General features: G+C 69.0%; 3 protein-coding genes across 7 annotated transcripts; 2 read left to right on the plus strand and 1 right to left on the minus strand.

Moving 5' to 3' along the window:
- The first annotated feature begins 4,089 nt into the window (after positions 1 to 4,089).
- On the plus strand, positions 4,090 to 106,822 carry COL5A1 (collagen type V alpha 1 chain). Of its 2 annotated transcripts, none has more exons than XM_070066680.2 (66): positions 4,090 to 4,582; positions 28,337 to 28,504; positions 30,412 to 30,625; positions 31,241 to 31,403; positions 42,154 to 42,285; positions 43,175 to 43,312; positions 43,471 to 43,713; positions 44,378 to 44,551; positions 45,035 to 45,091; positions 48,165 to 48,206; positions 48,393 to 48,455; positions 51,773 to 51,847; positions 52,611 to 52,703; positions 52,957 to 53,013; positions 53,262 to 53,315; positions 53,853 to 53,906; positions 54,873 to 54,926; positions 55,909 to 55,962; positions 56,417 to 56,470; positions 57,928 to 57,972; positions 58,517 to 58,570; positions 59,708 to 59,752; positions 60,176 to 60,229; positions 60,358 to 60,402; positions 61,839 to 61,892; positions 64,089 to 64,133; positions 65,351 to 65,404; positions 67,785 to 67,829; positions 68,297 to 68,350; positions 69,695 to 69,802; positions 70,305 to 70,358; positions 71,750 to 71,803; positions 73,813 to 73,857; positions 73,955 to 74,008; positions 74,613 to 74,657; positions 74,997 to 75,050; positions 75,495 to 75,548; positions 78,058 to 78,111; positions 78,961 to 79,068; positions 80,558 to 80,647; positions 80,796 to 80,849; positions 81,217 to 81,324; positions 82,838 to 82,945; positions 83,523 to 83,576; positions 85,068 to 85,121; positions 85,564 to 85,671; positions 86,526 to 86,579; positions 86,675 to 86,782; positions 87,456 to 87,509; positions 88,226 to 88,333; positions 88,748 to 88,801; positions 89,040 to 89,093; positions 89,493 to 89,546; positions 89,992 to 90,045; positions 90,524 to 90,631; positions 90,713 to 90,766; positions 90,853 to 90,906; positions 91,588 to 91,695; positions 92,498 to 92,551; positions 93,195 to 93,230; positions 93,368 to 93,421; positions 94,039 to 94,294; positions 94,729 to 94,841; positions 98,366 to 98,434; positions 101,303 to 101,536; positions 105,087 to 106,822. In XM_070066680.2, exons 1-66 carry the CDS (start codon positions 4,462 to 4,464, stop codon positions 105,231 to 105,233), a joined length of 5,538 nt encoding a protein of 1,845 aa, XP_069922781.1. In that variant the 5' UTR covers positions 4,090 to 4,461; the 3' UTR covers positions 105,234 to 106,822. The 2 variants fall into 2 exon arrangements, with proteins under 2 accessions (XP_069922781.1, XP_069922780.1); XM_070066679.2 differs by lacking the exon at positions 98,366 to 98,434 and adding an exon at positions 98,496 to 98,564.
- Positions 106,823 to 112,605: 5,783 nt separating this feature from the next.
- On the plus strand, positions 112,606 to 116,592 carry LOC138846226 (ficolin-2-like). Its single transcript, XM_070061469.2, has 6 exons — positions 112,606 to 112,613; positions 112,698 to 112,779; positions 115,110 to 115,239; positions 115,839 to 115,956; positions 116,248 to 116,261; positions 116,345 to 116,592. Exons 1-6 carry the CDS (start codon positions 112,606 to 112,608, stop codon positions 116,590 to 116,592), a joined length of 600 nt encoding a protein of 199 aa, XP_069917570.2.
- An 8,861-nt stretch (positions 116,593 to 125,453) lies between these two features.
- On the minus strand, positions 125,454 to 131,192 carry LOC138847548 (ficolin-2-like). 4 transcript variants are annotated; one of them, XM_070066684.2, is made up of 9 exons: positions 131,034 to 131,192; positions 130,640 to 130,753; positions 130,063 to 130,116; positions 129,752 to 129,787; positions 129,181 to 129,213; positions 128,715 to 128,842; positions 128,372 to 128,501; positions 127,828 to 127,962; positions 125,454 to 125,873 (listed from the first exon to the last, which is right to left on the minus strand). In XM_070066684.2, the coding sequence occupies exons 1-9, from the start codon at positions 131,116 to 131,118 to the stop codon at positions 125,626 to 125,628; spliced, it is 963 nt and encodes a 320-aa protein (XP_069922785.2). In that variant the 5' UTR covers positions 131,119 to 131,192; the 3' UTR covers positions 125,454 to 125,625. The 4 variants fall into 4 exon arrangements, with proteins under 4 accessions (XP_069922785.2, XP_069922786.2, XP_089178557.1 ...); XM_070066685.2 differs by lacking the exon at positions 129,181 to 129,213; XM_089322431.1 differs by lacking the exon at positions 128,372 to 128,501.
- Between the last annotated feature and the right edge of the window lie 2,522 nt (positions 131,193 to 133,714).

Raw genomic sequence — 133,714 nt, forward strand, 5'->3', positions numbered from 1 at the left:
AGCTGCATGGCCCTGAGGCTCACGGGTAACTTGGCACCTTTGAGAGACGACGAAGTCAAAGGGGGCCATCAGTGGCCCTGGCCTGGCCTCAGCAGAGATTAGGACGTGGACAGTCACAGAGGGTCACCGCGTGGGGCACAGGGCCAGCCCTGCCCTCCGCTCCATCCCAGACCTCAGCTTCCGGAACTGTGCCTGTGGCCCTTCGCCGCGGCACCCGCCCCCCCCCCCCCGCCCCCGGAATGCTCCGGAACCCGGGCGATGATGGCTGCGCGTTGTCCAAGGCCCCTCAAGGGCTGGGTTTTCCCAGGTAACTTCTCAGAGAGAGAGCGGGGGATCAGCAGGGGCCGGTCCCCAGGCGGGGGCTGCGGCTGGGGCTCCAGGAGCCAGCTCGTCCTGCTCTCGGTCCTCTCTCTGCCCCTGCGGTGGCCGAGGGCCGGTGGGAGGTCTGGGTTGGAGTCTGGCTCAGCCACACCTTCTTGCAGCTCCCCGCCTCTCTGAGCCTCTCCCCACCTCCGAGCTGGGCTCTCCGGGGGAGGGACCCACACGGGTGAAGCCGGCGGGGCAGGGCAGAGGCTGGGCGGCGTCGGCAGCTGCGGGAAGCCGGAGGGGCAGGGCACTGCGCCCTCACAGCCTCTGGCACGTGCCAGGCCCCTCTGCCCCCTTCTCCTGTGAGTTTCGGGGGGACGTGAAGAGCTGCTGCTCACCCCCAGTTCCGACCGGCCAAGCTGGGGGACAGGGTCGCGCAGCCAGCGGCTCGGGCCTGGTCCCCACACGGCAGCAGGTGCCGTGTGGACTTGGGCAGCCGAGGAACTCCCCTGCCCCAGGGTGTCCCCTGCTGGTGGGGGGTAGTACCAGCCTCCCTGCCGGACCTCAGCCCCGCGCCCCCCGGCCTCCTGGGCCCTGCAGCCTCAGGGTCCCGGGGACCAGGACCTCTTGAGGGACAGCAGAACCTTGGCTCCGGGGCTGGGCTGCCCGCGTTCCTGCGCCCCCTCTGCAAGGGCTGGGGAAGAGAAGGGGTGACCGGATCTGGCTACCGCCCCGGGGGTCCCCAGATAGGCAGAGCCTCTGGGAACAGGGACGACCCCTTAAGGGCAGGAGGAGGCGTCAGCCCCCTGGGGAGCAGCCCTGGGTGCTGGTCACGGGTGCTCTGAGGGCGGAAACGGACAGCGGGACCCCGGGCCATCTTGGAAGAGGAGGAGGAGGCCCGGAAGAGCCACTCTGCTGCAGCTCAGGCAGCGGCGGGAGGCACCGGGCGTCCTGCTCCCCGGCGGCCCCCAGCCGGCTCGGTGCTGGCCGGGGGCCCACTGCTCCACGGGCTGTCCAGCAGCAGGAGGGCACAGAGGATGCCGGGCCTGGGAGACTGCTGACCGCTGCTCGGTGAGTCTGGGTGCAACCGGCCGTGCCTCCCTCTGGCTCCAGAAGGCGTCAAGGGTCAGCGGCAGGTGCACGGGGGCCCCCTGTGGAGGTCTGGGGTCGGGTCCCGGCTCCTCACGATGAGCTCATGTTTTGGGTGGGTCCTTGGCCTCATCTCTGCACCGGAAGCATGGCGGCGCTCTCTCCCGCGGCTCCCTGGGAGGTGCGCGGCTCCAGGAGCAGCCGGCATTGTGCCATCACCAGAAACAATCTTCCCATGAAAACTTATTTGTGTTTATTTGAAAGGCAGAGAGAGGGAGAGGGAGAGGGAGAGGGAGAGGGAGAGGGAGAGGGAGAGGGAGAGGGAGAGGGAGAGGGAGAGGGAGAGGGAGAGGAAATAGAGGGAGAGGGAGGGAGAGGGAGAGGGAGGGGGAAGGAGAGGGAAAGGGAGGGAGAGTGAGGGGGAGGGGGAGGGGGAGGGGGAGGGAGAGGGAGAGGGAGAGGGAGAGGGGGGAGAGGGAGAGGGAGGGGGAGGGGGAGGGGGAGAGGGAGGGAGAGGGAGGTCTTTCATCCACTGGTTCACGCCCCCAATGGCTGCAATGACTGGGCTGCACCGGCCGAAGCCAGGAGCCGGGAGCTCCGTCTGCACCTCCCCTGCGGGTGCCGGGGCCGAGCTCGTGCGCCGTCCTCCACTGCTCTCCGAGTCGCATTAGCAGGGAGCTTGGTCGGAAGCGGAGCAGCCGGGACTTGAACCAGCGTCCGTGTGGGGTACGTGGGCAGCGGTGTAGCCCCCCATGCCACACGCTGGCCCCACCAACAGCATTCTGGTTGTCATTCCCCCACTGCCCTGGACCGACTGGTCAGGCTGCCCAGCATGGGCGCTGTTCTCTGCGTTTCCTGGGGGGACGGAAGCTTGCCCCCCCAGGCTGGCAAGAGTGAGGAGCCCTGCACTGGTCACCGTGCTGTCCAGGAGCCCACACGGCCAGGCCCTGCCAGCTTCTGACGGTGCCTGGCGCCCTTGGGGGCCCTGGGGTGGGCACCTGCAGTTGTGCTAGTCCAGGCCAGAGTTCAGATGCCAGCTCCCAGTGACCGGTGTCTGCAGCCCTGACCGTCAGAAAGGAGGCCCCGGGGTCCTTTGGGAAAAGGACAGCGTCCCTGAGGGGGAACCAGGGAGTGGGCACCGCCTTTCTCATGCTCAGAGCTCTGACACGCACACACACACGTGCACACGCCACACATATGCACACACATGCACACGCCACACACTCGGCACACACACTCAGCACACACCACACACTCGACACACACATGCATGCACGCACACCTGGCACACATATATGCATGCACATTGACACATGCCCACATGCATGTAACTTGCATGTGCACACACATGCACATGGCACACACTCGGCACACACACTCAGCACACACCACACACTCGGCACACACACACATGCACTCGACACACACACATGCATCCACGCACACCCAGCACACATATATGCATGCACACTGACACATGCCCACACGCATGTAACTCACATGTGCACACACACGCACACATTTCTGACAAACATGCACACAACACACAATTGCACAAACGTACACACAATCCTCACACATGCACGCGTGCACACAACGCACACGTATGCACTTTCCCTGGTCACATACGACTTGTGCAAGTTGTAGGAAGTAACACGGAGCGCCGGGACTGACGCTGCCCCGCTGCCCGTGGCCTGCGTGCAGACCTCTGCGTGTGGCACGTTGCCCACCCACAGAGGCTCTGCCCCAGAGCCAGCCCTGCGGCCAGCCCGTGGCCACCCGCCCGCCGCCCCTCCCCGCACATTCGCAGGACGCTGTTTGGTCAGGGGAGCGGGATGGCCCAGGCTCTGAAAAGCCTCTTAATTCACTGATTCCGGCTTCTTCAACTCACGCCTGCCGCCCTTGGAGAAGGGGTGAGGCAGGGCGCCCTCGGGGCCTGGGGCGCCCGCGGGAGAGGCTCCCACCATCACCAGGGCCTGGTAGGCCTCCAGCTGTCAGCTCCGAGAGCAGTCGTCCCTGGGCCTGCTCTAGGGCACCAGGGAGCAGGCAGGAGCCAGGGCCGGCTGTGGCCTGGTGAGCTGCCCCGGGGCTCCACGTCCAGGCGGCTGGGCCGGCGCGGGCACCCGCACCAAGAGGTCCCCCATCGGGTGGATGCGTTCGGCCCGTCTTAGGCGCCCGACCCAGCCGCACTGGAGCTGCAGGCTCCACCCATCAGAGCAGCTGCAGAGCCTTCCACGTCCCAGGACAGGCCGGGCGGGGTGCGCTGCGATCTTTTTGTTTTGTTTTGTTTTAACCCAAAGTTATCAAACTTCGGGGGCCTCCTGCACGCACTGTTTCTCTGGGTGGGGGCGCACGGGGTGGGGACCGTGGTGGGGGGACTCCCAGGCCGTCCCCCCCTCCCAGGCCCACCCGCCCTGCTAGCTCGCCAAGAGAACTGGGGCGCCGCCCCCACCCCCGCCCCGCGCCCGCGCCCGCGCCCGCGCCCGCCCCCGGCCAGCCCCTTCCTCGCCGAGACTCGCCCCGTTGTCCCCACCCCCTCGCCCGCGGCGCCCAGTGGGAGGCGGGGGCCGGCCTCGCCGAGTCCAGCGCGGGGCTCTGATTTGCTGCGGGCGCCGGGGATCGACAGCCTCCGCGGGCGCCTGCCAGGAGGGAGGGAGGGCGCAAAAGGGGGAAAGCGCCCGGCGCCGCGGCGAGCCTCGCACTCCGGGTCCTCGTACTCCGGCGGAGCGCCCACGGGCAGCGGGTCGCGGGGCGGCGGCGGCGGCGGCTCGGAGGAGGCCAGAGGGAGTCGGGAGAGGGGCAGCAGGAGGAGGCGGAGAAGAGGCGGCCAGGGCGAGCGAGCCGAGCCGGTCGCGGCCGCGCCTCGGGCCACCGTCGAGCCCTCCCGCCCGTGGGCGAGCGCGCCGGCCGCCCCCTGCCCGACGGAGCAGCGCCACAAAGGCGAGCGGGCCGGCGCCGGGCTCCCTATGCCCTCCTGAAGCCGGGCGCCCCCCGCCGAGTCCGCTGTCCGGGCCGCGCCCCGCGCCCCGCGCGTCCCCGTGCGCCCCGGCCCCGCGCCCCGCCGGCATGGACGCCCACACTCGCTGGAAAGCGCGCAGCCGGCTCCGCCTGGGCGCCCCGCTGCTGCCCGCCCCGCTGCTGCCGCTGCTGCTGCTGCTGCCCTGGGCGCCGCCTCCGAGCCGCGCAGGTAAGGGCGCTCGGGGGCGCGGGGCGCCGGCGCCGCTGTCACCCCCGCGGGCGCCTGCACGGCTTCCCGGCCTGGCCTGTGGTATGCAGGGCGCCGACACCGGGAGCGCCGTTCGTCGGGGGCCCACGGAGAGCGCGAGGCCCGCGCAGTCCCCGCCGCCGCCCCCTCCCCAAACGGGCGGGGTTGTGGCCGGGGCCCAGGGACAGGCGCGGGGTTGGGTCAGCCGCAGGGGCTGTCCGGGACGCTGCCAAACTTTTGTCCTAAGCCGCGCGCTCCGTCCCACAGCGCACCCTGCGGCGCAACTTCCTCCGAAAGCCGGGGAGGGTCGCCCCCTAGAGTTGACGCGGGCGGGGACTCCTTGGTGGGGGGAATCCCAGGAGCCGGATTCTCCCCCCACCCCCGCCCCATCTCCCCCTCCCTCCCCAGCGCTGCGCACGCCCCCCCCCCATGCCCCCTCAGGCTTCCGTCAGTCCTGGGATCCTTCGGGCACTTGGGGGGGGCAGCTTTTAAACCAAAGCCACGCCTCCCGGCTGACCACCCTGGGGGGGGCAGCTTTCCTGGGTCCCCTGCGCAGAGAGGGTGCCTGGAGAGGAGGTCTGGGCTGTGGGCGGGTCCGCTGCTGGTGTCCACGTGTGAGATTCCTCCTGCCAGACGCCAGCCCTTACAAGGAAGGAGCCCGCCTGGGCGGGGAGGGCCCGGGAGGCCGGGACTTGTCCTTGCCTGGCTTCCTGCAGCCCCAGCTCTGACCCGCGGGGGCCTGCGGGAGGGCGTCCCCGAGGTGCCCTGCACAGACCTTGGGGTCAGAGCCCGGAGCCCTGAAGTCCCGAGGAGAAGGGGCAGGGACAGTGGCAGCAGAGGGGTGGCCGGCGGGCTCCCGGGACAGCTGCACCGCCCGCTGCGCTGGGGCCAGAGGCTGCTTCCCCGGGCCTTGGCTTTGAGGACAAGTGGGAAGAGGCAGTTCCCACGTCCGCTTGCACAGGCCCTTGGCCCTTTTCCTGGCACCCTGAGAGCACTGGTGGCAGTCAGGGTGTGGGGGCTGTGGGCGCCGGGGAGGAGAGAGGAGCTTCGCCCGGCTCCTAAGACCCGGGGTCCTGTGTCTGGGCTGCCTGCCCCAGGCTAAGTGGCCGAAGTGTGTTTCTCGAGGTGACGTTGGACACGGGGACAGTAGACACCCCCAGAAAAGCAGTGTTTGGGGGTGGGGGTGGTCAGGGGCCCAGCATTGTCTTGGGCTTCCCCCAGTTACTTGGGAGGGCGCCCCTGGGGACCGAGCCCTCGAGGCTGGGCTGGGCTCCTGCTGGTGCCCTGCGCTCCGGCCCCACCCCTGCCCCAGGCTCTGATTCCCAGCTGGGGGCTGGTGGGGGGCAGCCGCCTGGGTCCTGGGCTTCGCCAGCTGCTCCCCACCCCTTGGGCGGGACCCGCCGCTGTGTGGTGCGTGGCCGGGCGCTGTCCACTGGACACGCGGAGGGAGGCGGGTGGGAGAGGCGCGGGCTGCGGGCGCCGCTCCCCGCTCCCGCTCCCGCTCCATCTCGGGAGTCGCCAGATGTTTTCCGAGCTCTCTCTCCGAGAACAGCTCTTTTTTCCTGCCTTCCTCGTGGCCAAGTGTGTGAAGGAGGGAAAAGTTAGGCTCACTGCGGGCTGTTCAGAGGATGGGAAATGAAACATGACCCCAATATTTGGAAATTGAGGTCATCTCCTGGGCAGGCCATTGGCGGCCTCCAGCCACGTGGTGGCTCCTGGCCGCGGTTCGTGGGGAGAGCGGGCCAAGTCCTGTGCGACTCGACAGGTACCAAATGGTTAACTCTGACGCCGTCCAGTTGGCCGCCGAGCAGCGTTTCTGTCCCCTGCCCCCCGAAGAAAGTCAGCGCAGCCTCCGCAGCCAAGTTCGCTCCCGCCCTCCCCCCATCTGGCCCATGTGGCCGTGGCCGCGGGGGCGGGGCTTGTGGCCGTTGCCCCCGGGGGGCTGTGGCTGACCAGCCGTGCCTTTCTGGTGCTCACAGCCGCTGCTGTCGCCCCGGGGCGCTGGCCGGAGCCTGCCCGGTCACCCCACCCCTCAGACACTTCAGAGCTTGCTCCATGGCCGCACCCTTCGCCTGGTCCCGCCCCGCCTCCTCCCTGCGCTGCCCCCACCGTCCCCTCTCCCCAGGGTGCAGGCTTAGTCCCCCCCCCCCCCCCCAGTGCAACGACAGAGACAGGGCTGCTGCGGGCACCGTGAGGGCCAGACACGAGCCACCTGCACCCACCCAGGAGTCACCTGGGCCCAGGCTGCCCCCTCCCCCCAGGTCGTCCGGCTCCGGGTGTGGCTTGGAGACAGTTACACTTGGCAGTGAGTTTGCTGGACCCTCACCCAGGCCAGCTAGGGGACAGAGGCCAGGGGTCAGGCAGCAGGGGTCCCTGGCTGGCTGGTCTGACTCCTGTCCCTGGGGGAGCGCTCTGACTCCCCCCTCACCCTGGATCATCAGCTGCCCTCTGGGGTCGGCCCACAGAGCTCTGGTCCAGCCCCAGGGCGCAGCCCAGTTGGCCCTGGAAGGGACCAGGTGTTCATGGGCCAGCCCAGTGTTAGCGTCCAGCCGTTCTCCCTCCTGCCCTTGTTTTATTACTGGGCCACAGGCTCACCAGTACCAGCTGGGCCACTGTGCCACGGGCACAGCCTGCCCGGCCCCGAAGGCTTTGCACCCCAGCCTGGGGTGGCAGGAGGCAGAGGCGAATGGAGATGGGGCCTCTGCACTGGCTCCAGGCACTCACAGTCTGTGGCTGAAGCCTGGTTTTCCTCTGGGGCCCATACGGCTGTGCTGGACATGAGGCAGAACAGCGTAGGGGGCGGCCGGCCCTGGGCACACTGGGGGGCTTCCTGGAGGAGGTGGCGTTTGCTGGCCGCCCTTCCTCCTCGTTCCCTGGCTGCCGCAGAATCCACTGGAGTCTCCTTGGCAGGGCCCTCTTCCTGCTCTGGTTTTAATCTCGCCCTGGCCCCTCCTTCCTGGCAGGACATCCCTGGCCGTGTCCCGGGCTCCCTGGGCTGCCGCCCCTGGCTGGGGAGGCCCTCAGAACGCAGCTGCGCCCAGGAGCTGAGGAGGAGCAAGAGGGGGAGGGTGGGGGTCAGGGAGCAGCCGTTCCCTTTCCGGGGCCGGGAGGCGGGGCTGGCGTAGGGACAGCCCGCTGCACCGAGCTGGGGACCAGGGCTCCGGCAGCCAGGGCTTTGGAGGGGATGTCCCCGGGCAGCAAGGCACCGGACCGCTGTGCCCTCTCTCGAGAGACGGGCAGGCAGGCGGCCGGCAGGGGCCTGTGTGGGCCTCGAGCGTCGAGCGTGGCTGGAGGGTGGGGCGGCCACGTGCCTGCCTTGCTGAAGCGACCGCGTGTTCGTGTGCAGTCAAGGACGTGCACGCGTGTCTGCGGGGTTCCAGCCTCTGTGAGCGTGCACACACATGCGTGTGTCCCTGTGCGGCTCCGGGTTCTGCCGCAGGGCAGGCAGGGTGCAGGGTTCCCCGGCCGAGCGGGGGTCTTCTTTGCTCAGAGGCTGTGATGTCCTCTGCCCCCACTCTGGGTGTCCTGCTCGGCCGGCTCGGCGGCCGTCGGGGCGTTGCCAGAGGGTCCTGGTGAGGTTTGGAGCCTGGCTCCTGGAGCCCTTGGGCCCTCCGGCCACGTGCTGAGCCAGCAGGAGGCCAGGCCGCCTGGGCCCCGCCCCACCAGCTGTGCCCTGCCCAGCCCCGGCCCGGGTTTTCCTGGGTAGGAAGGGGCAAAGACTTCGGGTGTCAGGATCACGACCTGTGTGTCGTGCGGAGGGGACCCCGTTATTCCCGTCATGACCCGCGGGGACCCCGAGGCAGCCCCCGTGCGGGCCACACCTGCGCCTCCCTCCTGCGTCCCGGGGACAAGGGGACACGGGCGTGCCAGCGGCCAGCTGTGGGGGTCTGTGGTGGCCCAGGCCACTCTCCTGTCCTCCTCAGAGTACCCCCTCTTTGCAAGGACGACTTGGGGTCCGGAGGTGGACCCCGCCTGGCCCCGCTCTGACACTGTGGCATGGTGTGAGGACATGTTCCAGGGCTGGGCCAAGGGCTGGCTTTGCCGTCTCCAACGGCCCCCGGAGAGAAGTTTCTAGAATGAGCTGGCAGTTGGCCGCATGGGTGGACGCCCGGTGTGGGCGACTGGGGTCACTTGGCGTCACCCCCGTCGGATGGGCTGAGCCATCGCATTGTCGGCGTCCCCTCCGCGCAGCCGTCTTTCTGGGAGGTTCCCAGGCTCGCTAATGAGTCCCGTCAGCAGGACGGCCGCGGTGCCGTGTGACTCAGACCTGAGACGGAACCGCAGTCTGACCCAGTTTTCTCAATGCAATTACGCAGCCCTGCGGGGGCCACGGCCGCCATGCATGCACCGTCCCCGGGCCGGGCCCGGCCTCGCTCTCTGCCGCCTGTGGGAGGGGCCTGCCTTCTCCCGGGGACGCCCACTCTCCCGTCCCCCGCTTCCTGCCTGTGCCCCAGTCCTGGGGGTCCCAGGGGCCTCTCTGTCATTTTAAACAAACGCTGCCACAGTGCACGCCCCTCCCAGGGAGCATTGCGAGGAGACACTCTGACGCGCGCTGCAGAAGTAGCGGTCCCTCAGCGGGGGGGGGTGGCAGGTGTGACGTGGCCCCGCCTCCTGCCCCTGCCCGCGGAGGCTGCACAGACGGCGGTGCCTTGGCTTGAGGGTGCTCACAGGCCTCCGATGCGGGAGACCTGGGCAGGTGCACAGGTGGGCAGCGGGCAGTGGGGGCTCTGACGCCTCCACCGACGCCACGGGTGCCGTGCCGTGAGAGCAGGAAGCCCGTGGCCGGGCCAGTCAGATGGTGGCACCTGGCAGCCCTGGTGGGGCCCTGGCCAGTCAGATGGAGTAGGGTGGGGTGGGGGTGTTGGCGTGCTGGGGGGGCTGGCGCTTTCCCACGTGCTCTTCCCTGGCTCTGGGGGTGGTACCCGTGCCTCCCCCTGCACCAGGTGTGTTAGTCCGTCCTGTAGATGTGCAGGTAGACGCTGGCCATCGTCTGCTGGTCACTGCTGTTGAATGCACTGGCCCCAGGGGCCTCCGACCGGGTGGGGAGAGGGTGGCCTGGCTCAGCGGGTCCGTGTCCCTCGAGAGTCCTCAGTGGCACAGTGGGTAAAGCCGCTGCCTGCAGTGCCGGCATCCGTATGGGCGCTGGTTCAAGTCCCGGCTGCTCCACTTCCCATCCAGCTCTCTGCTGTGGCCTAGAAAAGCAGTGGAAGATGCCCCAAGTGCTTGGGCCCCTGCACCCGCGTGGGAGACCCGGAAGAAGCTCCAGGCTCCTGGCTTCTGTCCCGAGCCTTGGCCACTGAGACTGTATGGGGGGTGACCAGAGCTTGGAAGATTTCAGCTCTCTCTCTGCTTTTCAAATAAGTCAATGAATCCCAAAGGCCACAGCTGGCAGCGCGTGGTTTTGGGGGGGGCTGCACTCTCTGCTTGTTTCCAGCTATAGCAGAACCCAAGCCGGGGGGGTGTCTGGGCGTCGCTGTCCCCCTGCCGCGTAGCGAGGCCCCCGCTGGGGGGTGGCAGACAGTGGTGGGTGTGGGGGGCTGGCCCGCTGGAGGGGTTCACTTCGTGGCCTCGAGCTGGGGGCCTCGTTGGTGTGGGAAGCTGGAGCCATGTTGCAGGGACCCTCGTGGGTGGGGGCAGGGGGCGGGGGCTGTGCCCTGCCTTGCTGCTGGCCTTTATCACGTCCTTCCTCTCTGGGGACCATCCATGGGCTCACGACCCACATGGCCGCAACGGCCAGGCCTGGGCCAGGCCAAAGGCAGGAGCCGGAAGCTCCACCCGGGTCTCCCACGTGGGTGGCAGGGGCCCGAGCACCTGGGCCGTCGTCTGCTGCCTCCCAGGCTGCGCACGAGCAGGGAGCTGGGACCTGAGTCAGGCGCTGGCGGGGGTCGGGGTGGGGTGAGGGGGTCCCAGGCAGCGGCTGCCCTGCCCCCTCTGAAACTCAGCACAGCTCCGCCCCCACCCCCTGAAGCTCCGCAGGGATGGGCTCCACCCCCGCCCCGCCCTGCCCCAAGGTTTTGAAGCTGAGCCCTGAGCCCACCGCCTTGGGAAGGGAGGGCTCGCAGCCGGACTCACCCCTCCCTCTGCTGGTGCCTCTCCCGGCACCCAGAGCTCCCTGGGGACGGGGTCGGGGAGCCACCGCCTCTGGGCTGAGACTGCCCCCACCTGTCAGTCTGACAGGACGCAGGCACGGGGCCCACGCTGGCCGGGCGCTGTCTGGGCAGCCTGGCTCCACAGCTCCGGCCGCTGGGCTGTCTCGTGAGTGAGTTCCCTGGGCTCTGTGTAGCAGTGCCGCCCTGCGCCTCAGTTTCCCCATCTGTAACGTGCGTGTGGAAGTGATGAACCGGAGGCGTTCATGCGTGGTTACTGTCACGTGTGTCGAGTGCGTGATGTCAGCAGGTAACACAGGTGCTCTTGCTGCGGGGCTGGGGGCTGGGGGCTGGGCCCTTTGAGAGGTTGCGGGGGGAGGCCTGGGGGCCCCTCTTTGGCCTCTGTTTAGGCCCCAGGAAGGTGCAGGCTGGGCTGAGGGTGTGAGCGCTGGACTCTGGCGCTGCTCAGCCGGGCCGCCCCCCCCGCAGGTGCTCCTGAGGGGTGGGACACGGGACACCTGCCCGTCACTGTGGTTCCCTGGAGGGAGGGGCCCCGGCTCCCCAGCTCCGGGGACTCCGGCTCTGCGGGGCAGGGCCGAGGGCCGGGAGAGGGACGCGTGGTCTCAGTGTGCGGGGCCCTACGGGGCTGTGCGGCCTCTTCAGGACAGCCCCGCCGGGCTCAGCCACCCAGGAGCGCTGTGAGCATCGCAGAGGGGGCCCCGAGTCGGCACCGCATGCTGGGGTCCCGCAGTCGGCTGGAGCGCTTTGGGCATGTGGCTGCCTGGGGCTCCCCAGGGAGCAGGTCCAGCCTCCAGCGGGGAGGGGCTGGGGGCTCGGTGAGGGTGGTGGAGGGGGAGCTGGCAGAGGGAGTGGGGACCCCTCAGCCCGGCTCCAGGGCCCCTGCCTTGCAGCCGCGTGTTCTCGGGTCGGGGTGGAGGCTGGGGGCAGAGGCCCGTGGGGGGGGCTCTGTGGGAAACCCCAGTGCTGCAGAGCAGGGTGACCAAACCTGCCTCCGTCCTTGGGTGGCGCCTGACCCCCCTCCCCCCGCCGGCTCTTTAAGGAGAGGAAACCCCGGGGATGGGACACAGGAGTCCGGCGTGGGGCTGGAGCAGGTGAGCTGAGCCCGGGGATCAGGTGCGGCACACAGGCAGAAGCAGCGCCCACCGGAGGAGAGAGGCCCCGCACGGGGAGCCCGTGGCGTGTCCAGCAGGGGCGGGGCAGCGCCGCCTGTGTGTCGCTCCTGGCCCTGCCCGCCGCGGTCCGCTGCCGCTGGTGGTCGTTGGGAAACCTGAAAGACGGGGGTCTCCGCCCTGCTGCCGTGGGGCTCAATGGTTAGCGCAGAGGGCACCGAGCTGGTGGCTGGGGCGTGGGGCGTGGGTGACACGTCCCCCGGGGGGCTGTGGGCCCCTCCTCGGCACGCTGAGCCCGCGGGGGCCGCTGCAGGCTTCCTCTGCCAGCAGCGAGCCCGGGCGCAGGGAGGAGGCCCCGGCCTTGGGCCATTTGCAGAGGAGAGGACGATGGGGGGGGCTGTGGGGCTCCTGCAGGCCCAGGCCGTTCAGCTGAGGGCCCGGCCCTGGCGAGGCCGCCCTGGGGAGCGCTTGGGCACCAGGGCTGGCGGCCCGTCCCTGGGGAGAGGTCCCTGGCGATGTTTGCGGTGGGAAGGGGTTTGGACGTGAGGAGAACCCTGAGGGGTCTGGGCCTGCCAGTGCAGAGTCTCCCCGTCTCGGGTGGACCCCGACAGCCAGCGTCTGCCCACACCAGGTGGTCCCCACGCTGGAAGGGGCTGGAAGGGGCAGTCCCTCGCCCCAAACTCGGGCCTGAGCACCGGGAGAAACTTCCTTGCTCCCGGCCAGTGAGGAGGGCCCGCCCTGCCTGTCAGTGCGTGGGGGAGGGGCGGCAGCATGGCGCGGCTCCCCCGGCTCCCCCGCTGGGGACCGCCCCCTGGCTCCCGGGCCCCCTAGGACGGGAGGCTGCAGGGGCGTCCTGGCGGCCCCGAGACCCCTGGGCTGGGAAGGGAGCTGCACTTCCGGCCCCGGTGGAGATGGGGTCACTTCTGGCTGTCTGTTTTCCGTGGAGCCGTCATCCTGGCAGGAGGGGAGGGGGAGAGGGGGTGGCGGAGAGGCCTGGTGACCTCTGTCCCCTCCTCCGGCCTGGGTGCTGCCCTTGGTTCCTGTCTCCAGCAGCGAGGCCCCGGCTGTCTGAGCGGCTCTGGTTGGAATCACCTGTCCAGTTTCTTGTGGGCGGGGCAGGGGCGGGGCAGGGGCGGGGCCAGAGCCGGGCAGGTGCCGTCTGCTTCCTGTCAGCTGTCCGCAGGGAGCCGGGTCTGGGTGGGGGTCTGGCTGGGGTGGCTTAGCCAGAACCTCACGCGGGTCAGGACGTGGGAGCGGGACATGGCCCCCAGCTTTAACCCATCAGTGTCCAGGCGAGAGACGCAGAGCCCGAGGCCGGACTCGGGAGCCGTCGACGCTCAGAGGGCTTCCGCTCTGGGTTTCCTCTGGAGGTGGACGGTCAGGGAAACGGCCGTGGGTCCTGGGGAACGGTCGGTCCCGCAACACCCGCCCCTCCCGCATCCCCAGACCCACTCACGCCCCAGAAACTGAGGGGACCACAGTCTATTTGACACCGAGCGAGCTGGACATCCCAGCACGTGGTTCTGGGTGGTTCTAGTTGAGGGTCAGCTCAGTCCTCCGTGAATGTTGGCGGAGCGAGGCCCTAGGCATGGTCAGGGCGTGGAGGCCTTGCACAAACCGAGTCCTGCAGGAGACCGAGACGAGACTGGCGCCCCTAGCGGACAAGGGAGGTATTGCGCTCCAGCTCCACTTGACATCTAAGACCCAGGCTTGGCCTGCAGCTCTGGGTGTGATCTCAGAAACATGGTGGTTCTTCTGTGCCTCGGTTTCTTTATCTGTAGAATGGGCTCGGTGATGTCTCCCTGCCTCCTAGAGAGTGTCGAGGGGCACAGCTTAGACCTCCTGGGTCCCCCACACCTCACGGCAGGTGCAGCAGTGGGGGGCACTCAGCAACCATGGCTGGGGGGCTGGAGGTGCTCCGTGGCTCTGGGGGGAGGGTCTCAGAGTGTAGGGCGGGCAGATGTCAGGACGTCTGGGGACCCCCACGCACGGCCGCCAGGCTGCTCTGGGGGAGGTCGGCAGGTGCTGGGTGGTGGCCTGCGACAGTCTGGAGGGGGCCTGCCCCCCAGGGTGTGGTCAGGTGAGCAGGGGAGGGAGAGTGGGCAGCTGCCCGCCTGGCAGTCTTGGGCTGGGGTCTGGGGGCTCAGGATTCCGCTGCGTCACCTGGGTCTGATACTGACCCGGCCCTGGCGGGGAGCGGTGTGAGCTGTCTCAGCTCTCTGAGGGATGCCCCGCCATGGCAGGTCTCTGTGTGGCACTGTTTCCCCGCCCGTGTGGGTCTCTCTGTGTGGCACTGTCTCCCCCCACCGTGGCTGGTCTCTGTGTGGCACTGTCTCTCCATGCCGTGGCTGGTCTCTGTGTGGCACTGTCCCCCCCCCCCCGTGTGGGTCTCTCTGTGTGGCACTGTCCCCCCTGTGGCGGGTCTCTGTGTGGCACTGTCTCCCCCCCCGTGGCGTCTCTGTGGCATTGTCTCCCCCCCGCCGTGGCGTCTCCGTGCGTGGCACTGTCTCTCCACCCTGTCTCTCTGCAGCCTCTGGTTACCCCTCAGCTGTTTGACTGACAGGTGTCAGGAGTGCGTCCTGGGTGCTTCCTGCCTGTGCTTCTGCCCCTGCCCAGCACAGCTGAGGTCCTGGCTCCGGTGCCCCGCGGGGCCGCCCAGCTCCTGCCCTGCCCCCTCCGCTGCACCTGTCCGGAGGAGCCCCTGGGGGTCCTCCCAGCCCCAGTCCCTTTCGTTCTGGGATCCGCCGTCTTACCCCATCCTTAGATGTGCCCCTGTCCTTGGCGTCTCCAGGACACTGCCTGGACGCGGGTGCTGGCGTCCTGACGGCTCCGCCCCGCGCTCAGAGCTGCCTCCCGCCGGGGCGGAGGCGGGGCTGTGTGTGCCGAGGAGGCGGGCGGGGCTCTGCTGCCCTCCCGGGCTGGGATTGCAGCCGAGTGAAAGTGCCGGGCTCCAGGCCTGTCTTTTCCATGAACTCTGACGCCTGCTCCCTTGCTGGTCCAAATGGAAAAAGGAGAACCAGGCCCCTGGAGGGCGCGCCTGGTCTCTCTTCCCAGCCTCTTGGGAGATGTTTGCTGATCTGCCTGCTGCAGCGGCCGAGCCTAGCTGGGGGCCGTGGGCAGCCCCGGCGCCCCGCGGTCCCTGCGTCCCGGGCAGCCCCTCCCTGGGCACGTTTGTCTCGGCCGGGCTCAGCTGGTTTCCTGCCCAGGCCCACGGCCTCCTTCCTCCGCACGCTGCCTTTGCTTGTGGCCCCGGGCAGCCCCGAAGCCTCTCCCAGTGCCCTGGCTGCCGGTGCCCTCTGCCCAGCGAGTTTGGACCTGTCCCACGGGGACGTGGTGCCCTCCGTGGGGGCCGGGATCTGAGGGTGGGAGCTCTCGGTGGGCTCTCACGCTCCTGTGCCCGCGGCTCTGCACCTGCTGTGTCTCTGCCCTGATCTTGCCGCCCACATCCACTTGCACAGCTCTGCTCTGGGGGCCGGGTGGGCAGCGGCCACGCCAGGCAGGGTGGGTGGACATGGGGGGCACGGCCCGCTCGGAGTCCTTGCTCCTCACTTCCCACCGGGCCGTGGGGTCTGCGCCATGACACTCGCCTCTGGAGCTGCCCGGATGCCTGGGCCCCGTGAGCGCGTTCGGCCTGCCCCGTCAGTGCCTCTTGATTGGAAATCGACTGCAGCCGGGGCTGGGCTCAGCCGAGGGTTGCTAAAATGTAGCTTTGTGTTTCCTGACCACCTACCGTGTGGCTTGGAGCCCAGTGACGCCGACTTAGCCCTGCCTTGGGCAGCTTCCGATTGGGCCCCAGAGAGAACAGTCAGTGCTTGGTGGCCCCGCATGAGCTGCTCCTTAACCCCCAGGTCTCTGGGCTGCCCAGCAGGGGGCCTCTGGGGCTGCGAGGTCAGGCTGACCATTGGCGTGGGCAGCGCCAGGACCAGGCTGCCCCCCATCTGTTGTGCTCCCCCCTCCACGTTGCCTCCTGTGTCTGCGTGGCCCAGAGGGCCGGGCTGGCAGCTGCCTGGGCAGGGGTGGGGAGGAGGCGGTGGCCGGGGCTGAGGACTGCGCAGGTGTAGGGGAGGGGTGGGGCGGACAGGCCTCTCCTGTGAGGTTCTTCCCCTTCCTGCTCTCGTGATGTCTTTATTTTTAGTGAGAAAAGATGTATCTTAGGAATACAGGAGGATCCCCCACCATCTTTAGACAGAGGGAACCTGAGGGTACTGGCTGCCCGGTGCCCGGTGCCCGGCCCCACCCAGCTCCCATTCGGCAGGGCGCAGCCTTGGGGTCTGAACGCGTGACCTCACACTTCCCGGTCCATGGCCAAGGCGGGCGTTACCACAGCTGCCCCCACCAGGGGGCGCCGGAGTCCTTCGGGGCTGCCCTTGGGGAGGGGCTGGGGGTGCACAGGTCCCCTCCTCCACATGCCGGTCATCAGGCATGCCCTTGCCTTTAACTCTAGGGCGCTGGCAGCCACTGGCCCTGGGGAGTCGGGGGAGTCGCTGACCGGGCGGGCAGGCGGGGGTCCTGGAGAACCCCTGGAGACACGAGGCGGATCCATTCTCATTCTGGTACCAGAATGTAGCCCAGATGGACCGATGTGAATTTTATTTTATTTTATTTTATTTTATTTTATTTTATTTATTTGAGAGGCAGAGCTACTGACAGGCAGAGAGAGAGAGAGAGAGAGAGAGGTCTTCCATCCGCTGGTTCACTCCCCAGATGGCCACAGCGGCCGGAGCTGCACTGATCCAAAACCATGAGCCAGGGTCTCCCACGCAGGAGCAGGGGCCCAAGGACTTGGGCCATCTTCCACTGCTTCCCCAGGCCACCGCAGGGAGCTGGGTGGGAAGTGGAGCAGCCGGGACTCGAACCAGCGCCCATGTGGGATGCCGGCACTGCAGACGGTGGCTTGTTAGCCTGCTGTGCCACAGCACCGGCCCAGATGTGAACCTTTCGCAATGACGCTGCACAGCCCCGCACAGGAAAGCAGAGGGGAGCGCGTTGCATCATCTCGGGGCGGCCTAAACCCCGAGGTGACGCAGAACCGTGTCGGCTCTGCGAGACTCCCGGCTTCCCGTGTGACTGCCAGGAAGCCAGGCCCCGTCAGCAGAGGAACGGGGCCGGAGGGCTGTCCTATGCAAAGAGCAGCTGCAGGTCACTAAGAAATGCTCCGGACGGAAAACCCAGGCGACTTTTACACGCGTGGGAAGATGAGCCACAGCAGAGCATGCAGGAGCGGCCCCAGCGCGGCCCCGCGGGCCCCCGACACGCATGCGCCCTCCAGTCTGCCGGGGCACTCCTGAGGGTGCCGTGGACGGCCAAGCCTGGCCCACCCCAGTGCCCAGGGGAGGCGGCGGCAGCGTGCCCCTCCGGGTTCGGGGCGCCCCCTCTGGTGAAGGGAGACTCTGGCAGCTGGGCCGTGTGGCCGTGGACTGTGGGGCAGCTGGGGCTTTCTCTGCAGTGGGCAGCTGTGTGCAGGGGGCGTGGTCCCCGCCCGCGGCTCCCTGGGAAGGGGCGAGTATGTGGTCACGGGGAGGCGGGGAGAGCCTGGGGGCTGTGCTGTGGCCGCTCTGGGATGCTGGCCAGCTCGCCCGCTTTCGTCTGAAAAGACTTCGCTCAGTCAAACAAGATTCTGCTCTTAAAGAATGAGAATTCAGAGGGAGCCAGGCGGACCCGGTGGGGGCCGGTTGCTGGCGGCTGGCGTTCTTCAGGGAGCCCTGGGAACAGGTCCTGCTCCTGGAGGTTTTCAGAGCCGACTCTGTCCTCTGTGGCCGCCTTGTGCCCATTTTACAGGTGAGGAGGTAGAGGCTGCTATATACCTCACCCAGGGGGCTCATCCTCGGCACACACGGGTTGGGCTGGTCCCTCTGCCCTCTGTCTTGCTCCCGGATAGCCCGCGGGTGGACCCAGGGAGCCAGAAGCAGACGGCTGCCCACCTCCTGGAACCTGAGCCCAGGCGTGGGTCTCAGGTCCATCACCTGGACATGCCCAGGCACAGGCAGCGAGGGCTGGGGCATGCCCCCTGCCTGGCCGGGGACCCTGGTGTCTTGTTTCCACCCGGCCCTGCAGATCATGAATTTCTGCCCCCAGCCCCCGCCACCGTTCCCGCCGGTGGCACAGCTGAGCGCGTTTGCCTCTGGGACTCAGAGCCGGGAGGCGGTGGGGAGGGGCTGGGCTCCGTTCCTTCGCTCCTGGCCCGCGGCGCGCCCCCAGCAGGTGAATCGTGGCGCCAGATGCCGGAAGGGAAGGGATGCGCTGGTGCCTGCCTTGGGCTGGACGGCGGGCCGGTTACGTGTGGGTCTGTCGGCTGACCCGAGTGCAGCTGCGTTCTCTAGGTCTCACTGGTCAGCCGCTCGCCACGCCAAGCTGACGCCCCGAGAGTGACGACTAAGGGAGACCGCCAAGTGAGGCCGCAGAGGCCGCGCTGGCCAGGCTGAGATCCTGCAGCTGGGTGGGGGTTCCTCAGGGCTGGGGCTGGGGCGGGCGGAGGGTTCGGGGCGCAGGGGCAGAAGGAGTCGCGGCCTCGACGTCCGGGACCTTGGTCTTTGAGGGACGGGTTTAGCTCGGCCGGGGCCCAGCGTGAGCTGGGGCAGCAGGAGGGGAGAGGAGCAGAGCGAGGCGCTGGGCGTCTGTGACTCCATTTAAATTAGGAAGGTGTGCCGCTGTGCTTACCCTCCCATGCACCCGCCCGCTCATCCATCCTCCTGTCTGTCTGTGCGGAACCCACCTACATCTCAACCTGTTCGCCCATCACTCGCTCATGCATCCGACTGTCAACCCACCCACCCACCTGTTCACCTCGTTAATCCTCCCGTCCAGTGTCCTGGCCTCCATCTATTCCTAACTGCTCTACCCATGCGTCCACTGCGTACCCACCTGCCCGCTCAACCGCCCTCCCATCCAACGATCCATCAATCAACCCACCCACCCGTCCACCCAGCTGTCCGTCTGTCCACCCACCCATCACCCACTCGTCCATCCCCTCTCTGGCCCGCTGAGCTGCCCCCTACCATACCGCTTGGTGTTTGGGGGGTTTATGATCAATGCAGACTCCCGCGCTCTGCGCCAGAGCTCCTCCGAGACCAGGAGTGGCTACACGGCTCCGGCCTCGGCAGTGCTAACCTCGGCGGGCTCCCCCTGCGACTGTCGACTGTGGCTGCGTGACCTCAGCGCCGTCACAGCGAGATGCGCCCGGAGGGGCCGTGGGGCTGGAGCGGCCGGCTCGCGGGAGGGAGCTCAGCTGCGTGCTCGGCCGAGGGAGGTGCACGGGTGGGGAGAGCGGGCCGGTGCCCGTGGCCTTGAAGCGTGAGGCAGCTCTGGCGCGGCCGCGGGAGGCCGAGGGCCCAGGGGTTCCAGGGCGCTGGCCGCGGGCTCGGATTTTCTGCTGCTGCTCCAGAAGCAGCTGTTGCCGGCTGGGCCTGTCCGGCGCGGGGTCTCCGGGCGCTGTCCTTGTTCCCCGCCCTCCAGCCGCTTCCCCTTCAAGGCCCTGCCTGAGCAAGTGCGGCCACGGGGCAGAGCCTCCCTGATGGTTTCTGTGTGGCCCCACACGCTGTGCTCCCCTTCTTCTTTTCCCTATAAAGATTTTATTTATTTGAGAGGCAGAGCTACAGACAGACAGGGAGAGAGGGGTCTTCCATCCCCGGTTCACTCCCCAGATGGTCACAACAGCCAAGGCTGGGCCAGGCCAAAGCCAGGAGCCGGGAGCTTCTTCCAGGTCTCCCACGCGGGTGCAGGGGCCCAGGTACTTGGCCATTTTCCTCTGCTTTCCCAGGTGCATTAGCAGAGAGCGGGACTGGAAGTGGAGCAGCCGGGACTCGAACTGGTGCCTGTGTCGGATGCTGGCACTGCAGGTGGCACGTAACCTGCTGCTGTGTGACAGTGCCGGCGCCTGCTGTGCAGTCCCGGGGCCGTGCAGAGACCGTGCCTGTGTCATTACACGAAGCCATTGCACGGTGGACATTGGGTGACACAGATTTTGTTAATTTTCTGTAAAAGCCGTCTCTGTCGGGGCTGGCGCCTTGGCTCACTTGGTTAATCCTCCACCTGTGGTGCCAGCTTCCCATGTGGGTGCTGGGTTCTAGTCCCGGTTGCTCCTCTTCCAGTCCAGCTCCCTGCTGTGGCCCGGGAGGGCAGTGGAGGATGGCCCAGGTACTTGGGCCCTGCACCCACATGGGAGACCAGGAGGAAGTGCCTGGCTCCTGGCTTCGGATCAGTGCAGTTCTGGCCCGTTTGGAGAGTGAACCAGCAGATGGACGATCTCTCTCTCTCTCTCTCTCTCTCTGTAACTCTGTTTCTCAAATTTAAAAAAAAAAAAAAAAAAAAAAAAAAAGAAAAAAGCCGTCTCTGTCCGCCAGCGACCAGAGAGCGCGGGGAAGACACTGAAAAGGAATTGCAGCCGCTGAGTGTGGGTTTCGACGGCAGGATCAGTTCCTGACGTGAACATCCTGGCCTGGCCTGCGCCGTCCTTATGGGGGGGGGGGTGCTGTGGCCTAGCGGGTAAAGCTGCCACCTGCAGTGCCGGCATCCCATACAGGCGCCGATTCGAGTCCCGGCTGCTCCACTTCCGCCCCAGCTCCCTGCTGTGGCCTGGGAAAGCAGTGGAGGATGACCCAATCCTTGGGCCCTGCACCCACGTGGGAGACCTGGAGGAAGCTCCTGGCTTCGGATCGGCGCAGCTCCAGCCATTGCAGCCATTTGGGGAGTGAACCAGCGGATGGAAGACCTCTCTCTCTCTCTCTCTGTCTCTCTCCCTCTCTCCCTCTCCCCCGCTTCTGTCTCTCTCTCTCTCTCTGCCTCTCCCTCTCAGATTAATAAATCTTTGAAATTGAAGGTGGACCGTGGATCCGAGTGTAATATGTAGAGTTATAAAATAGTGGATACGGGCATCTTTCTTGACCCGAATCAGGCGGAGATTTCTCAGGACACGGACGGCCGAGCTGTGCAGGGTGCAAAGGCGAGCCAGACCTCCTGCCTGGAACTTGGCGCGCTCTTCAGAGGGCGCCGTGGAGAGACCGGAGAGGTAGTGAGGTTGGGATACAATGTTTACAAAACACTCCCCTAGTAAGGGCCTTAGTTAGGAGACACAGTCAGCCTAACTGTAGTTAGGCTACAGTTTCCAAACAGCAGGCAGCTGACGGATTTAAGCCTGGGCAGAAGACGCCCACGTTGGTTCACGGGATCGACGACGGCCGCCGTGCCTGTGAAGAGATGCTTAGCAGCTTAGGTCATCCGAGAAGTAAAAATTAAAACCATACAGTGACGGCATTGCACGCCTGCGCGCTGGCGGGCGAGGCGGGGGGACACGGGCGGGCGCACGGCGCTGGTGGGGGCAGCCTCTTGGGAAAGCAGCGTTTTGTAAAGTTAACCCCCGCCTCGCCCCGGGACACAGCAGTTCTACTTCTAGGCGCTCGCTCACGAGAAGTGGAAGCTGATGGACATGGGGGTGGGGGGACCCCAGCGCCGCTGCATTGTGGGCACAGAGATCACAGCCTGGAGCCCCAACAGCCCGGGCTGCGCCCACTGCAGTGCCTCTGGGCGGGAGTGCAGCTCAGCTGGGAAGGAGAGGGGCCGCAGGTGCAGGGGTCAAAGTGTCCCCTCGGGGCTGACTCGGGATCTGATGCACAGACAGCGGTTCCTGGCTGGCTGGGCAGCGGGGGCCTCCACGCCTGTGTTTGGTGCTGGCGGCAGTGCACTGTCCCCCCTGTCTGCCGCCCTGCCTTTCAGCGGCGGGTCTGTGTCGCGCGTGTGTCCGCGCTCATCGCCTGCTCCTGGCTCGGGCAGTGCCCGGCGCCTGAAGACGTAGCCGCCTCTTCCTCTGCTCGTTGGGGGTGGGCTCCGTCTGCTCCCGTGGGGTCCGTGGGGCCGGGGGCTCCTTTCCTGCTGGTTTACCCACACGGTTGGCACTTGGTCCTGGCTGCTGGCTGCAGTCCTGGCTTTCTCTCTGCGTGGGTTCCCCATGACTGTGGGGCTGGGCTCCGAGACACAGCCGCATCGCCGCCACCAGCTCGGTGTCCCCTCCGGCACGTCCTGTCGGCCGCGAAGTCACAGAGCCCACCTGGGCCAAAGGGGAGGGCAGACTTCGCACCTGGTGGGCCACTGAAATGTCTGCACGTCAAATGGTCTCTGTGTTTTCATAGAATGGGGCAGGTGTTACTTGGGTTTATACTTGGGCAGATTTTTTTTTTTTAATAATGTATTTGGAAGTCAGACTTGCACAGAGAGAGAGAGCGAGAGAGAGAGAGCGAGAGCGCGAGAGCTTCCATCTGCTGGTTCCCTCCCCAGATGGCTGCAGTGGCCAGGACAAAGCCAGGAGCCAGGAGCTCCACCCGGGTCTCCCACGTGGCTGCAGGGGCCCAGGGACCTGGCCATCTTCTGCTGCCTCCCAGGCCACAGCAGGGAGCTGGGCCAGAAGTGGAGCAGCCGGGACTTGAGCCAGTGCCCGTATGGGATGCTGGCGTCGCAGGCGGGGGTTTTGCCGGCTACACCCCAGCGCCGGCCCCTGTGTGGCAGCTTTTCCCGAGTGGACGCCGGGGAGCAGGCAGAGGGCTGCCACGCCCTCCGTGGACGCACCGTTTGTCGCTTTGGTTGGCTTCCTGTCTGTGTTCCCACGAGGATACGTTCGTGCTTCGTGCGCTCTGCCGTGGCCGTCTCTCCCGGCCTGGCCGTCTGCCTCAGCCGCTCCCTGGCCAGCTCCTGCACCCATCTCGGGGCGCAGCTTCGCGGATTTAACCCAAGGGTGTGAACTTTCTCTCCACCCAGCGTGCTTTGGCCATCTCAGCGTCGCCCGCAGGCCATGCAGAACCGTCAGCCTAGGAGGCGGCCTGCTGTAGATGGAGTTCCAGTCCGCCCGTGGTGGCCCTCAGGGCCAGGCCGAGGGGCTCCGCCAGCGGTTGGGACGGGTTTGCGGGATCCGGGTCGTTCTGCGGGATGCAGCCCGCCGGGGAAGGTCTGGGTCTCCTGCACAGCCCAGCTGAGCTGTCTCAGGGCCGCAGAGCCCGCGCCTGCCCCACTGTGCGTCCTTGGCCGGCTGGGGCACGGGGTGGCCGGCCCGGGTCCCCGCTTGCGTGGGAGCGGCCCGCGCGCTCCTGCTTTCCTTTCTTCGAGCGCTGTTCTGAGCGACCGCTCCGGGCCCTCGTCTGCCGCCGTGTGCCAGTGCTGAGTCTGGTCCCTTCCCTGGAGGAGGTGGCCGGCCCGGGAGCGCCCCTGGGCCTGATGCGTGAGGCAGAGGAAGCGGGGACAGCGGAGGGGGGAGCCCTTCCGCGGAGGGGGAGCCCCTCGCCGTGCCCTGGGCCTCTGGCTCTCCTCGGGCTCCGTCACTGACGGCCTCTTGGGTGCTGCTTTGCTCCGGACGAGTCTGAAGGGGGGGAGGGAGGGGCCCAGGTCCGGCCTGGTTGCTGCTACTAACGCCAGGTGCCATTCGGGGCTTCCCCGGGAGTGCCCTGGCCTTCAGCCTGTGTCCCAGCGCCTGCTGCCCTGAGCGAGGTGCTCTTCCGTTGCCTTCTGAGTCCCGAAACTCGACAGGGGGCACACGAGAGGCCCACGGGCCTGGCTCGGCTCAGCAGGGCCGGGCTGTGCTCCTGACGCTGGGGTGCCGGGAGCGCCAGCTCAGGAACGGCGTGGAGCTTTGGGGTGTGCCCGACACCCGGGGGGGCTCAGTAGGCACTGCTGGGTGGGTGCTGCCCCCACAGCAGCCAGGCGGCCCCGGTGACCGGAGCTGCTTGCTGGGGTCCCTCGGGCCCGCGGGGCGGTCTGCTCCGGAGCTGGGTGACCCCTGTCGTGGTCAGGCGCTACCGTCCTCAGCACAGCCTCCTGCTGCCGAGCCTGGGTGCGGCCCCAGGGGCCGCGCTGTGTCCTCAGGGCCTCCCGCTGGCCTGGCGCAGCGGCTCAGCCTCGGCCTTCCCAGAAGAGCGCATCTCACACCTGTCAGTGAGCAGGCCCGGCGCGGTGGGGTCTGGCGCCGGCACAGCGCCCCGGTCCTCCAGCGTGCCGAGGTCGCTCGCCTTTGGGGAACCCCAGAGGCATCGTCTCGTCCCCGGTCAGGCTGTGGGCGCAGATCCCGCCGGCGGTGGCTGGGTGTGCCGGCTTCTGCCGGCTTCGTGTCTTGGCGAGGTTCTGCTCTGAGGAATGCGAGGGAGAGAGAAGCGTGCCAATCAGTAAGGCGCTGGAGGGCGGCGACCACAGCACAGCGGGAGGCCTGGCAGATGCCGTGGAGCCGGCGCGCTGTGCCGCCCGAGGTGGCTCCTGGGCTGCTGCTCCCCCGAGTCCTCTGCTCTGGGGCCGGCCCCCTCTGGTGGCCTGGGCTTGGGCGAGGTGCTGAGTTTTGTCCAGAACGTTCCATGGGTGGCCCTCGACTGTGTTCCCATCTTGTCTTGCTCTCTGTCCTTAGAGACGTGGCCTAGGTCCCCTCTGCAGAAACCCCCCCCCGTCCCTCCGTGGAACCTCGCTGCTGGCGTGGCTCGTGTCACCACTGGGCTGGTGTCTGTTGGTTTCTCACCTGCCGGCCTGAGGCTGCGTGCCCGGGGTGGGGGTGGGGGCTGGTGTGGCGGCTCAGCCCCAGGTGAGACCCCCAGGGCCACCGCCCCTGCTGGGTCACACCCTCTGGGAGCTCTAGCCCTTGTTGGCTCCAGGAAGGACGGCCAGGGAGCGAGGAGCAGCCGCCTGCTCGGCCCGTCGTGGGGGACACAGCGTCTGTTAGCGTCGCTGGCCAGTGTCGGCCAGCGCCCCACCGTGCTGGCCCTGCCTGCTCGAGCCACAGCGCGGTGAAGGGGCCAGACCCGCTCTGGGAGGTGCACCGAGCGGCCTAGTGACAGGGGAGGGGCATAGCGGGCCGGCTTCCCCCACCATGGCTGCCAGCACAGGACGCTGGCTTGGGGGTGCTTGGGAAGCGGCACTGGTGCAGGGAGGCCCTCCTGGTCCGTCAGTGGAGACAGGACGGTGACACCTGCGCGTCGCCAGCCGGGCTAAGATCCGCTGGCAGCTCCGCCCCCTGCGCTCACCATCCACCTCTTCATTTGCTCATTAACTGATTCATCCCCCGCCTGCTCCCCACCCACCCAGCCAGCCAGCCCCCGCCTGTGCACCCACCCAGCCAGCCAGCCCCCACCTGTGCACCCAGCCAGCCAGCCAGCCAGCCCCCACCCAGCCAGCCAGCCCCTGCCTGTGCACCCACCCAGCCGTCCATCCCCCCATCTATGCACCCATCTACCCTCCCCTCCCTCCCTGCACCCATCTGTCTTCCATCCTCCCATCCTCCCACCCAGCCACTCATCCACCCATCAGCCTACGTATCCGTCAGTCCACCTGTCCATCCATCCGTCCACCCGTCAACTCACCCCCCATTTACCCACCCAACCGTCCCTCCATCCATCCTCCCATTCTCCCACATACCCATCCGCCGGTGCCCACCCACACATCTGCCTGCCAACTTCTCAGTCCACCTGTCCTTCCGCCTGTTCAGCCATCTGTCCAGCCAGCCAGCCACCCATCCATCCTCCACTCACCTCTTAACCCTCCCCTTGGGGTGAGCCCCCCCCATGTGCAGAGTCTCATGTTCTATTTCTCTCCATGCTGCCTCTGTGGTACACAGCCCCAGAACCCAGCCACGGCCCCAGAACCCAGCCACGGCTCCCAGAACCCAGCCACGGCCCCAGAACCCAGCCACGGCCCCAGAACCCAGCCACGGCCCCAGAACCCAGCCACGGCCCCAGAACCCAACCAAGTCCCCAGAACCCAGCCACGGCCCCAGAACCCAGCCACGGCCCCAGAACCCAGCCACGGCCCCAGAACCCAGCCACGGCCCCAGAACCCAGCCACGGCCCCAGAACCCAACCAAGTCCCCAGAACCCAGCCACGGCCCCAGAACCCAGCCACGGCCCCAGAACCCAGCCACGGCCCAAGAACCCAGCCACGGCCCCAGAACCCAGCCACGGCTCCCAGAACCCAGCCACGGCTCCCAGAACCCAGCCACGGCTCCCAGAACCCAGCCACGGCCCCAGAACCCAGCCACGGCCCCAGAACCCAGCCAAGCCCCCAGAACCCAGCCACGGCTCCAGAACCCAGCCACGGCCCCAGAACCCAGCCACAGCTCCCAGAACCCAGCCACGGCCCCAGAACCCAGCCAAGCCCCCAGAACCCAGCCACGGCCCAAGAACCCAGCCACAGCCCCAGAACCCAGCCACGGCCCCCAGAACCCAGCCAGGCCCCCAGAACCCAGCCACAGCCCCAGAACCCAGCCAGGCCCCCAGAACCCAGCCACGGCCCCAGAACCCAGCCACAGCCCCAGAACCCAGCCACGGCAGCTCCGAGGTGGGCGGGCGCCTGCTGGTTCCTGTTGCTTCTCCCGCTGCCCTTAGCCCGCTGAGACAGCTCCTGCCTCCTGGGGGTGACGCTGGCCTCAGACCCGCGTCCACGTGTCCCCAGCGCCCGCGCTTAGATGGAAGCGGGGACGCAGCAGCCGGAGGGAGGGTGCCAGGCTGGGCAGGGAGGGACGCCCGGACTCTGTCCAGCCCCGCCCCACACCTTGTACAAGCTGTGGCTTTTCTTAGCTCTGGCGCAGGAGGGCCCTGGCCGGCGACAGGGGTGGCACCGGGCCTGGGAACGGTGCTGTGGCCTTAGCGCGTTGCCACAGAGGCCCGGGAACACACACCGGGGAAACAGCTGGCGCGCAGCCCTCTGCCTTGCGATGGAGAAACCAGGCGGCAGGCGGGCTGCGTCCAGGAGGCCCCAGGTGGTGGCCTCGCTCCCTGCCCGCAGCCGCGCCCGGCTCTGGAAGCCGCTTCTGAGGGCCCGGGGCTCGGCGCTGTGTCATCTCGGCAGGTGCACCGGCGCCTGGCTCCGTCGCCTCTTCCCACGGCCGCGTCCAGGCCAGGCCTGGCAGCTGTACTCGGGGACGGTGGCCCGGCCAGGGCTCTGTCCGCGGCACTGAGCCACCGGAGGGGCCGCCCTGGGTGCTGTATGTGGGTGGGATCTGGGGGCTGGGGTTCTCTAAGGACCAAGGGTCCTCGTGTGCCCCCCCACTTTGCACTGGTTTCCGTGCAGAAGAGGGAAACCCCCGCCCCCGTGTTTCCGACTCAGCTGCAGGCAGGGGCCTGGGCGCTGCAGGCCCCGGGGGACGCGGCTCCTCGCCTCGGGGGCGCCGGGACGGGACAGCAGCCTTGACTTGCTCTCCTGGTCCCCACTGGCAGCTGGCCTGGTGCCGTCCTCTCCTCCCGCCCCCTCCTCACCCGCACCTGCTGCTGTGCCCGCTGCCCACCCGGTCTGTCCTCTGGTTAGGGGCTCGCCTGGACAAACAGCGAGGCCGTGTGGCCGCCCTGGGCCCCCGCCCCCGCCCACAGCACCGAGGCTGCCGGGGCAGCAGCCGGCTGGGAGGAGCCAGCACCCACGGCTCTCCTTCACGCACAGACCTCCCGCCTTTCCAAAGCGTAGGAATTCCCTTCGGAGCGAGCCCCAGCTCGCAGTGAGCTGGTGACCCGCGTGGTACAGGAGGCCCGAGAGGCCAGGGGCGATCCTGCCTCAGCCCAGGAACGGGTGCTGGGGAGAAGTGGACACTGGCTGGGTGCACGGAATGTGTCCTCAGGCTTGATCCAGGTGCCCGGGCGACATGGCCAGGGTCCGTCTCCCTGGACGCTCTCTCTCCGGTCGCCAGGACACGGCCAGCTTTGTGCAGCTCCGGGTTCCCCATCTGTGCTTGGTGCCAGGTGGAGCTTCATTGGCCTGGCCCCGTCTTGGGGACAGGGTGGGCCTGTGCCCTGAGCGGCCGGCGCCTCTCCACACACACCCATACACCAAAATGCCCAGGGTGGCCCCAGGACACTTGCTCTCACCGTGCTGCCATGTTTGAGTCTCCCAGGGAGACTCTGGTGACCTGGGCTGGGCTGTGTTGTCCAGGTCCAGGCCCCTCGGTGGGTACCGGCTGGGCGGCTGGGGTCTTTGAGATGTAAGTGGAGGAGGCACAAGGCAGAGGGCGGCTGCCTTGTGCTGGGGGCAGCTGTCCAGGGACCACCACGGCTTCTCCCCAGCCCTCAGGCCCCCTGCGCTTGCCCTGGACGGAGGGCAGGAACCTTCCGGAAGGGACGAAGGGACACCTGTTCCTCCCTTGCCCTTCGACTCCCCCAGGGTGTGGCTGTCACTGGTGGGTGTTCGGGGCAGTGAGGGGCTGGAGGCCAGCGGCTCGCGGGAGGGGTGCACGGTCACCGCGGCGTGGCGCACTCTGCACGGGTGGTTCTCAGTGGCCGGGTCCCCACGGCCGTCAGCTGTGTCCAGGGTTGCCAGAGCCGCCTGGGAGCCTGGGGTTGCATCGCGGCTGCCCCCTGAGGGTTGGGGTGCACGAGAGCCACGCAGGGGTGGATAAGAAGGTGACCGCGTGGAGGGGGCGTGCGCAAGGCCTGCGCCGGGGGCGGCTGCTGCAGGGGTGGGAGGGGCCGCCTGCGCTCCGTTTGGTGTTCCTCAGTGTGCTGGTGGCAGCAGTGGCCAGGCGGGGGCCGTGCTGGCTTCCAGGCCCCGCCCCCGGGTGCTAACCCCGCCCTCTGTCCTTGCAGCTGAGCCCGCGGATCTGCTGAAGGTTCTAGATTTTCACAACCTGCCTGACGGTGTCACCAAGACCACGGGCTTCTGTGCCACGCGCCGCTCCGCCGCGGGCCCGGACGTGGCCTACCGAGTCACCAAGGATGCGCAGCTCAGCGCGCCCACCAAGCAGCTGTACCCCGGTAAGAGGCGCCGGCTGCCACGCCGGCGGGTGGCCTGGGCTAGGGGCGGGGCCGAGCTGGGAGGGGCCTGGTTCTCAGGGACGCCCTTCCCAGGAGAGCTGTCACTGTCCCCTCCACGCGTGACCCTCCCGCAGTGGACAGGCCAGCCCCAAGTGCAGACGGCAGGTGGGCAAAGCCGCCAGGGGGCGCAAGGCTAAGAGAAACCTCAGGGTCGTGGGACTCGGGGTGCGGGGCGTCGGCCGCCAGCAGCCAGCAGCCAGCAGCCAGCAGCCTGGCCCCTGCGAGACCATGAGAACCGATTGACAGCGCTAGCCCCCGCTCCTGACGATGACCCCGGAGCTGCGGGATGCAGTGTCCAGGCGCCCTGTGGGGTGGCCGCGGGACAGTAGGGCCCCGGCCCCACCCCCACGCCCTGGCTCACCCGGCCCCGCGCAGTGAAGCCGGCGATTGCCCAGCTGTTCACCCTGCGTGGGCGTGGGCCGTGGGCCGTGGGGCGTGGGCCGTGGGCCGTGGGCGGCTCCCTCCGATCTCTGAGATGGGGACCGGGAGCCCAGCTCTGTGAGCCGTGGTCCGGGAGGAGCCCCGCGGTGCCTGGGATCCCGTGTGCCCCCGCCACCAGGGGCCTCTCCCCGGCCCGCCCAGCCGCTCCCTCAGCCTCCTGGGAGCCCGCGTGGTTGGGGGGGTGTCTCCCCAGCCTGGCCCCCCACGGCCCAGCCTCCTGCCGAGCCCCCCTTGGGCGCCGGGGTCACCCTGGCTCCCCGATTCTGGCTCTGGCTCGTGGATGCCAGCTCACCAGTGAGGAGGCGCCGACCCTCAGCCCCTCGGCCTCCCAGCCCCCGTCTGCTTTGGGCTGCGAGTCCCCTCTGCCCCTGCCGACTTGAGGGTCTCCCGTGGGGGCAGGGTCTGCCGGGGCGGTTTGCTCTCTGGCTGGGAAGTGCTGAGCGAGCTGCCACTTCTCTATGGCCCGCAGGGCCCCGCGCCGCCACCTTGGGGGGTGGTCCTCTGACCGCGAGTGCCTGCCGTCCCCCAGGGTGCACAGTGTCCACGGGCACCTGGAGGTCCCTGCCGGCCACGTGGTGGCAGAGGAAGGGCGGTGTGGGCCCCAGACCCGGTGGAGCATGGTCCAAGGGACGCCCTTGCCCGGAGACCGGGAGAAGCCCCCCAAGCCGGTGCCGGGACCTGGGTCCTGGTGGGCGCCCAGCGTGGGGCTGGGTGGGCCTTTGTGAGCTTTGCCTGGCTTGGTCCCCTGCTCACAGCCCTGACTGGCCGGGCAGTAACCTGTACCTCCCCCCACGTGGACCCCAAGTCCTGTGTCCCGTGCAGGGGACAAAGCCGCCTGTGGTGTGGGCGCCAGGTTGTGCCATGAGCGGGACAGACATAAACCCTGCATCCCGCGCACGGGGGCGGCCGAGGCCCACAGGTCAGCCCCGCCCAGTGAAGGCCGGACCTTGGGGGTCCCCGCCCTTGGGAGCAGGGCGGAGGCCAGACCCCCCAGGCGGGAGTCATCTGGCCTGGCTCAGCCTGGCCTCTGCTGTGCGCCTGGCGGCCAGGGAGCTTGACTCCAAGCCCCGCCTTTCCCGACCCACAGTTCCCAGGGCCCCAGATCTGGGGTGGGGGTGGGTTCAGAGAGGCCCCCAGGGCTATCGTGCTCCCCTGCGGTGGGCACAGCCTGCAAGGTAGCACCAGCCAGGGGCCCCGAGGGGCAGGCCTGGCCGTGTGCAGGGAGCTCAGGCACGGCTTGATCAGAGCGCAGAGGGAGGTGGATGGCTGGCAGAGGGCGGTGGACGGCTGTGCAGTGCCTGGGCTGCAGAGGCGGCCGGGGCGTCGTGCTGTTTGGTCCGCAGAGGGTGGTGGCTGGGCGTGCGCAGGGGCTTCCCGGGGCGTCTCATCTCCGTGCCCTCCCGCAGCGTCTGCGTTCCCCGAGGACTTCTCCATCCTGACCACTGTGAAAGCCAAGAAGGGCAGCCAGGCCTTCCTGGTGTCCATCTACAATGAGCAGGGCGTCCAGCAGGTCGGCCTGGAGCTCGGCCGCTCCCCCGTCTTCCTCTACGAGGACCACACGGGGAAGCCGGGGCCCGAGGCCTACCCCCTCTTCAGGGGCATCAACCTGTCGGACGGCAAGTGAGTGGGGGCGGGAGCCCGGGGAGCCCGGGGAGCCCCGGGGTCGGTCTTGGTTTATGCTCTGTGGCTCTGGGGCATCTCCCGTGCCTGCTGGCCCTCCGGTCTCTGGTTGGGAAATGCACACAGTGCGCCCGGTGCTAGCCTCCGCGTGCCAGGCCGGGTGGAGGGGTGGTGTGGCCTCCCCGGCACGTTCCGGAAAGACCTGAAGGTGCTGGGTCCCCACGCTGGTGGCCCGGAAGCCCCCTCTTCCGCGGCCGCCGATGCGTCTCCAGGACGGGACTCCCGGATTCCCGTTCGGATTTTGGTCCGTGCGCACGAGACTGGCGCTGGCCCCGGCGGCCCCTCCTGTGCCTCGTGACACAAGGGACAGCCGTGGACCGGTCCGCTCCGGGCGTCTCACTGCAACGTCCCGTGGTGCCGGGGTTCCGACGCCTGCCCGAGGCTTCTGGGCCCTGCACGGCGGAGCTGGGGTTCACGCCCTGGCCCCGCTGACCCCACGGCTCTGTTCTGCCTGTGCCGGGAGGGGCTTCCTCCCTGTCGCAGCACGAGGCCGCTGGGCTGGCGCTCCGTGGTGCAGGCCCCCGCTCCACCCCCGGGCTGTCCCTTCCTCTGCAGGTGGCACCGGATCGCTCTCAGCGTCCACAAGAAAAACGTCACCTTGATCCTGGACTGCAAGAAGAAGGTCACCAAGTTCCTGGACCGCAGTGACCACGCCATCATCGACGTCAACGGCATCATCGTGTTCGGGACCCGCATCCTGGATGAGGAAGTGTTTGAGGTGAGCGGGGACGTGTCCTGGCCGGGGACTAGCAGGTGCTCTCGTGGCCCGTGGTACTGCCACTGTGGCCCGCTGGATGGAGAGGCCAGACCGGGCCACACTGGAAATGACGCAGGCCGGCGCCTGACCACCGACACTTCTGGAAACTCCCAGCAGGCTTCTGGCTCCTGCTCCCGAGGGGCCATGCTGGGAAGGCACAGCCGCCCTCCTGTGGCCATGGGGACAGAGCGGGGCTGGGTCCCGGGGTATTCTGGTCGGTGGTGCTCTGGCCGTGTGTCACGGGGGACCCGGCTGTCCCGTGGGGCGTCTGGGGAGTGGGAGCCTGAGTGGAGCGGACGCGGGGCCCCAGCTTCAGCCCGCAGTGGGGGTGCTTGGTCAGGGAGCCGCTGCCAGGTGGCCGTGCGGGCTGAGACGCCTGCAGCGCTTGTCCTCTGGGCCTGGGTTGAGTGGCAGCCAGGAGCCCGGCCGTCTGGCTCTGCATACCTGTTTGGGCTCCGTGAACGAAGCGTGTTTGCAGACGTGGTGTCTGAGCGTGTCCTGCTCTCGCCCGGCCTCCCCCCGCCGCGCCTCCCCAGTGCACAGCCACGGGCCTCTCACCTGGGCGGCCCGGGACCCCCACACCATGCGTGGTGTCGAGGCAGTCCCGGCGCTGCCGACACACCGCGGAGACCGCACCTGCTTCCCGCACACCCGCGTGGGCGCCGGTACCCGGGCGAGGATGAGGGCGAGCCGGGGGCTGTGGCCTTGTGCAGAGGGGAATTCCCAAAGGACCCTCTTCTTGCGCAGTTGTCACAGGGACCCCCGCCGTGGCCGGGCGGGTGTGGAGAGGGGTGAGCTGCGGGGAGGCCGGGGAGCTGTGGGTCTGGCTGCCGGCACACGCAGCCCGGCGGGGGCTCTGCAGGCCGGGCTGGCTCTGGGCCCGGTGGGCACGGCTGCCTTTGTGACCCGTGGAGTCCAGCTCTGGGTGGGCTCCTGCCCTTGAGACCAGGGTGGACCTGCTGGAGGACCGGCTTCCTGGGCCGAGTAGGGAGGGTGTCTGCAGGGGAGGCCCGAGGCCGGGCGGCCGCCTCACCGGGCAGTGGCTTCCCCGCGCCGTGCCACGTCCTTGTTTCTAGGACCCTTTTGTGCCTCGTGTGCACAGATTCGGGAAAAAGCTTGGTCTTGCCTTTAAGAAATTGGGGCCCTAGAGGAGACAGCGCGTCCTCGACTCTCCCTGGGCGGGGAAGGAGGACGAGCCCGCTGTTGCCGGGAGCGCCGGCTCCAGTCCCGGCCCCGCCGCTCGGCTCGGGTGAGCCGTGTACCTGAGTCTGTCTTCCCATCTGGGAAATGGGGGCGGGGACCGTGGCTCCTCCCCTTTTGTGTGTGTGCACGCTTGAGGCGTACAGGAGATGCCTGTGCAGGGCATACAGCAGGCATCGCATACAGCAGGCATCCCATAATTGCTGAGGGGTTCCCAGGAGGCCACTTTCGCCAACTTCTGCAAGGAACGCTCTGTGTTCCGGCAGGTTCTGAGGTGTGGGGCTGCGGAGGGTGCTCTGGGGTGGGGGGGCTGCCAGGGGGCTCCCTCCTGCGAACCGCGCGTCCCCAGCCCCGCGTGTCCCCAGCCCCGCGCGTCCCCAGCCCCGCGCGTCCCCAGCCCCGCGCGTCCCCAGCCTCGCGCGTCCCCAGCCCTGCACGGCCAGCGTCCGGGTCTCTGCTGGCACTCGCTCGCCCAGCTTGGGTTCTGCTGCCTCCAGACAGTGTTTGGGGCACTGGGGTTTCCCGGGCGTGTGCCCCGCAGAGCCCCTCCTTGGTGGGGGAGCCCCTCCCCCCTGGGCGATTCCTTCTGAGCCCCAACTCATCTGAGCTCTGGAGGCGGCTGCAGGGTGGGAGTGGGCGGGGCGTTGGGGCGGAGCCGGGCCTTGGGGAGGACCCTTGTCTGGGGGGAGCCCAGCAGGAGGAAGGGTGGAGGAGGAGGGCGAGCCAGGGCTCAGGGCGCAGGCAGCCAGCAAGGGCTGGGCCGGGAGCCAGAGGCGCACCGAAGCCGTTTGAAGGCGTTTGAGGTTGCAGGGGCCACGCGGCCAGCGGGCGGGAGGGGCGAGGGCGGCAGGTGCCAGCGGCTGGCGGCGCCCTGGTCTGCCTGCCCGGGGCTCAGCCACTGGCGAAGCCAAGCCGGTGACCTCAGCCCGGCCTTTTCCAGGGCTGGCTGGCCCGGTGAGCTGTTCTTTCCAAGAGCTGCCTCCCGGGACTGGAGCAGGGCCCTGGCCCAGCCGCCTCTCTTGCTTCCCAGGCCGTGCCTCGCCAGGCGGCTGTGCTGGGCCGGGGCGGGGTGGGGGGAGCCTCAGCCGGGGAGGAGCGGGCTCAGGGTGCCCTCCGGGGTGGCTCAGGGTGGACCCACGGACAGTGAGGTGACTGCCACGCACCACCGGAGGCCTAACGGGCGCCGGGGAGGTGCGGATCTGTGACATTTCGGAGGGAGAGGGGACAGTGCCAAGCTGCTGCCACCACACGGGAGCTGCCTCTGTTTCTGTCCCTCGCCCCGGCCCGGGGCTCTGCCACCTTTGTCGTCCGTGGAAGGCAGCCAGGGCTGGCATGGCAGGCTGGCCGGGCCCTGGCCAGTGGCATCGGCAGCGGGGCAGGGTCCCTGCTCCTGCCCGAGCCGCTGTCCTGGGTGACTCGAGCGGCAGAGGCCTGGGTGGCTCAGTGCCGACACCCGTGCAAGCCCCCGGATCCCGACTTAGAGCTGGGTGAGGCCGGTGGGCTCTGGGCTGCGGCCTCAGCTTTGCCTGTTTCGCTGGGAGCTTCCTTGGGGAGCCCTGGGGCGACGGGGCCCTGCTGTCTGCCTGGGTTTCTGGGTGCCCACGGCCGGGCCGGGTCCTCCTGTGGGGTTGGGGCCGCAGGTGCACGGCCAGGTGTGGCAGGGCCCCGCCCCCTCTGCAGGCTGCAGGGCAAGCCCCGCCTGCCTCCCTCGGCTTGCGCCCCACCCTCGGCCTCCTTCCTCCCCGGCCTCCCCTCTTCTCCGGGGTCTCTGCCCCCGAGTCTCCTGTGAGGACCCTGGCCTTGGCTTCGGGGCCCGGCCTGAATCTGTTCTCACCTGAGACCCTCAACATGGTGCTGTGTGAGCAAGGCCACACCCCCAGGTTCCGGGTTGGGGGGCGGGCACGGCTTCTGCCCCGGTGGGAGGGGCGCCTCCCATCAGTTCTGCAGGGCCTGCGTGCTTAGGAGGGGTCTCAGGCAGGGGTGCCGCGTGGGTTTGCAGGGGTGCGGGCTGCTGCGTGGCTGGCTGAGGTGGCCTGGGCTGGGCGGCCCAGGCCAGTGGGGCTGAGCGCAGGGCCGGCCTGGGGTGCCAGCCTGCGGTGGCCTCCTCATCTCCAGCTGGGCCGTGGACGGGCACGGGCCCGGCTCCCATGTGATGCGGCTGTGTAGTGGGCGGGGCTCTGGCTTGGGTGGGGTTGCTGGTGGCGCGTTGGGGGACCTGACAGGAGAGGGGCAGAGAGAAAAGCATACAGGTGGGTGGGGCCTGCCTCTTCCCGCCCGCGTGGGGCCCAGAGGGCGTTGGGTTTGTTCCGTGGAAGCTCTGAGCCGCGGGGCTGACATCATGCTGGAAGCCGGGCCTTGCCGGTAACATCACACGGCGCCCGGCGGCTCTGCTCTGTGCGTCCCCCGAGGAGGGGGTGCGGCGGGGGCCCGGGAAGGAGGCCTTGCTGGGCGGTCAGCGGGGGGAGGGCAGGGTGTTGCCCGTGGCCTGAGCCTGCCCTCCGCCAGGGGCTGCCCTGTGTCTGGTGGGCAGGGCGTCCTGCACAGGGCACTGGCGTCCAGGCCTGACCTGGCCAAGCCCCCGCCTCATGTCCCTCACCTTGGCTTGTGCTGAGCACGGAGGGGACAAGCCAGGCGCAGCCTTGTGCCCGGCCTCACCCTGCTGCCTGTCATTTGGAAGGACAGCTGTCCTTGTGCTCTCTGGCCGCGCCGAGGAGGGCAGTGGTTTGTTCCTGCGGCAACCAGGCCGGCACTGGCGTCACCCCTGCCCTACTGCCGGGGCAATTCCCGAGGGGCGCCGGGGTTCAGAGGACTGGTAGGGGGAGGAGCCGGGACTCAACTCTGTCACCTGCCAAGTGCCCTGTGTTGGGCGCAGCTGTGGGCGTGCGACGGGGCCTCCTTTGTGGGGGGCCAGGACAGAGACCAGCAGGGAGCTCTTTCCTGTCCCCTCCCCACCCCCTTCTTCCTGTCCCCCTCTTCCCCATCCCCTCCCCCTCCTCCCTGTCCCCCTCCTCCCTGCCCCCTCCTCCCTTCCCCCTCCCCTTTCTCCCTCCCTCTTCCCCATCTCTCTCCCTGTCCCCTCCCCCATCCCCCTCCCCCCTCCTCCTTGCCCTCTCCCCATCACCCCTCCTCCTTGCCCCCTCCCCATCACCCCTCCTCCCTGTTCCCCTCCCCCACCCCCTCCCTGCCCCCTCCTCCCTGCCCTGTCTCCCGTTCTCCCTGTCCCCTTGCCCAACCCCTCCTCCTTGTCCCCTCCTTCCTGTCCCTCTTCTCCCTTCCCCCTCTGCTATCCCTTTCCCCCTCCCTCTCCCCTTTCCTCTCCCCCTCCCCCTCCTCCCTGCCCCTCCTTCCTGCCCCATCCCCCTTTCTCCCTGTCCCACCCCCCAAACTCCTCCTCCTTGGCTCCTTCTCTCTTCCCCCTCCTCCCTGTCCCCTTCCCCAACCCCCCCTCCTCCCCATTCCTCTACCCCATCCCCTCCCCCACCCCATCCCCTCCTCCCTGACCCCTCCCCTGTCCTCTCCCCCCATCCCCTCCTTCCTGTCCCCCTGCCACCCCTGCCCCCAGGCCCTGGCCCTTCTCACTTTCCCGAGCCGCTGATTCTCAGGGACTTCTCCCTGGTCTGGGGGGGGGATCCTGGACCATGGGGACTGGGGGATCCTGGACCATTGGGACTGGGGGATCCTGGACCATGGGGACTGGGGGGGGGGGATCGTGGACCATGGGGACTGGGGGATCCTGGACCATGGGGACTGGGGGTTGTTCCTGGACCATGGGGACTGGGGGTTCCTGGACCATGGGGACTGGGGGATCCTGGACCATGGGGACTGGGGGTTGTTCCTGGACCATGGGGACGGGGGGATCCTGGACCATGGGGACTGGGGGATCCTGGACCATGGGGACTGGGGGTTCCTGGACCATGGGGACTGGGGATCCTGGACCATGGGGACTGGGGGATCCTGGACCATGGGGACTGGGGGGGGATCCTGGACCATGGGGACTGGGGGGGGTTCCTGGACCATGGGGACTGGGGGTATCCTAGACCATGGGGACTGGGGGGGATCCTGGACCATGGGGACTGGGGGGTCCTGGACCATGGGGACTGGGGGTCCTGGACCATGGGGACTGGGGGATCCTGGACCATGGGGACTGGGGGGTCCTGGACCATGGGGACTGGGGGGGATCCTGGACCATGGGGACTGGGGGTCCTGGACCATGGGGACTGGGGGAACCTGGACCATGGGGACTGGGGGATCCTGGACCATGGGGACTGGGGGGGTTCCTGGACCATGGGGACTGGGGGTTCCTGGACCATGGGGACTGGGGGATCCTGGACCATGGGGACTGGGGGATCCTGGACCATTGGGACTGGCCTTCCAGAGAGTCTGTCCAGCTGCTCACGGGCCACGCCCCTCCGGGCTGTGTGCCCCAGCAGATCCTCCAGGAAGGCCGGGGGCACCAGGCAGCCCGTGTCAGCCCGTGGAGGCGTGGGGCTGTTGAGGGGATGGGGCCCCTCTGCCAGGCTGCCCTGTGTCCCGTGCCGTGTGTGCCTGCCCTGCTGGCCGCCCGCCTCTGCTGGCTGCACCGGGACTGTTTGGCTGCAGCTCCACACTGGACTGTTCTCCCGCGCTCCCCCAGACCCACACGTGCGCCTGCGCTGCAGAGGCCGGGTGTGGGTACAGCCACGACCTTGGCCTGAGCGGCCTCATGGCCTCCTCGTGTGAGGCCACCAGTGTGGCTGGAGGAGGGCCCTTCCCTGGGCACGGGCCCCTGGTGCAAACTCCACCCACTCCGACCAGGACCCCTGTGCTGGGGGCGGAGACGGCACAGGGTGTGTTTCCGGTGCAGAATCAGAGCGCCAGTCACACGCGTGCAGGCTGCAGGAAGGCGGCGAGAGGGCAGAGACTGCGTGTGAGCCCACGAGCGATGCCGCGGGAGGTCACGCGGGAGGTCACGCGTGCCGTCTCGGTGCTGTCGGGGCCCTGTGATCCGGGTCTGGGAACTGTGGACGCACTGGGGGCTGAGCCTGGGCAGAGGAAGCGGGTGCAGTGGTCGCTGGCCCCGGCGAGCCTCCCCAGGGTGCAGCTCCCAGCACCTCCCTGGCCTGCAGCGGGGCTGGGCTCTGCCACCTGTGCTGCCCACCCCAGGTGCACCACAGGCGTCTTCTGGTGCGTCAGTGTCGGGGGGCGGATTCGTTCCCCGGGGCCATGAGGCTTGTTGGAGCGGCACCAGCGACAGTGGGAGTCAGGGTGGTGGTGACGATGGCACTGGTGGAGGTGATGGTGGTGATGGAGGTGATGGTGGTGATGGAGGTGATGGTGATGGAGGTGGTGATGGAGGTGATGGTGGTGTTGGTGGTGATGGAGGTGATGGTGATGGAGGTGATGGTGATGGAGGTGATGGAGGTGGTGTTGATGGAGGTGATGGAGGTGATGGTGATGGAGGTGATAGTGGTGATGGAGGTGATGGTGGTGGTGATGGTGGTGATGGTGATGATGGTGATGGTGATGGAGGTGATGGTGATGGAGGTGATGGTGATGGAGGTGATGGTGGAGGTGGTGGTGGTGATGGAGGTGATGGTGGAGGTGATGGAGTTGATGGAGGTGATGGTGGTGGTGATGGTGGTGGTGGTGATGGTGATGGTGATGGAGGTGATGGTGATGGCCCTGGCGGAGGTGATGGTGATGGTGGAGGTGACGATGGTGATGGTGACGGAGGTAATGGTGGTGGTGGTGATAGAGGTGATGGTGGTGATGGAGGTGATGGTGATGGAGTTGATGGAGGTGATGGTGATGGAGGTGGTGATGGTGGTGATGGTGGAGGTGGTGGTGGTGATGGAGGTGATGGTGGTGATGGTGATGGTGATGGAGGTGATGGAGATGGCCCTGGCGGAGGTGATGGAGATGGCAGTGACGGTGGTCGCATGGTCGTGGTCATGGTGGTGATGGAGGAGGTGGTGATGGTGATGGCCCTGGCGGAGGTGATGGTGATGGTGGAGGTGACGATGGTGATGGTGATGGTGACGGAGGTAATGGTGGTGATGATGATAGAGGTGATGGCAGTGACGGTGGTCGCATGGTCGTGGTCGTGGAGTTTGCTGTCGCTGTGGGCCATGTTCTGGAAGAGTTGCCCCCTCCAGGCCCTGGGACACTCCCAGGGGAGGGCCTTACCACGAGTGGACGTCTGGAGGAGCGAAGCCGCACGTTTCTGTCCTCACAGCCAGTGACGGACAGCCGCGGTGCCCAGGGCCTCGCCCCTGTGCCACTCTCCCGCCGGTGGCGTTGCCCAGGCTGTGCCTGGCCGGCTTCGTGGAGCTCGGCACAGGTGTCTGGTGGGATGGTCCCTGCAGGCTGCCCAGGGGTCCACGTGGGGGGGCGGGGCAGCTGTCAGTGCGAGAAGTGTGGACCCTGGCCTTGAGGTCCAGGCCCCTGGGGGTGGGCAGCCCACACGGCGCCCACCCTTGCTGCTGCCGCCCCGTCCCCTCTCCAGGTTGCCGAGCTGGCTCTTGGGACGTCTGGCCGGCTCCGAGGGCTGCACAAGGCTGTGGCCGGCTCGTCCCCCTTCCGCTCACCTGCCCTGTGGCAGAGACGTGGGTGTGGCGTCCCCTGGTCCCACCCCCAGCACAGGTGCGAGCAGGCTCAACCCCAGACCGCTGTGGCCAGTGGCTGCAGGTGAGAAGTGGCCCGAGGCGGATGCGGCTGGTCAGCGCGCACACCAGCACAGGGCGCCCGGCGGGGACAGCAGGACGTGGTCTGACCGTCTGGAGATCTGACCGCTTGCGTGGATCGCATTCCACTCATCCTCGGGCCCCGGGGGCACCCTGGAAATCGTGGGCCTCGTGGTTCGGCCCCCTGTGGCTTCTGGCACTGTTTGTCCATTTCTCCTGGGTGAAAACAGCCGAGTGAGGTTTGAAAGGTTTCTCTTGAGACCAGGCTGTTCCCGCGTGCCCCGTGCAGAGAAGGGAGGCGTGGCGCGCTCAGCCGGCACGGGGCTCCCCTCGGACGGGAGCCCACCGGGGCCCCGGCTGCCCGGCACCGCCCGCAGCTCCACCTCCCCTGTCCCGTGACGGCGTGCCGGGGCGCGACCGTGCGCTGGGCAGCCCCGGGACCCTCCCGGCCACAGGTGCCTGCGGTGTCTGCATGGGGCTGGCGGTGGGGAGGGGTGGTTTGTGGCCCACGCCTGCGGGCAGCGGGGACCCCGTGCTGCCTCCTGGGTTGGCTCCCGGGACGATGCTTGCTCCGCTGTCTCTGTTGCCCAGTGAGGTGCCCTGGCCGCAGCTGGCTGACAAGTCCACAGAGGAGCGGTGCTCGGCCGGGATCCCCGTGCCGCCTGGTTGGGTTGGGGGTGGAGGGGCGGTGGTTGTGGTGGGCCGGCTTCCCCCCACCCCGGGCAGGACTGAGTGGGAGGGGGAACGCAGAGCGAGGTGGCGGCGGGCGGGTGCTCACGGCCAGGCCGGGTGGCCAGGCCGCCGGGCCCCGGGGGGGCAGAGCTGTCTCCGAGACTTGGCAGTTGCTCCGCTTGCAACGGAGACAAAGCCTGGCTGGAACCCCCCGCCGGCCAGGGCAGGCAGACTCCCCGCAGGAGCCGAGGTGGCAGGCCTCGTGCCGTCCGCCGTGAGGGATTCGGGCCGGCCTGGGTGATGGCGCTGCGGCTGTGGTCTGCGGTACTGACCGGTAGCCATGGTGGCGGAGGCTTCTCGGGGCCTGGCAGGGCCCCACTCACCTGGTGGGGCCGACAGCAGGTGTGCGGGAGGCGAGAACGGGATGACGGGAGACGGCTGCTGCCCGCAGCTCCGGGCGGCCACGGGACAAGAGGTGCGGAGGGGCTGGGGCTGCGGCAGGCCTGGGCCCGGGGAGCAGAGATGCAGCACACCCACTGGCGGCCGGGGTCATGGCAGCCTGAATGGCTGCACAGGGCTGCTGGATCAGCGAGCCAAGGTCGCAAGTCTTAGCACCGTGGCCTTGAACCCCGAGGCCGGCAGCTCTGGGGGGGAGGGCCCCCAGCCTCCCAGCAGGCCCCAGCCCTGGAAAGGCCTCGGGGGTGAGCTCAGGGCTGAGCTTCCGGGCTGGGTTTCACGTCGCCGCAGGCCTGGTGGACGCCCTCAGCGTACAGCGGGGGCTTTGTGTGTGCGGGACGGGGGGCGCCTTGTGGCCGCAGAGTCTCGGCCCGCAGGGGCACCGCGCCTCTGAGAAGGGAGACGCGGGCTCCGGGGGCTGCTCCTGTCTGGGGCCTCCGTGTGCTGCCTCGGCTCCCAGAGAGAAGCTGCGTGTGTGCCTGCACGCGTGCGTGTTCCAGCAGGCGTGTTGCACGCTCAGGGACACAGGAGGGCCTGGCGTGTGTCCACGTGCCGCCTTTGAAGACTGCCAAGGGCAGGCCCAGCCCTGGGTGCTCCCAGACCCCTCCCGTCACCCACTGGTCGTGGTGGAGGGGCGTGTTCTGTTGGTGTCGGCTGCTGAGTGAAGGGAGGGAGCCCCCTCTGTCACAGTCGGGGGCCCTGGGCGAACTCCCCGCCCCTGCCCCCGCCCCGGCCTCCGGTTCCATCTGGTCTCTGCAGGCGGCGAGCCTGTAACTGTTGGCACGGGGGAGTCCCCTGCCCGGGCCCGGCAGCAGGCAGGGCCCCCCAGTGTGGCCCAGCCAGAGGCAGGGCCCCCCCCCGGCTCTGCTGCCTTCCGCTGAGTCCTCTGGGGTCTGCTGGGGGAAGAGGTAGGGGTGCAGACATCAAGGGGCCCTGTCCCGCCCCCAGGAGGCAGCCGGGGAGCAGCCCGTGGCCCCCACGCAGCTGTGGCGCCAGCCCCGGGGAGGCATATGGAGCGGATCCTGCACTGTGTTCCCCCCAGGGTCCTGCAAAGCCCCCTGCTCCTTGGCGGCCTTGCGGGGGGCCCCTCTGCTCTGGCGGGGGCTCCCTCATCACCCCCGTACAGGGAGGAAGTGATAGGTGAGCTGGACGGGGACTCAGGTCTGGGCTGGATTCAGCTTCTGCAGAACTCTGAGCAGCCATGCCTCAGTTTCCCCTTCCTCACGGCAGCGGGAGTGGGGGTGGGAGACCCCTGCCCTCTGTGCCCGCAGGGCCAAGGGCCAGGCTTGCCGGGGTGAGCGCCCCCCAGGGGCCTTGGTCCGCAGCAGGGTGTTCTCGGGCTCGCAGTGGGTGGGGGCTGAGGGGCGGCTGGGTGAGTGGGTGGGTGCTGGATGTGTGGGTGGGCGTGGGAGGTCTGGTATGTGGATAGCTGGGTGGTGGGTGAACTGGTGGATGGGTGGGTGGGTGGGTGGGCTGGTGTTGATGGCTGGGCGGTGGGTGATGGGTGGGTGGGTGGGCTGGTGTTGATGGCTGGGCGGTGGGTGGTGGGTGATGGGTGGGGGTGGGGGCCCCGCCCAGCTCTCAGGGGCAGGAACTCTGGGGGGAAGTCTGGCCTGGAGCCCGGGCGGGGCGGGGCGGGCCCCTCTGCCCTCTGCCCTCTGCCCCCTGCCCCGGGCGCTGTGGGTGCCGAGTGCCTGGCCTGAGCGCCTGTCCTTCTCCAGGGGGACATCCAGCAGCTGCTGCTCGTCTCGGACCACAGGGCCGCCTACGACCACTGTGAGCACTACAGCCCCGACTGCGACACGGCCGTCCCCGACACCCCCCAATCCCAGGACCCCAACCCGGACGAATACGTGAGTCGGGCAGACCCCGGGACGGTGGGGCTGCAGAAGCCACCGAGCTCGCCCGCTCCTGTGAGCCCTGTGTGTGCGCCCGTGACCTTTGCCGCACTTTATCGAGGCCACCCCCGTCACCGGGGTGCCCTCCTGACCTCTGCCTGTGACCTTGGCGGGTGTGCGGGCAGCTGCTGCCGGGGTGGCCTTGGCCTCGTCCCGAGAGAGTCTGGTGGCGGCCGATGCCCTTGTCCCTCTCACCGTGGCCCGTGGCCTGTGGCCCATGGCCTGTGCTGGTCACCGTGGGCCCTCCTCACGCACCTGCCCCCTGCCCCCGCCTCCCCCTCATTGAACTTGACTCTCGTTTCAAAGCCCGTTCTCACCTCCTCGGCCACCCCAGAGGGGAAGGAGGGGCGCCATTCCTGGAGCTGTCTGGTCCCGTGGCCCAGGCCACATGTGCCTCCGGGGACAGAGCTGGGGGCAGCTCCCCGCCGAGTCCCCCAGCCAGGCGCTCCCTGTACCTGAGGCAGACACGGCTCTGTCCCTCCCAGAGGCCCCCAGGCTTGGGGTTTGGGGCTGAAGGGCAGGGCAGGCTGGCGATGGCCACGGGGCCAGGCGGGGGCCACGGCCTGGCTGACCACACGGCCACTGTGTTCTGAAGGGGCCCGTGTCACACTCGGGTCCAGCTTCCTCTGATTGCTGTGCCCCCTGGGCTCCTGGGGCTGACTCGGGTTCCCAGGGCGGGGGCTGGAGGGTGAGGGCTCCCACGCTGGCCCCGGGCAGCTCCATGCCCGGGGCTGGGCCAGGCAGTGATCCCGGAGGGTGTCAGTGGCTTTGCGGTGGTGGTGGTTGGTTGGGGGGGGGTCTCTCGGTGTCTCCCCTCACTCACGAGATCTGCATTTGCTCTCAGTACCCGGATGGAGAGGGTGAGGGTGAGACCTATTACTACGAGTACCCCTACTACGAGGACCCTGATGACCTCGGCAAGGACCCCACCCCCACCAAGAAGCCCGTGGAAGCTGCGAGAGAAACCACAGAGATACCTGAGGTTTGGGCTGGCCGCGGGGACCTGGCGGGCGGGGGTGGCACTCAGGGCCACCGGGAGGAGGAGGGGATGGGGGTGCGGCCACTCTGTCGCCAGCCACGGATTCGTGGGAGGCGCCCCTGCCTCCGCGGCCCACACCCTCACCGCGCCGCTCTCCCCAGGAGCTGACCCTGCCGCCCACCACGGAAGCCCCCTTGGCGCCCGAAGCCAGCGAGGGGGCCGGGAGGGAAGAGGCCCCCGGTGTCGGGGACTACGACTACGTGCCCATAGAGGACGACTACACGCCTGCCCCGTACGATGACCTTGGCTACGGAGAGGGCCTGGAGAGCCCTGAGCAGCTGCCCGACCGGGGAGCCGAGGCCGAAGTCCCCACCAGCACCACCGTCACCTCCAACTCCTCCAATGTACTTCTCCATCCTTACTTCCTGGGGCCGGGGGGGGGGGGGCGGGGCGGGCGTGGGGGCAGGCCCCTGGGGGCCTCCTGTCTCGGTCACTCACCATGGGAGTCCTGGGGAGGCTCCTGCGGTCAGGGGTTCACCCGCAGGTGGGCTGGGACGGCCCTGCCCTTTAGGCCAGGGGTCCCCAGGCGGAAGCAGACCGGCCCAAGGCCTCTGCGTGACCCCGGGACGCCAGCCGGCCTCCCTGGAGCTCGGGTACCTGCTGACGACGGGCAGTGCCTGCTGTCGGTTTCCAGTCGGGGAAGATGGCAGCTCGGGCCCGCGCTCGCAAGTGGCCATTGTGCAGTGCCGGGTTCCTGGCCCCCAGAGAGGACCCCGGGCTCCAGTGGGTGCAGACCCCTGGTCCCGAGACCACAGCCCCAGCCGGTGTGCCACGTGTGGGTGGGCCGTGCCCAGGCCTGGCCCCGCCTCGCTTGGCCTGCCTGGGCTGAGTCTCCCACAGCAGGGGGGGGGCAAGGAGCCCCCGGGGGCTGCAGGCTCCAGGGTGCTGGGAGGCCCCAGCACTGCCGTCCTAGCCGGGGCGCTCTCTGCGGGTTTCCTGGTGCCGGCAGAGCGGAGCACAGGGACAGTGCCAGCCTGGTGACCCTGCTGCCCTCCCCGCCCTGTGCAGCCCGCCCCGTCTGGGGGGGAAGGGAGGGATGACCCGGACGGGGAGTTCACTGAGGAGACCATCAGGAACCTGGACGAGAGCTACTACGACCCCTACTACGACCCCGACTCCACCGTGTCCCCGTCGGAGATCGGGCCCGGCATGCCGGCCAACCAGGACACCATCTACGAGGGGGTGAGTGGGTCGGGGGCGGCGGCCCTCCCCGGAGCTCAGCTCGGTGGAGTGCCCCACGCGTGTCCCTGGCTTTGCTTTATCGTTGCTATCATGGCCTGCATCTTCGTGCAGAAGGCTGAGGTGGGCGTAGCCCAAGAGACGCCACTCTTGGCACTGCGGCGGGCTTGGCTGGCTGCTCACTGTGGCTGCACCTCCAGGCCCCTCCCCACCCTGTGTGACCCCCGCTGTTCTCTCAAACCCACAGCCCCGGGTGCCGCTCGCTTCTCTCTGGGTTGTCTGGAGCGTTGGCTTCTGGGAGTCTCGGGTGCTGTGTTTTCTAAGCCCACGTGGCCTCCGCTGTCCCACACCCGGGATCTGCAGGGGGCTGGTGGGAGCAGAGGCGCACGCCGTGCCGGTGCCCTGGCCTCACCGCGTCTCCTGGCCATGGTGACTTTGTCTTTCTGTTCTCTCTCCGTCCTCGGCACCTGCCCGGCGTCACCGCAGATTGGAGGCCCTCGGGGCGAGAAAGGGCAGAAGGGGGAGCCGGCCATCATCGAACCAGTAAGGAAGCTCGCGTGCTCGCGGGGGCCAGGGCTCTGCGGGGCGTGACCGCCTCTGTGGGCTGGGCCACTGCACCCGCGGACGGGCCCGCCTGTGGGGCACATTGCAGACCCCGGCCCGGGCGGTGGGAGCCACATCGGCCAGAGCTCTGTGTGCTGGTGGAGCAGGGTCGGCGTCCCTCGTGCCCCGGGTCAGAGGAGCCGGATGGGGGCGGGGCGCAGTGGGACAGCCTGGCCTCCTGCACCGCTCTGCAGCCCTCGTGAGGCTGAGGACGGGGCCCACACTGGGGCCGGTCAGGCGGTGGGCTCGGGGTGAGTGGACCGAGAGCTAGCGGTGGTGGCACATTGGTGTGTGCAGCTGGCGTGCACAAACCCTGGGTGCCGCCCCCTGCCCCGGGCTGGGATGTCCTCGTCCCCCCCACCCCCGTGTCTGCCCCGGGGGTCTCAGAGCTGCCAGGTCAGGGCCTGACCCCTGCCATGGGCCAGACGCTCGCCAGCAGTCGGGCTGGACACGTCTCTGCCGCTGCGTGCAGTGGGCACTGTGGTGTGGGCAGGAAGAGGCCGGGCCGCCAGGGCAGGGAGGGGCGGCGGCCGAGGCCCTCGCCCGGCACGTGGCTGAGTGTTGGTGCTGGCGACAGCAGCCACGAGGCCCCGGGCCACGCCATTGCTTCTGCTGCCAGGAGTTGTTTCCCTGGGGGCTGAGCCGGGGACACAGCCTGGGGGGCTCCCTGGGGCCCTGCTGGCCTCTGGCAGACCTGGGAAGACCTCCTGGGCGCCACCAATGGTGCTTGGCCAGTCCTTAGCTCTCAGAGACACCGTGGGCCGCCTGTGGCCAGGGCAGGCAGGACGAGGGGTGGGACTCCTGGACCAGGGGTTCAGCAGGGCTCAGGCAGGAGAGGGCGCCTCTGTGCCTGGCCCCCGGCCTGTGCCCGGCATGGGACCTATCCGTCCTCACTGGGGTGGGACTGGGTTCACACATCCTCATCCCGGCCTGAGCCGTCTGCAGGCCCGGAGTTGGAGGCCAGGGACCAGGATGCACGGGGTCAGCAGGTGCAGAGGTAGGAAGGGCCCGGTGCACACCAGGGTCCCCGGTCTCAAGGCCAAGGCCAGGGTGACCTGCGGGGAAGCAGCTGGCAGACGACGCCCAGGCGGAGGCTGTGGGTGGGCCTTGCGGCGGCCTGGCCATGGGCCCTGTAAAAGGAGCGGTGCCCCACGCGTCTGTCGCCTGGTGGGCACCCAGCTCTGCCTCTCTGGCTTCTCCCCTGCGCGGGCTCACACGTGGTAGGAGGGGGGGTCCGCTGGGGGCTGTTTGCAGCTAAGCTCTTTTTTTTTAACTTGTTTATTTGAGAGAGAGAGAGAGGTCTTCCATCTGCTGGGCCACTCTGCAAGTGGCCGCCATGGCTGGGGCTGGGCCGGGCTGTAGCCAGGAGCCAGGAGCTTCATCTGGGTCTCCCACATGAGTGCAGGGGCCCAGGCACTTGTGCCATTGTCCACTGCTTTCTGTATCTGGAGTGGAGCAGCTGGGGCTCGGACCTGCACCCTGTGGGATGCCCGTGCTGCAGGCAGAGGCTTGACCTACTACGCCGGCCCTGGCTGGTGTATTCTCTTGGTAGTGCCTGGTATTTACCTGCGGCTCAGGTAGCCTTGGCTGACGCCCATCTGTGCCCACGGCCAGCATCTGGTGTCCCCGTCCTGTGTGCCACGACCTAAGACCCACTCGAGTGGCAAATGACCGTGGTACAAACCGTGCGATGCGGCGTTCTGAGCTTTTCCCACGTCCGCACTGTTGCTGGCGCTGGGGTGCAGAACGGGCCTGGCTCCCTTCAGAAAGGGCGGCAGGGCTGGCGGGGGCAGGGGAGCTCGCCCAGGAGAGCCAGGCGCCTCCCCCGGGCTGCTCCCAGCCCGTCCCGGCTGCCCTCCTCGCCTGCCCAGGAGACCCGGTGCCCATGGCTGCAGCCCCCTGAGCCCAGCCGTGTGCGTGCGTGCACGTGTGCATGTGTTGTGTCAGTCCGTGTGTGCGTGCCTGCGTGTGTGTGCGGTGTGTGTCCGAATGTCTGCATGTGCATGTGTTTGCGTGTGTGTGACACATGCGCACGTGTGTGGCCTGGCCCTCAGTGGCCGCTGGCTTCTCCCTTTATCCCGGGGGCTGCTGGCCGGGTGCCGAGCGTTCTCTGGAGCGCATCTGTGTAAACACGGCGGCTCTGAGCCTGGCGGGCAGACGGAGCGTGATCCGGCCAGGTGCTCCGTGCTGGCCCGGTGCCACGTGCCCTGGGCGGGCAGGCCCAGGACTCCGCTCCAGAGGCGCGGCCCCTCTCCCCGAGAATGACATGAAGGGCATCTGTCCCGCCCCTCCCCCCGGCCAAGCCCAGCTGCCGAGGCCCCGCAGGACGGATGTGGACCGGGTCCCCGACGCCGTCCGCCCCTGCCGCCGTCAGTCTGAGGGGCCCCAGGCGTGGCGGGGGACCCAGGGGTGCTGGGGGTGCCTGGAGAAGCCAGCATGGGGAGGGGGCCGGCAGTAGGGCCCAGCGGGGAGCTCCACCCAGCGGGGAGCTGGGGCCCTTCTACCGCTCCTGGGGCTCAGGCGGCACGGCGGGGGCAGGAGGTGTGGTGGGGGCAGGAGGTGCGGCGCTGCGGACGGGGCGGCCCAGGCCCAGTGTGGGGGTGAGGTGAGGGCGGAAGGTTTCCCGCAGGGGGACAGGGCTGGGGGCCGCAGGCCGGGCCTGGCAGCTCTCTCTGTGGGAGGGGGGAGAAGCCCACAGGGCATCAGCCTGCGGGGCTCCTCCCTAGTCCTCCTGGGCCCCTCCCCGCCCCCGGCTCCCGGGCCATCCCTGTCTGTGTCCTCAGTGATTCCTGTCTGTGGTGCAGGGCCCCTGGGGGCCGTGGCCTCGAGAGCCAGAGGGTGGGGGTCACACCCTCCAGCCCACTGCTTGTGCGCCTGCGCGGATGGAGCTGGCCTCTGGACCAGCAGCCTACACTCTAGGGCCTGGGCCTGGGCGTGGCCTGGCGTGGCCTGGCCTGGCTGGGTGTGGCCTGGTGTGGCCAGGCGTGGCCTCAGGTGCCTTCTCTCTCCACAGGGCATGCTCATCGAGGGCCCACCTGGCCCGGAAGGCCCCGCCGTGAGTGTCCGCTTTATTTGCCCATGACTTGGGGGAGGGGCTGGTGTCCCCCTCAGGTCCCTGGCCGAAGCGGGGTCCCCTGGGGCCCGCCCCGCCCTGGCTCTGTGCCCACCCGCACTTGGCAGAGCTGGGATGAGGCCCGAGGCTGGCGTCTGAGCTCCGTCTCGATTTTGTGCTTGGTTCCAGGGCCTTCCAGGACCCCCAGGAACAACGGGTCCCACTGGCCAAGTGGGTGACCCTGGAGAGCGGGTGAGTGCTTGGGAGGCCACGGGGGGGCGTCTGTGAGCCTGGCTGTCCCCGTGTCCCCCTGTGGGCTGTGCCTGTGTCTCCCCATGGGCTGTGCCTGTGTCCCCACTGTGGGCTGTCCCCGTGTCCCTCTGTGGGCTGTCCCCGTGTCCCCCTGTGGGCTGTGCCTGTGTCTCCCTGTGGGCTGTGCCTGTGTCCCCCCATGGGCTATCCCTGTGTCCCCCTGTGGGCTGTGCCCATGTCCCCCGTGGGCTGTGCCCATGTCCCCCGTGGGCTGTCCCCGTGTCTCCCTGTGGGCTGTGCCTGTGTCCCCCCATGGGCTATCCCCGTGTCCCCCTGTGGGCTGTGCCCATGTCCCCTGTGGGCTGTGCCCATGTCCCCTGTGGGCTGTCCCCATGTCCCCCTGTGGGCTGTCCCCGTGTCTCCCTGTGGGCAGTCCCCATGTCCCCCTGTGGGCTGTCCCCATGTCCCCCTGTGGGCTGTCCCCATGTCTCCCTGTGGGCTGTCCCCGTGTCCCCCGTGGGCTGTCCCCGTGTCTCCCGTGGGCTGTGCCCATGTCCCCCTGTGGGCTGTGCCCGTGTCCCCCGTGGGCTGTCCCTGTGTCCCCTGTGGGCTGTGCCCATGTCCCCCTGTGGGCTGTCCCCATGTCTCCCTGTGGGCTGTGCCCGTGTCCCCCGTGGGCTGTGCCCGTGTCCCCCGTGGGCTGTCCCTGTGTCCCCTGTGGGCTGTGCCCGTGTCCCCCGTGGGCTGTCCCTGTGTCCCCTGTGGGCTGTGCCCATGTCCCCTGTGGGCTGTGCCCATGTCCCCCTGTGGGCTGTGCCCATGTCTCCCGTGGGCTGTGCCCATGTCCCCTGTGGGCTGTGCCCATGTCCCCCCGTGGGCTGTCCCCATGTCTCCCTGTGGGCTGTCCCCATGTCTCCCTGTGGGCTGTGCCCGTGTCCCCCGTGGGCTGTCCCTGTGTCCCCCTGTGGGCTGTCCCCGTGTCCCCCTGTGGGCTGTCCCCATGTCCCCCTGTGGGCTGTCCCCATGTCTCCCTGTGGGCTGTCCCCGTGTCCCCCGTGGGCTGTCCCCATGTCTCCCTGTGGGCTGTCCCTGTGTCCCCCTGTGGGCTGTCCCCGTGTCCCCCGTGGGCTGTCCCCAGGCCCTCCCTGCCCACACCTCGCATGTGGGGGGTGACAGTGTTTGTCAGTTTTGTTCTTCAGATTGCCCCTCCCCCAGGCTCCCTCACACCAACTCCCACGCAGATACTTGTGGGGGCCCCAGGTGCCTGCCCAGGCTGGGGCAGGTGACATCTCTCAGAGAGAGGCCCAGCAGGACCCTCGAGGCCAGCAGCGGTCAGCTCCCGGCCACAGGGGGTCAGCTCCCAGCTGCAGGGTGGTCGGCTCCTGGCCACGGGGGTTCAGCTTCTGGCTGTATGGGGGGTTGGCTCCCAGCCGCAGGGGTTGGCCCCTGGCCACAGGCGGGATCGGGTCCCAGCCGCAGGGTGGTCGGCTCCTGGCCACAAGGGGTCGGCTCCCAGCCGCAGGGGTCGGCCCCTGGCCACAGGCGGGATCGGGTCCCAGCCGCAGGGTCGGCTCCCAGACACAGGAAGTCAGCTCCCGGCCGCGACCCCCTGGGCCGTCCTTGGTAGGAGCAGTGTGGTCAGGCAGATGGGGAGAGCTCTGGTGCTTCCGAGCCTGGCGCGTGAGCCGCGTGGGGCAGGGCACGGTGTTCCTGCCTCCCTGTCCTCCGTACTAGACAGGAAGCTCCAGGCTCTGGGGTCAGCCGCCTGCCTGGCAGACATCCAGGCTGGGCAGCAGCGGCTGGCCTGCGGGGGACCACTGACCCCTGGTGGCCGCCTGGTGGTACTGCAGCTCTTCCTGTTCTGGCCTGAGAGGGGCTTTGCAGCGAGTGGGGAGGGGCGTGCTGGGGCAGAGCTGGGGGTGAGGTGGGTCCCAGTGCACTCAGAAGAGCTGGGTGTCCCCGAGGCTCTTAGGGGCTCCCTGAGCTACCGGCCATGAGCTCACCGGGGCTGCTGGGTGAGGCCCACGTGTGCTGGCCCCCGTGGAAGCACTGGGCATCACACCGTCCCTCCTGGACACTTCCTGGCCAGCACGGGAGCCCGTTTCCATGGGGAGCCCCGCCCACAGCTGGGCGCTGACCCCTCCCCCACTGTCACTCCACACCCGGGCTCGTGGAGGTTGCCGAGGCTGCCACTGCCCCCACCCCGCCCTGTAGCGTGGCAGCCGCCGGGCAGCACCCTGGGTGCCCTCACTCGGCCCCGGCTGGATTTGTGACGGTGGGGGGTGGGGGTGGGCCTGCTGTGGTGGCCACACCTGGACAGAGAGGCTGAGTCCGGCCCAGGAGGGGCGGGCCAGTGCGGGGACTCCTGTTTTGCTGGCCCGGGGGCGCCCCCTGCAGGGCGCCTGGACATGGGCTCATGGGGCTGCAGGAAGCTGCCCCTTCTCTCGTGGGCCCCCCAGGCCCCAGGTCTTCCTGGGAGCCCTGTCCCCGGCGGCCGCCCGGTTGTGGGTGCTGGCTGAGGGGCGTGGCCTCGGGCACCACGCCCCTGAGGCTCCGGAGACACCGAGCGGACACACGGCGGCTTCCTGGCTGCCCTAAGTGGTCCCCGCTCCCCGTCCTGGAGGCCGTGGGTCTGCAGTCGGGGGCTCAGCTGGCTCCTGGGGGTGGAGGGGGGGCTTCCTGCCTTCTGCTGCAGCTCCCGGTGGCCACGGCCGCCCCTGGCTCTCTGTCCCTCCCCACCCCTCCCTCGTCTCCTGTGCCATCGGAGGAGTTCGGGCCCCGTGGCGTTCCCAGGGTGACTCCATCTGCAAGGGTGCCCGTCCCAAACCAGAGACAGCTTAGGTTCGGGCAGGTGCGGAGCCACGTTCGTCACCTCCAGCCCCCGGGGCCGGCCCGCCTTGGTCCCCTGGGAAAGGACCCATCTCACTTGTGTTGCCTTCACGCTGTCCCCACGCCTGGGCCGGTGTCAGGGACCCCCGGCTGGTCACAGGTCTGTTTGCGAGGCCCGACCTGTGCTGTGTGCGAGGGGACGTTCTGTCCCGTCTTCCAGCCCGGGCGCCGTGGCCCTGCGCCTCTGGCTCCTGTGTGCTGTTGGGTGCGGGGGCCTGGCAGGCTCACGTCCCCCGCCCTGCCCCCCTCTGGGTGCTCCCAGGCCCAGCAGGCTCCCTCTGTCTCCCTCCTCCCCTCCCACTCTAAGCTCTCAGCTGTGCCCCTCCCTCTCTGGGCCGGGCTTTCTGGAACATTCTCTGTGTCTGTCTTCCCACCGCCCTCCCGCTCGGGCCCTGGGTGAACTCTGACCCCATGCTCTTTGTCCACAGGGTCCCCCGGGGCGCCCGGGCCTCCCCGGGGCTGACGGCCTGCCTGGCCCACCGGGCACCATGCTCATGCTGCCCGTGAGTACCCGTGACGCGGGGCTGGGCAGCGGGCGGGGCTCGTGGCAGCGTGGGAGGCTGCCCCGGGGTCGTCTCTCCTCCTTGGGAGCCATGGAGCTTTATCCAGAATGCAATGGGACTTTGCTCCACACGGGCCTTGGCATTTAACCCTCAGTGGCGTGGCCCAGTGCAGGCCAGGCCACGTGTCCCGTGTGCAAGACCTGGAGGAGGAGCCCCTGTGGCCCCGGTTCTCAGACGGGGAGCCCGGGACTCGGACGGTGCCTGGGGCCGGTGGGTTCCTGGGTGTTGGTGCCCTGGCCGCAGGCACTGGGGGGTGTGGTGGATCACAGGGAGGCCATGAGGGGAAGGGCTTAAGACCCCTGAGACCCCTGCTTGACCCCCGAGAGCCGGCTGGGAGGGTCTGCAGGGGGCGCGTGTGCCGGCAGCTGGGTGAGCGGGCCGGTGGGGCCTGCGTGGTGGAGCCCTCGGCTCCCGGCCGTTCCCTGGCTCAGGGCTCGGGCCCCACTGCAGCCTGAGAGGCCCCGCCTGGAGCCTGGGCCCTCGCTGCAGGCCCCCTCCCCCGCGGCCATCTTCATCCCGCCCTTGGCTTTTCTTTGCCGCCAGGGGCCCACGGTGGGGTGTGGGTGGGGTGGGGGGAGGTCTCAGGTGCTGTGGGTGCCAGAGAGCGCGTCCAGGGGGCGAGGGCAGCTGTGTGCCCCGGGCCGCGCCAGCCCCCTGGGGACCCCCCGTCACCCGCACCCGTGACCCCCTCCTCCCCCCGCAGTTCCGCTTCGGAGGCGGCGGTGACGCGGGCTCCAAGGGCCCCATGGTCTCAGCCCAGGAGTCGCAGGCGCAGGCCATCCTGCAGCAGGCCAGGGTGAGTGCGCGGGGACAAGGGGGGCCCGCCTTGGAGCCCCGGGTGCCCCCATGCGGAGTGCAGAGCCGCAGGAGCGTCCCGGCCGCCGTGTCCGTGTCCCCGGGGCCGCACAGGCTCGGGCGTCTCGGGCAGCCGCTCGCTCCGGGCTTCCTCGTCCGGAGAGAGGGAGGGGGCGGAGGAGGGCCGCCCCGGAGGAGCTGGCCACCGCACGGCTGCCCCGCCGTTTCTCAGCGTGTCCCCTCTTCCTTTGCAGTTGGCGTTGAGGGGACCGGCTGGCCCGATGGGCCTCACCGGGAGGCCCGGCCCCATGGTGAGTGGCTGACTGCGTGGGAGTGGACGCCGGGTGGGGGCAGAGGGTGGCCCCCTACCGAGTGACCCCGCCGGTTCCCGCCTCCCGGGAGCTGTGCTGCTCTGTGTGGTGTGGGCGCTGGAGCCCTGCGCTCCGAGAGGAACCCCCTCCCACCAGGTCACCTGCAGTCTCCCCCCCCCCCCGCCCCCCAGCCTCTGCCGGCCCCAGCTCTGGTCCCAGGGACCACTAACCCAGAGCTCTCTCCACAGGGTCCTCCTGGGAGTGGGGGTTTGAAGGGTGAGCCAGGAGACATGGGGCCTCAGGTACGTGGGGTCTCAGGTGGGGGGGCTCTCAGGTATGGGGGGGTCTCAGACACATGGAGGGTCTCAGGTGTGGGGGGGTCTCAGATGGGGGGACTCTCAGGTATGTGGGGGCCTCAGGTGTGGGGGGTCTCAGGTATGTGTGTGGGGTCTCAGGTGTGGGGGGGTCTCAGGTATGTGTGGGGGGTCTCAGGTGTGGGGGGGTCTCAGGTATGTGTGGGGGTCTCAGGTGTGTGGGGGTCTCAGGTGCATGTGGGGGGGTCTCAGGTGCATGTGGGGGGGTCTCAGGCACGGGGGGTCCTGTCCGTGCATGTGGGAGGCCGGCTCCCGATGGGGGTGGGGGTGACCGTGTACCGGAAGCAGAGGAGGGAGCGTGACTCCTGCTGCAGGGCCCAGCCAGTTGTCCAGCCCTGTGCTGCCCACGCACTGGCCTCCAGGACAGCGAACCTGGGCCTCGTGCACGTGTGTGGGCCCGGAAAGCAGCTGACCGCTCACGGAGCCCCACCCCCCTGACCCTGCCTGTCCTCTGCTCCCCGGCAGGGTCCCCGTGGTGTGCAGGGGCCGCCTGGCCCGACGGGAAAGCCTGGGAGACGGGTGAGTGTGGGGCTCGGGGACAGCTCCGCGGCGGGCGGGGCCCGAGCCTGAGGGCTGGGGCAGGCAGCTGCCCCGCTCCGCTCCGGGGGTGCGCTGTGTCCTGGGGTGGGAGGCGGGGCACAGTGCACCTGGCCCCGCCCCAGTCCTGCCCTAAGCTGGGCTTGGCGCTCCCTGAGCGTTTGGGTGGCAGGTGGCGGGGACCACATCGCAGGGCTGTGTGTCTCCGAGGCTGCCCGGCGTAGGGGGTGGCCGGACCCCGGCAGCGCTGACCTGGGCCCCGGCAGGCCTTGCCGCAGCCCTGGGCGTCCCTCGAGCCGCCGCGTCACGTGTGGGGCGTGGCTGCCTGGGTGGACTGTGTTTCCCCAGCACCACGGCCATGAGTGAGGCGTTTGTGTCATGGTGACCGCCGCCGCCCCCACTGGCCCATCTAGCCAGGGCTCATGTCAGAGCGAGCGAGCGCGTGCTGTGTGCGTGGGCACGCGCTGGCTCCCCCGCGTGTGGGGTGAAGGGGCTGGCAGCTCTGCCCGTGGAATACACACGCAAGCGAGGTGGTGGGATGACTTTATCTTGGTGCAAAGCCTCAGAAACCCGGCGCAGCTCTCCCGGAACCTGTGTCTTCCATGAACTTTTTGAAGACCCCGCTTTCGCGTGGACGTCAACTTTTTTTTTTTTTTTAACCATAACAACCCTCTTGGTACCGTTTTCCGTGGACTCCCCTGAGTCCCCTCATACGAGGCAAACGTGAGTATGGCCCTGGGACCACGGCTGCTCCGCCCCAGGAGCCCCCGGCCAGGCGGCCGCGTGCAGCTGCAGGTCCGGACGGCGGGCCCGGCAAGGTCGGCGCCGCCTGGGCCACTCGGTGTGCAGCCTCCTGACCACGGGGCCACGGCGCGGTGGCCGAGTCACGGTTCCACAGGAGCCCTCGGGGAGCTGCCTGCTCCTTCTGAGTCCGCCTCTCTGTTCCAGGGCCGAGCCGGCAGTGACGGCGCCCGAGGAATGCCAGGGCAGACCGGCCCCAAGGTAGGCGGCCGCGCCCCGCCCCCTGGTGTGGGGTGGACGCGGGACACGTGCGGCCCTGAAGGTTGTCGGCCCTACCAAGTCCATAGGACAGAGTCTGCTTGTCTGTTCTCGACTGTGAGGGCTCCCAGGGCTCCGGGGCGTGGACCGATGTTGCAGTGGGCGGGTGCAGGAGCTCCCTGTGTGGGTGCAAGGCCTGCCCCCAGGGGTGCACCTGCTGGTGCCCGTGGATGCCCCGTGTCCTCTCGCTGCCACGTTCATGGGTCGGTCCTCTGCCCCTGATGTCGGCACAGGCCGCCTCCCTGTCCCGGGCTCACCCCTGTGTCTTAGCTCCTGGAACACTTTGTCCAAGGCCACAGGAGGGCCGGAGGACACACTGACCTCCCCCAAGGGGCCCACGTTGGGGACAGCGTCTGGTACCTGGAAGGGGAGTGGAGGCTGGGTCACTGGCCCGGCCTGGTGTCCCTGCACCCGTCACCGCGCTGGCCACAGATGAGCCGGGACTCCCGGCTGGCCCCGGTGGCCTGGGCTGCCAGAGGCGGGGCAGCCACGTTGTCTCTCACTGCAGACCTCAGGCGTCTCCCTCGGCTCCCCCTGAGACAGGGCGGGCACGGTCCCCGGGCTGCAGGAGCGCAGGGGAGGGGCTGGCCAGGGAGCCAGGACGCCCGAGGGCCCGCGCCCGGCCATCTGCGCACGAGCACTGGGCACCAAGTGGGGGCTCCAGACGGTCTCCGGACGGCCTGCTCGGCGGTGCTGGCTCCCAGGGGTGCTGACGCTGTCCCACTTGTCTTCACGGGCGGGTGGGCCCCCGGCGCTGGGGGGCGGGCACGAGAGGACGGACAGGGCCCCTGCCCTTGGGGGGCCTCCTTCTGGCCACAAAAGTGGACAACTGAGGGGGAGGGGGCCTGGGCCCCCGGGGCTCGTGGGCGCTGCGGGGGGCGGTCATCGTGGGTGTGTCTGACGCAGCTCTCTGCCCGCCCCGCAGGGCGACCGCGGTTTTGACGGCCTGGCCGGGCTGCCGGGGGAGAAGGGGCACAGGGTGAGTATCTCCTCTGCCGGGGTCCGTGTTTCTCGGGGGCCCCTCCCAAAGTCTCGGAGCCCCTCCCTGGGGTCCGCCCCACAGTCGCCAAGCTCTCCCCCCCTGTGGGCGCACGTGTGGGGCAGCAGGTGCGCCCCTGCCTCCCACTGAGACTGCCGGCCGAGCGCGCCCCAGACCCACTCATGTCCGGGGGTGTCTGTGTGTGCCTGGGCCTGCTGGGTGCTCAAGCCGTCCACCCTCCCACCGTGGGCTGCCCAGGGCGGGCTCTCCACGGCCACTCTTAAGCCAGACACTTGGCAGACTCCCCAGGCCTGCGATGAGGAGTGCTGAGGTCTCGGCGTTGTCAGCGTCGGAGTTGAAGGGGCACCAAGTGGGGGGCTTGGGATGTCTCTGGGCGGCCTGCTGGGGGGTGCTGACTCTTAGGGGTGCTGACGCTGTCCCCCTGGCCTTGTAGGGTGATCCAGGTCCTTCTGGCCCACCGGGACCCCCAGGAGACGACGGAGAGAGGGTATGTGTCCGCGAGTCCTTGGCTGCACCTGCTGCATGTGGAGGGCGGGGGCTTCCGGGCACGTGCGATGGTCGCCGTGGGCAGGCGGCCAGGGGCCTTGAAGTATTCCATTGTGGGCACCAAGGGGCGGGATCGGGTACCAGACGCGCCCCAGATTGCACAGCACGGTGGATGAGGCCATGAGTTCGTGTCTCTGCTGCCCTCTGGAGGAACACGGCACTGGGTGCAGGCCCAGGGCCCGAGGGAGGGACGGCTTTGGGCCAAGCGACTGTGGCCGAGGGGGCCGCGGGCTGGAGGCAGGTGCACAGCCTGGGCCTGACGCCCCGCGGTCCCCGCGTCTGTCGCGCACAGCCCTGGTTCCAGGGGTTGCAGGGACTGGGGGCTTAGCCTCTGGAGGCCGGGCGTCTCGGGGGGGGCGGAGCGAGGGGCAGGCTCCCAGGCTGATGCTGTCAGGGCGCCTTCCGCTGCCTCGGCCTCCAGGGGGCCTCTGGGGTGAGCAAACGGAGAGGTCCTTCCAGATGCGTGTGCGTGCACGGTGTGTGTGTACATGGTGTGTGTGTCTGTGTGTGCGTGTCTGTGTGTGCACGTGTATGGTATGTGTGCATGTCTGCGTGTACACGGGGTGTGTGTGTGTGTGCATGTCTGTGTGCACAGTGTGTGTGTACGTGTCTGTGTGCGTGTCTGTGCATGTGTGTGTGTGCATGCGCGTGTCTGTGTGCACGTGCACGGTGTGTGTGCGTGTCTGTGTCTGCATGTCTGTGTGTGCACAGTGTGCATGTGTGCGTGTACGGTGTGTGTGTGTGTACATGGTGTGTGCGTGTCTGTGTGTATGTCTATGTGCGTGCACGGTGTGTGTGTGTGCGTGCACGGTGTGTGTGTGTACGTGCAGGGTGTGTGTGTGTGTGCGTGCAGGGTGTGTGCGTGTCTCTGTGTGTGTACATGGTGTGTGCATGCAGGGATGCTTGCACGTGAGGGGAGTGCAGGGGACGTGGGGCGACCCCGAGAACGGCCGCGATGCAGCCCTGGGGAGACGGGGGGCCGTGCGGCTGCAGCGACCTCAGCCTAGGCGATCCGTGCCCCCCGGTGCCCACCCTGCACCCTGCACCTGTCACCCCAGGAGAGCCACTGGGGGTGAAGCCGTCTCCTGCCCAGCTCCCTCCCTGGGCTCAGCCCTCGGGGTGCACCCGGACACTGTGCACGGCCTCAGCCCTCGGGGTGCACCCGGACACTGTGCACGGCCTCAGCCCTCGGGGTGCACCCGGGCACTGTGCACGGCCTCAGCCCTCGGGGTGCACCTGTGCGTGGCTCTCGGCTCCCCTCCAGCACCGTGTGCGTGGCTCCTGGCAGTGAGCACCTGCGGGGTGCGGTCAGCTTCCGCCCCAGCTCCAAGGTGCGCCGTGTGGTGGAAGGGGAAGCGGCCGGAGCCCCCCAACCCCTGCCTCTCTTCTCTTCCACAGGGGGACGACGGAGAAGTCGGGCCGAGGGGGCTGCCTGGGGAACCGGTAGGTCCCCTGGCCAGGGCGACTCTGGGCCCCGCCTGTGGTCGGGCTGAGCTCCCCGGGAGCAGGGATGGGGAAGACTTGGGCCCCCCAGGGGGCAGTGTGGGGGCGTCCAGGAGCAGCCTGGAGGCCTCTAGGGGGCAGCATGGTGGTGTCTAGGGGGCAGTGTGGGGGCGTCCAGGAGCAGCCTGGAGGCCTCCAGGGGGCAGCATGGTGGTGTCTAGGGGGCAGTGTGGGGGCGTCCAGGAGCAGCCTGGAGGCCTCCAGGGGGCAGCACGGTGGCCCCCAGGGGGCAGCATGGGGGTGTCCAGGGGCAGCCTGGAGGCCTCCAGGGTACAGCATGGTGGGCGTGTGTCTGCTCTGAGCAATTAAAGGCACCAGTCAACTTGAAAGCCCCCCGTTTCCCGGAGGGCACCCCCAGACCCAGCACCCCGCCTGATCCCAGTGCTGAGGTGGGGAGGAGGGGCGGGAAGGGGCCGGGTGACAGGTGCGTCCCCGGGCGGGCGGCGGCCCAGCTGGCTGTGAACCTTCCTGTTTGTTCTCGCAGGGGCCACGTGGTCTGCTCGGGCCCAAGGGGCCGCCGGGCCCCCCCGGACCTCCCGTAAGTCCTGTCCCCCTCCGCATGTCTGCCCCCCAGCCCCCGACACCCTGCCGCCCACTGCGGGCGTGAGCCAGCCGGCGGGTTCCGAGTGGGGGCCCAGGTGCCCGGCTCACGGCCCCCCGCGACTGGCCAGCCCCGGGATGCTGTGCCCCGCCCCGCCCCGCCCCGCCCGCAGGAAGTTCCAGTGGCCTCTGTGACCTCCAGGAGGAGGCAGAAGCTCTGGTTCTCGTGGGCTTCCAGCCCAGTGGGCAGCCTCCCCGGGGCCGGGTCTGGGCTGGGGCTCGGGGCAGCCGGGGCCTGACAGCCGGACCGCCCTTTGTGGGGCTGCTGGGGCAGATCCTCGGGAGGGATTGGAATGGCGTCTTGTTCTTCCCTGTCCTCTGATGCCCTGTGCTGGCACCAGAGCTCCTGGGGGTCGACCCGCTGGGCACTGCCCCCCCCCGCACACAGTGGGCGCCCCTCCCCCCGCACACAGTGGGCGCCTCTCCCCCCGCACACAGTGGGTGTTGCCCCCCCCCGCACACAGTGGGCGCCCCTCCCCCGCACACAGTGGATGCCCCACACAGTGGATGCCCCTCTCCCTGTAGACAGTGGGCACCCCTCCCCCTGCACACAGTGGGCGCCCCTTCCCCCTCACACAGTGGGCGCCCCTCCCCCGCACACAGTGGGCGCCCCTCCCCCTGCACACAGTGGGTGCCCCTCCCCTGCACACAGTGGGCGCCCCTCCCCCGCACACAGTGGGCGCCCCTCCCCCGCACACAGTGGGCGCCCCTCCCCTGCACACAGTGGGCGCCCCTCCCCCGCACACAGTGGGCGCCCCTCCCCCTGCACACAGTGGGTGCCCCTCCCCTGCACACAGTGGGCGCCCCTCCCCCGCACACAGTGGGCGCCCCTCCCCCGCACACAGTGGGCGCCCCTCCCCTGCACACAGTGGGCGCCCCTCCCCCGCACACAGTGGGCGCCCCTCCCCCGCACACAGTGGGCGCCCCTCCCCACACACACAGTGGGTGTTGGCCCCCCCCGCACACAGTGGGTGCCCCTCCCCCTGTACACAGTGGGAGCCCCTCCCCCGCACACAGTGGGCGCCCCCCACCCCGCACTCACTGGGTGTTTTTTCCCTCTGTGACTCTCTTGCAGGGTGTGACGGGTATGGACGGCCAGCCAGGCCCGAAAGGAAATGTGGTGAGTCTGGGGTCCCGGGTGGGCCGCCACGGTGCCACCTCCCGTGGCAGAGCCCCTTGGGCTGAGAGCCTGGGGTGGGCGCTGTCCCTCCCTGCTGTGCGCGGGGCTGGCGCCGGCCGTGCGGCCTGCGAGAGGAGCCTGGGCTCCCCGTGGGTTCCGGGGGCGCTGGGAGCCTCCAGCAGGACGGGAGGCCTCGGTCCTTTCTGGCCCCTGGATGGACTTGGGGTGCGCTCGCGGGGGCGAGGCAGCGCTGCTGCGCCGGCAGCTCAGGGGCCCCGGGAGCCCCCCTCTGCTCTCTGAGCTGCCCCCCCCACTACTCCCCTGCAGAGGCTGAAAGGCTGAGGCGGGGGAGGGGAGGACAAGGAGCCTGGGAGGGGGCAGCGCCCAGAGCCCCCGCAAGTGCCTTTGCCTTTGTCCCTGTAGGGTCCTCAAGGAGAGCCCGGCCCCCCAGGACAGCAGGGTAATCCCGGAGCCCAGGTAAGTGGCCTGCAGCGGGGGTGGGGTCTCTCGTCGCTGCCCCACCGGCTGCCTGCAAGGGGCCAGCGCCCAGGCCGGGCAGCGGGGACACAGGGGGTGACGTCTCCCACCTGCTCTTCCCCTCCCAGGGTCTCCCAGGCCCCCAGGGTGCAATCGGTCCTCCAGGAGAGAAGGTAGGTGGGGTGGGCTGTGTGGGGTGGGGGTGCAGGGGCTGGGGGCGGGGCCTGGGCCAGGCTGGGGCTGGGAGGCAGGGCCTGGCAGGCTGGGGCTGGGAGGCGGGGCCTGGGGGTGGGAGGTGGGGCTGGAGGCAGGGCCTGGGCCAGGTGGGGGCTGGAGGCGGGGCCTGGCAGGCTGGGGCTGGGAGGCGGGGGCTGGGAGGTGGGGCCTGGGGGTGGGAGGTGGGGCTGGAGGCAGGGCCTGGGCCAGGCTGGGGCTGGGAGGCCGGGCCCAGGCCAAGCGGGTGCTGTAGGCGGGGCCTGGCAGGCTGGGGCTGGGAGGCGGGGCCCAGGCCAGGCTGGGGCTGAAGGCGGGGCCTGGCAGGCAGGGGCTGGGAGGCGGGGCCTGGGGGTGGGAGGTGGGGCTGGAGGCGGGGCCTGGGCCAGGCTGGGGCTGGGAGGTGGGGCCTGGGGGTGGGAGGTGGGGCTGGAGGCGGGGCCTGGGCCAGGCTGGGGCTGGGAGGTGGGGCCTGGGGGTGGGAGGTGGGGCTGGAGGTGGGGCCTGGGCCAGGCTGGGGCTGGGAGGTGGGGCTGGAGGCGGGGCCTGGGCCAGGCTGGGGCTGGGAGGCGGGGCCTGGGCCAGGCAGCAATGGCACCTTGCGCTCCTCTGGAGGTGTCACAGCCCAGTGCCCCGAGAACAGAGCAAGCCAGCCGTGAGAGTGCCCACTCTGGCCACCCTGGCAGGGAAACCCACAGCGCGGCCTCAGCAGGGCGTGTGGTTATCCAACTGGCAGACGTGGCCGGCGTCCTCGTGTCGGCATTTAGCGTCATTTAACTTCGCTAAGTCGTAAGCCCTGGTATCTCTCTAGGTGCCGGGGTGAGGCTGGGGTCCCCACGCTGTGGGCCTCTCTGCTGGCCCCCTAGGGGTGTTTTAGTGAGCAGACTCTGAGGGGTCGGCCCTGGGGGGACACGAGGAAGGCACAGAGCCCTCGGGGGCAGGGAGGAAGCTCCTGGGGACCAGTACCTGAGCAGGTGGGGGGCAGGGCCCCAGGGGGTCACGCTCCCCGGCAGCAAGGAGGGGGCTTCTCTGTGGGTGCCGGGCAGGCACACGGCCCGCCTCAGCAGGTCTGTTTGGGTAGAAATGTGGGAAGGAAATCTGGCAGGGTGAAGATGCCCCCTGGGTGTCCCGTGTCCGCGTGCCTGGTTCGAGTCCCAGCTCCCCGCTTCCAGTCCGGGCTCCTGCTGGTGCTCACCCTGGGGGGCCTCAGTGACCGCCCAAGTGCTTGGGCCCCTGCCACCCACACGAGACACCCAGGTGGAGCCTCAGCTGGGCCCAGCCCCGGCGCATTGCAGGGAATGAGCCGGCGCGTGCGTGAGCTCCTCACCTCTCTGCCTTTCAAGTAAAACGGAGCACGGAGAGGGGGCGTCTCCTCACAGACTCTGTCTCGTTCCAGGGACCCCTGGGCAAGCCAGGCCTCCCGGGAATGCCAGGCGCCGACGGACCCCCGGTGAGTCGCCCTGAGCAGCCCCTGTCCCCCGGGGACGCTGGTGAGGCCCGTGTGGTCTTGAGCCCACTCATCAGTAATCGCGGCATGTGGCGATTGCCCGACGGCTTTGTTGGCAGCCCCCCGCCTTGCATTCTGGGCTAGGAGGAGGCGGGGCCTGGCCCCAGCCATGGGGGGATCTCCCGTGCTGGGGGCGCCGTGTGTTTGTTTAGTGTCGGCGCTGAGCGAGCGCGTGTGCCGTGTGCATTGTGCGTGCCCAGCTCGGAGCCAGATCTGTCGCCTCCTGGACGTGGCGGGCTGGCCACGGGCCGTCTGTGGCCCCGCTGCGGAAGGGAGAGACGGGCAGCGCGCACGCACGTGGGGGCTTATCTGCACCACTGCACGCTCTGTCCGTCGCTGCTGGGATTTGCAGGAACAACCAGCGGATGCCGAAAGTGGGCTGAGTGGAAAAGGAGATTGGCTGCGTTAATTATTGAAGCCGGCGTGCTTTACGGCTTTAATAAGCCATTAAACACTCAACAAGGATGTCCAGCCTGCTGACGGCTCCTTGGCGAGCGTTACCGAGCGGCTCCGCCTGCCCCGAGCCCGGGATGCCGCGGATCCGCCCTCGCGGTCTGTGGCCCCGCGTGCACGCCGGCCCGGCCACGGGGATCCGGCGACTTGGAGACGGGTCTTCTCCTTTGTGGCCTCCATTCTGCTGTGTCGGCTGCTTTTTCTAACATGAAGGTCACACGGCCTAGAATTGGGAGAAGCGAGAACACCAGGGCCGCGCAGCCAGCGGTGCCCTCACCTCCCCGCCCTGGCTCTGTCACCTCCCGGAAAGGCCGCGTCTGTGCGGCGTGGGCTGCGGGCGTGGTGGGGACGGCCAGCCCCCGGCCCTGGGGGGGGAGGGGCCTATTTCGAATGCCCCAGTTTGTGCCCGGCTCCACCCCCGCCGCCACAGTCACTCCTGTGCAGACGGTTGGAGACGGGCCTGAAGCAGTGTGGCCTCAGCGTGCGTGGTGGCCATGGTGAGGGCAGACCCGCCTTGCGCTGGCCTGGGCGCTGTGGCGGCTGTGATGTCCACGCAGCGGCCCCGTGGGCCCATGGTGCCGGTCCCCTGCTATCTGCAGCGCGTACCTGGGAAAGCCACAGGTGGCGCAGTCAGCTGACCTCCCCTGGTGACTGGGGTGAGCCCCCATGGAGCCTGCCCCCCCACCGGCCACCCACTGCAGCAGACGAGGTCCCGGGGCCACCCGGCTCTCCCCGCGGGTCTGCACCCCGGCCCTGCCTGGCTTTCCGTCACACGGGCGGTTTGCACAGCCTCGCACCAGGCGTGCAACTGACAAGCGTGATCCCATGAAACCCAGTGTCCAGTGTGTCCAGAGCTGGGACCGCCCCCCACCAGGCCATCCTCCAGGGGCCTGGCTGCCTCTCAGCAGCTCCCTGGTCGTGACTCGTTTCCCACACGGCAACCTCCTACCGTTCGCCTCCCGTATCGCTGGCTCGCGGGCCTTGTTCTCAGGCCCCAGCCCGGTGCCCGGCCTGGGCTGGACGGAGGAGGCTGCATTCCCGAGGGCGGGATCGGTCCAGGCCCAGGGGAGGGGCGGAGTCCAGAGAGCCAGGTGCTTCCGCAGCCTCCCTGCGCAGCTCCCTGGGGAGCGCTGGAGACAGCTGTGCGAGTCCAGGGGACACCCTGGGACCCCCAGCCCTGGCCCCGCGCTGGCCTTGCCTGTCCCCAGGACAGTGACGGTCAGGGCTCCCGCGTTGTGCAGATGGCGCCGGGGCCGCAGGTCCAGGAGCCGGGAGTCTGATCCTGGCTCCCAGAGCACTGGACTGTGTGCGAATCCCCACGTTGTCCCTGTCCCCTCTCGCACTGTGCCCTGGGGACTCCTGAGCCCTGCCCGAGGCGGGAGGGGCCTGCCGGGGCCATCCTCACCCACTCCCCCCGGGGCCTGCCGGGGCCATCCCCACCTGCTCCCCCCAGGGCCTTCTGGGGCCATCCCCACCTGTTCCCCCTGGCGTCCGTGCTGACTGAGCCGGGGCTGCCGGGGCCGGGCTGTGCGTCCCCTGCCCGTCTTGCAGACGGCACGGCCGAGGCGCTGGGGTTTGAGTCACTCGAGGCCCTGGACGTGCAGCACCCCCGTTTTCCCGAGGCTGGGGCCGGGAGCCGAGAGGGCGGGGCAGCTGCTTGCTAACAGGGGCTTTTCTTCTGTACAGGGGCACCCCGGCAAGGAAGGCCCCCCCGGCGAGAAGGGCGGTCAGGTGAGTGCTCGCCCCTGGGCTGGGCCGGGGCCCCAGGCGGCTCTGCCCTTCCTCGGCGTCTCTGCCGATGACACCCAGTCCGGCCGGGCAGGGACCTTCCCCCGGCAGCCGGCTGCCCCCTACCCCTGCCAGCAAGGTGCCCCATGTGGGTCCGTGCGACCCCACCTGATCCATGGGTGACCACATGTGACCGTGTCACCACAGCAGGCCTGGGCCAAAGAAGGAGACGCGAGCAGGTGGCGCCGTAGCAGTGGGGGGTGGGCTTGGGGAGAGCCTGGCGGCAGCCCAGGTGTCAGGCTGGTGGTCTTGCCACAGACGCCTGTGTGCTGGCACCGCAAGGAGCCCCGACTTCTGCCCCTCGGGGCCAGCTGGTTCAGAGTGCACCAGGGCACTCCCCACGGCGGAGCTGGCCGGAGGGACATAGGGACAGGAAGCTGCCACTCGGACCGAGGTGGCCGCGAGCCAGCAGCCTGGGGTCTGACGCTCGGGTCCGGCCTCCCGAGCCCCGGGCATGGAGGGGCCAGCTCTGGACTTCACGCATCCGCAGGGCACCTCAGGGGACTTGCCCAGGCCTGCAGGGCAGCACCTGCCGGGCTGTCCCTAAGACCCTGGAGCAGAACCGTCCCCTCGCGCTCTGTTCAGTGTAGGAGACTCCGCCCCCAGCAGGTTGGTCACTCAAGCCCCGCCCAGCAGGCCCCAGCTATGGCAGGCTCCTCCCTCCAGCAGCCCTGTGGCCATGGAGGCTCCACTACCCAGCCCCAGGGACGTGCCGTTCTCAAACCAGGCCGGAGTTCCCAGGGGCTCGGGCAGACCTGTGCGCAGCACTGTGCCCCGTCCTCTCCCAGCCGGCTGGGGCAGTGCCGAGGGCCAGCCTGGCCGTGGCAGGCCCACGATAGGCTGGGGGTGTGTCTTTTCGGGGGCACCAAGCCTGCTCCTCCCACCCCTCTGACCCTGGTCTGCTTTTAAACCTGGAGCGGGACACGGTGGTGCCGTGGGTCTCGGGTGGCCTCTGCCACCTCCCAGAGCCGCCTTCACGGTGGCGTGGCCACAGTGTCCCCCACCCAGAACCTCTTCTGGGGGTCTGGTCTGGGGTTTGCGTGCTCTTAGCTCGGGGGGAGACACAGGCTGGTGGACACAGACGGTCCCTGTGCTGCAGGGACCCAGGGTGGTCTGGGGTCACCAGCAGTCCCTGCAGTGGTCTTTTTCTTTGATTGTAGGGTCCGCCAGGCCCCCAGGGGCCCATCGGCTACCCAGGCCCTCGCGGAGTGAAGGTGAGAGGGGCTTTGGCCGCTCCTGGCCATCCTAGAGGTCAGGCCTGGCTCAGTGGTCCCGGCCCAGTGGGCTTGGGCTGCTCTGGGAACTGTGGGGCCACCCCTCCCTCCAGCCTGCGCTGCAGGAGCCCGATTCCCAGGTGTGGGGGTGCAGCACCAGCCCTGGGGTGAGGGCGTGGGCGTGGGCTGTCCCAGCCAGGGGCCAGCGGGGCGTCTGTCAGGGCAGGAGAGCGTCCTCTGCCTCCTGTTCCTGCCGCTGCTCCCCGGCCCCTGTGCAGGGGGAGCTCGGAGCGTTCCTGCCCAGCCGCTTCCACGGTTCCAAGGGCACGCAGGCGCCTGTGGCCGCCGTGGCTGGTGCTGTGGGTGGACCGTCTGTGGCAGGTTCCTGCCGGGGTTGGGGTGGAGGAGGCTGCTGGACGCGGCCCACGCGAGCTCCAGACCCAGGGCAGCACTGACTGTGCTGGCGTTGAGCTGAGCCCTGCTCCAGACAGTGCTGCTGCCTCTGTGTCCGGGGGAGCCCCTAGGAGGGCACGGGGCCGCCTCTCATTTCTCAGTGTCTCAAAGCCCCAGGATTCCCCGTCCGCGAGAGGGCCCGTGGGTGTCACAGCCTGCACGGGGATCCTGGGCGGTGCGCAGAGCACTGGTGCCACCTGCCTCCACCTCGCCCGGCCGGCTGCGGTGTGGAAGCGGGCGCCGCCTCTCCTTCCGTGGGTGCTGTGCGCCGCCTCCCGCCGGGCCACGCCTCCTGCCTCGGCTCTGTTTCTCCCCGTGTGGCTCAGCGCCCCCCCTCCCCAGGTTCTTTCTGCGGCTGTAGCCTGCATCCCCGCTGGGGTAGCACCTGCAGTGTTGGCCCACATAGATCTGATGCCCCCAGGGACGGTGGGCCACAGCCATCTGAGACCCGGCCCAGTTCTGGCCACTCCAGGGGGCCCCCACCCCACCCACTGGCCACCTCTGCACGGCAGGCCCGGGACCCAGGTGTCAGGGGCGTCTTCTGGGAGTGGCAGTGGCCCAGGTGCTGAGCAGGTGCGATGGCCAACAGGAGCGCCCCGGGGATCGGGGTCCTGGGGTCCCTGCAAACCTGGCCCGAGACCGTGCAGTCCGGGCTGGCAGAGTCCAGGTGCTTCTGGGTCAGGTTTGCTGACCCTGGGGGTGGAGGCAGAGGCCAGAGGGGGCGGCCAGGCAGCCCCAGCTAAGTCCAGCTCTGCAGAGTGAACCTCAGAACTGTGGAGTCTGGAAAGTTCTGGCCGCAGGAGGGTGGGCGGCCGGCAGCCCCCAGCCCTGGAGGGAGGGGGCTCCGTGGGAAGCAGACTCTGGGGCCCCGTGGGCAGGGGGCCAGCCCAGCCTCTGGAGCCGGCAGCCACTGTTCGTAGCTGAGTCTCGCCCGTCGGAGGTCTGAGGCTGAGGGGCGTCACCGTGGAGCAAGGCCGGGTCCCCCTTCCCCGATGGCACCTCCACCACCGGCCAAGGTATCGGTGCAGGGAGCGTCTCACAGCGGGCAGCTCGCTGGTCTTGAAGCTCTGGGTCAGGAGCGAGAGGAGATTTTGCCCTGAGCTGATGGTGGCCGCGTGATGGTTGTTGTGATTAATTAACCGTGTTTAGTGGGGCGGGCGTTTGGCGTAGTGCTTGGGACGCCCAAATCCTGCACCGAGTGCCTGCCTGGGTTGCGGTCACAGCCCCAGCCCCCTGCCACGGCACACGCTGGGAGGCAGGTGACGGCTCAAGTGCCTGCGTCCCTGCCACCCCCGTGGGCGACCAGGATGGAGCTCCTGGCTCCTGGCTTCAGCCTCGCTCGGCTGTCCCAGGCTTTCGGGGAGTGAGTCTGTGTCTCTGCCTGTCAGATGAGGAAATAGGTAAAACCACACCGAGTGCCGTGCTAGGGATAACGTAGACCTGAAACAGTTGGCCAGTGCATCGTGTCCGTGTACCAGGGGGCTCCCGGGGGGTTGTCACCCTGCTCCTCGGATGGGGAAGCCTAGGACGCTGGGGGGGGGGGCTGGCTGGGAGCTGAGTCCATCTTTCCCTCCCCAGGGCCCAGTCCTGCTTCCTCTCCGAACCTCTGAGGGATGAGGGGTGGAGAAGTTTCTAGAAGAGGGAGGGGCGTTGGTCTGGGGAATGGGGGCCGAGGGAAGGAGGACCCAGGCTCTCTTGGGGTGAAGTTGGGGGCGTAACTTGGAGGTAGACGTCAGTGGGGAGCAACCCAGGAATCGTGGGCTTTCTGGGTCTCACATGGGCATGGGCAGGGTCAGGCTGTGGACGGGAGACACTACAGAGCCCCTCATGGGAGTGTTGGGCCTGGGGGCGGGGCCTGAGCCGTCCTGCGTCTGGAGGCTGGGCTAGGGCTCGGCCGGTGACCGCCCGTCTTCCTCTGCCTGTGCAGGGAGCGGACGGCATCCGAGGCCTGAAGGGCACCAAGGGCGAGAAGGTGAGTGTCTGTCCTCCGGCTGCGGCCCCTGGACGGCAGGGGCTTCGGGGGGCGGGGGCAGCTGGGGCGGGGGTCTCCTTTGTGCGCCTTGGGAGCCGATGTCTCCCATGGGCCCAGGGCAGCGTGGGCAGCCTCTTCTGGTAGGGCCAGGTGGGCCTGGGGCTCGTGCCTCTGTCCAGGGAAGGCCCCGGCCCAGCCAAGACGCCATCCGCGGGGGCTGGCGCCCACCTCTCCCTGGTGGGGAGCTGGCAAAGGGGCCGTTTTGCACCCAAGCCTGGCCAGGAAGGGGGGCGGTGGGGTGCTGCTCTGTGTGCTGTGAGCCCCAGAGTTAATGACAGCAGGGCTCACAGGGACCCTGCCCAGGGCCCGAGGGGGGACCCTGGGGCTGACCGGGGTCAGCTGTGGAAGCCAGGGTGGGGGTGGGGGGGTCTCTCCTGGGACTGAAGCCCCTGCGTGTTCCTGTTCAGGGTGAAGACGGCTTCCCTGGCTTCAAGGGTGACATGGGCATCAAGGGTGACCGGGTGAGTATCTCGGCTCCTGGACCCGCGGGTTCGCTTCCCAAGTGGCTGCGGCAGCCACGGCTGAGCCAGGCAAAGCCAGGAGCCCGGAGTGCTGCTGCTGGCCCAGGTGCGCCACCAGGCGCCCCTACAGCCTGCTGCAGTGCGGTGCCGGTCCCAGGCCAGTGTTTAAATGAACCAGAGGGAGCCAGTGCCTGCAGGCAGCTGAGGGCTGTGTGATGGCGAGGACCCCGGGGACGTCTCTGGGCAGTGTGGAGCAGCCGGGGCGGCCACTGCCGGCATGCGGTCTCGGAGGTCCCCCGACGGCTTCAGACGTCGTGAGGGCCCGGGCAGGAGAGCTTGGGAGGCCAGCGGGCCCCGCGGTGGCGGTAGCGCTGTGTCGCTTGGCCGGCCATCTGTTGGCCAATGCAAGGCATCGTCCGCCTCTCTCATCGTCCCCCTGAAGAGCAGGGTCTGCAGGAGTCTTTCCAGAATGTTCCAGGACAGGAGAGCCCCACGCTGTCCACATTTTGTCCCAACCTGGCAGGCAAGAGGCCGGGGCAGTCAGCACCCGGAGCAGGAGACGCTGGGCGTGAGGGTTTGCCTCTCGGTCTTGCCCCCGCAGGCAGCTGCTAGTGACGTCGTTCTAGAACGTTCTTCAGGGTGGAGAGGGCCCCTGTGACTGACGGGTCACCCTCCCTGGGGAAGGCTCAGCCCACTCCCGGGCCCCTCACGGGGCACAGCCTCAGATGACACGGCCGGGAGGACGATGCCCTCCTCGTGTGTGGGTGCCATGCGATGGGGGCCCGAGGACCCGGGCAGCGAGGGACCCCGAGGGCACAGCCCAGCACTGGGCTCTCGTGGGCGCCCGGCGACTTCGTGAGGGGTCCTGGCACTGGGCGGGGGCTTCTCCCCGGAACGCAGTCCCCGGCAGACGTCCGGGAGAGACCCCCACTCTGTCCGTGCCCTGCCCAGCTCGGCTGCCGCTCGCTCGCCTGCTTGACAGCAGCTCCTGGAAACCCAGTCAGGGGCCAGCGGGGGCCGTGGGTGCTGCCCTGGGGCCTGGGGGGACCAATGAGGCAGCAAGGAAGCCCCTCTGTGTCGGGGTCTCCGGCCGCCCCGCCCTGGGGCCCCGCCCACTTTCCTTCCTCCCGGCGTCCCGGGCTGCTGGGAGGCACCGTTCCCAGCCACGGTTACTGCCACGGTTGTCTTGGGAGGCTCCCGGCTCAGAGGGGCCACGGGAGGCGGGTGTGCTGGGCGGAGCCCATGGGTGGCTTTTGGGGACTCTGAGTGGGGCTGTGGGCGAGTCCTCCCCGGGGGCCTGGGGACAGTGGGCGTCCCCCTCACCCGCTTTTCTCTCCCTTGCAGGGCGAGGTCGGCCCACCCGGTCCCAGGGGCGAAGATGGCCCCGAGGGCCCCAAGGGCCGTGGTGGTCCCAACGGTGATCCCGGGCCTCTGGGGCCCACCGGGGAGAAGGTTGGTGCAGCTCCCGGGGCGGGGGGCTCCTGAGCGGCTCCTCCGTCCGTCCCCAGCCAGGCCGCTGGCTGCCCCTGCGGGGGTGCGTGTCCTGATCGGGTCTTTGCTCTCGCCCTGCGTCTGGACCTCCGAGTTCCCTGTGCCACACTGGGGGTGGTCACGGTGTCCCTCGCCGCGGCCATGGTCAGGCCTGGCCCTTGTCCTTGGCCCTGGCAGGAACAGGCAGGGAGGCTGGCCCAGGCTTCCCGCCTGTCTTGCCCACCCAGTGGCTGGGCCCCGGCACGGAGTCAGGGCCATCCCAGGAGGTAGAAGATCGGTGTCCCTGCCTTGGCTTCCGGCAGCGTCTGCTCCAGGCTGGGGCGGGCTCTTTCCGTGGACGGCTGGGCCCCGTCGGCCCTGCGGCCTGTGCACACCCCTGCCGGAGCACCCGAACCCCTCTGCGCGAGGCCACGGGGCGGCCACGGCATGTGCACTTCCAACACTCGTGTCTTCTGTCCCCCAGGGGAAACTCGGCGTCCCCGGATTGCCAGGGTACCCAGGACGACAGGGGCCAAAGGTAACTCGTAGCTGGGTCAGGCCCGGCCCAGCCACGCCCGAGGTCCTACTTTGGGTGACGGGGGCGGGGCCGCTGGCTCCTCACTGGCCCCTCACTTCTCCCAAGTGGGCGGGTGGGCCTGAGCACAAAGCCACCGAAGCTGCAGGCAGCGCGGACGCCCGGCGTCCTGCTGGTGGCCTTGTGCCTGGTGCCCGCACCCAGAACCGTGATGCCGAATCCTCTCCGGGATTTGCCCCCAAGCCGGGCGTAGGCACACACGCCCAGGCCGGGGGGAGGCGCTCGGCTACAGAGCAGGAGTGTGCCCCGAATGCCTCAGGGGCACGTGGGACGTGGCTCTGATGTGGCTGTGGCCGTGGCCTGGTGCACCCGAGTGCTGGCGGAAGAGGGGCGTTGGGCGAGCTGGGGGCGGGGGAGAAATTCCGTTCTGGCGGCTCCTCGAAGGGGCGGGCAGGGTGCTGAAGCCGGGAGTGCATCCTGGGGCGCTGTTCCCCTCCCACGGTGACCCCGTGTCTCAGCCGAGTTGTCGCCTGCACCCCACGCTTCCTCCGTCCTGTCTCCTGCCCGGATGGGCAGGTGGGCCGACGCGTGGGCCGCCTCTGCTCCGGCCCTTTGAGGAGTAGCAGGGCCTGGAAGCTTGTGGACGCTGAGCCCGGGGAGCAGAGAGAGTGGAGGACAGCGGGCAGCACGTGCGTCCCGGGCGGCCTTGGCCGGCGTCTCCGGAGACGTCTCCGGTGCTGGGGGTTCGTGTTTCGCCCGCGTGCACCGCGTGGGTTTCTGATTGAACAGCCGTGAGCTGCCGCGCTCGGCGCACGTTCGCACTCGGCCTTGGCACCCTGCCAGGCCTCATTTGGCGGCGTGTGGGGAGATAACAAAACACCGGGTGACGCAGGTGCCGGAACGGAGCCTCCCAGCTCGGCCCGGCTGAGCTCAGTGTGGACGCCCCCTCCTCCCAAACCCCAGCTGGCGCTGGTCTGGTCGGCCCGGGCGTGTGGGAGGCGGGTGGGGAAGCCGGGCGGGGAGCGTGGTTAGGATCTGGGTTTTACACGTGGCCTCTGGGATGCTCGGGTGTTCATGGGGTAGGGAGTGACGGGCAGGGCTGTGGGCGGGTGTTGGGTAGGCAGTGGGGGGAGTAGTGATGTGGGGGGATGGGTGTTCAGTAAGGGGGCAGGTGGTGGGGAGGCGGGCGGGTGGGTGGGCAGGTGTTAGGAGGGGCGTGGTTGTGGGTGGGTGGGCGGGGCAGGTGTGGGGGAGATGAGTAGGTGGGTGGCTGGGTGGGTAGGTGGGTGATGGGGAGCTGGGTGGGTGGAGCCTGGTCGGAGGCCGTGACCCGCACTGGCCACGTAGCCCCGCCCCGTGGCCCCTGTCCCTGACTCTGACTCTGTTTCTTTCAGGGCTCCATCGGATTCCCCGGCTTCCCTGGTGCCAACGGCGAGAAGGGCGGCAGGGTGAGCACGGGACGGGGGGCTCTGGGCGGGGCTTCTGCTGCTGTGGGCGCGTGGCGGGCTGGTTCGCACGCCGTGGCCCGTCTGTCTCTTTCCCATTTTGCTGCCCGAATGGCTTTCCAGACGCCGGATTGTAAGTGCGCGGCCGTCAGCCCGAGTGCTGTGCTCATCCCGGAGCCTGGGCGGAGGGGAGGGGCGGACCCTGGTGGGGGGAGCCCAGGGCCGGTGCTGCCCGTCTGAGAGCGTGGGGGTGGGGCGGAGTCTTCTCTCCTCTGAGAGCGTGGGGGTGGGGCGGAGTCTTCTCTCCCCACCCCAGACACCTGCATGCAGGTGTGGGGGAGGCGGGGGCAGAATTCTCTGCCTTTCGCTTTGAATGCTCCACACCCACCTCCCCCGTGCAGACTGAAGTGGCGTCACCCCTGGGGGTAGCACGTGGCCGTGGCCATAAGTGCAGGTGTTTGGGGCCAAGCAGGGGCGACTGAGTCTTGCTCTCCCCGCCGCTGGCCCCGGCCTGGTCGGCAGGCACACACCTGAGTGAGCCTGGTCAGGCCCAGGAGCCACGGTCGTGTTGGACCTTGGGCTGAGCTGGCCGTGTCCACGGGACACGGGGTACAGAGGCCACCTGCAGGGCAGCAGCAGCCGAGCAAGCCTGGGGAGGACCTGCCCCCGCTGGCCTTGCTGGCCTGCAGGTGCAGAGAGGGCTGGGGGCCGTGACCGGCCGAGCAGAGTGGCCGGGTTCCTCGGAGGGCGGGGAGAAGGGCCTCGCGTTGGCCGAGATCGCGTTTGCAAACAGGACTCGGGTGCTGGAGGGGGGCCGCATGGACCCTGGGGCCATGCACTCTCTGTCTGTCTGTCCGTCTGCCTGTCCTTCTCCCAGACACTGTGCGTTTGGGAAAAGTCCGTCCTCTGAAACTCTCGGGTGCACTGGTGAGGAGCGGCCTAGGGTCTTGTGAGTGTGGGGAGCCGGCGGGCCGGACGCAGCCCGGGGCCAGATGGGGTTGCAGCCCGGCTCTGTCTTGCCCCCTGCCCGGGCTCTGGTGCTTGGTCTCGGGCACAGCTCTCTGGATGGCAGCTGAGGCCGCTCGGGCGGCAAGGTTAACACCATGATGGGACCCCGACCCTGGCTTAGGTGCAGGCGGGGGTCGGAAAACCAGGCAGGCGTGGCTCAGCCTCAGGGAGAGGAAGTAACCATGGTGGGCACGGGGTCCACACTGGGGGGGGTCGTTCTGCCCACGTTTACATGGAACCGAGGGGTGTGGCCCCACGGTGCCGGCGCCGGGCCGGAGCGTGTCCTCGCAGTGCTGGGCGGGCTGGGCGCTGTGAGTGGCATCCGTAATGCGCTCAGAACCGGAGACTGGAAGCTGCGCCGATCCTGGCGGCCTCGGGGCGAGAGCCAAGGAGAGCCCTGCCGCGGGGCCCCTCATGGGGTAGGGCCAGGCTGGGCTCTCTCATCGGAGCTGTGGTGGGCTGCACCCTCCCGTGGCCATCTCTTGGCTTCCGGAAGAGCAGGTGCGGTGCACCTGCCACCTGGGTTTGGAAAGCGGCAGAGCCAGGGCCGCCCTGGGGGCCTCAGTTCCGGGAGGTGGGCGCGTGGCTCCCGCCGCCGAGCCTGCTGAAAACTTAATGGCCGATGTTCTCCACGGTGGCCCAAGTCAATTATGTATGAAACGAGTTCCCGTTCTCTTTCCTTGCAATCATGATCTCCCCCGCCCAGAGGGAGGGAGAGAGAGAGAGCGGGCGCGAGCGAGCAGGGGAGGGAGCTGGGGGCAGCTGACAGCGGCAGGAAACATCCCAGCCCGCTGGAGGGAAGTAGGTTCTACTCCTGTGCAGGGTGCAGGGTGCAGGGTGCAGGGTGCGGGGCCTGGAAAAAGCTCCCGTGAGAGTCCAGATGACGGGGGAGACCCGGGGGGCCACACCCCTCCTAGCCTCGCTCCCCGTCCCCCGAGATGGGGGCAGCCACCTGGGCATGGCCGGGCCAGAGGCACTGACCACCCCCTGCTCTGATTCTCCAGGGGACACCTGGGAAGCCTGGACCGCGAGGACAGCGAGGCCCGACGGTAACCGCCCCGGGGCCTGAGTGCCACCATGACCAGGGAGCGGGAGGGCGGGCCCGGGGCGTCCGAGGGTTTGACTGACCTGCTTCTGTCTGTCCAGGGTCCCCGGGGTGAAAGAGGCCCGCGAGGCATCACCGGGAAGCCCGGCCCCAAGGTACGAGCAGAGTGGCTGTGGACACGTGGCGCGCCCGTGGCCGGCCCGTGGCTGCCGCCTTAGAGAAGGAGAGAGGCGGACGTCTCGCGGGCGCGTCACAGGCTCAGTGATCAGCTGGAGGGAGCAGGGCCAGGGCAACACTCGTAGGTCCTGGCCCCTCCCCGTGGGACCCCAGCGGCCCCGTGCAGACTCCCCGTGCTGGGGCGGGGAGGGGGCTTCTGCCCTGGGAAAGCTGCGGAGGGGCTGTGGCTGGTGCTGACCCTCTTCTCCCTGCTGTCGTGAGGCCGTGCCCCGAGCTGCAGGGCTGTGCCTGTCCCACCCTGGACTCCTAGTGAGATGCGCTCAGATGGGCCTTCCTGCGGCTGGGCCCTATCTGTGGGACCTCCTGAAGCCCGTGGTGGGAATGCCGCCGTCCGTCACTCTCTGTGGGCGGGCAGGTGTCGGGGACCACTGGGCAGTGCTGAGTCGTGGTCCGAGGGCCAAGACTGAGGGCCAGGACCCCAGAAGGCACAGGGGTAGCAACAGGGCGGTCGCTATGACAATGCCGGTGGCCAGGGTCTGCATCCCGATCACGGCGGCCACAGGCTCCTCCCTCTCTCCCCAGGGCACCTCTGGAGGCGACGGCCCAGCCGGGCCCCCCGGCGAGCGGGTAAGGATCTCCAGCCCAGGCCGGGGGTGCCCCCGAGGTCCTCTGCGTGTGACACCCTGGGGTGGGCCGGGGAGCAGGGGGCATGCGTGGGCCCCACTGTGGGAGGGGGTTTCCTAAGATCCCCACAGGGGCATCTTCTGCCCCCTCCACCACCCCTGGTCTTGGGGCTTTGGATGGGGGCTGAGACTGTGGGGAGCTGGGGCCGGTCCCCCAAGCACCCCGACTCGGGCTCCTGCTGCTTCCCCCATGAGGGTGGGGCGGATGCAGCTGTGGGGAGCGGCTGGGCACCCCCACCCCAGGAGGGAGCTTCTGTCCTGAGGCAGCATCTTCTGTCCCCAGGGACCCAACGGACCCCAAGGACCCACAGGGTTCCCCGGGCCAAAGGGCCCCCCGGTGAGTGGCTTCCTCCATGTTGGGGCTCCCTGGGCACCTGTGTCCCCTCTGTCCTCCTCTGCAGCCCCTACATGGCCCTCTCAGCAGCAGGGAGAGGGGAGGCCGCGGTCAGGGCCTGGCTGGGTCAGCAGAGAGGACCCCCACCCCATTGCTGGCGAGCGCCACCAGCGGTCGCCGACCTTGGCCAGCTGTGTGCCGTGTGGGCGTCCCTGGGGGCTGTACAAGACAAACCACACTAGAAGCGCCTGGACGGTCATCTCCGTGGCCCTTGTCAGTGGTCCCTGTCCCCGTGACTGGTGGGACAATTGCATGTCAGATGGCGCTCCCGAGGCGAGAGGCCCTGGGAGGGAGTGGCTGACGGCATGGCATGGTGTGCCATTCGGTCCCGGGGCTCGGTGCTTCTCGGGCCTGGACGCACCATGTCTCCTCTGGGTCTTTCTTCAGGGCCCTCCGGGCAAGGACGGGCTCCCAGGACATCCTGGACAGAGAGGCGAGACCGTGAGTACTCGGGTGGGGTGGGCGGGGACGTGTCTGGCCTGGGCTCTTGCTGGCAGGCTCCTCACAGGGCAACGGCTAGGAGAGACCTCCAGCCCCGGAAGGCCCGGGGGCCAGGCTGCCTGTGCGGCCTGGGGGCAGGTGCGGCCCCCTGCTGGTGTTGCTCAGAGGCCGTAAAACCGGATGGCGGGGACGGGGACGCAGCCTGGCTCCCGCTGGAGAAGTGGCCGGGAGCTTCCCCACCTGCAGCCGCTCAGCTGCGCTCCATGGCAGAACTCCGAGGGTCGGGCAATGGGCCTCACCCCCCAATCCTGCGCCTCTGTGCCTGGCCAGCCTCGGGGCTGGGGGACAGGGCTCACCGCCCTGTGGTGAAAAGGCGGTGACCAAAGTCTGGCCCTTGAGCCCTCTGCTTAGCACGTGATCTGTTGGCGTCTTTGCAAGGCTGGGATACCCTATGCCCTTGACTTTGGACGTGGGTGGGCCAGCCGCATTGCTGATGGTGTTCGGTAGAAGTGTTGATGGAAATGGGCCTTCTCCTGGCCCCCACAGCCACTTGGGGTTTGGCCCAAGCCCTAAAGCAGTGTCCTGAGGAAGGGCATACCTGTGACCTTGACCTGTGACCTTGGGGCACACCTATGACCTTGGGGCACAACGGTGACCTTGACCTGTGACCTTGGCACATGCCTGTGACCTTGGGCTGCAACTGTGACCTTGATCTGTGACCTCAGTGCACACCTATGACCTTGGGGCACAACTTTGACCTTGACCTGTGACCTTGGTGCACACCTGTGACCTCTGGCTCCAGGCTTTGACTGCCAGGGTTCAGCTTTGTCACCTTGCCTGTGTGCCCACATCACGTGGACGTACACGCAGGCTGAGGGTGGATGGAGCCGCCCCTGTGGCTGACGGCACCCACGTACGCAGGATCCCTTGGTGAGGCGGCCGCCCGGGCCTGCGTCTTTGGCACCTGCGCACCCCGTGTCTCCCTGGGGGCTGCGCCGCCCGGGCCGGCGGGCGGAGGGGAGGCCTTGGCTCCTTTGCTTGCAGAGAAAATGAGGGCTTCCCCTCCCGGCGCTGCAAGGAGACCCGCGGGGGTTTAGTCCCCGTGCCTCCTCTTCGTGGCTCAGGACGGAGGCCAGACCAGCCCTGGGCCGCTCCTCTCCCGGGAACGTGGGGCGCGTGGCACCTGCCACCCTGCCCGACCGCCCCTCGCTCCTGCACTGCAGGCCTCAGCTCGGAGACTCAGGGGTCGGGGGGACTGAGGGTCTCCTCACCTTGTCCTCCAGAGGGGTCCTCGCAGGGGGGTGCCCTTGAGGCCACTGCCTCTCCTAAGTGACAGCCAGAGACAGACTCCGCCCTCAGCAGCTGTGGCTCCGCCCTCAATGACTGACTCTGCCCTCAGCGGCTGTGACTCCACCCTCAGTGGCTGTGGCTCCGCCCTCAGTGGCCATGGCTCCGCCCTGATGGCTGTAGCTTCGCCCTCAGTGGCTGTGGCTCCGCCCTCAGCGGCTGTGGCTCCGCCCTCAGCGGCCATGGCTCTGCCCTGATGGCTGTTTTTGCCTTTGTCGTTGATGCTGGCACAGCGAGAAACAGCCAAGGCTCCCGCCCCCCGTGGGCGCCCCACCCCCTGCACTCGCCCACCACCCCTCGTTGCTGACCCCATAAGTGCAGCCCCAGATGGCACTGCCGTGAAACGGCCGTCTGGCCCACTGCCTGCAGCTGTGCGCTGTAACGCCTGAGCCCCGGAGTCCGCCGCCCGCCACCTGGGGGGCCTGGAACCAGCCCAGGTGCTGGGCGTGCCCACCCTCCCGGCCAGCCGGGCGCGGCCTGCCGCTCCCTTCCAGGCGTCCAGGCAGGGCCTCTGCACATGCGGGCCAGCGGCGCGCGCAGGGGGCCTCTCGTGAGCCCCTGCCCCCGCCCGCTGGGCGGCTGTGCCCAGAAATGGGGCCGGCGTTGCTCCAGGGCAGCTGCGTCTTCTGAAAGGACCACGGAACGTCCAGCAAATTCCCGCCCGTGCCGGGGTGGACGCAGCCCGAGGGAGACGCAGCCCGAGGGAGACGCAGCCGCTGAAGCCAGCAGGGGGCATGCGGTGGAGCCGCTGGGGCCGCAGCCGGCCAGCCGGTCCCTCCTCCGCTCGCGTTAAGCACAGCAGGACAAGTGCTGTGGCCAGGCCGCCCGCCCAGGGGAGCAGGAGGGGCCTCGCTGCATCACTGGTGGGGTGGCCCCCAAGCCAGGGGTGACACCAGGTCTCCTGGAAGACGCACGCTCGGGTGTGTCGCTCAGCGCAGGAACCCCGGGGCGGCAAGGGGCTGTGGGACCCCCGGCCTCCGTGCCCTTGTGAGATCAACACGATCAGGAAGTGGGAGAACCGGGCCCTCCCGGTGAAGTCTGGGGTAGCCCAGCAGTTGGGGGTGTGGCAGGGAGACAGCGGGGAGTCCCCTTGTGTCACGGGACTCCGGCTGGCCCCAAGGCATGGGCCCCCGGCAGACTCTTCGCGGATTCTCTCTTGCAGGGTTTCCAAGGCAAGACCGGCCCTCCAGGCCCCCCAGGTGTGGTCGGCCCTCAGGTGAGACACAGCAGCCCTGGGTTCCGTGGGTCAGCGAGTGTAGGCACCCCACAGGGGAGAGGGTCATGGCCGGTGGTCAGTGCTCCCTGTGACGCTGCCCATGTCCACACTGCTGATGGAGACTCCTTAGTCCTGCAGTGCTGGCTCCCCTGCGCTCAGTCCTGCAGTGCTGGCTCCCCTGCGCTCAGTCCTGCAGTGCTGGCTCCCCCGAGCTCAGTCCCGCAGTGCTGGCTCCCCTGAGCTCAGTCCCACAGGGCTGAGCAGAGCGTGGCGGCGTGGGGCGAGCTGCCCCAGTGACTTCCCAAGTCCCCGCGTGCAAGGCCCCTGCGGAATGCAGACCCCACGTGGGGCACGAGGACTCCCGGGGTCCCCTTCACACCCAGGAAACCCCCCAGGGTAAAAGTGGGGGACGCGCTGACCCTCCCATGGGGGCCAGGGAGGGCAGCCATGTCTACCTGGCCTTGCTGTGGGCACCAGTGACAGGGGGGCCGAGGGCCAGGATGGCTGGACTTGGAGCAATGGAACAGGGCAGGGTCAGAGGTTAACCTGCTGCCACCAGAGGGAAGGCACAGGACGCCCACGCCCGGCCCCCATCCTGCGTGTCTGCCCGTTGCATCCCGGGCAGTGCCAGCAGTGGGCGGCTGCAGGGTCCCCACCTGGCCAGCCCCGCCCCTCCCCTCCCCTCTGTCCTTGCCACCAGCAGGAGCGGGGGGGTCTGCAGCGGGCAGGAGCAGGGTCCTGTGGGGTGAGGGAGGGGCCTCAGTGGGCCTGTGGTGTCTGTGGACAGGGTGCCCCCTCCCCTGCAGGGCACTGGAGCCAGGCAGTGGTTGACGCTGATTTCCCCTGTAGGGTCCCACAGGAGAAACGGGTCCGATGGGTGAGCGTGGCCACCCCGGGCCTCCCGGGCCCCCTGGTGAGCAGGGCCTCCCGGGCCTTGCGGGAAAAGAAGGGACAAAGGTGAGTTCCTGGCTCCCCGGATCAGGCAGTGTCCTAGGGAGCGCCCCCGTGTCTCTCCCCCCGTGTCTCTCCCCCGTGTCTCTCCTAGTCAGCCCCCCCCATGTCTCTCCCCCGTGTCTCTCCTAGGGAGCCCCCCCGTGTCTCTCCCCCATGTCTCTCCTAGGGAGCCCCCCCATGTCTCTCCCCCCGTGTCTCTCCTAGGGAGCCTCCCCCCATGTCTCCCGTCCATGTCTCCCGCCCGTGTCTCCCCCCGTGTCTCCCCCCGTGTCTCCCCCCGTGTCTCTCCCTGTGACTCTCCCTGTGACTCCCCCCATGTCTCCTCCTGTGTCTCCCACCCGTGTCTCCCGCCTGTACCTCCCACCTGTATCTCCCCATGTCTCCCCTGTGTCTACCCCCATGTCTCCTCCTGTGTCTCCCCCCATGTCTCCTCCTGTGTCTCCCGCCCGTGTCTCCCGCCCGTACCTCCCGCCCGTATCTCCCCATGTCTCCCCTGTGTCTCCCGTGTCTCCCTTGTCTCCCGCCCGTGTCTCCGTGGTATCTCCGTGCTGTCTCGCCCTCTTTCCTGACCGGCGGCTCATTTCTCAGAGGAGTGCTGGGACACCACCTCCCTCGTAGCCCCGCCTCCAAGCTGCACCGGCCCCAATCCACTCTGCTCCTGGCATTGGGTGCAAAGCTCTTGCGCTCTGTGTTCTGTGGCAAACAGGAGGGAGCGGTCCCGCCCCGAGAGGCTGACAGACGTGGGAACTACTGTTTCCAGCCCGGCGCTGAGTGCTGGCTCCCACCCTCTGGTGGGGCCACCCCACCCCACCGTTAGCAAGGCACAAAGAGCCCCCTGCCGTCAGCTTCTTAGGATGGGACAGGAAGCCCAAGCCTGCCTGTCCGTGACCGCAGAAAAACAGCACAGCAGGGCCCGGGGTCGTGGCTTAAGCCCCTGGCAGTGCCGGCCTCCCCGTGGGGCACCAGTTCAAGTCCCGGCTGCTCCACTTCTGATCCAGCTCTCTGCTGTGGCCTGGGAAAGCAGAGGAAGATGGCCCAAGTGCCTGGGCCCCTGCACCCGCGTGGGAGACCCAGAGGGAGCTCCAGGCTCCCGGCTTCAGCCTGGCCCAGCCCTGGCTGTCGCCTGTGAGCGTTCAGAGCTGCATGGAAGAGGCTCCAAGCATAAACGGCCACACGAGGGCCTGCTGGTTCGGGAAGACCTCTGCGCTCCCCTGTTGGGCCCCAGAGAAAATTCTGGAAGGCGTAACTTGGGCAGGTGTAGGCCCAGGGGCAGGCTGGAAGCAGGTGCCCCAAGCCAGGGGCGCCAGGAGGAAGACCCTCCCAACTCGTTGGCCACAGGTTCCTTTGAGCGAGCGGCCAGGACCGCACTTCCCCTCGGGGCTGGGTGGCCGGGGCGGCCCAGGGCGTCTTCACTGGTGCCCTGGCTCCCGGCCGTGCCGGCTGGGCCTCCCTCAGGCCAGTGGGGGTCAGCGGTCAGTGTCTCTGTTTGCAGGGTGACCCAGGTCCTGCCGGCCTCCCTGGCAAGGACGGCCCCCCAGGACTCCGCGGCTTCCCTGGGGATCGCGGGCTGCCAGGCCCAGTGGTGAGTGAGTGGCTGGGCCTGGGCGGGCAGGGGGCGTGGCCCTGGGCGGGCGGGGGTGTGGCCCCGGCAGGCCAGCGGGTGGGGGTGTGGGCCTGGCTGGTGGGGGCTCTCCCCGCGGTGCTCTCAACCACACCTGGCTGCCTTGCAGGGTGCACTTGGACTGAAGGGCAGCGAGGGCCCTCCCGGCCCCCCAGGGCCCGCGGTGAGTACAAGTCTGCCCCAGCCTTGCCCGCAAGCCCGCCCGGCCCGCATGGCTGGCCGAACCCCCAGTGTGCACCGATGGCATGGGAGGGCCTCGGCCAGGACAGGGAGGGGACAGTGCACCCTGAGCCGTTGGCGGGGACGGCGAAGGGAGGGTGGGGGGCTGGGCCGGAGGGGCAGGGGCTCTCAGGGAGGGGACCCCACGCGCGGTGTGGATCTGGCCTGGGCCAGCGGGGAGGGGTGGGCACGGTCTCCTGGACTCCCAGAGCCGGCTGTCCACGGCTGCACGAGCTGCCCGGGCGGGTGGGCACCCTGCCCCCGGGACCTGCGCCCGTGCTCCTGGAGTCACCGCCTTCTGACCCCTCCAGGGATCCCCAGGGGAGAGAGGCCCCGCCGGGGCTGCTGGGCCCATCGGCATTCCCGGGAGACCTGGGCCCCAGGGCCCCCCAGGGCCTGCTGGAGAGAAAGGGGCCCCTGTAAGTATTGCCCTCGCCTCGGGGGGGCCTGTATGGGCTCCCCCTCCCGCTGTGTGTCCATGTCTATGGGTGTGGCCCTGTCCAGGCCCCTCCTCCTCCTCCCCCTGTGTGTCCATGTCTGTGGGTGTGGCCTTGTCCAGGGCCCCTCCCCCTGTGTGTCCGTGTCTGTGGGGTGTGGCCTTGTCCAGGGCCCCTCCCCCTGTGTGTCCGTGTCTGTGGGTGGCCTTGTCCAGGGCCCCTCCCCCTGTGTGTCCGTGTCTGTGGGTGTGGCCTTGTCCAGGGCCCCTCCCCCTGTGTGTCCGTGTCTGTGGGTGTGGCCTTGTCCAGGGCCCCTCCCCCTGTGTGTCTGTGGGTGTGGCCTTGTCCAGGGCCCCTCCCCCTGTGTGTCTGTGGGTGTGGCCTTGTCCAGGGCCCCTCCCCCTGTGTGTCCGTGTCTGTGGGTGTGGCCCTGTCCAGGGCCCCTCCCCCTGTGTGTCCGTGTCTGTGGGTGTGGCCCTGTCCAGGGCCCCTCCCCCTGTGTGTCCATGTCTGTGGGTGTGGCCCTGTCCAGGGCCCCTCCCCCTGTGTGTCCGTGTCTGTGGGGTGTGGCCTTGTCCAGGGCCCCTCCCCCTGTGTGTCCGTGTCTGTGGGTGGCCTTGTCCAGGGCCCCTCCCCCTGTGTGTCCGTGTCTGTGGGTGTGGCCTTGTCCAGGGCCCCTCCCCCTGTGTGTCCGTGTCTGTGGGTGTGGCCTTGTCCAGGGCCCCTCCCCCTGTGTGTCTGTGGGTGTGGCCTTGTCCAGGGCCCCTCCCCCTGTGTGTCTGTGGGTGTGGCCTTGTCCAGGGCCCCTCCCCCTGTGTGTCCGTGTCTGTGGGTGTGGCCCTGTCCAGGGCCCCTCCCCCTGTGTGTCCGTGTCTGTGGGTGTGGCCCTGTCCAGGGCCCCTCCCCCTGTGTGTCCGTGTCTGTGGGGTGTGGCCTTGTCCAGGGCCCCTCCCCCTGTGTGTCCGTGTCTGTGGGTGTGGCCCTGTCCAGGGCCCCTCCCCCTGTGTGTCCGTGTCTGTGGGTGTGGCCCTGTCCAGGGCCCCTCCCCCTGTGTGTCCGTGTCTGTGGGTGTGGCCCTGTCCAGGGCCCCTCCCCCTGTGTGTCCGTGTCTGTGGGTGTGGCCCTGTCCAGGGCCCCTCCCCCTGTGTGTCCGTGTCTGTGGGTGTGGCCTTGTCCAGGGCCCCTCCCGCTGTGTGTCCATGTCTGTGGGTGTGGCCCTGTCCAGGCCCCTCCCCCTGTGTGTCCATGTCTGTGGGTGTGGCCCTGTCCAGGCCCCCCTCCCGCTGTGCCCTGTCCAGGGCCCCTCCCGCTGTGTGTCCATGTCTGTGGGTGTGGCCCAGGGGGTCTAGACCGCTGTTCAATGGGAGGAGCCCAACGTGGGCTGGGTTTGTTTAGCTGTGCCGGACCGTGGGGAGCTGGCCCAGACACCTGCGCCCGGGGGAGGGGCAGCCCCCCTGGGGAGCCACATTGGACTGGCATCTTGTGTCTCCCCTAGGGCGAGAAAGGCCCCCAAGGCCCGGCTGGTCGAGACGGCCTCCAGGGCCCCGTGGGGCTCCCTGGTCCTGCCGGCCCCGTAGGCCCCCCTGGAGAAGACGGAGATAAGGTGCGGAGCCCAGGAGTGAGGGGAGGCCGGGCGGGCAGGCAGGGGAGGGCCCGGTGGTCGTGGTCCGCGCCAGGATGGACGTGATGGTGGTAGTGGGGGGCTCAGCCGACAGTGGTCCCAGCTCGGGGACGACCTCACAGCAGCCCACGGGGACACGGCCGTGGACGAGAGCCGCGTGCTGGCAGCCAGAGCGCCGAGTCCTGGGAATTCTGCACTGACCTGTGACTCCTGTGCCGCGCCGCGGGCGCTCCTGCACCAGGCGCTTCCTCCCCTGGAGACTCCCCGGTGACGGCTCCGGCTGCACACGCCGAGGGGCCGGCCCCGCCCCAGCAGCGGTGGCGGAGGTGTGACCGCCTCGTGCCGGAGCCTCGTGGCGCTGGGGTGCCGCGTGGGGCGTCCCATCTGAGGAGCAGCGTAGGTGCCCCAGTGTGGCCCGGCGCGTTCTCCACCCGCCCCGAACTGTGCGCGTGAGGCCTTGGCCTCCGCCCGCCGGCCCCGGGATGGGGGTGGTCCTCTGGGGCCTGGAGGCTGCGCGGCCGTCCCGGGCCCGTGTGACGAGGGCTCTCGTCTTCTCCAGGGGGAGATCGGGGAGCCGGGGCAGAAAGGAAGCAAGGGCGACAAAGGCGAGCAGGTGAGGAGCGGGGGGGCGGTGACGGGGGGGGCGGGGGGGGCGGCGGTGACGGGGTGGCCGGGGGGGGGCGGCGGTGACCGGGGTGGCCGGGGGGGGGCGGCGGTGACCGGGGTGGCCGGGGGGGGGCGGCGGTGACGGGGTGGCCGGGGGGGGGCGGCGGTGACCGGGGTGGCCGGGGGGGGGCGGCGGTGACGGGGTGGCCGGGGGGGGCGGCGGTGACCGGGGTGGCCGGGGGGGGGCGGCGGTGACCGGGGTGGCCGGGGGGGGCGGCGGTGACCGGGGCGGCTGGGGGCGGCGGTGACCGGGGTGGCTGGGGGGGGCGGTGGTGACCGGGGTGGCTGGGGGCGGCGGTGACCGGGGCGGCTGGGGGTGGTGGTGACCGGGGTGGCTGGGGGGCGGCGGTGGCCAGGGGGGCGGTGGTGATGGGGGTGGCTGGGGGGGGCGGTGGTGACCGGGGTGGCTGGGGGCAGCGGTGACCGGGGCGGCTGGGGGCGGCGGTGACCGGGGTGGCCGGGGCGGCGGTGGTGACCGGGGTGGCTGGGGGCAGCGGTGGCCGGGGGTGGTGGTGACCGGGGTGGCGGGGGGTGGTGGTGACCAGGGTGGCGGGGGGCGGCGGTGGCCGGGGGGGCGGCGGTGACTGGGGTGGCCGGGGGGGCGGTGGTGACTATGGGTGGCCGGGGGCTGGTTAATGGGGCCACATGGTGGCGCCACGCGTGACACACATGTGGGGTGATTACCGACATCGTGCGTGGTTGGTAGGACACGTGGCCTGGCTTTTTTTCCTGGGGCAACGTCTGTGTGCGGGGGCACTTCAGAACGTTTGTGGAAAAGCCGAAGTTAGAAGTTTAGTTTATTTTGGTGCAAAAAAAGGCTGAATCCACGCAGTGTGCTCTCACGAGCGCCTGTCCCGGCGGCACCAGCACCGTCGCGAGCCTCGTGAGCCTGGCGTGAGCAGGAAGCCCCGGGCCAGGGCTCCGCGGAGGACGCAGACTCAGCCCCCGCCCCCGGAGCCGCGGAAGTGGGATGTCCCGGATGTCCCGGACGTCCCGGATGTCCTGGATGTCCTGGCTGGGCCCAGGCATAGCGGCCACGCCTCTGTGCTGGCCTCGGGCTCTGCTCCCTTCCGGCCAAGCCCTGTCCCACGCCCCTGGGCTGACAGTGACCTGTGTCTGGGGACAGCCCGGGAACAGGGTCACGGTGGAGTCCAGCCACGGAGGAGCAGCGTGGCCCCGGTTCCTCCTGGCAACACGGGGCCTCGTGAGCTCCTGTCATTGGGGCTGCTGTCCCCACCACCAGCAGCGGCAGGCTTGGCCGAACCGGGACCCACGCGGCCCTCAGGGCCGGAGGTGTGGCCAGCGCTCCCTCGAATGCCTCATCTGAGGACGGAACCCACGCACGGCCCCTGACGTCGGCCCTGGGGCTGCCCGGTCCACACCTTGGCCAGGATCCACCTTCCCCGCCTCACCCAAGCCTCTGCCTTGTCCCCTGCAGGGTCCTCCTGGGCCAACAGGTCCCCAAGGCCCCATCGGACAGCCAGGCCCCTCGGTGAGTGCTTGTGGCCAGAGACCCCCACCCAGGGGACCCCCACCCAGGAGACCCCACCCAGGGGACCCCCACCCAGGGGGACCCCACTCAGGAGACCCCCACCCAGGAGAACCCCACCCAGGAGACCCCACCCAGGGGACCCCTACCCAGGAGAACCCACCCAGGGGACCCCCACCCAGTAGACCCCCACCCAGGAGAACCCCACCCAGGAGAACCCCACCCAGGGGACCCCCACCCAGGGACCCCCACCCAGGGGACCCCACCCAGGAGACCCCCACCCAGGAGACCCCACCCAGGGGACCCCCACCCAGGGGACCCCACCCAGGAGACCCCCACCCAGGGGGACCCCCCACCCAGGAGACCCCCACCCAGGGGACCCCCACCCAGGTGGGCCTGGTTGCCAGGAGCTTGCCCTCACCACGGCCGCACTCTGTCTCTGCAGGGCGCTGACGGGGAGCCTGGGCCCCGTGGCCAGCAGGGCCTCTTCGGGCAGAAAGGAGACGAAGGTCCCAGAGGCTTCCCCGGGCCCCCCGGGCCGGTGGGGCTGCAGGTAACGTGGTTACCACGGCGCATGCGGGGGCCCTGCTGGGCTGTCGGGGGGGGGGGGGGCGGCCGAGAATTGCTGCACACCCAGGGCATCCACCGACGCGTCGCTCCGCCCCTGGCTCTGCCCGCCCCCTCAGCCTGCTCACTCCACCCCCCGGCTCCACCCCCACCCCGGCTCTGCCCGCCCCCTCGGCCTGCTGGCTCTGCCCCCCCCCACTGTGCCCACCTCCCCAGCGCCCTCGCTCCGCCCCCTGGCTCTGCCCCCACCTTGGTGCCCTTGCTCCGCCCCCTGGCTCTGCCCCCACCTTGGCGCCCTTGCCCCGCCCCCGGCTCTGCCCGCCCCCTCGGCCTGCTGGCTCTGCTCTCCAGCTGTGCCCACCTCCCCAGCGCCCTCGCTCTGTCCCCAGGCTCTGCCCCCACCTTGGCGCCCTTGCTCCGCCCCCCGGCTCTGCCCGCCCCCTCGGCGCGCTCCCGGTGCAGGTGCATGACCTGTAAGAGAAGCCCGACAGGACACGCGTGCCCCCTCGGCAACAGCAGACACACGACTCGCCGCCAGCCCTGTCTGTGTGTGCTTGTGCACACAGATGCACGCGTGATCTTTGCAACATGGAGTCGCGTGTGGCGTGTGTACCGAGGGTGCCGTGTCGGTGGCCGTTGGGCCGCTTGCTCCCTTGGGCACACGTGGTCACATGCCCTGGACCTGGTCCACCTTGACACCTGCCTGCCCTTGGCTCCTGGGTTTAAGTGTTCCACAGAGCAGGGCCACACGTGCCATGCGTGGCCAGGCAGGGAGCGGGGCGTCCCCGGTGTCTGCCGTGAGCCGTGTGGAGCCACCTCTCACTGCCTCTCTCTCCTCAGGGTTTGCCGGGCCCTCCTGGTGAGAAGGGTGACACCGGGGACGTGGGCCAGATGGTGAGTGCGGGGGGTGTGGGCCCTGGCCACGGAGCCCCTTGCCCTCGAGGGGAAGGTGGCCTCCTCCCCGGGCTCAGCGGCTCCCCTCTTCCTAGGGCCCCCCTGGTCCCCCCGGCCCCCGAGGACCCTCCGGAGCTCCAGGCGCCGACGGGCCCCAAGGTCCACCCGGTGGAATAGGAAATCCCGGAGCCGTGGGAGAGAAGGTGACGCCTCTCGCTGCAGCTGCAGCTGTGGGAGGGAGGGCGGGGGTGTGCGTGTGCCAGCTCTCGCGTGTGCGTGTGCTGATTCCTGGGCTTGCATGTGTGTGCACACGTGTGTGCGTGCACACGTGTGTGTGTGGCAGAATCTGCAGGCTTCCCCAGTGGCGCGTGGCCCCGGCCGCGCCCTGCAGCCCAGCTCCTGTGCCAGAAGCTCCACCCCTTGTCACTCGATCTGGTGGACGTTAGGCCCAGACCCTCAAGATGACCCTGATGGGCCTGTGTGTGTGCGCGTGTGTGTGCTGTACACGCGTGGTGAGGCTTGTGCGTGCCCGGGTGTGGTGGGTGTGGCGGTGCCATGATCTGGGCCCGCGTGAGCGCCCGGACCTTGGTGTGTGGGTTCCCTGGACAAGAGGGAGGCGTGGCTGTGGCTGTGCGTGTCCGGGGCCCCCCTTCCGCCCTCAGGATCCCCAGGGCAGGGGTGGCGCCTGCCTCGCTCCGGGCCGTGGGGTCCGCGCCTGCTCCTCTCGGCTGCCCACCCCCCGTGCTCCCCGAGCGCCCACCCTGACCTGACATCTGCACTTGGGGCCCCCACAGCGTCCCTGTGGCCCGGATGTGGCTCCAGCGCCCCCTACTGGGCCCGCTTGGCCCCCTAGAACACCCCGTCTTGTCTCCTCAGGGGGAGCCTGGCGAAGCTGGTGAGCCCGGCCTTCCCGGAGAAGGAGGCCCCCCGGTGAGTGAGCGGGCGTGGGAGAGGGGTGGGATGTGGCCCAGGGAGTGGGGGTGGGCCCTGACTGCCTCAGTTTCCCCATCTGTGAAGTGGGGGTCACGACCCAGCCTCGGCCCGGCTCACAGAGTCTGTAAGAGGAGAAGCTGCTGTGGGAGGGGGCACTGAGCTTATGTCGTGTGCACACGTGTGTGGTGCACACGTGTGCACACGTGTGTGTGCGCACGCAAGACCTTAGCATGGCCACCAGCAACCAGGGCCTGCTGTCATTCCCCGTCGGCGGCGTCCAGGCCGTCACAGGCTGCCCTGAGTCCAAGGGCGCTGCTGTCACCCCAGGTTTTGAAGGCCCCTAGGAGTCAGACGGGGTCATCGCAGGCAGCCAGGCGGCGGCCCCTGGCCCAGGAGCACCTGGGGGCTGAGGTCCCAGGGCTCCGGCCACTCCCTCCGTCTGGGAACCGTGGGGCCGTGGGTGCGCCTTGCGGCCCCCACCCCCGTCCTGAGCCGGGAAGGGGCTCTCCCCGAGCCAAGCTCAACCTCGGCCCCAGATAGCTCTGGACGGCCAGGGCGGTCATGGCCAGTGGAGGAGCCGGCACAGTGCCCCCCCAGCCCAGCGCCCGCTCCCTGGACGGCACTCAGAGCTGGGCGGGCTCATGACGGGGAGGGCAGCGCTGCCCTGGGCACCCACGGTCGGCCCTGAGACGGACGCTGGCCTCTTCCTCCAGGGCCCCAAGGGCGAGCGAGGCGAGAAGGGCGAGGCAGGCCCCTCGGGTGCTGCCGGACCCCCCGGGCCCAAAGGCCCTCCCGGCGACGATGGCCCCAAAGGCAGCCCGGTGAGTAGTTCGGGGAGGCCGTGCCCCCGCACCCCAGGTCTCCCCACGCTTGGGACGCTGCTTCCTGGGGTGGCTCTCTCAGGCCCTGGCTGAGCCGCAGAGGTGGCGCCAAGTGGGCAGAGACCTGGGAGGCAGGCGAGGCCCGTGGCGGCCGGAGCTCCTGGCCCAGCCGCCCGCCGAAATGGGCGCGCAGCGGAGAGCGGCTCTGGCTCTTCTCACACCGGGGTGGAGGTGGGGTACCACAGAGAACCTCGTTCTAGCAGCCTGGTTCTGGTTTCAGCCTGAGCGCCTGCTCTTGGCCGGTCTGTGACCCCTGCCTTGACCTCCGGCTGCCCGTGCTGTCTGGAGCTGGACGGTGTGTTGTGGGCGGCTCGGGGTGCTGAAGGCCTGGGCCTCTGTCTGTCTCCTCTCCAGGGCCCTGTAGGATTTCCTGGTGACCCCGGCCCCCCTGGAGAGCCTGGTCCTGCGGTAGGTGCTCGGGGGCTGCCGCCCGCCCTGCCCACCCCTGCCAGCCACGGTGTCCCCTTGCTCCCCCCCGGGTCTCGGCACCCCTGTCCTGAGGATTGGTGAAGGCGATGGCCTCTCCTGGGGTGCTGGGTGTTGGCCCCGCAGTGGCTTTGACCTTGGAAGGGGGGACTGGGCTGGAGGGGTGGGGCCTGGGGGTGACGTCCAGGGAGCGGGAAGAGACTTGGTTTTGTCCTCTCAGGGTCAAGATGGCCCCCCTGGCGACAAGGGAGACGACGGCGAAGCGGGGCAGACGGTGAGATGCTGGTGTCGGGGCTCCTCTGCGGGGCCGCCGCTGCGTGTTCTGGGCTTTGCCGCTCTCGGCTGATTTCTGAGAGCAAACCAAACCCAGGGTCCTTGCAGCGATGGTTCCTGGCTGTGCTGGGGCCCGGGGCCTCCCTCTGCGGGGGGCCGACAGCCCCGGGGCCTCTTCCAGCCACATCCACGCGATCCACACGCAGCCCCATGGCCACGGGAGCACAGCCCCAAGCTGTGGGTGGGGTGGGGGCAGAGCTGGCTGTCACCCAGGCTCTGAGACACAGCGGGCCTGGGAGAGGGAGTCGGAGCCTGAGCGTCCAGACCCTCGGCTGCCCGCCTCCGAAGCCCACGACCCCTGGGAATGGCCTGGACCCTAACGGTCTTTCTGTGTCCACAGGGATCCCCAGGCCCCACTGGCGAGCCTGGTCCATCGGGACCTCCTGGAAAAAGGGTAAATAAAGCGGCACGCGTGTCCCCCTGCCCCGCCCCGCCCAGCCATACTAGCCGGGGGCCCTGGGTGCTCCGTGCAGGCCGAGCAGGGGACACCAGGGTCCAATTCTGCTCCAGACCCGGCCGTCAGCTCCCACGCTGCCCGCCAGCCCCAGCGGTCAGTCCCGTGGTGGGAGAAAAAGACACCAACCCAGACGCTGCTTCTGCCCTGGGCCAGGCCTCCCTGTGGCCAGAAGAGGGAGGAGGTGTCCGTGCTTGCGGGCCGTCCAGCACCCACCTGTCGGCTGGCAACAAGCCCCCTGGCACACAGCAGCAGCCTCGTCCCCAGGGCCCGGGGCAGCCTCCCGCCCCCGTGGCCCCTCGCACACTGGCCCGAGTCCGCACCCTGAGCTCCTGACCCGGCTCCCTCGGGCTGAGCTCACCACCTGCTCCCTTGCTCCTTCCAGGGTCCCCCCGGCCCCGCGGGCCCCGAAGGCAGACAGGGAGAGAAGGGAGCCAAGGTCAGTGCTTGGCGCCGGCTCGGTGGGAGGTGGAGGGGCTGGGGCTCAGGGTGGCACCCAGGGAGGCGCCTGCTGGAGGGGGCAGGTGGGGTGTGGGAGCTGGGGGAGACCGGGCCGGCCGCACCTCTGAGAAGGAGATGCCAGCAATGCCCAGCGTGGGCAGGGAGGTGGCCTCGTCCCTACGGTGAGCCTGGGGCTCCGCCTGGCACGCCGGGCACCGTCTCTGCAGGAGGGCTGGCACCGCGGCCTCCACCCAGAGACGTCCGGCATCGGCTGAGACAGTGGAGGCCTTTATGTCCCTGTGCCTGCTCCCGCGTGGCGGCCGCGGCCACCAGGGCCACCATGGCATGGCGGTGTCTGGTGCGACCAGCAGGGGGCTGCCATGAGGCCCACAGAGCCCTGGGGAGCCCCAGCTGCCGGGAACCAGACCCCAGAGGCACCAGGTTTCTGAGCCAGTGCCTCCCCCGCCACCCCGCAGGGAGAAGCCGGCTTGGAAGGCCCTCCTGGGAAGACTGGCCCCATCGGCCCCCAGGGCGCCCCGGGCAAGCCTGGCCCCGACGGGCTGCGGGGAATCCCCGGGCCTGTGGTGAGTACACGGGCGTGGGGGAGGGGGCTGCAGGGTGGCAGGTTCAGGGCGCGGGGCTCACGCCCGGGGTCTCTGTTGCAGGGTGAGCAAGGTCTCCCGGGGTCGCCAGGCCCCGACGGCCCCCCGGGCCCCATGGTGAGTGACGGCCGCAGGGCGGGAGGGCAGGTTTGCCTCCGGTGACCCCTGTGATGTGGACTTTGACACCCCACCTTCCCCCCCAGGGGCCCCCCGGCCTCCCCGGCCTCAAAGGAGATTCCGGCCCCAAAGGTGAAAAGGTGAGAGGGCGCCCGGGTTCCCTGTGGGTGTGGCGCCCGAGGTCTCCGACCTCTGTGGCTTGGGTTTGCCGGGCACCTGCTGTGGGCGGGGACAGGGGCCCCGAGAGGCAGTGAAGGGTGGGCGCCCGCAGAGCTGGCAGAGGGCGGTGCGGGCCAGACCCTCGCCGGGGAGTGGGCGCTCCCCTGGGACGCGTGGGAGCCGGGCCAGGCTTAGTCCACTTGGCTCCCTGAAGGGCGCGTTCTACAAAGACGCCACGTCTCGGGACCAGAGCTGGGCGTGGGGAAGCAACAGAGACCCCACTTTCCCTCCCGGGGTGACGCCCGTCCGTCCCCGCCGCCCACTGCCTCTCCAAAGCCCTTCCAGAAAGTTCTGTGGGCCCAGGGGAAAGACAGAAACCCGGGCAGCCGTGCCACGCCCACCGCCATCTTGTCGGTTGTCAAACTCTGCGTTAGCTCCTCACGTGGATTTCCCCGGGGAAAATGTGTGGGAGGAGGGGACACGCGTGCACCCGCTGCCACGCGGGAGGAGCCCGGCGGCCCCCACTGCACCTGCTCCTGCTCCTGGTGTGTCAGAGCCGCCTGGCTCTCCTGCCCCGGCTTCTGCGTGGTTCGCTGGCGACTCGGTGGCGTCCTGCGTGGCCGCCCCGACCAGGGCCCCCTCGTGACGTCCTCGTCCCACAGGGTCATCCCGGCCTCATCGGCCTCATCGGACCTCCAGGAGAACAGGGAGAAAAGGGTGACCGCGGTCTCCCCGGCCCCCAGGGCTCGTCCGGTCCAAAAGGAGAGCAGGTGCGTGAGCAGCAGCTGCCCGGTGACGCGGGGAGCACCGCCCGGGCTGCCGCACTCGGTGGGGCGGCCCGGCCCAGCAGGGCGTCCTTGCACCCCAGAGCCTGGTGGCGCCTGCTTTGCACGTGGGAGCTGCTGGTGGGGGCGGAGCCAGGCCTGCCGTGGTGTCCCAGCCCTGGGCGCCCCCTCCTCGTCACCGTGGTGGCCCTCGGAGCCGTGGTCTGGGAAGCGGCGCGGGTGCCGGAGGCAGGAGCGGAGTGGAGGGGACCGGCGGCTGCGCCTGTCTTTGGCTGTCCCTGTAAGGGCGCGGTCCTCGTGGCGGCCCTGGGGCCTCACCACGAGCACCTGGGGGCTCCCGGGGCCCCGCTGGAGCCTGCTCTGTGTGGGAGGGGCCGGCAGCCCCGGGGATGAGCCGAGCACTGGACAGGACAGGACGCAGGCCCCTGCTTCCCCTCTCGACCCCCGCCCCAGTGGGGACGCCGATGCCACAGGCAGAGAGCGGGGAGGGGCCCGGCTGGGGCGTTGGAGCGGTCACTCTGTGTGTCCAAGGGGCCGACGTTTCCCAAGTGAGGCCCCGTGGCCGGTGACACAGGCATCCCTTCCGGCCTGGGCAGCAGCGTGGGGGTGTCACCCAGCGGCTGCTGTTCCGACCACCCCAGGCCAGCCTGGTGCAGCCGGCCCGGCCTTGGCGAGAGCCGGACCTGGGAGGGAAGGGGCCGTGTGGGGGTGGGCAGGGGGCGCTGGCGGCAGCCGCGTGTGCAGCGCTGCCCAGGGCAGGCCGTGACCTGTGCCCTCCTCCTCACAGGGTATCACTGGTCCTTCCGGCCCCATCGGGCCCCCAGGGCCCCCCGGCCTGCCGGTATGTATCTGGGGGGACTTAGGGGGCCCCATCCTTCCCGGGGGCGGGGCATCTGAAGGAACCAGGAAGTCACATGAGACGGCTGGGATGGGGCCCCGGCCTAACTCACCCGACAGACTTGCAGTCCCAAACTTCAGATGCAAAGAGTGGGGGTGCGGGCCCAGGCGGGGAGGCGGGCCAGGAGCCCCCACCTCTGGCGCCCCGGGAAGTGGACACTGGTCTGCGGGCGGCCCCAGCCTTCCCAGCCCTCAGGAGCCGGCCCCACCCTCTGGGCTCCCGCCTGGGCCTCCCCTGCATTCCACAAGGATACCCCCCCGGGGCCCTGGGGCCCCACCTGCCCCAGCCCAAGTCCACGTGGCCCAAGGCGTCCCCGGCCGCTGTGAACGGACCCCTGACCCCACCACGTGCCGTGGACGAGGGCAGGGCCTCTGAGCCTGGACAGGCCTTCCCCTCTCACCGGGTGGGAGCTGGGTGGTCCTTCCCCACCTGGGGAGGGTGGCCGGCCCACCGCTGTCTCCTGCTGGTGGGCGGCGGCCTCGCCCAGCCAGACAAGTGCAGGGTGGACTCGGGGGAGCTGGGGCCCTGGGGGCGGGGCCTGGGGGGGTGGGCTCTGCCCATGAACGTTCCTCCCTCCACCCCACAGGGTCCTCCCGGTCCAAAAGGTGCTAAGGGCTCTTCGGTAAGTGACGCCGCCCCTGCCCCAGACGCCTGGACCCCGGTGGAGGCTGCTTCCCGCCCGGGTCTCAAGGTCCACTCAGCGGGGGCCTCTGCGCCCTGGCACCTCCGTGAGTAGGGCTCTCTTTTCTCTCTCTGCAGGGCCCGACCGGTCCAAAGGGGGAGGCAGGCCAGCCAGGACCCCCCGGCCTGCCCGTAAGTCGCTGTGGAAGACGGGGAAAGGGCAGGAGCTGCAGCCGCCCCAGGGGACTCAGGAGGCATCCCGGGGAGGGGCAGCGGGGGCTTGTTCCAGGGACAGAGGCACAGCCCCAGTCCAGAGAAGGACCAGAGCCCGGAGAGGAGAGACCGATGCGGAGAAGGGCTGTGCACACGTGTCGGGGGAGGGCCCCGGCTAAAGCCCGGTGCGGGGTGAAGCCGGCCGTGCACACTCTAGGGCACGCCCCCTTGGGGGTGCAGTCTCTGGACACGGTCCCTCCCTCCGTGGCCTCCCGGGAGCACTTGGGTCCTCCGTGAGCAGGCGCCGGTTCTCCTGGTGGGCCCCGGAGGCAGGGTCACCACTCCGCCGCGAACTGGCCGAGAACTGAGCTTTGGAGTGGAGACAGGGAAGGCCTCCCCTGCTGGGAGCTCGGGGGCGGCCCTGTGCAGGCGAGAACAGCGCAGACGCGTGCGGAATGTTCCGGGGACACGCGGGGAGCAGGGTGATGCTGGGATGCCCAGGCGAGGCGGGAGCAGGCCAGGAGGGGCCCCGCTGGGGACGCCCCAGCTCCACGCCTGGCCTCTCCCACCCACCGCCGCCCCCTGCTCCTGCCCAGGGCCCCCCGGGCGAGGTCATCCAGCCCCTGCCGATCCAGGCCTCGCGCACGCGGCGCAACATCGACGCCAGCCAGCTGCTGGACGACGGGGCCGGCGAGAGCTACGCGGACTACGCGGACGGCATGGAGGAGATCTTCGGCTCGCTCAACTCGCTGAAGCTGGAGGTGGAGCAGATGCGGCGGCCGCTGGGCACGCAGCAGAGCCCCGCGCGCACCTGCAAGGACCTGCAGCTCTGCCACCCCGACTTCCCCGACGGTGAGGCTTCCCGCGGCTCCCGGGCTCCGCGGGCCAGGCCCAGGCTCTGAGGCCGGACAGACCGGGACGCCGGGCCTGCCTCGGCCGTCCCCTGGCGGGCCACCTGCCTGACCGGGGGCCTCGACGTCCCTGACCCACACGGGAGCGTCTGCTGTGAGACCCCTGTCATTCTGGAACATTCTCTGACCTCTGTCCACCTCCAAGTGGGCTGGGCCCCGCCCCCGCCCCCGCCCCCGCCCCCACCCCCACTCCCCAGAGCAGGGCCCCCAGGTGCTTCCTGCTGCAGCCGTGGTCTCGGGGCCTGGCCCGGGCCTGCAGCAAAGCCGGATGCGGGGGTGGGGCATCACGGCCGGGCGGTGTAGCCGGGCGGCGTCTACAGGCGCCCCGGGCGCAGCTGGCCTGACTCCGCTGCTCCCCCTGTGCCCGAAATCCAGGTGAATACTGGGTGGACCCCAACCAGGGCTGCCCCAGGGACTCCTTCAAGGTCTTCTGCAACTTCACGGCGGGCGGCTCCACCTGCGTCTTCCCCGACAAGAAGTCCGAGGGGGTGAGTGTCCCGGCCGGCCTCCCGCCCCCGCGGCCCCAGGGCTGCAGGCTTTGGAGTCGGGTGTGCGTTTCTTAATTCGTTTGAGAGAGAGCGAGACGGTCAGAGAGAGATCCTGTCCGCGGGTTCCCTGCGCTGGGCAGGAGCCAGGAAGCCCGCGGGGCTCCCGCGTGGGTGGCGGGGCTCAACACTTGGGCCGCCACCGCTGCCGCCCAGGACGCCCGAGCAGGGAGCGGTCAGGGGCTGCAGGGGCTCGGTGGCCGAGCACAGCCCAGAGGCGCAGGCGCGAGGCGGGCGGCTGCCTCCCCTGCCCCTGCCCACGGCCGCCGAGCGACTCGGTTTCCCCGCCCGAGAGCCCCGGCCGCTGTGAGGGCCCTGTGGGGCGGGCGGAGCGGGGCCCGGAGCCCCCCCAGAGCTGCCGCCTGCCCGATGCTGCCTTCCACGGGCGTCTCACCGCCCCCCAAAGTGGGACGTGTGGTCCTGCAGGGTTTGCGCTGTGCGGCTAGGTGCCGAGTCATGGGACTTCGCGGAATGTCGCCCAAGTGGTCCCCTCCGGGGCCGGCGGGGCCTCAGGTCCGCAGCGGGAGTGTGTGTGCCCGTGCGGCAGGTGTGTGTGTGCGTGTGCAGCAGGTGTGTGTGTGTGTGCCCGTGTGGCAGGTGTGTGTGTGTGTGTGCCCGTGTGGCAGGTGTGTGTGTGTGTGCCCGTGCGGCAGGTGTGTGTGTGTGTGTGCCCATGCGGCAGGTGTGTGTGTGTGTGTGCCCTGTGGCAGGTGTGTGTGTGCCCGTGCGGCAGGTGTGTGTGTGCGTGTGGGGGGGTGCGTGTGTGTGCCCGTGTGGCAGGTTGTGTGTGTGTGCACCCAGGGGTGCACGTGTATGGAAGAGTGTGTGTGCACGCATGTACATGCAGGGTATGTGGGGGGGTTGCACGTGGGGCAAGTGTGCATGGAAAGATGAGTGTGCACATGGGGTGGACATGTGTGCGTGGGGCGGCTGTGTATGGAAGGTGCGTGTGCATGGATGTCCACGCAGGGTGGACATGAGTGTGCATGGGTGTGCACATGGGGGCTCATATGTGTGGATATGTATGGGGTGTGTGTGTGCTGTGCGGGAGTGGGGTGGACACTTGTGTGCACATGGGTGGGCACGTGTGTGTGGATGTGTGGATGTGCACATGGGTGGGTGTGTATGGAAGGGTGTGTGTGTGGACATGCACGGGGGGTGGATGTGTGTGGATGGACACGTGTGTGGATGGACATGTGTGTGGATGGACCATGTGTGTGGATGGACCATGTGTGTGGATAGACAGTGTGGATGGACACTTGTGTGTGGATGGACACGTGTGGGTGGACATGTGTGTGGATGGACTGTGTGGATGGGCACATGTGTGTGGATGGACACGTGTGTGTGTGTGTGTGGACGGACATGCCGGGGTGCATGTGTGCACAGGCGTGTGCTGCTGTTCCTGCAGGGGCCACCTTGGCCCAGAGCAAGGAGCAGGACGAGGTCTCTGCGTCACTCACTGGGAAGACGACCGGCTCTGCCCTGGTCGGCCTGAGCAGACCCCGCCCCCCCCCGGGGCCATGATGCCCTGGACCGGCTGGTTCTTTCTTAAAGAAACAAAGGTTTATGTGTTTACTTGAAAGAGAGAGAGAGAGAGAGAGAGAGTCCATCTGCTAGTTCACTCCCCAAATGGCAGCAACGGCCGGAGCTGGGCCAGGAGCCAGGAGCTCCATCCGGGTCTCCCACGCAGGTGCAGGGGCCCGAGCACCTGGGCCACCCTCCACTGCTTTCCCAGGCCACAGCAGGGAGCTGGACCGGAAGTGGAGCAGCCGGGACTAGAACCTGCGCCCATACTGGATGCCGGCGTGGCAGGTGGCGGCTTTATGTGCGGTGCCACGGCGCCGGCCTGGGTGGCTGGTTCTTGTCACCACCCCGTCACGTTTGGACCCCACCGTGCAGTGTGGGGCCGGCCCAGCGCCCGTGTGCTGCCCCCGCGTGCAAACGGCCCTGCCCCCGAGAGAGCGGCTCCTACAGGAGCCACTGAGCCTGCCCCGGGCCCCGGCCTGCTGGTCCCTGAGTCACACCGTAGTCACACCGTAGTCACACCGTAAAGGTGGCTGGAGGCGGCACTGCCGGGGCCACGCCCAGCTGGAGGCGGCCCGAGCTGAGCGGGGTGGGGGGGACGCGAGATCCGTGGGGGCCCTGCTCCCCCGCAGTTGCTTTCTGTCCTGCATTCCCAGCCACGGCCCCCACGCCACAGGCAAGGTCACGGATTCTACTTCCTCCCGCGTGGAGGCCCAGAGCCAGAGGCGGCCAGGAAGGGGCTTCTCCTTGTCCTGCGGCCCTCTGGCCTCTGCTGGGGAATCCCCAGAGCCAGGCTTTCCTGGCGGCCGGGCGGCTGCTTGCCACTCCGCGGCCTGGGGCCCCGGTGGCCAGTCCACCCACGGGCAAGGGGGGCCCCAGCCTCCTTGGACCCGGAGGAGTCGGAAGCGGGAGCCAGGGATGACCCCAGGCCTGCCCTGTTCCCCACCCCCCACCCCGGGATCGGAACCTGATTGGCAGCAGCTGTTTGGAGTCGAGTGGGGCTGGGCCGGGAGGCCGACCAGGCGCCCCTCCTCCTGCAGTGGCCCCGTCCAGCTGCTCGGGCACCAGGCCAGCCCGGAAGGGGAGGCGAGGGGAGCCAGCAAGGAAGCAGACCCCTGCCCGCTCACTGTGAGCGCTCGGGGCCTGGGTCGCAAGCAGAGACGCCCCCATGGGATCCGGGACCCAGGCTGGGCCCAGGCTGAGCCCAGCGGCTCCCCACCCCCACCTACAGCCGCGGTGCCCATCCCTGCCTGCAGCCGGCGCCTCACGGTCCCCTTCTTAGAGGGGCGGACGCGCTCGGCCGCTGTAATGAGGGGGTGGGCTCTGCCCTGCAGTTCCCAGAGGCACTGGGGGGTCCCTGGGAAGACCCTGCCTCCCCCCAGCACACGCACACACATGTCCCTGCCCATGAGCAAACCTCGTCTCTCCTCCTCCACCCCTTGCTGGCGGCTCCCCCAGCACCCACAGCCCTGGGCAGTCACCCCAGGGGCTGTGTCCCCACCCCCAGCACCCACAGCCCTGGGCAGTCACCCTGGGGGCCGTGTCCCGCCCCCAGCACCCACAGCCCTGGGCAGTCACCCCGGGGGCTGTGTCCCTGCCCCCAGCACCCACAGCCCTGGGCAGTCACCCCAGAGGCTGTGTCCCTGCCCCCAGCACCCACAGCCCTGGGCAGTCACCCCGGGGCCGTGTCCCTGCCCCCAGCACCCACAGCCCTGGGCAGTCACCCCGGGGCCGTGTCCCTGCCCCCAGCACCCACAGCCCTGGGCAGTCACCCCGGAGGCTGTGTCCCTGCCCCCAGCACCCACAGCCCTGGGCAGTCACCCCGGGGCCGTGTCCCCGGCCGGGCAGCACGGGCGGGCCTGGGGCAGGGGAGGACAAGTAACCCCGTAACCCTCTCCCTCTCTGTTTCTCTCCCCTGCCCGCGCCCGCCGCTCCTCGTGCAGGCCAGGATCACTGCTTGGCCCAAGGAAAACCCAGGCTCCTGGTTCAGTGAATTCAAGCGCGGGAAGCTGGTAAGGTGGCCTCCGGGTCCCCTGCGGTGTGGTTTCAAGCTGCCCGTCTCGTATCTTGCAGAGTAAAATGGCCCGCTGGCCCAAAGAGCAGCCTTCCACCTGGTATAGTCAGTACAAGCGAGGCGCGCTGGTGAGTGGTCCCTGGGCTGCCGCACGGCTCTGCATGCCCGGCCACGCCTGCTGCTCCCCTTGGCTGGACCGCTGCCCGTCACGTGACAGCAGGGCTCCGCGAGGGTGTGGGGGCCTTGCTCCGCCCCCCAGCACCACCTGACCAGAGCCCCTGCCCACCCTGGTTTTCGGTTGACGGCTGGGGAGAGCCCCACACCAGAGCACGGGACTTGAGGTCAGAGACTCTAGGAATGGGGAGAGGGCTTGTGGGGACCTGTGCCCCACGTGGCTGGGTCTCTAACTTCCGGGGAGCGCGTCTGACAAAATGGGCACCCCGAGATGAAAAGGCGTGGCCTCCCCTCGGAAGGACCCACCGGGGTCACTCCCTGCGAGAGCCGGGCTGGACTTCCCCATGCGAGTGAGGCCTTGGCCGCGTCCACGATGCGCACGCGGCGCCTCCGATCGTGGGTGCAGAGCGGAAGTCCTCGGCTTCCTGCTGGCAGGTTGAGGCCGGATTGTGGGCCACGGCGCGGGGGCCGTGTGGAGCCCGTGCGTCCCTTCCTCTGTCCCTCCGCACGCTGCCGACACGAGCCCAGGAGGCAGCTCTGGGTTCCCCGGCCCCCAGCCCGGCCGTCACCGGCAGCGCGGCCCCCGGGTGCCAGCCCCAGCCTCTCTGGGTGGGCACAGAGGCCACGCATCCCCCGAGAGCCAGGGCTCCTCCGCTTGTCCCCACCTCTGCTGCCCCCCGCGCCCTGGCCTGCAGCACCGCTGGCCCTCGGGGTTGCACCTGCTGCGCTACTGATGCCCCGCGCCCTGCGCCGGCCGGGGCCGCCTTCCCCCGGCTTCCTCTGCTGTTTCCTGCCGGGGACTGAGTGTGCCTCTCTCCCCGCCTCTCCCTGCCTCTCTCCCCGCCTCTCCCCACCTCTCCCGCCTCACCTGTGCTGTCCTCACACCTGAGCTGCCGGCACACAGAAGGACCTGAGACACAGCCCTCCGGGAGGGGAGTGGGCGGGGTCAGGTAGAGAATGAGCCCCTCCCCCTGGGAGGCGGCCGGCCCCCTCTGTGCTCCCGCGGTCACCGCCTCCCCTCCTCCTGGAGGACCCGGCTCCAAACAGGCCTCTGGTGCCCCAAGCCCACGTTCCCGGCCCAGAGGCAGGGGTGTGGCGGCCCACCTCCGCCTCTGTCCTGTTTCAGCTGATGAGCCACGGGGACAGCCCTGTCCCTGGGACTTGGGGGCCGGCCGTGTGCTCCAGCTGTCTGTGATACCCCAAGTGGACAGGAGGCACTCGGAGGGTCCCCTGGGGAAGCCGGGGAGGCCGGGCGACCCCCTGGAAGCCGTGCTTCCTGCCGAGCGCCCTCTGCCGGGCAGGACCCTCATCCCGGGGCCCGGGGCTCCCCACCGCCAGGCCCTTCAGGTCCTTCTGTGTCCGGTGCCGCCCGCTGGCCTCTCCGGCACGCGTCCCCCTCTCGAGTCAGTCACACGTCCTCCTGGAGGAGCCCGATGGCCCGGCCGCTGGTTGGTATCCGTTCCTTCCGCAGGCTCCGACGGTGACGCCATTGCTGTGCCCGACGGCACCGTGTGTGCCGGGGGCTTGGGCTCCTGGCTCGCTCTAGCGGTAGCAGGTGGCACGGTGGTGGCCCCCGCCCCGCCCCTGCCCCGTGTGCAGCCACTCTAGCCGGCAGAGCTGTCGTCTTTGGGGCTGGACACGGGGGTGGGTGGGGCACGGGGCCCCACCCCACAGGGTGGGAACCACTTGCACTTGCGAAAGAGATGCAGAGGCTGAGACCTCCCCGCCGGGCCCCCGGCCCCATGCCTGGCCGAGCTCAGGGCCCAGCTGTTGACCCCTAGCCGGGGACGCTGGGGAAGCCGCTGAGACGTGGTGCATCCGCGTGGAGGGTGGGCTTCCAGTGACGGGCAGGCAGGTCCACCGGCTCCAGGGCTGCCTCTGACAGGGCCAAGGCCGAGCTAATGGAGCCCCGGGCCCAGCACTGCACAGGCAGACGTGGCCTCTCTCTCGTGGCGAGGCCAGAGGCCACCCCCAGGGCCCCCTGCGTCTCCAGGGGGCCCCTGTCACCCAGCCGTCTGCATCGCCCTGATCATTCCTGCCTGTCACCCCCTCAGCACCACCACGGGGGGTCACAGAGCGGGGGAGGGGAGGCCCCAGGGAACCCAGCCCCATGGGCGTGCAGAGCCTGCGTCCCAGGCTGTCGGGGCCGCTGTGGGAGAGCTCCCGTGTCAGGGTGGTGCCCACTGCCTGGACGCCGGAGACCTGACAGCCGCACTCAGGCACGGCAGAGGCCAGCACCACGTCCCAGGCAGAAGCGGGGGGAGGGGAGTCAGGCGGGTTCACTGGGCAGGCAGCTGCTGTGGGTGCTGCAAGTGGCCGCTGGCCCCGGGGCCGCTGGGCTGCTGCCTCTGAGAGGCCACAAGTCAGCCACAAAGCAGACTCGCTCAAGCTCGCCAGCCTCTGGAGTAGGCGCCGGGGCCTGGCAGTGAGCGGGGATTCACCGCCTGCACAGGGAAGAGGGCGAGGGGGGCGGATCAGGTGCAGGAACACCTAACCCTGGCGGGCTTCCTGGAGGAACCAGCCTGGAGGGGCTAGCCAGCCAGGGAGGAGGGGGAGGAGTATTTGAATCCGCAGGAGACCAGGTGTGGGTCCTGGTTCAGTTTGGGGGAACCATGGTGCGGGGCTGGGTGCGGTGAGTCCGGGCAGTGCGGGACCCATCTGCCCGGCTGAGCCCCACCTTGCCCGCCCCCAGCTCTCCTACGTGGACGCGGAGGGCACCCCCGTGGGCGTGGTGCAGATGACCTTCCTGCGGCTGCTGAGTGCCTCCGCCTACCAGAACGTCACCTACCACTGCTACCAGTCGGTGGCCTGGCAGGACGCCGCCACGGGCAGCTACGACAGGGCCATGCGCTTCCTGGGCTCCAACGATGAGGAGATGTCCCACGACAACAACCCCTACATCCGCGCCCTGGTGGACGGCTGCGCTGTGAGTGTTGCCCCGGGCGCCCCCCCCCCCGGGACCCCCGCGAGGCGCCTGCCCCGGGCGGCTCAGCCTGGAGCGGGCAGAGCCAGGGCAGCCAGAGTGAACCTGCTCCTGAGAACATGGCGTCACAGCAGCTCCCGTGGGACAGGGGCTGGACGTGGCACCCCCACCCCGGCCCGGGTCAGCCGTGTGTCCGCATGTCGGGGCGGGGGGCCGGTTCTGCTGAGACCCTGGCAGGTCTCCCTGGCTCCCAGCGCCGCAGCCAACATCAGAACCCTGCTCTCCACTCTGCCGGCCCCTCCCCCAGGCCAGCGCCCACAGGGGTGGGGCCGGTGTCCGCTCCACCCCTTCCGCTTACCCCAGCCCAGGCCCAGCGTCCAGGGCCGGCCTGCGCTGAGCCCTGGTCTGGGTGGGAGCCCCTATGAAAACAGCTTGGCCAGTGGGCCAGGCAGGCCCTCGCCCCCGGCTCCACGCAGGACCCCTCCACGTGGATTTCTAGGCCACTCAGACCCCTGGGTCCCTTAGGCTCCCCCTGCCCCTGGCCGCCACCCCAAGCTGGTCACACCTGGGGGAGTCCCTGAGCACGCGACACATCCCCTGCCAGGAGTTCTGTGCCCGGTGGAGCTGGGCCGGACTCGAGGGCTGCTTCCTTCCCTCCTCCGGGGGGACCTGGTGCTGTCCAGCCTGGCCACAGCCACCCAGGTTTCTACAGAGTGGGGCTCAGCCTGGCAGGAATGCAGAGGCCACGCTGACCCTGACCCTGACCCAGGCCTGGGGCTGCTGCCGGCCCTGCCCCCCCCTGCCCTGCCCCCTCTCCTAGGGCGGGGTCTCTTTCTCACTGCCCCCAGGGGCAGCTTTGTGGGTTAACAGGGAGCTGGTTCACTCCCGAAACGCCCACAGCAGCCAGGCCAGGACCGGACCCAAGCCCGGAGCCAGGGACCCTGCCTGGGTCTCTGTGAGTGGCGGGAACCCAAGGACTTGAAGGCTCCCAGGAGCGCTCGCAGGAAACCGGGTGGAGAGCAGAGGGGCTGGGGCTGAAGCCAGCACCTCCCCGCAGGGTGCGGGGGTCCCCAGGGGGCTGCACTGCCTGCGCCGCGGCACCCTGCCCCCATTTCTCTTAAAGTGCCCTCCCCTCGTCCCAGCCACAGAACCGGGAGGGCCCAGGCATGTCCAGCAGTCACCCTCGGGTGCCAACCTGGGCAGTGCCGACACGGGGGCCAGCGGGCTCGGCGGCAGAGCCGTCCCCAGCCGCATCCCTGCCCGCGCCCTGACAGCCATGGCCCCTGCCCGGGTGGGACAGCCCACGCCGATTCTGGACTTGGCCGCCCGCCACCCGGTCCGGCCGTTCTCCACCACAAAGCCACCGCGCAGATCGGAGAAGCTCCGTGCTCTCGCCGCCGCCCCCAGCGGTCACCCCCCGGCTCTGGGGGGTCTTTGTGCATCTCGGGACGCAGGGGCACCCTTGGCATTGTGGGACCATCCGGGCTGGACTCCGGCCCGGGGCTCCGACCCCAGAATGGGGTGAATTCTGGAAGGAAGAGGTTCTTTGAGAAGGCGGGCGGCTGCCCGGCCGGCCGGCAGGAACATGGGGTCAGCAGCAGGCAGGTGGAGGCAGGGCCGGGGCGTCCGCGGGGAGCCGCCTGCAGCCTGGTGCAGCCGCGCCGGCCCGGGCCCCGCTCGCCCCAACTCCTGGCAAGTGCAGCCACAGCTGGGGGAGGCACGACCCCCATTAATCACCGGGTTGCCCAGCGCCAGGAGGCCGCCCAGTTCATTCGGTAATAACAGCCGAGAAATTGGAACTCTGGCGCGGGCGCCCTGAGGCCGCACAGGCCCGGCCCACGGAGAAGCACAAATCACCGGGCGGGAGCGGGGAGGGCTGCGCCGTGCAGATCCCCTCGTCTGCACCGCTCCGGGCGCCTCCCGGGGCCACCGCCAGCCGTAATGGTTATTTATGCCCGGGAATAACGGGGTGTCGGAGCGCGAGCGGCACCTGCTTCCCTCCGCCCCTCGCTAAGCGCTCTGCTAACGGGAACAGACGGGCCCCATCAGTCCTGGGAAATCACCGCCGGCTCAGTCGTCACCTCCGGTCCCCGGGGCGGCAGAGACCGATGCTCTGCCGCCACCCAGGTCACAGGGTGCCGGCACTGCCGATGGGGGACTCTGATTTGCTCACTTCCTGGCCCAAGGCCCAAGGAGACGGGGAATGGACGGCAGAGGTGGCCTCCAGCCGCACCCTCACTGTCCAGCCCGCCCTCCCCTGCAGCTCAGGGGAGCCCCCAGCCAGGCCGGTCACAGGGCGCTGGCTTCCCCGAAACTCTGCCTGCGGGTGGCCATCAGCATTTGTACTGTAGAGGTCCCGGGCCACCCGGTGCCCCCTGGGACGCAGACAGCGAACCTGGGCCACCAGAACCGGCTGGGGCCCCGGCTTCCCACGGCGCGGGTTCCGAAGCCCAGCCTGAGGCTGAGGGGCAGGTGGGGCTGCGCAGGGAGCGGCCGCTGCTCCAGGGATGCGAGTCCCGGCTGTGCTGTCCCCCTGCCCCGCGGCACAGAGGGGACGCCCTCAGGTCTGGGGTGCCTGGCGGGAGCACGGGCCGGGCGGGGGCAGGGGTCCCTCTGGGAAGCTGGGGAGCCCCTGCTGCAGGGGGGGGCTGAGTCCTCACGCCCTCGCTGTGACCCTGCGTGAATCCCGCCCAGGATGCCACAGCTTTCCCGGGTCGGACGTGTGCAGGCGGCTCGGCCGGGAGGCCTGGCTCGAGTCTGTGTGGGTCCGTTCCAGGAGCCATGACCCCGGGCCCCAAGCAGGGGCTGCCAGCCCCGGAGTGGGCCAGCAGGGCCCCACCTCCTCACCCCTCCAGCGGCCTCGGGAGGCCTGGCCTGACGCACAGCAGGGCCCTGAGCAGCTCTGGCATTGGGAGCCCCGGCCCCCACGCCGGCTCCTCCCTGCTCTTCCATTGGATGATTTCTGCAGGGAGGCGGGCAGCGCAGGGAGGCCCAGATCCAGCTGCGGGCGGGGGTGGGGGGCAGAATCGGGGCTGTCCCGAGGGAATGGGGGCGCCGTCCCGGGCCTCGCTGACAGAGGATCTCAGCTCTTGGCCTTGGGGACCCAGGCGCCCCAGGACCCGGAGGAGACCCCTCCCAGGAAGCTTCTGTCACCCGAGGCCTGCCCCACCCCCCACCCCACCCCTCCCTTGGCAAGGTGGGGCTGAGGTCCCGTCCTCGGGCCAGCACGGGTACCGGGCTCCCTGCGTCGTTTGCCGCGTACGCCTCTGTGGAAGGCTCCGGTGCCTCCTGCCCCTGCGTATGGGAGGGGCCCCCACTTGTGTCCATACCCGCCACTGTCGGCATCCCGGGATTGGTCCATTTGGGAAAAGACCCCCTCATGTGAATCCGGCGTGGGCCCCCGTCCTCCACAGCCGGTCCTGGGGTCGCGGGCGGTGTCCCAGGCAGGGAAGGGTCTGGGCGCGCAGTCTGGGCAGGTGGGGGAGGGGCGGTGACCCCTGCCCCCCCCCAGCGGCCCTGGTGTCCCCTCACCCCGCCCCCTCCCCCTCCGCAGGCCAGGAAGGGCTACCAGAAGACGGTGCTGGAGCTGGACACCCCGAAGGTGGAGCAGCTGCCCATCGTGGACATCATGTTCAACGACTTTGGTGAAGCCACACAGAAATTCGGATTTGAGGTGGGGCCGGCGTGCTTCATGGGCTAGGAGCCCCAGCCGGTCTCCAGAGAGCAACCTCGTGACCTCAGCACGCCCGCCCCCACTCCCGCCCCGCTCTGGCGGCGCCCGGACCCCAGGCCCAGACAGAGCACGAGGGAGAGAGCCGTGCCCCCACCCCGGAGCCGAATCACATGACCTAGCCGCACCACAGCCGCCCGGGGGCCACGGCCGCCCCGTCTACACCGCGCGCCACAGGCAAGGGAGCCGCGGCGCCCGCTCCGCCTCCGCCGGGGACTGGGCGCGGGCGGGGCTGGGGCCGCCGTCTCTGGATCTCACTTCCTCCTCAATTCGACTTGAAGATGTGCGTTTCCCTTACCTTCCAAAAGTGTCCTGGGCGGGCCTCGCCGAGGTCAGCCGGTGCCACCAAAGCCCCCCCCACGGTCCGGCGGGAGCCTCTCCCGTGGACCCACGGTGCTTATGTTTTTGTGAGTTGTGAGTAAATATTTGTATTGTGTTGTCATACGTGTTACGTGTGCCTGTCTCTGACTTGTGCATGGGGGCCGGCACACGGGGCGAGGCCTCAGGGGTGGGACGCCCCCGCCCCGTGGACAACGCTGGGCCGGAGCCCCCCCGCACATCAGCCCCTGGTTCGCTCCAGACTTTGGTTTGGTGGGGAGGAGACAGAAGCGGCGCGTGCCGGCCAAGCTCCACGGGGCGGCTTCTGGGTGCAGGTGCCTCCCTGTCCACCCGTGCGTGACAGCGAGACGCACACCGGTGCTCCCTCCCACGTCTGCGGTGCTATCTCCTGACCCCCGGCGGCCGCACGGGGGTGCCTGGCCGTGCCTGCGCTCCTGTCCTCGGCTCTTGCCAGCCCCGGGCCATGGCACAGCCGGCGGGGCCTTGACGTGCAAACGCCCACACCCCCAGATGCAGAGACCCTCCCTCCCCGCACGGTCCGCGGTGCGCCCATGGCAGACTGCTGGTTGCCGAAGGTCTGTGGTGCTAACTTCCGTTTGTTCCAAGAACTGAGATGGAGCCGGGGCCACGCTGCCCGCGCTGTGGCCTGGGCAAGAGGCAGAAGAGCCCAGTGAACCCTGGAGTCTCCGTGGGGCTGCCTGGGGCTGCCTCCCGGCACGGGCCACCTGGATTTCCACCGCAAGTGCCTGGGGTCGGGGGCCGGAGGACCCCAGGCGGCCCCTTTACTGTGAAAAGCTGCCCGCCTTCCACCTTGGGACAAGCAGCTGGGCCCCCTGGGAGCGAGCTGTCCCCTCTGGTGCTGTCCTCCCGCCCCCCGGCACGTGGCTCCGGCTTCTGAGACCTGTGGCGCTGGGCACCAAGCTCCGCAAAGAGCAAGCCTGGCTCCCTTGCCAAAGAACGGCCCCCTCCCCCAAGAGCCCGAGGCCAGCGTGCGCAGTGCCGGCCGCCCTCATCTCCCGCCGGACAAGCCATCGCGAGGGCTGCGCCGCCCCGTGGGCCCTGCCTAGGTCATGTGGTTCTGCCCCGCCTCTCGCCCGCCCCAGGCGCCCTCTCGTCTGTCCCCTCCTCTGCCGTGGGTCCCCGAGTCCTTGTGGTTTGTACCCGCGCTCTCCAGACCACTGTAGCTACGGTATTCTGCAATAAAATGACTTATATTTGCACAGCGACTCTGGGCCTGCTTTGTTCCCCTCCCCCACACAGCGACTGCACCCCGAAGGTAAATGCTGCCCTTGTCACAGCCGCCCGGGGTCCCCAGCTGCTGGAGCGACGTCCGGAGCCTGCCCGAGCTGCCCCTCCTCTGTGTGGCGGGAGCAGACCCCCGGCCCTCGTGAGTGCTGCACAGGGGCGTCTCGCCCCAGCGGCCGACCTGGAGCCAGTGCCTTGTGACCTACGCCTCCTGCCGAGACGTGCCGAGTCCCGCGCCCCACAGCGGCTCCGCGGGGTGGCCCTGCAGGCTGTGGTTCACCCAGGCCTCCGGGTCACTCTGATGCACGCGCAGGGTGGTCACTGCCGGTCCAGTGACCCCGGACTGTGCGGAGCTGGCCCTGGGAAGGGAGGCTGCTAACCTGCCGACCTGGGCCAATCTGGGGCGGGGCCGTGCTGCAGGGGAGAGAGCTGCGGGCCCTGGTCACCCAGACCCCAGCACACCGCAGCCTTGTTGGACACCTGGCGTTCGCAGCCCTGGGGGATGATGGGGAAGTGCTATGCGGCCACGCTCTACTCTCCTTGGGAAGCTGTCATGGGACAGAGACCAGCTCGGCACAGCGCCACTGGGAACGGGGCGGGGGCTGGGGGGCCAGGACCCAGGTCAGGGGCTGCCGCGTCTCTCGCCGTCTGCAGTTCTCTGCTGTGGCCAGAAGGTGCTCCGGGGACACAGCTCCGGAAAGCGCCGGCACGGGTCCGAGCGGCACACCTGAGGTGGTGCCGGGGTCCGCGGGAATGCAGAGAGGCTTGTCGGAGGGGGTCCCTGTGGTGGGAGGCAGAGGCCAGTGGCGGCGTGGGGGGAGCTGTGGGTACGGGGCGGGAGTCGCGCAGGTAGGAAGCTGATGGCGCCTGCCGGAGGGTTAGGAGGGAGCGGGTAGGTGACAGCCCGCGGCCCCCGGCCCCCTCGCAGGCAGCTTGTGGGGAGAACACTGCTCAGCCGGCCGGGGGCTGCACCTGCCAGGCAGCACAGATCCACAGACGCCCGTCTGGACTGGGCGAGAGGAGGCGACCAGGACAGAGGAAGCACCCGGCCCCCAGACCTGGACGGAGCCGCTTTTGACCCTGCTGCACCACCAGCCAGGGCCCTCTCCTCCCTGGGTCAAGTCCAGGACAGGCTGGGCCAGGGGAGAAGCCGGGGACAAGGGGACAGCCCTCCCCGCAGGTCCCGACAGGACTGAGCCCCTCTGCCGTGCAGCTGCACAGCGCAGCCGCACACCCAGCTCCCCGGGGCCCAGCAAGGGGAGGAGGGCAGCCACCGAGGCCGCAGGCTCCCGACCAGAGCTCCCCGGGAGGGGACCGTGGCGGGCTGCCTTGCAGAGCCGCTCGCTGCTCCGTGCAGCTTCCCCACCCCTAGGACCTGGCTGACAGCAGCACCTGCCACAGCCTGGCTGGAGGACTTGGCATCCAACAAGTGACCATTCCCCCGTAGATTCCCGTCGCAGGGATGGGAGCGGAGCGGCTGGGCTGGGCCAGGGCCCTGGCTCCCAGGCACCCGACCCCTGCTGTCGGGTCCCCAGCAACACATTACAAGTGCCACCGTCCACCGAAGCCTGCCCACACCGGGGCTGGGTCTTCAAAGGGGGTGGGGGAGAGCCAGGGCGCCTGGTTCTCACTCAGTCTTGGAAGGGGTGAGCCCCCTGCCCCCCGCCCTGTGAAGAGGACAGTGCCACCAGCAGGGACGAGGGCCGCAGCCCCGTGCGTCTCACGAGCCCAGGGTGAAATTCCGAGTGCCATGCCCGCCAGGAGCGGTCCTTTGGTTTTCCCGCTCTGGGAGGGAGCCGACAGCACACGTCTGCCCCCAAGGACAGGAAAGCGGCCGATTCAAACTCCCTGCATCCCCGGGCCGCCTTCCTCTCGCGCTGGTGCCCTGTGTCCTCGGCGTGGCCGAGAGGGAGGAAGCAGGCAGGGGGCCACGCGTGCCCCAGCCTGAGGTCCAGCTGTGGGGCAGGGGTCCCTCCGTGGTCATCAGGGCCCTTGGCCTCCCAGAGCTGGCCCTGAACCTGGGCTGCCTGGGAGGATGGGGTGTGGACGCTTCCCTTGGAGATGCGCACTGCCTTCCTCAACGCAACACCCCCTTCCACCTCCAGGAAGCTGTGCTACCCAGCACCCACCCATATACCACCCACCCATCCACCTGTCCATCCACCCATCCACCCGTCCATCCACCCATCCACCCCTCCACCCGTCCATCCACTCATCTGTCCAACACCTGTGGTGCCTATGAGGTCACCAAACCCCTCCAAGTGACAGGGGAGTCGTCCCTGGGGCCCGGCCATCTCACAGACGAGAGGAGCAGCAGGCGGTGAGCCCGGGGGAAGGAGTGACAAGGGCCTGGCATGGACGCCAAGTGGCCGGAGGGCTGGGGGCGCGCCGCTGGTTCACCATCGTCTCCTGGGCTCCCTGCGTCCCCAGCAGGCTGTGTGTGTCGGGGGGACAACTGGAGCAGTGGACTTGACCCAGCACTGGAGATGACCTGGCTCTGAGCCCCTGCCCCCTGCTCGTCCACCCTGGGCTCAGGGACAGTCGCCCTGCAAAGCTAGATTCTTGCCTCCCTGGGGGTGCCCTGGGCCTGAGCAGCCCCAGGGGCCGGGGCCGGGGCTCTGAGTCCCAGGGTCCTGCCTGCTCCGGAGAGGTGGCTGCAGCCCCCGTGCAAGGGAGAGGGCTGGCCTGTGTCCGCCCCTCTTTGCCACATCCAGAGCCACCCGGAAGGCAGCAGCCTGAGGCAGCGAGGTTTCCCATTTCTAGAATGTTCCTGCGTGCTTTTGCCGGAAACCGGCGCAGCCACCCTGGAAAGGAGACACCTGCTGCGTTTCAGGGAACAGCTGCGTCCCCGTCCCTGAGTCCCCGAGGTGGAATTCCACGCTCCTCTGGAACCCCTTCAAATGCAAAGACAGAGACGGACCCCCGACAGCCTCTGTTCCCAGGGGGTCTCGGTCCAGGCGGGGCTGGGCGCAGAGGGGGCCTGCAGGGCTGCTGAGGTGGGGCAAGCAGGGCGTGTGTGCTGCCGCAGCCGGGGGCGCCCGGGCCGCCTGTCTCCACCTTTCCCAGGGAGGAGGGCGCTGCTTCTGTGCCGCCTGAGACCGCGGTGGTCGGATAACGAGAGGGGGCAGGGAGTCAGGCACCGCCTGGACCGGGGGCTACGGCTTTGAACCTGGCCTGGGCATAGGCTGTCCTGAGGAGCACCGGGCAGGCGTCCAGGGAAAGCTCCGAGGACAGAGGTGAGTGGCCAGGCGTGTGGAGCTGGCACCGGAGTGAGGATGGGCACGGAGGACAGAGACCCAGAACTACTTCCCGCAGGCCAGCAGGACGTCAGGTGTTTTTGTGAGGAGGTGGACGCCAGCTCACCTGCATGCTGGCCCCTGCTGAGTGCAGGGGGACACAGGTGCACCTGGGATGTCTCTGTGCTGGGTGCAGGACACAAGTACACCTGGGATGTCTCTGTGCTGGGTGCAGGGGGACACAGGTGCACCAGGGGTGTCTCTGTGCAGGGTGCAGGACTCAGGTGCACCTGGGGTGTCTCTGTGCAGGGTGCAGGGGGACACAGGTGCACCAGGGGTGTCTCTGTGCAGGGTGTAGGGGGACACAAGTACACCTGGGGTGTCTCTGTGCTGGGTGCAGGGGGACTCAGGTGAACCTGGGGTGTCTCTGTGCAGGGTAGTGGACACAGGTGCACCTGGGGTGTCTCTGTGCAGGGTGCAGGGGACACAGGTGCACCTGGGGTGTCTCTGTGCTGGGTGCTGGACACAGGTGCACTTGGGGTGTCTCTGTGCTGGGTGCAGGACACAGGTGCACCTGGGGTGTCTCTGTGCTGGGTGCAGGGGACACAGGTGCACCTGGGGTGTCTCTGTGCAGGGTGCAGGACTCAGGTGCACCTGGGGTGTCTCTGTGCTGGGTTCAGGGGGACTCAGGTGCACCTGGGGTGTCTCTGTGCTGGGTTCAGGGGGACTCAGGTGTACCTGGGGTGTCTCTGTGCTGGGTGCAGGGGGACTCAGGTGCACCTGGGGTGTCTCTGTGCAAGGTGCAGGACACAGGTGCACCTGCGGTGTCTCTGTGTTGGGTGCAGGACTCAGGTGCACCTGGGGTGTCTCTGTGCTGGGTGCAGGGGACACAGGTGCACCTGGGGTGTCTCTGTGCAGGGTGCAGGACACAGGTGCACCTGCGGTGTCTCTGTGTTGGGTGCAGGACACAGGTGCACTTGGGGTGTCTCTGTGCAGGGTGCAGGACTCAGGTGCACCTGGGGTGTCTCTGTGCTGGGTGCAGGGGACACAGGTGCATCTGGGGTGTCTCTGTGCAGGGTGTAGGACACAGGTGCACCTGGGGTGTCTCTGTGCAGGGTGTAGGACTCGGGTGCACCTGGGGTGTCACCATGTTTGGTGCAGCGGACACACATTTGCACCCGTGCAGTCAGTGCCTTCTAAAGCTAACGCTGCTCTCATGCCCTCTGCTCCTGCCTGGGGCCCGGTTTCCTTCCCGTCTCTCACACCACAGGTGCTTTCCCTGTTCCTTGGACGTCTCCCAGTCCCACTGCACGGGTGCCCCGTTCTCGACTCAGGCGCCACGCGTCCAAGTGTGTAGACACCCAGCCTTTGGTGCAGACTGGACGACGGCTCTCACGGGGTGAACCCTCCTGCCAGCCGGGCGAGGGCTGTGACAGACAATGTGGCTGCGGGTGAAGCCCCGAGACAGGGACTGCTTTCCTCCCTGAAGATTTGTGCATCTGAACGGCAGAGAGATGAGAGAGAGAGTGAGAGAGAGCGAGAGCGAGAGAGAGAGCGACAGAGCAAGAGAGAGAGAGAGCAAGAGAGAGTGAGAGAGAGAGAGAGCAAGAGAGAGAGAGAGATCTTCCATTCACTGGTCCGCTCTCCAAATGCCTGCGACACTCAGGGCTTGGCCAGGTGGAAGCCAGGAGCCAGGAGCTGCATCCAAGCCTCCCGCGTGGGTGGCAGGGCCCGGGGGCTTCGGCCACTATCGGCTGTCTCCCAGGTGCATCCGCAGAGCCAGGGTGTGACGTCCTAGCAGTGGCTTATCCCGCCACCCCACAGCGCCCGCCCCCGGGGAAAGCCGAGCCTGCAGCCGCAGGGAAAGACAGGCCGCGGGGTGAGATGGGGTGGGGGTGGGGGCGCTTCCTAAGTGGCCACATCCAGCAGACCCGGGATTCCAAACCGCGGTGAGAGCGAGGCCTCCCCGGTGAGGTCCCAAGCCGGGAGCACACGTGGGAGGCCGGCTCCCGGCACCAGCAGCCAGCGGGGACAGCAGGCCAGCCTGAGGACATCCACGAAGGAGCTGTCGGAAAAGCTGTCAACAGCCCGCTGACCCAGTGACACGCTGACCACGTGCGCAGGCGCGAGACCCGGTGACGCGCTGACCACGCGCGCAGGCGCGAGACCCGGTGACGCGCTGACCACGCGCGCAGGCGCGAGACCCGGGCACACAGGAGGAAAAGCTCCCAGCTGGGCCCTGTGGTCTGAGGGGCACAGGGGTCAGCTCACACCCGGGAGCCACCACGGACACGGAGGGCGTAGACGTGGCAGCGAAGGGCCACGCAGGAGTGACACGGATGTCCTGTGGCCCCTGGGCCGTGTGCTGTGACATCCCACGCGTGTCAGCAGAACTCCGAGCGCACGCTGTGTGAAAGGCGGGGTCCACAGATTGCTGTTTTCCAGGAAGGCCCCTGCAGGGGGAAACCAGGAGGGAGCTTGGAGGACAATCGGGCAGCGCGCGGTGACCTTTGGCACGCTCCATGGCCAGGTCCGTTCCCCGTGTGCACCGCAGCCTGCAGCCCGGGCCCCTCCCCCTCCCCCCTCCCCCTCCCCCCTCCTCCCCCTCCCGCAGGGACCCCACCTGCCTGTGGCATCAGCGCGTGTCGGGCCGAGAGGCGGTGCTGAGCACCCGGAAGCCTGCAGGGGGCGCTGCTGTGCAATCCTCCTCCTCTGGACCGGGCCGTGGCGGGAGGTGTACAGGTGTCGGGGAGACATCGCCCAGCTGGGGCTCCCTCGCTGAACCAAATGAGGGTGAGAAATACAGGTGCATGTGCACACGCATCGCACACGTGTGTGCATTGTGAGCATCACACACATGGGTGCATTGCGAGTGTGTGCACATACATGAGTGTTCATGCGTGTGCACACATGCATTGTGTGACTGTGTGACCATATGTGTGTGTGTGCATTGTGAGCATCCCACACGTGGGTGCATGTGCGAGTGTGTGCATGCGTGTATATGCACATGTGTGTGAGCATGTGTGCGCGTGTGTGGGTTGTGGGCACTGCTTGTGTGTGTGCATGCGTGAGCGTGTGTGTGTGTGTGCACGGAGCAGCAGAGGCCACGGGCTCTGGGCTCAGTCTGCCCGTGCGTGGGTCTCCTGCACAGCCACCTCCCGCTCTCAGGGCGCGGCAATGCCGGCCCGTGACGTCAGGCCGCGTGTGCCTGTCTCCTTGTGTGTGTTCTGAGACCCCAGGCGCGCAGGACTCATCGGCCTCCTCTCCCCCAGCCGTGAGGCCGGCGCGCAGCAGGAAGCCTCGCCCCTGCCTCTTAGAGCCCTGAGGGTGACGGGGACAGCGCGGGGACGGTCTGCACCAGGGTGGCCGCAGGGGAGGCGCCAGTCCCAGGACTCCAGTTTTCCAGCTCCTGGTTGGCTCCGTGAGTTGGTCACTCATTCACTACGTCAAAGACCTCAGCCCGGGGTGGGCGCTGTGACACAGCAGGTAAAGCTGCCCCCTGCCGCGCCGGCATCCCGTATGGGCACAGGTTCAAGTCCCGGCTGCTCCACTTCCCATCCTGCTCTCTACTGTGGCCTGGGAGAGCAGTAGAAGACGCCCCAAGTGCTTGGGCCCCTGCACCCACGTGGGAGACCCGGATGGAGCTCCTGGCTCCTGGATTTGGATCAGCCCAGCTCCGGCCATTGCAGCCATTTGCGGAGTGAACCAACAGATACAAGACCTCTCTCTCTCTCTGTGCCTCTCTCTCTCTGTAACTCTGACTTTCAAATAAATAAATAAATCTTAAAAAAAAAAATAAAGACCTCCACCCTGCCAGGAGGCTCCCCAGGGGAGCGGGGGTCTCCTGACGGCTGTGCTCGCGGAGCAGGGGCCGTGGCCCGGGAGCCAGAGTGACTCCTGAATGCCCTGTGCTTGTTGATTTATTTGACAGAGAGAGAGAGACAGAGACAGAGAGAGAGAGAGAGAGGGAGAGACAGAGACCGAGACACAGAGAGAGAGAGGGACAGAGAGAGGGAGAGAGAAACAGAGAGAGAGAGAGAGAGAGGGACAGAGAGAGAGAGACAGAGAGAGGGAGACAGAGAGAGGGACAGAGAGACAGAGACAGAGAGAGAGAGGGAGAGGGACAGAGACAGAGAGAGACAGAGAGAAGGAGAGAGAGGGACAGAGAGACAGAGACAGAGAGGGAGAGAGAGAGAAAGGGAGAGAGAGACAGAGAGAGGGAGAGGGACAGAGAGAGAGAGACAGGGAGAGGGAGAGAGACAGAGAGAGGGAGAGAGGGAGAAAGAGAGGGAGAGGGCGGTCTTCCAGCCCCTGGGTCACTCCCCGGATGGCCGTCACGGCCAGGGCTGAGCCAGGCAGGGCCCTGAGCATCCCCCGCTGCTTTCCCGGGCGCCTGGCAGGGAGCCGGCGGGAAGCGGAGCGCCGGGGGCTCGTGCGCGCCGCCGGCTGAGCCCCGGCACGGCCACACGGAGCCCTCGCCGCCGGGTGCTGCTCCGCTTCTGCGATCCCGGTGACTCGGGGCGTTGTCTTGCTGCTTGCAAAGATGGATGCGCGCGTCCTCTGCTGGGTTGTCGGGGTGGCAGCTCGCGGAGTCCAGGCTCTGGCTTCTTGGTGCTGGTGCCCCAGATGCGACTCAGTCTCCACCATGTGTGCCCCGCTGTGACGGCTGGGGACCCCGACCCGCCCAGGGCACCGGGCAGGACACGGGGGGCCTCCAGCCACTGGCCCCAAGGCCTCCTGGCCCCCACGAGCAGAGGGCCCGTTCTGCACCCCCAGAGCCTGCTGCCCCCAGCCAGGCTCGCCCGTGCGGGCCTGGCACGTCCACGGCTCCTGAGCTGTTTCGGGAGAGCCCTGCCCCTCCCCCACTCCCTCCTCCTCCCTGTCCCTCCCTCCCCTCCCCCTCCCTCTCCTCCCTCCCTTTCTCCCTCCCTCTTTCCCCCCCCACCCCATCTCTGCATCGCCCACCGGGGCCTGGCACTGCGGCGTCCGCCTGGGCCCCGGCTCCCGAGCCCCCCGCTGCCCTCAGGTTTTCCAGCGCAGGGTGGACGGCTCCGTGGACTTCTACCGGGACTGGGCCACCTACAAGCAGGGCTTTGGCAGTCAGCTGGGGGAGTTCTGGCTGGGGAATGACCACATCCACGCCCTGACCGCCCAGGGTAGGGCCTGGCCGGACCTGGTGGGGTGGGAACCCAGGGGCCATGCCCTCCCCTGGATCAGGCGACCCCTGCTGCCCACCCCCAAGGCTCAGACCCTGGCGCTGGGGCCTCCCTGTGCCATCCCAGGCCGTGTGCTCCCTGCCAGGGCTCCCGGGATGCTAGGACGTCCTGGCTGCGACTCCTTCTGGTGTTGGGGCCATTGGTTCTCACACCCAACAGACGAGGCCGTGGGAGGCCGTTGGGGTTGGGGCTGGGGTCCCGCTCCAGCCCTGAGCCACCTGCCGCCTCAGGGGACAGCGCGTCCATCCTCCGCCCCCCTGCTCTTCCAGGTGCCCCAGGCTGGGCCCGGCGGGGCCGGGCTGAGGGAGGCTCCGAGCTTCCCAGGGGGCTGCCGGGGGCTTCTCCGTCCATCCCAGGACTGTGCCCGTTGTGGGAGCCGCGTTTTGTCCCCGTTGCACAAGGAGAGGGCGGGGTCTCGGGGCAGGAGACAGACCTGGGGTGCAGGCTTTCCCGTCCCTCACCCACCAAGGGACTTCCTGCGGGGACAGCAGGCCCAGGGCCCCTCCCGCTGACCTCTGCCCCCCGCCCCTCCCCGGCAGGGACCAGCGATCTGAGCGTGGACCTGGTGGACTTCGAGGGCAACCACCACACTGCCAGGTACGGCTCATTAAAGACAGCGAGCGAGGCCGAGACGTGTGCGCTGGTCCTGGGGCCTTTGTCGGGGGCAGCGCCGGTGAGTGGGGGGGCGGGGCCTCCCGCAGTGCCTCCTGGCTCCGCCCCCTCTGTGTGGGTAGGGTGGTGACCTAACCTGGGTCTCTCCACCCACAACCAGAGGTCATGCTGAGGCTCAGCTCGTGGACTGGTCACGGCCCCTACTGATGCCGATGGCCCCGAGTGACCGTCCACGTCCACGCTGTCAGAGCCTCTGTTCCCACCCTGTGCAGCAGGAGCCCCTCCCTGTGCTGTGGCCCGGCCCCTCTGGGGCTGAGGCTTCTGTGGTCTGAGCAGTGCCCCTGGGAGTTGTGCAGTGCACGGCGTGTGCACCTGTGCGTGGCGGCTGCGCACCAGACCCAATGAGTGTGAAATACCACACGTGTCCCCTGAGCAGACGGCTTGCTGACACCCCACAGCGACCGGCCCTCCTCCGCCACAGTCCAGGACTCCCACCGGAGCTCTGCCAGCTGTGCCCAGCGGTACCGGGGGGCCTGGGGGAACGGGGCGTGCCACGTGTCCAACCTGGACGGCTGCTCCCTCGGCGGCTCCCACGGCAGCTTTGCCAACAACGTAGCTGGCGCTCGGGAGAGGCTACAGCCACAGCTGTGGGGGTCGGAGATGAAGGTGCAGCCCGCCTAGCCCGGGGGCCCACGCGGGATCCTGTTGCTGCCCCCACGGCCGGGACTCCCAGACCCTCCCCATCACCTGCCGGGCTGCACAGCACCCCAGGCCCCCAGCTGCAGCGCCTGCTGCCAGTGAAGACCCCCACTCAGCTCCCAGGCCGACGGGCCCAGCTCCCACCCCCTGCTCGGCCCCAGGCCTGCCCCTTGCTGCCCTGAGACCTGGCCCTGCGGCTGGATTAGGGCCCTCAGGCTGGCCTCCACCAGCCTTCACAGGTTTCAAGCCACAGAGACCACGGGGACTGCCCAAGGCCCCTGGTCGCCGGGCCCAGCCCCACCCACTCACCCACACTGCCCACTGCCGCCTGCTCTCCTGGGTCCCCTCCGGGACTGACCCGGCCTGCTGTGGTCCTGGGGTGATGGTATGATGGACACAGGGGGAGGGGGGTGCACGGTGGGCAGAGCCCTCCTGCTGGAGTGGGCCTGGCAGGGGGACCCTGCTCATTCTCCCTGGACCTCCCCAGCCCACGGCCCCCAAGCTGGGCTCGTGCCCCGCCTCGGGGTCACCCGGGCAGGAGGGAGGGAACACAGAAGTGGCTTCTGCTGGGTGGCCGGGGGCCCTTGGCCATCAGGGGAATATGGGGCTGGGGTCCCCGCAGGGCCCCATCAAGGGAATGTGGGGCTGGGGTCTCCACAGGGCCCTGGGCATGAAGCTTCCCCTCCTTCAGTGCTGGGCTCTGCCCGCCCCTCTGCCCAGCCCACCGCACCCAGGCCCCCAGCAAGCGACCGGGCAGGCCCCGCCCATCAGGAGCCTGAGCAGCCGTGGTGAGACAGGAGGTTCTGGGCACCACCTCGGCCACACAGAGCCTTTGGCCCGGGTGCGGGTGCCCAGAGTGGGCAGCGGGGTGGGGGGCACCGGAGGAGCGGGATGAGGCTGAGCCCGGATGCAGGGGGGCCGGAGGAAGAGGAGGCGGGGGCACAGCTCGCGAGCTCCGGGCCCCCTCCGACAGCTCTAGCTGCGTCCACTTCTCAGGGAGCCTCCAGAGGACTCCACGGGGGCCGCACCCCAGGCCCAGGCCGCCCCTCCCCCGCAGAGGACCCTCGGATGCTGCCCGAGACCCCGTGGAACACAGGGCTGTTGCCGTGGGGGCGCCTCCGGGGAAGACCCTGCAGCTCTGCCTAGTCCCTGGAGAGCCACTCCATGGGGCTCACGCTGGGCGTGGGGCTGCGGGGGCCGGGCAGGGCAGGGACCGCTCCCACCGACGGTTAAAGGCGAGGGCTCGCCCCTCCTCACAGACCAGCTCCTCAGCTCCTCAGCTCCTCAGCCCCCTGCAGGGTCAGCAAGGACCGGGTGGGGGGAGCGGCCATCGGCTGGGAGTGCACGGTGTCCACAGTGCACACTGCGGCAGGACCCGAGGGGTCCTGGTTCTCAGGACCTCCCCTGGCCCCTCCCCGGACCACACGTCCACCCCTCCCACACCACAAACGTCCACCCCTCCCTCACCACACACGTCCACCCCTCCCGGGACCACACACGTCCACCCCTCCCTCACCACACACGTCCACCCCTCCCGGGACCACACACGTCCACCCTCCCGGGACCACACACGTCCACCCCTCCCTCACCACACACGTCCACCCCTCCGGGACCACACACGTCCACCTCTCCCGGGACCACACACGTCCACCCCTCCCACACCACACACGTCCACCCCTCCCTCACCACACACGTCCACCCCTCCCACACCACACACGTCCACCCCTCCCGGGACCACACACGTCCACCCCTCCCGGGACCACACACGTCCACCCCTCCCACACCACACACGTCCATCCCTCCCACACCACACACGTCCATCCCTCCCGGGACCACACACGTCCACCCCTCCCGGGACCACACACATCCACCCCTCCCGGGACCACACACGTCCACCCCTCCCACACCACACACGTCCACCCCTCCCACACCACACTCGTCCACCCCTCCTGGGACCACACACGTCCACCCCTCCCGGGACCACACACATCCACCCCTCCCGGGACCACACACGTCCACCCCTCCCACACCACACACGTCCACCCCTCCCACACCACACACGTCCACCCCTCCCGGGACCACACACGTCCACCCCTCCCAGGACCACACACGTCCACCCCTCCCAGGACCACACACGTCCATCCCTCCCACACCACACACGTCCACCCCTCCCTCACCACACACGTCCACCCCTCCCGGGACCACACACGTCCACCCCTCCCTCACCACACACGTCCACCCCTCCCGGGACCACACTCGTCCACCCCTCCCTCACCACACACGTCCACCCCTCCCGGGACCACACACGTCCACCCCTCCCTCACCACACACGTCCACCCCTCCCTCACCACACTCGTCCACCCCTCCCAGGACCACACATGTCCATCCCTCCCAGGACCACACACGTCCACCCCTCCCACACCACGCACGTACACCCCTCCCAGGACCACACACGTCCACCCCTCCCGGGACCACACACGTCCACCCCTCCCGGGACCACACATGTCCACCCCTCCCGGAGCACACACATCCGCCCCTCCCGGACCACACACGTCCACCCCTCCCGGGACCACACATGTCCACCCCTCCCGGAGCACACACATCCGCCCCTCCCGGAGCACACACATCCGCCCCTCCCGGACCACACACGTCCACCCCTCCCAGGACCACACACGTCCACCCCTCCCGGGACCACACACGTCCACCCCTCCCGGGACCACACATGTCCACCCCTCCCGGAGCACACACATCCGCCCCTCCCGGACCACACACGTCCACCCCTCCCGGACCACACACATCCACCCCTCCCGGACCACACACGTCCACCCCTCCCGGGACCACACACGTCCACTCTCCCGGGACCACACACGTCCACCCCTCCCGGGACCACACACGTCCACCCGGGACCACACACGTCCACCCCTTCCACACCACACACGTCCACCTCTCCCGGGACCACACACATCCACCCCTCCCGGGACCACACACGTCCACCCCTTCCGGGACCACTCACGTCCACCTCTCCCGGGACCACACACGTCCACCCCTCCCGAGACCACACACGTCCACCCCTCCCGGGACCACACACGTCCACCCCTCCCACACCACACACGTCCACCCCTCCCGGGACCACACACGTCCACCCCTCCCGGGACCACACACGTCCACCCCTCCCGGGACCACAAATGTCCACCTCTCCTGGGACCACACACGTCCACCCCTCCCGGGACCACACACGTCCACCCCTCCCACACCACACACGTCCACCTCTCCCGGGACCACACACGTCCACCCCTCCCGGGACCACACACGTCCATCTCTCCCGGGATCACACACGTCCACCTCTCCCGGGACCACACACGTCCACCCCTCCCGGGACCACACACGTCCACCCCTCCCGGGACCACACACGTCCACCCCTCCCAGGACCACACACGTCCACCCCTCCCACACCACACACGTCCACCCCTCCCACACCACACACGTCCACCCCTCCCGGGACCACACACGTCCACCCCTCCCGGGACCACACACGTCCACCCCTCCCAGGACCACACACGTACACCCCTCCCGGGACCACACACGTACACCCCTCCCGGGACCACACACATACACCCCTCCCGGGACCACACACGTCCACCTCTCCCGGGACCACACACGTCCACCCCTCCCACACCACACACGTCCACCCCTCCCACACCACACACGTCCACCCCTCCCGGGACCACACACGTCCACCCCTCCCAGGACCACACACGTCCACCCCTCCCAGGACCACACACGTACACCCCTCCCGGGACCACACACGTACACCCCTCCCGGGACCACACACATACACCCCTCCCGGGACCACACACGTCCACCTCTCCCGGGACCACACACGTCCACCCCTCCCGGGACCACACACGTCCACCCCTTCCACACCACACACGTCCACCCCTCCCAGGACCACACACGTCCACCCCTCCCGGGACCACACACGTCCATCTCTCCCGGGACCACACAAGTCCACCCCTCCCAGGACCACACATCTCCATCTCCGGGCTCCAGGCAGGGAGCCTCCAGCAGGTGCACCCAGCACCCACCTCACCCAGCTGTCCAGGGCTGCGCTGGGAATGTCACCCCATCCCAGGAACGGGGCTGTCCCCAGGACCCCTTGCCTACAGAGGGCTGGGCTGTGCTCGGGGTCTGAGTGGAGGTGGCCGGGACGCCGCCCGTGGCTGCCATGAGAGGCGGTCGGGGGGCTGGCACCAGAGACGGCTGCAGCCCGAGGAGCCACACGGCCGTGTGCCGAATCTCACTTTCACAGCTGGCGGAACCCAGAGGTGCACTTCAAAGATACTTTCTCAGGAAAAACTGGAACTTTGCTACAATTTATTGATACTCTTGCTTTGGGGATTTGATTTTTTAAAAGATTTTATTTATTTATTTGAGAGGTAGAATTACAGAGAGACACAAGGGGGGAGAGAGAGAGAGAGAGGGAGAGAGAGAGAGGTCTTCCATCCGCTGGTTCACTCCCCAGATGCCACAACGGCTGGAGTGGGCCGATCCGAAGCCCGGAGCCAGGAGCTTCTTCCAGGTCTCCCACGTGGGTGCAGGGGCCCAAGGACGTGGGCATCTTCTTGTACTTATACGGACCAGGCAGAGGCACTGGGCGGGCAAAGGAGCGTGTGTGGTCAACCAGACGTGCACATAAACGGGTCTGTGTTGCAGGAACATTCGCATGCCTGTCGCGCACACACGCCGGGTCTGGAAGGCGTGACCGGCCCGCGGGCCCCTGCACTCCCCCCATAAGGTTTATTTACCTCTTTGAAAGTCAGAGTTACAGAGCAAGAGGGAGAGAGGGAGACCGCGACTGTCTACCTGCAGGTCTATTTTCACCAACGCCTGCAACGGCTGGGGCTGGGCCAGATGGAAGCGGGCGCCTCGAACTCCATCCGCGTCTCCCCGGGGGTGCAGGGGCCCGCGCACTCAGGTCGTCTTCCGCTGCTTCCCCAGGCGCATCCGCAGGGAGCCGGATCGGAAGAGGAGCAGCCGGGCCTTGAGCCGCTGCTCACATGGGAGGCTGGCGTCACAGGCAACGGCTTCGCCCACTGCACCCATGGGTGCCTTTGGGGGGGCTGCCTGTGGCAACACACAGACCCCTCCCCCTGGGCTTCCGCTCCCTCGCTGCCCAGGCGCTGGGTCCCTCGGGAGTGGGCATCGCTTCCCCGAAGCTGCTGCGGCCCGGGGGTGTCTCTCCTGCAGACGCAAATGCCGTGGGTGGAGCCCAGGGACGGCTGCCCAGACCTTGCTCCCCGGGGCCGGCGCAGGCGCAGGCGGGGAGGCGGGAAGAACCCCAGGTCCACCTGGGCCTGAGGCTCCTCCGGGCTCCGTGCCAGCTCCGCAGCCAGTCTCTGCCACCCACCGTGACTAATCCTCTGTCACCGTGACGACAGCCTGAGGCCGTGTGGGTGGGGGCCAGCAGTGAGCTCCCAGCACAGCAGGAGGCTGGCCCATCCCGCCCACCCCGACACGTGGCAGAGTCCCAGCGCAGGAGCTGGGCCAACCTGCAAAAGGCAGGGGTGGGGCTGGGGCTGAAAGGTGAGTGGGGGAGTTGGTGGCTCCCAGTGGAGGTGCACAGACCGCGGGCACGAGGGGCTCCCCGCCGCCCCGACCGCCGCAGAAGGTGGGGCTGACGCAGCAGGGGCCGAGGGAGCCACACGGCCTCCAGTCCAGGGCTGCTGACCCAGGAGCCTCCGGAGAGCCTCTGTGGGGTGGCGGCCATCGAGGTCAGAAGGTGAACCCCAGAGCCTCCGCCACAGCACGGGCACGCGTGGCTCTGGGTGTCGCGCGGGCACGCAGGCTGCCGGTACCCTGGCTGGCTCCTGGCTGGCTTCCCCGCGCGCTGCAGGCACCGATTCTTGAACAGAGGCCCATCTGTGCTGATCTGCTCAGCCCCGCCTCCCTCCCAACACCACGGACCTGAGCCGTGGTCGATGCCCCGCCCATGTGATGGGCAGAGGCCGCGGGCGCTCAGCTGCTAGCTCTGCGGCCACCACGGCACGCTGCGGCTGGCGTGGCGGATCCAGTCCCGGCTGCTCCACTGCCAACCCAGTCCCCAGCTGATGCACCTGGGAAACCAACAGAAGACGCCCAGGTGCTCCGGCCCTGCCCCCGCTGTGGGAGACCCGGAGGGAGCTCCCCCGGCCCGGAGCCGGCTGCAGCGGCCATCTGAGGAGTGCACAAGGAATGGAAGTGTGCTCCCTCCCTCCCTCCCTCTCTCTCTCTCTCTCTCTCTCTCTCTCTGCCTTTTAAATGAATGAATGAATCTTTCACACACACAGCTTCCCGTGGACTAGAGGAGGAGCCAGGGTGGGGGCCGCCGGCACAGCCACAGGTGGAGGTGAGAATCCCGCTGCCGCCCGTCCGCCCTGTCCTGGCCCCATTCCTCAGAGCACGAGAGCCACATGGGAGCAAATGCAGACGCTCGAACCCGGGCCGCGGCCAGGACAGTGCCCACGTCCAGGATGAACGGCGTCGCGGCCACGTGCTGTGCTGGTGCCAGTCGTCCTCACCTTTGTTGTGCTGGGATTTAAAGGGAAGCTGGCACGCGTGGAATCAGCCACCGGTGAGGCGACCTAGAAACCAGCCCCATGAGCGGGCAGTGCCGCACGCACTCCAGAATGGGGAGGCCCGGAACCAGATGTGGGGGCCCAACAATGACAGGAGGGCTGGTGCTGTGGCGTAGCTGGTAAAGCTGCCCCCTGCAGAGCTGGCATCCCATATGGGCACTAGTTCGAGTCCCAGCTGCTCCACTTCCGATCCAGCTCTCTGCTGTGGCCTGGGAAAGCAGTGGAGGATGCCCAAGTCCTTGGGCCCCTGCACCCGCGTGGGAGACCTGGAAGAAGCTCCTGGCTCCTGGCTTCAGATCAGCGCAGCTCCGGCCATCTGGGGAGTGAACCAGCGGATGGAAGACCTCTCTCTCTCTCTCTCTCTCTCTCTCTCTCTCTCTTTCTCTGTCTCTCTGCCTCTCCTTCTCTGTGTGTAATTCTGCCTTTCAAATAAATAAATAAATCTTTTTTAAAAAAAGGTAAAATTTAAATTCAATTTTCATTGAAAAAAATAAGAAATGTTTGAAAATTAGAGAAGCAAGCTCATACAATAAACAAACCTGGAGCGCGGATCAGGCTGCGGGGGCGCCTGCTGGATCCGGCTTACCTCGTTTGCAGCTCTCCCCCACGGGAGCTGCGCTGGGATTTGGGGTTTGGGCTTTCACATGCTGAGGCTGTGCCGGCGGGACGGTACTGGGATCCGGGTCCTGTCGCAGGGCCCAGGTGCGGGACCTCTCCCCCCGGGTGCACTCCTGGGCGGGGCTGACCCCGAGCTGTCGGAACCCAGAATTTGGAAACCGGACACACGGACCTGGTCGCAGTCAGGGCAGGACAGCGGGCAGGTGCGGAAGTGCCCGTGCGGCCGGCTCTGGAGGTGGCCACAGCGGGCTCCTGTCCCCGGGGCCGGCCCTGCCTCTCGCTGCGTCCCGCACACGGAGCCCTGGGACCGGACCTTCTCTGCTCTAAGCCGCCACACCGGGGCGCTTGGCTGTCACGGTCTGGCCAAGCTGTTGGCTCACTGGCCTCCCTGCGCGAAGCTCCGCCCCCATGTTCCGACCCCTCTTGTGGCCACGCCCACTCCTCTGGGCTGCCCTGTGGTCTCCCCAGGCACTCAGGCCCCAGCCCGGAGGCCCCGCCCACCCCTGACTGCCTTGTTCTGAGCTTTGCAGAGGGATGAGCTCCCAGGCCAGGGGGGCCGCCCGCGAGCCGGGGGTGTGCGCTGTGTGGACAGCGCCTCGGGGCAGGCGGTCCAGGGCTTCGCGGTGCTCTGTGGGACAGCAGAGTGGTTCCCCCACTCCCCACCCCTTTCCTGAGCATTTTCAGGGTCCAAAGTGGCCGTTTTAGGTGCGGGTGTTTGGCCCAGGGGATTAAAACGCCTGTGACCCTCGTAGAAGGCCCTGTGCCCAGCACGTCCCCTCCCTTCCCGCCTGTGCGCACCCTACATGTGAGTCCCTGGCCCCGACTACGGCTCCCTGTCTGTGCACGGTGCCTGGCCCAGCCCCGGGGTGCAGGTGTCTGGAGAGGGAGCCCGGGTGGCAGTTCCCTTGCCTCTTTGTATCTCTCTCAGAAGTTTTGTTGTTTTTGTTTTTGTTTTTTTTTTTTTTGTTTTTTGTTTTTTTTGACAGGCAGAGTGGACAGTGAGTGAGAGAGAGAGATAGAGAGAAAGGTCTTCCTTTGCCGTTGGTTCACCCTCCAATGGCCGCCGCGGCCGGCGCACCGCGCTGATCCGATGGCAGGAGCCAGGAGCCAGGTGCTTTTCCTGGTCTCCCATGGGGTGCAGGGCCCAAGCACCTGGGCCATCCTCCACTGCCCTCCCGGGCCACAGCAGAGAGCTGGCCTGGAAGAGGGGCAACCGAGACAGAATCCGGCGCCCCGACCGGGACTAGAACCCGGTGTGCCGGCGCCACAACCGGAGGATTAGCCTAGTGAGCCGCGGCGCCGGCTTTGTATCTCTCTCAGAAGTTTTAAAAAATTTACAGAGAACCCCAAAGTGGCCCCTTTAGTGATGTGTGAAATGCCGGGCGTTATGGGGGCTCAGGGGAGACCCAGGGTGCAGGAGGGGGCCTGAGCCTGTGGGCCGAGAGTCCACGAGAGGCCCCCAGCCCTGTCGCACACCAGCGCTCCCCTCTGCGCAGTGGGCCCTGTCTCTTCCCAGCGCCTGGAGAGACACCTGCCGAGGGCGGAGGGCGGAACCGCTCCACGTCCCGGCGCTGGCGAGAAGCACAGGACAGAAACCAGAGCAGCCCGGGCTCGGAAAGCAAACGGTTCTTAGGGAAGCAGCGGGGGGAGGGCTTTGCTGCCGTGGGATCGGCAGGGCTGGGGGCAGAGCGGCATGCGGGAGGCTGCGTGGGCGCCGGGCGTGGCTGGGGATGAAGGCTCCGGACGTGGCCCGGCTGGCGGCAGGAGCGAGGACGGCCCTGGGCTAGGGGGGCCGCACCTTCATCTCCGACACCCTGTAGCTGTAGTTGTAGCCCTTCCCCGAGCGCCAGTTGATGCCGTTGGCAAAGCTGTCGTGGGAGCCGCCGAGGTAGCGGCCATTCAGGTTGGACACGTGGCACTCCTTGTACCACCAGGCCCCCTGGTACTGCTTGGCACAGTTGGAAGAACTCTGGTCATTGTCCTGGTCTTTGGTGGAGAAGGGCTGGTCATTGTGGGACGTCAGCGAGTCGCCTGCCCGGAAGACACGTGGGTCTGCGGGTGCTAGGCAAAGCCCCGCCCCCAGGAGCCCCCCGCCACGTCCTGCCTTGGCAGACTGCCAGTGGGGGCTGGGCGTACTTGTCGCAACCTCCCCCAAAGCCAGGGTCCCCTCCTCCAGCCACCCCGTTTCCTCCAGGGCCCCCCCAAATTGTCAGCCCCACTCACTCCCCTGGAGCCACCCTCCCCCCAGCCCGTACGCCTCCTCCAGCTCCTTCCTCGTCTCCCGGCTTGCCTGGAAGCCCCTCACCCTCACCCGGCAGCCTCTGCTCCACCGGAACCCTGGCCATGGAGCTCCCCTCTGGCTCTCGCAGACGAGCAGGGTCACCCACTCCCCTTAGCTTCAGCTTTGCACCCGCAGCGTGGGGAGCACGCCCCAGCCCTGCACCCGCAGCGTGGGGAGCACGCCCCTGCCCTGCACCCTCAGCGTGGGGAGCACGCCCCCAGCCCTGCACCCTCAGCGTGGGGAGCACGCCCCAGCCCTGCACCCGCAGCGTGGGGAGACACCCCAGCCCTGCACCCGCAGCGTGGGGAGCACGCCCCCAGCCCTGCACCCGCAGCGTGGGGAGCACACCTCGGCCCTGCACCCGCAGCGTGGGGAGCACGCCCCCAGCCCTGCACCCGCAGCGTGGGGAGCACACCTCGGCCCTGCACCCGCAGCGTGGGGAGACGCCCCGGCCCTGCACCCGCAGCGTGGGGAGCACACCTCGGCCCTGCACCCGCAGCGTGGGGAGCACACCTCGGCCCTGCACCCGCAGCGTGGGGAGCACGCCCCAGCCCTGCACCCGCAGCGTGGGGAGCACGCCCCGGCCCTGCACCCGCAGCGTGGGGAGACGCCCCCGGCCCGGCCCTGCACCCGCAGCGTGGGGAGCACGCCCCCAGCCCTGCACCCGCAGCGTGGGGAGCACACCTCGGCCCTGCACCCGCAGCGTGGGGAGACGCCCCGGCCCTGCACCCGCAACGTGGGGAGCACACCTCGGCCCTGCACCCGCAGCGTGGGGAGCACGCCCCCAGCCCTGCACCCGCAACGTGGGGAGCACGCCCCAGCCCTGCACCCGCAGCGTGGGGAGCACGCCCCGGCCCTGCACCCGCAGCGTGGGGAGACGCCCCCGGCCCTGCACCCGCAGCGTGGGGAGCACGCCCCGGCCCTGCACCCGCAGCGTGGGGAGCACGCCCCGGCCCTGCACCCGCAGCGTGGGGAGCACGCCCCGGCCCTGCACCCGCAACGTGGGGAGACGCCCCGGCCCTGCACCCGCAGCGTGGGGAGCACACCTCGGCCCTGCACCCGCAGCGTGGGGAGCACGCCCCCAGCCCTGCACCCGCAGCATGGGGAGCACGCCCCCAGCCCTGCACCCGCAAAGTGGGGAGCACGCCCCGGCCCTGCACCCGCAGCGTGGGGAGCACGCCCCCGCCCTGCACCCGCAGCGTGGGGAGCACGCCCCCAGCCCTGCACCCGCAGCGTGGGGAGACGCCCCCAGCCCTGCACCCGCAGCGTGGGGAGATGCCCCCGGCCCTGCACCCGCAACGTGGGGAGCACGCCCCTGGCCTGCTGCCTTCCTTCCAGGTCCCCAAGGAGGAGGCACAGATGAGCTCAAGGCTCTGTCCCCAAGGTGGCAGGTGCGCCTGGCTCAGCCAGGGCAGCCAGACGGCACAGCCTGCTCAGAGCCTGGAATGCTCACAGGTGCACTGATGGGGCGTGTCCCTCGGGGCAGGGGCTCCGAGGGCCACGCAGGGACGCTGGGCTCTGTCCCAGGTGCGGGCAGTGACGCCAATCAGTCGTCACACACCCGTCGTCCACACTGCCAGTGCAGCCCCAGGGGTGTCGCCAACGACAACCGTGACCCCCTACAGCACGTGGATGGAAGCAGGCTCGGACGGGGTTCCCCAGCCCGAGGTCCCCGGCTTCTCCGGCCCCATGACCCCCACTCACCAGCACTGCCCCCAGCAAAGGCCCCCAGGACCAGCTTGTACTTTTCGGCCTCGCTCGCCATCTTGAATGAGCTGTACTTGGCAGTGTAGTAGTTGCCCTCGAAGTCCACCAGGTCCACGCGGAGCTCGCTGGTCCCTGCCGGGGCGGGGCGGGGTGACACAGCAGGTGGGGGCGGGCCGTTGTGTGCCGGACGTGGCCTCCAACTTGAGATGGACGGGAGCCCTTGTTGGCTGAGGGCCTCCTCAGCAGCTTCTACCTCCAGGCGGCGTCCCCAGGTCTGATCCCATGCCTGGACACCAGGGCCTCCCGGAGGCCTGGGCCGGCCTGCCCTCCCGGGGCCCAGGTGCCCTTCCAGGCCGAGGGGTGCTGGCTAGAGACCGCCTGTGCTCTCCACACTCGGCAGTCTGACCGACTACCGCATAGCGGACAAGATGTGACCCCAGCAGCAGCGTCTGAACCCCCAGGGGTGGAGAGCATAGGTCGCCTGATCCAGGAGGGCATGGCCCCCGGGCCCCCGCCCACCCCAGCCCTGCCCACGCCCTACCCTCGGCGGTCAGGGCGTGGATGTGGTCATTCCCCAGCCAGAACTCCCCCAGCTGACTGCCAAAGCCCCGCTTGTAGGCGGCCCAGTCCCGGTAGAAGTCCACAGAGCCGTCCACCCTGCGCTGGAAAACCTGCGGGCAGCGGGGGGCTCGGGAGCCGGGGCCCAGGCGGACGCCGCAGTGCCAGGCCCCGGTGGGCAATGCAGAGACAGACCGAGGATTCCAGGCAGAGACTGGGGGGGAGGGAGAGAGAGGGAGGGAGGGGGAGGGGCAGAGCTCTCCTGCCAGGAGCAGACGTGGCCCCCAGGGGCCTCCCTCCGCCCAAAGACCCCGCCGCCCACTCACGGTCCAGCCGCCCCCATCCGTGTCCATGTCGCACAGCACGGGCAGGGGCCGGCAGTCGGGCAGGAAGATGGTGTGCCAGCCGCTCAGGACGTGCCCCTGGCTGAGCAGCTGCCGGCAGCTCCGGGGCCCTGGGGGTGCAGGGGGGGCGTGGACGGGGGATGGGCACTCTGGGCGGGGCGGGCGGGGCAGCATGGGGAGGCCCAGGAGGCTGCATGGACAGAGGAGGACTCAGTCCCGGGAGGGGGACACAGCCCCCCAGAGCCCAGCTGTGCTGGCCCAGCCCTGGGGCACGCGGCCTTGGGGACACACTCCAGGGACCCAGTGCCAGCCCTGGTACTGCCTCAGGTCCCTGGCGGGGCCCAGGTGCCCGGTCCTGTGCAGCTGGCTGGTGGCGAGGCCCAGGGCTCCCAGCTGATGCTTCTGGCAGACGGGGACCAGCTGGGGCGGGGGTGGGCCGGGCACCCACCTGTGCTGCATTGCGGGGGCTCCCAGGACTGTCCTGCAGGCGAGACCCGCAGCAGACACTCAGCACGGGAGGGAGGGACCAAGCTGTCCCCACGCGAGCAGCCACGTGGCACCAACGTGGCTGCCAGCCTCCAGAGAAGCCAGGCCTGCCTCTGCCCCTGAGAGAGCCGAGCCACGGAGTGCACACGGTGCCCACTTCCTCCTGTGGCTCCTGCCCAGGCCGCACTGCGTCAGGACCAATGGGTCCCCCAGAGACACGTGTGATCGGTGAGTACGTGGCACTGACACGCAGCCGTGACCTGGGTCACCACGCAGCACCTGCTTGTGCCCGGAGCTCTCTGCCACGGCCTGAAATCCCACAGCTGCAGGGGCAGAGGCCACGCGGCCACTGGACAAGGCCCCTGCCCAGGGGATGGACGGGCTGCAGTTGGCCCCTACAGGAGAGTGGACGCCCTGACCACACACCCCAGAGGGGGGACTGGGTCCCAGGCCACACCTGGATGAGGCCCCCATCCCTGGTGAGGCCGCTTCCCCCTGAGACCCCAGACTCCCCGCCCAGCAAGATGGCTCACCTCGCTCTCCACGCGGCCCCTTCTCCCCGGGGGCTCCTGGAGAGAGAGGAGAGTGAGCCGCCACGCCCGGGACACGGGTCACCCCGGATCACCAGCGCTGGACGCATCATGTCCCCAATCCCTCCTGGACTCAGGGAGGCCGGGGTTGAACGGGCATTGGCCGAGAGTTTGCAGGGCCAGACCCAGCGGGCAGGCATCCTGCTCTGGGTCCCGGGGTTGAGCCGGGGCCCTGCCTATGGCAAGAAGCAGATGGACAGCCCCAGGGTCCCGCCCCTGCCTCTCCCCCTCCCCACGCCTTCCCGCCCAGGTACCTCTGGGGCCAGGCGGTCCTGCCTTCCCCGGGGGTCCAGGGGGACCTTGTTCTCCTGCCAATGGCAAACACACAGCCTGAGGGAGACGCCCGGGTCTGGGACCGACGGTCACTCCTGCCGCTGCTGGAGGCCCCGCCCCTCTGAGCTGGCGCCGCCTGCCACAGAAGATTCTGGGGCTGGGGCCCCAGGCCCTCAGTTAGGGGCCAGGTCTGGAAACAGGGAGCCCCCCAGAGCCGGGCTGGGGCCTCGCTCCCCCTCCAGGGGTGTTCCGAACTTTCCCTGGCGGCAGGTTCCCTCCCTGCCGTTGGCACCTGGGAGGCCTCTGGCCGCAGAGCGCAGATGCGATGCGGAGGACGTGGCGTGGGTCTCGCGGCGTCCACGTGTGGTGGGCAGTGAGAGGACACCGTGGTGTCTGCCCAAGCCTGGCCAGAGCCCCCCGGGGACCACGCAGCCGGCCGCAGATGCAGGGCCCAGGCCGGGCCCCCATGCAGGTGCAGCCTGGCATCTGATCTCCCAGGAGCAAGGGCCGCGCCCGGCCCTCCCCACCACTGAGCCCCCCACCCCTGCGAGCACCCACCTCTCTCTCCACGGGCGCCTGCCTCTCCCTTGGGCCCTGGCGCTCCTGGCACTCCCGGGCAGCCTCGGAGAACGGTCAGCTTGTCAGAGCCCCCCAGGCCCACCAACTTCACCTCTGCAGAGACACAAGCACCCGTCAGGGTGGGGGCCCCGGGCCCGAGGCCCCATGGAGCCACCAATAGCCGTCGGGCCCGAGGGGACCCAGCGCCTCAGCGCGGCGCATCCCCAGGCAGGTCACCCAGCCTCTCTGCGCCTCGGCGGCCGGGTGGGGTGGAACTCGGGCTGCGAGGAGGACCGGGGTAGAGAGTGGGTGGGGCAGCTCCCGGCCAGCTGCCCCGGGAAGCCTCGCAGGCCCTTGCTCCGCCCCCACTCGGTCAGGACTCGGGGCGCCGCACCCGGACAGGTGTCCACGGCCTGGGAGGCCAGGTCCTCCACGCCCAGGAACAAGGCGAGCAGGACGGCGGCTCCACTCAGCTGCATGGCCCTGGTGCTGCCGCTGGCACAGCAGGGGAAGTGGGGCTCGGCTGGGCTGCAGGTCTTGGGCCCTGAGGGGACACACCCACTTCCGCCGGCTGTGTGGTCACCTCCACAGGAAGCCGGGGGCCCTCTGGGGGGGCGTCCTCCCTCCAGGGCCCACGCTGCCCGCCTAGCCACGCCCTCCCTGTGGAGACACCCTCTTCCCACTCAGGCACCCCCGGCCCCGCGCCGAGGTCTGCCCCTCTGGGGTCTAAGTTGAGCCCGGCCCCAGCCTCGTCTCACTTCCTGGCCGGAGTTGCTCCATCGCCTCTGAGTGTCCGAATGGGCAGCGCTGGAGTGGACAGCGGGTGCCGCCGTGGAGAGAGCGGCTTGGTCGCCGCCCCGCCCCCCGCGGGCCCGCCAGGGGGACTCGCCCCGGACTCAGGCAGACAGCCAGGCACCCGGGGGTCGCTGGGGCCGCTCCGCACCTGCTGGTGGAACCCCCAGATCCTGGCGGCCACATCTTGTGGGCCACACTTGGCCCGGACGTGTGCTGGCCACGTCGTGGAAATGGCGCTCAGTGAGGGGGCAGAGCGGGGAGAGCAGAGGCGCTGGTTCAAGTCCCGGCTGCTCCACTTCCGGATCAGCTCCCTGCTAATGGACGTAGGAGAGCAGCAGTGATGGCCCAAGTACTTGGGCTCCTGCACCCACATGGGAGACCCAGATGGAGCTCCTGGCTCCTGGCTTTGGTCTGGCCCTGCCCAGTCTGTTGTGGCCATTTGGGGAGCAAACCAAGAGATGAAAGATTAATCTCTCGGGGCCAATGCTGTGGCACAGTGGGTTAACGCCCTGGCCTGAAGCACCGGCATCCCATTCGGGCGCCGTTTCGAGTCCCGGCTGCTCCACTTCCTGTCCAGCTCTCTGCTGTGGCCTGGGAAAGCAGAAGAAGATGGCCCGAGTCCTTGGGCCCCTGCACCCACGTGGGAGACCTGGAAGAAGCTCCTGGCTCCTGGCTTCAGATCAGCTCAGCTCTGGCCGTTGTGGCCATCTGGGGAGTGAACCAGCAGATGGAAGACCTCTCTCTCTCTCTCTCTCTCTCTCTCTCTCTGCCTCTCTGCCTTTCCTCTCTCTGTGTAACTCTGACTTTCAAGTAAAATAAATATTTTTTAAAAAAAGAAAAAAGAAAGATTAATCTCTCTCTGCCCCCCCCCCCCCGTAACTCTGCCTTTCAGGTAAATAACTGCATCTTTAAAATGTGAAAAGAACAGGGAGAGTGAGTCTTGGCTCTAGGAACCGCGTGGATGCAGGCGCTGTGAGGTGGGACGCCACGCGTCAGGGTGGGTCCCAGTCCCGCCGCGTGTTGGCTCCAGGTCCCTGCTGATGCACCCCCTGGAAGCAGCAGCCACGGCTCCGTGCCTGGGCCCCGCCACGCGCGTGGGGGTTCTGGGCTCCCGGCTCCAGCCTGCTCCAGGCCTGGCTGTTGTGGGTGTCTGGGGAGGGAGGCAGCAGGTGGCTCCTTCTCCACCTTTCAGATGAGTGAATGTCAGGGAAAACCCTCGTGTGGAGGTGGGCTTGGTGGGCAGGACCCCGACTTCCCCAGGCCCAGCTCGGCTCCCTAACCCCACCTTCCTGCTGCTGAACCCCGAGGGCGGGCTGAGCCCCATAACCAGGCCCCGCCTCCTCCTCCCCGCCCCCTGCCTTCGTCCCAGTTCAGCCCTGGACACTTCGGGGATGGGGAAGGAAATCAGTGGCTGGGGACTCTTTCTTCTTAAATAAGAAATAAAAAAAGTTTAAAGCAGCCGCACAGAACCCCAAAACAAAATTTTTAGACTTTGCAACAGCAGCAGCAATGTCAGACTCTGCGTCAACCCGACGCACGCTAGGCTCGGCTTCCGCACAGGTGACAACCGGGTGGGGAGGGCGAGGCCGAGAAGAAATGAGACCGGCAGACGCAGCTCTGTGTCCACGACCGGGGCTCTCGGCGTCACAGGGATGCTTGGTTTCCCCCAGGGGATCCGGGCTCATGGCGCTGCCAATTAAACTCCCAGTGTTGCTGATCGCTGGCAAGGCGGATTGCAAATTTATATCAAAGTCAACATACTCTGTTTAAAAAAGATTTTCATTTATTTGAAAGGCAGAGTTAGAGAGAGAGAGAGAGAGAGAGAGAGAGAGAGAGAGGTCTTCCATCCGCTGGTTCCCTCCCCAGATGGCCACAAAGGCGGGCCTAGGCCGACTTGAAGCCGGGAGCCAGGAGCTGCTTCCTCCAGGAGTACGATGGGTGCAGGGGCCCCGCACCTGGACCGTCTTCCACTGCTTCCTCGGGCGCATTAGCAAGGAGCTGGATCGGAGGTGGAGCAGCCGGGTCGCCAACCAACACCCACATGGGATGCGGGCGTCACAGGTGGCAGCTTTACCCACCGTGCCCTGTAGCCCACTCCTGAGTGAGATCCGGGACAGAGACGTTGCTCCACTGGACGTCCCCAAGAGAGGCCCTGCTGCGAGCCCTGAGGGGGCCAGTGCTGGCTCTGGGACGCACAGAAAGCCGACGGGCACCTGCTCAACCAGTGGGCTCTGCAGTGAGCCAGTGAGGCCCCAGAGTGTACAAGTGGGGTATACAGTT

Source organism: Oryctolagus cuniculus, chromosome 1 (assembly GCF_051225735.1).
Source record: "Oryctolagus cuniculus isolate XC-2025 breed Fujian yellow rabbit chromosome 1, ASM5122573v1, whole genome shotgun sequence".
In the NCBI taxonomy this organism is placed as follows: Eukaryota; Metazoa; Chordata; class Mammalia; order Lagomorpha; family Leporidae; genus Oryctolagus; species Oryctolagus cuniculus.

What these genes read in the sequence shown, in the direction of transcription:
- LOC138847548 (XM_070066684.2), bottom strand. Translation starts at nt 131,118, where the DNA reads ATGCAGCTGAGTGGAGCCGCCGTCCTGCTCGCCTTGTTCCTGGGCGTG. An exon ending in CCACGCCCTGACCGCCGAGG is followed by an intron (nt 127,963 to 128,371) that starts GTAGGGCGTGGG and finishes CCGCCCCGGCAG; the next exon opens with GGACCAGCGAGCTCCGCGTG. An exon ending in CTTTGCTGGGGGCAGTGCTG is followed by an intron (nt 125,874 to 127,827) that starts GTGAGTGGGGGT and finishes TCTTCCGGGCAG; the next exon opens with GCGACTCGCTGACGTCCCAC.
- LOC138846226 (XM_070061469.2), top strand. An exon ending in AGCCTGCAGGGGGCGCTGCT is followed by an intron (nt 112,780 to 115,109) that starts GTGCAATCCTCC and finishes CGCTGCCCTCAG; the next exon opens with GTTTTCCAGCGCAGGGTGGA. An exon ending in CCACGCCCTGACCGCCCAGG is followed by an intron (nt 115,240 to 115,838) that starts GTAGGGCCTGGC and finishes CCTCCCCGGCAG; the next exon opens with GGACCAGCGATCTGAGCGTG.
- COL5A1 (XM_070066680.2), top strand. Translation starts at nt 4,462, where the DNA reads ATGGACGCCCACACTCGCTGGAAAGCGCGCAGCCGGCTCCGCCTGGGC. An exon ending in CCGGAGAAGGAGGCCCCCCG is followed by an intron (nt 87,510 to 88,225) that starts GTGAGTGAGCGG and finishes CTCTTCCTCCAG; the next exon opens with GGCCCCAAGGGCGAGCGAGG. An exon ending in CGGGACCTCCTGGAAAAAGG is followed by an intron (nt 89,547 to 89,991) that starts GTAAATAAAGCG and finishes TGCTCCTTCCAG; the next exon opens with GGTCCCCCCGGCCCCGCGGG.